We start from the raw sequence: 144,179 nt of genomic DNA, 5'->3' as shown, positions 1-144,179 counted from the left end.
CTCCCCAGCAGCTTCTTTTCTCTCCATGTCCCCTCTTTCTCTCCCCATCTTTCCACAAATCTCTTTCTCTCTCTCTGTACCCCTCTTCCATCCATCATCTTCTCTCTGGCTCTCCCCTGCTCTTTTCCATGTCCCCTCTTTCTCTCCCCCCATCTCTTTTCCATGTCCATGGCTCTCCCCTGCTCTTTTCCATGTCCCCTCTTTCTCTCCCCATCTCTCTCTCTGGCTCTCCCCTGCTCTTTTCCATGTCCCTGGCTCTCCCCTGCTTTTTCTCACTAACTCTCTCCCTCTCTTCCAGCGTCCTCATTGCCCTACCCTTTCCAGCCATGTTTCTATCTCCCTCCAGGCCTCCTTACAACAGCGCTGACACAAGAACAAAAAAAAAGTGTGCAGCAGCAGCAGCCAGCATGCGCTGTCGGCTCTGCCGGTCCTTTGCCACTGGAATGGGAAATTGACGTCAGCGGGGTCAGAGGACAGAAGAGCCAACAGTGCATACCTGAAGGCTGCTGCAGCCCCGCTCTTCTTTTGTTCTTATGCCGGTGTAGAGAGAAGCGGCAGCAGTGGCTCTGGCTCAGCGCGGCGCTTGTTCCTTCCGCTGCTCAACAGAAGTGGTGGCAGCAGAAGAATTCAGTGGGAGACTTTCCCACTTTGGCAGGAGTGCGGGAGATGACCCGCCAAAGCGGAAGTCTCCTACTGAATGCAGGAGACTTGGCAGGTATGAGATGCTCTCCTCTGGTACATTCAGAAATCAATAATAATCCCTCAAATCATAAAATATCTTCACCAGATTTGTGTGTATAGTTGTGATTTGTGGGATTATTTCACTTCACCCCTCTTGCTTGGTTTTTGAGATCAATGATAAAACTTTCTTTTTCAATTTGCCATGTGAATCTAAATAATGCAGGGTTTTTTTCTTGTTTTATTTTTTATTTAGTGAACTGAACTGTTAAATATATTGCTTCTTCAAAAACATCTTAAAATAGAACCTGTCAACTTCTAAGCAGCTTGTAAATGCAAGGAGAAACCACAATTTGAATTATCTGTATACAAATACTACAAGCCTAAAAATAAGATGGGAGAGTTGAAGTATATAGCAATAAATGAAGAGGTAGATATAATAGGCATCTCAGAAAACAGATGGAAGGAGGAAAACCAATGGGACACTGTGTTACAGGGTACAAATTATGAGGTCCTTTTACAAAGCTGTGGGGAAAAAGGGCCCTGCACTAGCAGCGGGAGCCATTTTCCCCACTCACCAGGGCCCTTTTTACCACAGCAGGCTAAAAGACCCTAGGCACACATGGTCATGTGGTAAGAAATCTCTTACCACATGGCCAAGCAAAGGGAGCCCTTACCGCCACCAGTGGTGTGCTGGTAACTGTTTATCAACAGGCTCTCTCCCCGGTCCCCCTCTGCGCCCCCCCCCCCCAAATTGCAGAGCTGGCTATAGCCGGGGAGAGAGCCTGGGAGGGGGGGGGGGGGGGGGTTGGCAATGCATTAATCCAGGAAAAAAAAATTAAATGATCCCAGGTTCCAATCTAATTCATGTTTAGTGTGCGATAAAATGCCATTAATAAGTAAATAAATATAAACTTTTAATGTTGAGCACCTGATTCTCAAAGTGAACATATTCCAAACACTATAATGAAAATAAAATGATTTTTTTCTACCTTTGTTGTCTGGTGACAGTTTTTCTGATCATGCTGGCCCAGTATCCGATTCTGCTGCTATCTGTCCTCTTAACTCCATTTCCAGGGCTTCCTTTCCATTTATTTCTTTCCTTTCCTCCTTTCTTCTTCATTTCTGGTCCTCAGCTTCTGCCTATTTTCTTCATCCATGTGCAATTTCTCTCCTCTCTTCCTTTCCCCTCATCTCATTCCTCACTCTTCCCTCCCCTCCATCCATGTCCAGCATTTCTTCTCTCTCTCCTGCCCTCCATCCACCCATGTCCAGCGACCCTTCTCTCCCCCTGCCCTGCATGCACCCATACCCAGCAACCCTCCTTTCCCTGCCCTCCATCCACCCATGTCCAGTGACCCTCCTCTCCCCTGCCCTGCATGCACCCATACCCAGTGACCCTCCTCTCCCCTGCCCTGCCCTCCATGCACCCATACCCAGTGACCCTCTTCTCCCCTGCCCTGCATGCACCCATACCCAGTGACCCTCCTTTCCCCTGCCCTCCATCCACCCATGTCCAGTGACCCTCCTCTCCCCTGTCCTACATGCACCCATACTCAGCGACCCTCCTCTCCCCTGCCCTGCATGCACCGTACCCAGTGACCCTTCTTTCCCCTGCCCTCCATCCACTCATGTCCAGTGACCCTCCTCTCCTCTCCCCTGCCCTGCATGCACCCATACCCAGTGACCCTCCTCTCCTCTGCCCTGCATGCACCCATACTCAGTGACCCTCCTTTCCCCTGCCCTCCATCCACCCATGTCCAGCAGTGACCCTCCTCTCCCCTGCCCTGCATGCACCCATACCCAGCAACCCTTCTCTCCCCTCCATCCACCCATGTCCAGTGACTCCCTTCTTTCCCCTGCCACCCCCTCTCGAGTTGTTCAGCTAATTCTCCTCCCTCCCTCCGGATCCGGTCCCTCACCGACTCCTTGTCCTTCAAATTCTTCGGGGCAGGCAGTCTTGCCTGCCCGCTGCCAGCACTGACTCTCTCCCGCTGCTGGATCGCACTTCAAAATGGCCGCCTCTGGAAGTCTCGACAGCCATTTTTAAAGTGCGAAATGGCAGCGGGGGAGAGTCAGCAGTGGCACAGGCAAACAAGACTGCCTGCCCTGAAGAATTCGACGGACAAGGAGTCGGTGAGGGACCCGATCTGGAGGGAGGGAGGAGGGAGGGCGGAGAGCCAGAGCCGGCTCACACTTTTTAACAACCGGCTCGCAAGTCAGAAGAAAATTTAACAACCGGCTCTTGCGAGCCGGTGCGAGCCGGCTCCAGCACACCACTGACCGCCACCCACTGAGGTGGAGATAATAGCTCCCTTACTAACTCGGCTGTAACTGGGCAGCGTGTGGTGATGCCGGGTTACCGCCGTGCAAGCCATTTCTGAGGATTTTCTTTTTCCCCCAGAAATGGTGCACTTGGGGTTGGTGGTAGTCCTGAAAGAGCAAGCGGTAAGCCCGCATTAGGCTTACTGCCACTCTGTAAAATTACCCATAACTCACAATAATAGGGTGGATCAAATTGGAAGAGGGGTTGAGCTATATGTTTAAGAGGGAATTAAACCAAACAAAAATAATTCAGGAAACATATAGCAACATGGAATCCTTATGGATAGAAATTCTATATATGAAGGGAAAGAGTATACTGGTAGGGCTATACTACCACCCGCTAGGCCAGAACGAACAGACAAATGAAGAAATGTTAAAAGAAAATTAGCAAATTTGGCAACAATATAATAATGGGTGATTTCAATTACCCAAATATTGATTGGATGTCACATTAGGGAGTGCTAGGGAGGTAAAATTCCTAGCTGTAATAAATGACTGCTTCTTAGAGCAACTGGTCCAGGAACCAACATAAGGGGGAGCTATTTGAGATCTAGTCTTTAGTGGAATGCAGGACTGCAGTATGAGAAGTAATGATGTTGGGTCCATTGGGAAACAGTTATCATAAAATAATCAATTTTGACTTAATAACTGCGATGAAGTCACTAAGGAAACCTACTGAGGCAGCATTTAATTTTTGAAAGGGTAACTATGATAAAATAAGGAAAATGGTTAGAAAAAAAAACAAAGCTAAAAGGATCAGCCACTAAGTTTTGGACTGCAAATCAGGCATGGACATTGTTTAAAAATATCATCTTGGAAGACCAGACCAGATGTATTCCATGTATTAATAAAAGTGAAAAGAAGAACAAATGAAAGTCAGCATGGTTAAAGGGAGATATGAAAGAGACTATTAAAGCCAAAAGAACATCCTTCAAAAACAGGACAAAGGATGTGAATGAAGAAAGAAGCAACATAAGCACTGGCATGTTAGATGCAAAGTATTGATAATGAAGGTTAAAAGAGAATACAAAGAGAAACTTGTCACATAGGTGAAAATTAATAGCAATAACTTTTTCAGGTATATCAGAAACAGAAAGTCTGTGTGGGAATTCGTGGAACCATTGGATCATCAAAGTGTAAAAAGGGCACTCAAGGAAGAGGACAAGGCTATAGCAGAGAGACTGAATGAATTCTTTGCATCAGTCTTTACTGAAGAAGATGTAAGAGACCTACCTGTACCAGAAATGGTTTTCAGAGGTGATGATGCAGAGAAACTGAAAGATATATTGATGAACCTGGAAGATGTACTGATCCAAATCAATAAATCACCTGGGTTGGATGGTACCCCTTAGAGTACTGAAAGAACTCAAACATGAAATTGCTGATCTGTAACTTCTCATTAAAGTTGTTTATAGTACCTGAAGATTGGAAGGTGGCTAATGCAATGCCAATATTTTAAAAGGGTTCCAAGTGTGATCTGGGTAATTATAGAACATTAAGCCTGACTTCAGTGCCAGGCAAAATAGTGGAAACTATTACAAAGAATACAATTTTGAAAATACGCTTGGTTCCGCCCACTCGTGGAGCTGGCCCCGAATATGGCCGGCCATCCATTTGGCCGGCGCCGTTCAATTATGCCCCTCTTTTTCTCCCAATGTTAAGTAGTTTGGGGAGTTTTTACTCTGCAGGTGTTTTCGGAAGGTGGAGGAGCCATTTCAGTTGGTGTCCTAAATAGATGGTACCCTGGGCTTATGAGGCTATATTAATTTAAGAAACAATTTAATGACAGTAGATATAAGTGCCAAAATAGCAACCTAGATTCAGAGTATTTGGCAAATCAGTAGTTTATAATATACTACTTACAATGTCAACACAGTATGTACTGGAACATTTTAATTGACAGTATAGGGTATAAGCAAAGATGGAAAATAGAGATAGGTAAGACATTAAGAGGAGTTAGAAAGTAAGGTGACTAATTTAAAGAAAGTTGCATATGAGGTCAGAGAGATGGTTAACATATAGATAGGTAAGAGAGTAAGAGGAGTTAGAAAATAAGGTGACTAATTTAAGGAGACATGCATATGAGGTTAGAAAGATGATTAAATTTTATATCAGCTAAGGTAGGAGTGGATAAACATGACCTGCTGCAGTATGTGCAGCCTGTGTCACTCCTTATGTGTGTGAGTCAGACTAATGTGGTAGTTACTTCTTCCATTTAAGGCCTGGTTGAAGAGCTAAGCTTTCACCTGCTTCCTGAAGTACAGATAGTCTTGTGTTAAGCATTCGGTAAATGCAATTTTACCGCATGGCCATGTCGATTTTCGGCCTTTATTACAACTGCAGTGAAAGGGCCCTAGTGCGTGGCAAAAACGGCCGCTGCTGCTACCGCAGCTTGGTAAAAGGGCCCCTTAGTGCTCACTAAATGATAAGAAGCCCATTGGTAGAAAATGGGCTTCTTAGCATTTAGCACATACTAATTCCATTAGTGCATACTATACATTAGTAAAGGGGCCCCTTAAATTCTAATCTACATTGATATTAAAACAAGAAATTCCAATTTTGGTAGATACAACTTTTCAACTTGTTTTTTTTTTGTTTGTTTTTTTTTTATTTTGGGGGGGGGGGGGGTTGACCAAACAATATGTTATTTTAAAGAGTGGAACATCTGAAGTTAGCTGTTTTTCTACACAGTTCCTAACATATATAATACTCTCCAGTCACTATTGAGTTGACCTATTCTTTCCCTATTCATGGATTTATTTTTGAGACCACAGGTTTCAGAGGCTAAATTGTACCTTAAGGAGACAACAAATTTTCTGCAATTTCTTCAACAGGTTGGGATGATATTTAATATGATTGTGGTCACTCTGTACTTGAAAGCTTTCCTGCTTATAATCGAAAGAGAAAAACGCCTATATTGCGACCCAAATCGGGAGATAGACGTTTATCTCCCAAAAACGAATAAATCGGTATAAGCGAAAGCCGATTTTGGACGTTTTCAACTGCACTCCGTCGGGGATGCAGACAAAGTGGATGGGGGTGTGTCAGAGGTGTGGTGAAGGCGGAACTGGGGCGTGGTTATCGGCCGAACAGAGATGGGCGCATTTCACCGATAATGGAAAAAAAGTATGCGTTTTTAGCTAGAATTTAGGACACTTTTCCTGGACCCTGTTTTTTCACGAATAAGGCCCCAAAAAGTGCCCTAAATGACCACCGGAAGGAATCGGGGATGACCTCCCCTGACTCCCCCAGTGGTCACTAACCCCCTCCCACCACAAAAAATGATGTTTCGCAATTTTTTATTTTCACCCTCAAATGTCATACCCACCTCCCTGGCAGCAGTATGCAGGTCCCTGGAGCAGTTGTTAGGGGGTGCAGGTGGACCCAGGCCCATCCCCCCCCTACCTGTTACAATTGTGCTGCTTAATGCTTAGTCGTCCAACCCCCCCAAACCCACTGTACCCACATGTAGGTGCCCCCCTTCACCCCTTAGGGCTATAGTAATGGTGTAGACTTGTGGGCAGTGGGTTTGAGGGGGATTTGGGGGGCTCAACACACAAGGGAAGGGTGCTATGCACCTGGGAGCTCTTTTACCTTTTTTTTGTTTTTGTAAAAGTGCCCCCTAGGGTGCCCGGTTGGTGTCCTGGCATGTGAGGGGGACCAGTGCACTACGAATCCTGGCCCCTCCCACAAACAAATGCCTTGGATTTATTCGTTTTTGAGCTAGGCGCTTTCATTTTCCATTATCGCTGAAAAACAAAAACGCCCAGCTCACACATTGTTGAATAAAACATGGACGTCTATTTTTTTCGAAAATACGGTTCGGTCCGCCCCTTCACGGACCCGTTCTTGGAGATAAACGCCCATGGAGATAGACGTTTTCGTTCGATTATGCCCCTCTTTATATACTAATATCCCCCAAGTATCAACAATGGAGATAATTGAGGATGTATTTGAATCATGACCACAACCATTTCATATAGCTATGGATTTTTTTAATATCCTTATCATGATTTAATTTGGGACATAACTTTTTTTTTAATGGTAAGCTTTATTTACAGATTAATGGAACAGTGATAGGGTTTCCAGTGGCTCCCAGTGTCACAAATGTATATGTCACCCTTTTAAAGATAGATTCCTTTGAATGGTTTTAGTATGTCATTTTATGAACATGCTTCACTGATTACATTTATATTTATTTGGAATGTATCTTAAGATCTTTTGGATGAGTTTGTCTGACTTAATTCATTGGACATTCATTTGAAATTACCCCAGTATTGGCATATGTGGAATATCTTATTTTGTGTACATGTACATTCTATGTGTAGTTCACCATTTTTAGGAAACGTATTCATCAAAATAAGCTCCTTTGATATGATAGTCACCATTCAAGATTGCTGATCCGCTGAATATTTGCAGTTAGCGCATAGCTGTGAGCCAGCTATCTCGGACATTCTGGGGTGTTTTGGGGGTGGGTCAAAGTTATGCCCCGATATTCAGTGCTGACCGGGAAGGTTAGAGCATAGATAGGACCACATAAATAGCTGTCCTATCTTTATGCACTAGCTGATGCCTGACTTATGCTCAATATCATGTGTATTTTATTTTAGGCTTATACATATTTTATTACCATCCTAAACAACACTTTAAAAACAATGCCTCCACTCAATGCAGTCAGGGTCAAAATTAAAAAAAAAAAAAAAGCTCAAATCTCAGTCCAATCTGAAGACATTGTTCAGTCCTGGTGGTATGTGGACGAGGAAGAACAGCAGCAGCTAGTTATGGTTGGTGATCCAGAACAGTCTTGCTCAAGTTTGTTAACATTTTTCAGTTTCCAAGCCATCTACAAAGAAAATCATGTAAGGGGTCACACCATCCTCACGGTAGTCCAATAATGCAACCATACCATCTGGATTCATAGAGTCACATGTGAAGAATTGGAAGTTTTTGAAGTTTGCAAGAATATCTTTGACTTTTTCTGCAGCTCCTGTCATGAAAGGCTTTATTCTGTCTGGATTTGTCTTTTCAAGTATGCCTTTGATTGCTTTCATGTAATCCTTGATATACTGTTTGTAAGATTCTTTCGTGAGTGAGGTTTCTTGAAGTTTATGGTTCAGGACTATATCAACACCACTGACAACTGTTCAATCTGTGCCTTCATCTTGGATCTCAGCAGAGGTATTACCACCAATTAAAGCATCATCAATATCACCCACTCGACTGTTGACAATCTTGCCACCCACTTTTTAGCACAGGCCGCCGTTGGTCAGTTTGCACGGATAAATGTCCGAAAACATCTCATCGTTGCTGATCTCGTCCCTGAAGAGACGCATGGTGGTGGATGGCATAGTAAACAGCCGTGCTCACATGGGACAGAGAGGGCAAGGCTTATAGGCTCAATATCAGCTTTTAACCAGGCATGCACTATCCAGCCAAGAAAAACTCAGACATTCAATGCCACGCGCTGGAAACAGCTTACCTTTGAATATCTGGGGTCAGTGCCTGCAGTGGGTAATCACTGTGCCGCCCGGCGGTGACTGAATATTGGGCCCAAAGTATATGACGTGATATAACATATGCATACTTGATCTATCCTTTCCAGTTTCAGCGCACAGACTGGAGAAGTCTGGCCGGCACTGGTTTTAATTCTCTACATAAGTACATAAGCATCGGCATGCTGGGACAGAGCAAGGGTCCATTGAACCCAGCACCCTGTCACCGACAGTGGCCAAAAGAACAAGCAATTTGTCCCGCCCATCCCAGAGATATTGGATTATTCCCACGTTCATTCAATAACATTCTATGGTCTTTTCCTCCAGGAAGCTGTCCGACCCTTTTTTGAAGTCCGCTAAGATAACTGCCTTAAACACTTTTTCCGGCAACGAATTCCAGAGTCCTACTACGCGTTGAGTGAAGAAACATTTCCTCTGATTTGTTTTAAATTTACCACACTGCATCTTCAGCACATGCCCCCTTGTCCTAGTATTTTTGGAAAGCGTAAACAGACGCTCCACATCAACCCGTTCCATTCCACTCATTATGTTATAGACCTCTATCATATCTCCCCTCAGCCGCCTCTTCTCCAAGCTGAAGAGCCCCAGCCTCTTCAGCCTTTCCTCATAGGGAAGTCATCCCATCCCCTTTATCATCTTTGTCGCCCTTCTCTGCATCTTTTCCAATTCCACTATATCTTTTTTGAGGTGCGGCGACCAGAATTGAACACAATACTCGAGGTGCGGTCGCACCATGGAGCGATACAATGGCAGAATAATATCCTTATTTTTGTTTTCAATCCCTTTCCTAATGATACTCAACATTCTATTTGCTTTCCTAGCCGTAGCAGCACATTGAGCAGAAGATTTCAACGTATCATCAATGATGACACCTCAATCCCTTTCTTAGTCCGTGACTCCTAAAGCTGAACCTTGCATGACGTAGCTATAGTTTGGGTTCCTCTTTCCCACATGCATCACTCTCCACTTGTTCACATTAAACGTCATGTGCCATTTAGACGCCCAGTCTCCCAGTCTCGTAAGGTCCTCTTGTAGTTTTTCACAATCTTTCTATGAGTTGACAACTTTGAATAACTTTGTGTCATCAGCAAATTTGATTGCCTCACTAGTTTCCCCCATCTCAAGGAAGTTGCCATCAAAGCCCATTGCAGCCCATCCAGATCTGTCTAGCCATTAATTGGGACTCAGACTGTTAAAGTCTGCCCAACACTGGTCTTACTCCCCCAACTACTGGAGTTGTCATTGAAGCTCATTCTAGCCCATCCAGGTATGTCTAGCTATAATCAGGGCACAGACCGTAGAAGTCTGCCTGGCTCTAGTCTTTAATCACTGCTAAGTTTTGATTTCATTCCTTTCCATATAGGAATGCTCTGTGTTTATCCCACACATTTAAATTCAGTTACAACTTTTTTCCACCATCTCCTATAGGAGGGCATGTCAGACATCCTGCACCCTCTCCGTGAAAAAGTATTTCCTGATTTACACACAATCCTTTCCTCACATATAGATGTGAGTATTTACACCAGCTGTATGGCTGCTGTAAGTGCTTGCACCTAAAATATGGGCATGTATTTGACCTGTTACATTAGTATTTTATATAGAAAGTAGATGCCTATTTTTCTTTATACAATAGGCTCCAAATAGGGAAAGGGGACTTGATATACCACCTTTCTGTGATATTTTGCAACTACATTCAAAGTGGTTTACATATATACAGGTACTTATTTTGTACCTTGGGCAATGGAGGGTTAAGTGACTTGTCCAGAGTCACAAAGAGCTGCAGTGGGAATTGAACCCAATTCCCCAGAATCAAGGTCTGCTGCACTAACCACTAAGCTACTCCTCCACTCTGCACATTCTAGGCACCTAAAATATGGCCTCCTTTATAGATTTGTCCTCCAGGTGTGTACATGTATATTTGTAAAATATACATGCATGTTGCAACTCTACCCTGGCTATGCTCAAGCTATGCCACTGGGAATGCCATGTCTATTTGTGCATGTGCAATTTTGTAAGGTACATTTTGCATGTGTATAAGATGTTTTTACATGAAGAAATGCTTTCTAAAATTACCTTCTTTGAATTTTCATTTTTGAAGCACTTGCTTTTCTCTTTAGTTTTGGTTTTTCATGTCTCTTCTGAGTTAGTACTGCATATCCAGTAACTGAGTAAACAACCACCGAGCCGTTTGCAGCTGCAGCAGGTACTTCTGGTACCACAGTTCTCCGCCTGTGGCATGGAATCATATGTTTTCCTTCACAAGCACATTTTCTTTCACAAAGTATGTTTTTAAAAAATCCCTTTTGCCTTACATCATGCTCAGAATAATTTCTAATGAGCTATGCTCAACCTATTCCAATTTTGATTCAAATCTGTTTCTTGAGTCATTATTTTAGATAGTTTTTCCCATTTTTCTCACTAACGTTGCTGGAATAACCATTAAAACAAAGTACATGGTATCTTATGGGGTACGCTGATCTATAATGATTGCCAATTTGTTATTCTTCTGAGGTGGTCCATTGCACATCCAGCAGAGCACGGCACTGGAAAACAGCACTGGGACCTTTAACGTTCTTTTCCAAAGCTGAAAAACTTCTCCACTCGTTCTGCTACTTGGAATAACTTTCTTGGTGAAAGTACATAAAGCATCCAATCTTTAAAAAAAAAGTCATTTTGCCTTTCATGCTGTACCTGGTGTTACAACTTGTGATAAGTACATAAGTAATGCCACACTGGGAAAAGACCAAGGGTCCATTGAGCCCAGCATCCTATCCACGACAGCGGCCAATCCAGGCCAAGGGCACCTGGCAAGCTTCCCAAACGTATAAACATTCTATACATGTTATTCCTGGAATTGTGGATTTTTCCCAAGTCCATTTAGTAGCGGTTTATGGACTTGTCCTTTAGGAAACCGTCTAACCCCTTTTTAAACTCTGCTAAGCTAACCGCCTTCACCACGTTCTCCGGCAACGAATTCATGCTTAGGGTATCTTTACTAAGCTGTGTTCATTATGTTTTAGGTTAAAAATATTTATTTGCATGAAGCAACAAAACAACATTACAGAAATACATTTTCATTCACAAATTGGGGTGGGGAGGTTAGCCAGGGATGCCTATGTGTACATGTAATTTTATCAGCATGCATATTTGTACATTTGCAATTTCCTAACAGCCATTTTGCAACTGTATAACATGCTTTATATGCAGAAATGCTTCAAATGTTCACTTTTGCAGCACTTGGGGAGTACCCTAGTGGTTAGTGCAGCCAGCTAAGAACTTGGGGAAGTAGGTGCGATTCTCACTGCAGCTCTTTGTGACACTAGGCAACTCACTTAACCAGTGCATTTTTTCTAGCAAATAAGGTGCCGGTACTCAAATGCCAGGCCACCCTTCGGGGTGGGGTGATCACTGAGGGACTCACCCCACAATAGCTAGGCCCCTTGCAACCAGTCACAGAATCTATGACAAGTCAGAATTGCTGTGTAGAGCCTGAGCTCTTTCATTAAAACTTGGGGTCCATGGGTCAATTTTAGCAGACAATGGAAAAAGTGCCAATACTCAGTACCCCCAAGTACCCCCTCAAAAAACCCCACACTTAACCCTCTATTGCCCCAGGTACAATACTTAAATTGTGAGTCCACTAGGGCAGAGAAAGTGCCTACACATAATAATTTCAAACTGCTTTGATTGTAGCACAAAAGATGGTATATCCTTACCCTTTCATGGCTCTTCGATCAATTGGATGGATTAGGGCAGGATGGGGGCATAGGGGGGGGGGGTAGAATAAGTATGAGTGTGGGGAGAGTGTCAGAGGTTTGGTGGTGATATATGTTCTGGGAGATATCGACTCAAGGGAGGTAGGGGTTTGGGTTAAAAAATGATAAATAATAATCCAATGTGAATTGGGATGATGTAAATGCAGATCTGGGTTGGGGGATTTTATTTCCGAAGATTTTGTTTAACTCCTGCAACTGGGTAGTTAATGTGAGTGGACGTTAGCTTTTAATGCAGCAGTTACCACATGCTAACAATGCAGCTGCTGTATTAAAGGTTGGCAAGGTACATTAACTATTAACCTGCGCTACTATTATTAACAGGAAGAGGGTGTGGGACGGGCAGGGACTGTGCTTTACAGCTAACTTCTGGTAACTGCAAATACATGTTCCTTCAGTATCCTAGTCAGAACAACATTCCAGTTCATGCGCAGATGCAATTTTTTTCTGCTCAGACTTGTGTGCAAAAGTAGTGGGTAATATTATGCTTGCAGCAAAAAGAAAAAAAGTGGCATTAAGTTCTCACAGTCCCTACTGCAGAGCAGTGCACTAACTCTGTTTATGCCTCCTTAGACAGAGTGCTCAAGTTCCAGCATTACGCTCACCTTAAAATTTTCTACATACTTCTCTGCATAATAGCCTCAATACCTCTCATTTTAATAAGCTATGCACCAACGTTCTATGTGTAATCCCTTGGACTATTAGTCCTAAAGGTAAAATAAATACTGAATATAATCCCCATTACTAGAGAGAGAATTGACTCCTCCAAACAGGAGGAGGGAGGGGCTAAGGGGAGTTTATGGTAATGTTGTGGGGTGTATTGTTTGGGAATGGTTATGAGTATATGATTGAAAGAAGATGTCATATGGAGGGAGGAGTTGGAATGTAATATCTTCCTGCCTTAACAAAAAAAAACTCTTATTTGTTTCTTATTGTGTGTCTTGTTTGTCTGTCTTGGCTAGAAGATGAACACTGTGGAATAATAGTAACTGTCAGTTTTATGTGTCATGCAAGATTCCACGTTAGGAGTTACGGACCAAGAAAGGAATCTGGGTGTCATCGTCGATAATACACTGAAACCTTCTGCTCAGTGTGCTGCTGCGGCTAGGAAAGCAAATAGAATGTTGGGTATTATTAGGAAAGGTATGGAAAACAGGTGTGAGGATGTTATAATGCCATTGTATCACTCTATGGTGCGAGCGCAACTTGAGTATTGTGTTCAATTCTGGTCACTGCATCTCAAGAAAGATATAGTAGAATTGGAAAAGGTGCAGCGAAGGGCGACTAAAATGATAGTGGGATGGGATGACTTCCCTATGAAGAAAGACTAAGGAGGCTAGGGCTTTTCAGCTTGGAGAAGAGACGGCTGAGGGGAGACACGATAGAGGTATATAAAATAATGAGTGGAGTGGAACAGGTGGATGCAAAGCATCTGTTCATGCTTTCCAAAAATACTAGGACTAGGGGGCATGCGATGAAACTACAGTGTAGTAAATTTAAAACAAATCGGAGAAAATATTTCTTCACCCAACACATAATTAAACTCTGGAATTCGTTGCCGGAGAACGTGGTGAAGGCGGTTAGCTTAGCAGAGTTTAAAAATGGGTTAGACGGTTTCCTAAAGAACAAGTCCATAAACCACTACTAAATGGACTTGGGAAAAAATCCACAATTTCAGGAATAACATGTATAGAATGTTTGTACTTTTGGGAAGCTCACCAGGTGCCCTTGGCCTGGATTGGCCGCTGTCATGGACAGGATGCTGGGCTCAATGGATCCTTGGTCTTTTCCCAGTGTGGCATTACTTATGTACTTATGTAAAGCACTGTGTGACCCATGCAGAAAGCCTAGCCCTGCGGTTACTGTGGCTTGTGCACAAACCTTAATGGCTGATCAATAAAGAGAGGAACTGAGCACGGGTGTTAACTCATGCAGAAGACATGATCACACATTGCATTAAAATGCATGGCATTGAGGCCATTAAGTATTCCAGGCAACACACAGAAGAAAACAGTGACTTTTGCTGTGCAATGTTTTGCCAGGTCTAGGGCAGCATAGAAGGGTTAGCGGAGAGATTTAATGCCAGTTAAGTTCTGCAATGATAAGAAGGGCCTGCAAGTTTAAAAGACTGAAGGGAGGTTGCAGGCCTTCTGTGCATGTCAAAAGAAAAATGGAAGTGTCAGCACACATCAACATCTGTACTGCGCATAAATATCAGTCTCGCAAACATTTTATGTGTTAAATCGATTACAGACAGCTCAAAACATTGCAGTTAGGCTGATCTATGGTCTAAATAGACTTGATTTAGTTCAAAGTTATTTTTTCTAAGTTGCATTGGTTACCGATTAGGGTATGGATTGATTTTAAATTGTGTGAGGATTTTAACTGGAGACGCTTCTGCTTACATGATGCATTTGTTAATGTTACTCCATAGTACTACTTCAAGATACAATACTAGGGCCCAACTAGTATTACATTTTCCGGAAGCAACGAAATTGAAGTCGAGCAAACGTCACTCTGTATCTTTACAATATTAGATGGTATCAATATGGAATGGGTTACCTTTATCACATAGGGCTAGTAGTCATTATCTTAGCTTTTGGGAGTATTTAAAAGTGTTCTTTTTTGATAAATGTGATCTTTCAAATTTATATTAACTACATGAAGCCTATTGTGAGAACATTATAATTTGTGGTTTTGTTGTGTTTTTCTTATGTAATTCTTGAATGCTATGGTTTTTGTGTTGTTGTTGTTGTTCTTTTGTAATCCACTCTGAACTATGCAGGTTGTAGCAGAATATAAAACTTGATATAATATAACATGTTTTTGTGAGGCTGATATTTATCCACAGAAGAATAGGCACTTTTGTTTTACTGCAAAACCTTTGTCACATGCATTTGGCAGCCCCCCCCCCCCCCCCCCCCCATTTGCATGCAAGTTCTGCCTTCATAAAATTTGCATACTTATAACATGCTGCATGCCACAGCGTTACGTTCATGGTAGAAGCAGATAACTGCACGCAGCTCTTCTCGAGATTTTCAGCGTCAGCCTTTGTGTATGCCAGGTAGTGGTATATGTATGCTAATAATAACTGAGGGGCTTGCTGATGATGCAGTATTGACTGAGTTTGTGTGTTATATGCATAAGTTGGCTGTTTGTAGGCTGGTGGAGAGAGATATGAGGGGAGGGAATACAGGGGGAAGAGTATGTGGCAAGAGATCTGTGAACATGCTGCACAAGCAGCAGCATAACTAACCAAAGAAAAACTTAGCCAATTATATGCTGTGACAAAGGTAACCTATTGCCACCAAATGAAACACTGTTTAATAAAGAAGCCCCAAAGTAACCCAGCTACCAGGCAGACCTGGAATTAGATACCAGAAACCCCCAGAGCAGGCAAGTTCAGGAGTGATTACAAATCCCAGGATGCCACAGGGTATAGAGTACCAATGGGGCTCTAGGAATAAAGCCTCGAGCAAGAAGTGGGAGGAGGTTCCAAGTTCATGTGAGATACAGGTGATACCATGAAGAAAGAGGAGTCAAGGGGAACACAACAAAACACATGAGTCAAGAGGAACACAATAAAACAATTCAGCAGAAAACTGGTGAATTGCTGTGTAGCTCTGAGGTGGAGGTAATATGGTTTCTCCCCAAATTTTGCTGAGTACCTTCGCGTGGTAATCCTGCTGTATAATGTCTATACTAAATCTCAGTAAGGCGATACTGCTATATCAATGTGGTAGGTTGGTTTTGTGGCTTAAGGAACAACAGTGGATTTACTCACTTAATACAGTAGACCCTAAGGGTCTTAACAGAAACGTCAAATGGAATGCTTATTATTAGATTGCTTGCACTTCACTTGCATAGGAGGGGCCACTCGTGTTGATAGGGGGATGTGTCCTCCAATCCGATTGGCTTATCCATAACATCCTGGGATTTAAAAGGTCGGCAGAGTCAATTCCCTCTGCGCCTTCTTTGTGTTTTCAGTGACTGGGGCTCAGGTTTTGTGGTCGCGTTGAAACTTTTTTTGGATTAGTTCCTGCATCCCTCCTGAAGCAGCCATAGTTTTGGTGAAACAAGGCACACTTGTTGAAGGATCGTATAAGAGACTGGGACCAGGAAATAAGAGACTGCTGACTCACCTCTCCCCTACTGGTACCGGTTTGGACTCTCTCCCGTGTTTTTCAAGCTAAGTACTATTGATTTTTACATGGGATTCAGATGAAACTTGAAGTTACCAGTTGGGTGTTGTGGAGTTAAAGGGTAGATTTATGCAGTTTCTATTAATCACTTGAATTAGATTCAGTTTAATTTAGTTTGGTGTTCGGTGTCCCTCATTGGGTAAATTAGCAAGGAGTTAAGGGTTATTTAAATCACTCAATTTTCTCACTCATAGTGAGTTTTTGTGACTGATTGGTTTTTCCCCCTTGTTTTCCTTGCTGGAACCCATGATATTAACGGACTCCTAAATTGATAGAGGGTTCTTGATACATTTGTATTTTTCCTCTATCGGGAGATTTGAGGTTACGTTTAGTTTAAATATTCTCTATTTGAGAGACACTTACAAACTATTTATTCAAACTTTCTTAGTTTATGGAATTATTATTCAATTAAAGTTTGAATTTCACTTTTGTATTATAGAGATTACTAATACACTAAATTAACCCATTTGGAGAAATTGCCCCTGATGATGGAATGGGTTGCTCCACAGAAAGATGGTGATGCAGATGAACTCAAGGGGAGAATAGTTGATAAGAGTTTCACAGCACAAGACTGTTGCGACCCGGTAGTAGTGAGCCCTTGTGCCCCGACAGAGCACGGCAGAGATGGAGTGATACTGCACTCGGTCAGGCAGCCAGACAACCCCTAGCTTCACCTGGAAAACGACCACCGTTCACCGGGAGTTGAGCTCCCAGCTACAGGCGGCCACCAGGACTTCTGGAACCGGCGGGGTTGCACAGCCGCTGACCAGGATGGCAGGAAACAGACACAGTCCAGAACCAGTACTCCAACAGGCAAAGAATAGTCAAAATCAGTCCAAGGTCAAGGCAGGCAGCAAACAAGCATAATCCGAGAAAACTAGCCAAGGTCCAGTGCACAGGTGAACAGAAGAATAGTCAGTGAACAGCACTCCCACAGCAACTCCTCAGAACAATTGAGGCCGAAGCAATGAAGGCCTGGAGGCAGTGCTTTAAATAGTGAAGCAATCTGAGCAAACCAAACTCAGGTGAATCCAACATGGCTGCCCACATAAGAGATCCTCCCAAGACCAAATATGGAGTTCCTTCCTGTTCTCATTTATACAAGATGGCTGCCCCCTCCTGAGCTAGCCAAGATGGCTGCTGCCCTTGCTCCAAGCCGGATGACGGCTGCCAGACTTAGGAAACTGAAACAGACCCTCCTAAGACTGAACCTTGTCCCTTTTGGACGGAGCTGAGGAATGACTTAGCTGGGAGGAGCATCGAACAGTTGAGGGACGTAACAAAGACAGAGTGGAGGAGTGTGAGATGGTTGACATAAATGCTGAGATGGTCGACCTTAGATATGGTCGTCCCCGGTTTCGGCGATAATGGAAACTGACGATGCCCATCTCAAAAACGACCAAATCCAATTCATTTGGTTGTGGGAGGAGCCAGCATTCGTAGTGCACTGGCCCCCTGACATGCCAGGACACAAACCAGGCACCCTAGGGGGCACTGCAGTGGAGTAACTGATGCACTAACTGAACGGAAAAAGCCCTTCCTTTACCGATCCCTTAGCGATTCGAAAAGGAACGGGCATGCATGAAAGAAACTGCATGCAAATGAGCTGCTCGCTGTTAGCTCATTTGCACACGATTTCCTTCCTAAGAAGGGGAAGCCAGTGCAGAGCAGCCAAGCATTATACATGGCTGCTCTGTGCATGCCAAAGACGGCTTCATACACGCAGACAAGCTGCGTGTATAATAGCCATCTACAACCTTAAATAAATTGCCGACTACAAAAAAAAAATACAAGTCCAGGTGAAAACGTCCAAGTTCTCGCCAGGGACATCTTTTTATGCCTCTGTCCCTGTGATGGGCAGTTGAGGATGTCCAAAATGTGGATGTTTCTGTGAGAAGGATGTCCATGCCTTTGCTATGGCTCTAACACCCCTTTATTTACTTATTGGGATTTTGGATCACAAGTAGCAGTAGTGGGATTTGAACCAGCCACCTTGGGAGTGCAAGACCAGTGCTCTAACCACTGGGCCACTCCTCCACACCACTCTACTGCACTCCCTTGAAATCTGGCCGTCCTTGTGGGAGGGCAGTTCAAGACATCCAAAATGTTTGAAAGAAGGACGTCCACACCTTTGCTATGCCTCCGCTGACACACACACACCTCCCCCACCCCCAGGGACCTGCATACTGCTGCGATGGACCTAAGTATGATATTTGAGGCTGGCATAAAAAGTTTTTAAAGTTGTTTTTTTCAGGGTGGGAGGGGGTTAGTCACCACTGGGGGAGTCAGGGGAGGTCATCCCCGATTCCCTCCGGTGATCATCTGGTCAGTTCGGGCACCTTTTCGAGGCTTGGTCGTGAAAAAAATGGACCAAGTAGTCGGCCAAATGCTCGTCAGGGACGCCCTTCTTTTTTCCATTCCCCAGCCGAGGACGCCCATCTCTTAATCACGCCCCAGTCCCGCCTTCGGTACGGTGCTGACACGCCCCCGTGAACTTTGGTCGTCCCTGCGACGGAAAGCAGTTGAGGGTGCCCAAAATCAGCTTTCGATTATGCCGATTTGGGCGACCCTGAGAGAAGGACGCCCATCTCCCAATTTGTGTCGGAAGAGGGCGCCCTTCTCTTTCGAAAATTCCTCTGAAAGTAGAGCACTACTAAGGATTTAATTTTTATATACCTTTAATGTTTTATTGGAGTTATTTATTATAATTTTATGTTTTTGATACCATTTATCTGATCTGTAGCCTATTGTTAAAATCATTCATATACCTGAAGATTGGAGGGTGGATAATATAATGTTGATTTTTAAAAAGGGTTCCAAGGGGTGATCTGTGAAATTACAGACTGGTAAACCTGACTTCAGACTAAGCAAAATAGTGGAAACTATTATAAAGAATAAAATTAACACATGCATTACAGTTTCTTGGATTTACTTATTAAAAAGTATGAGCCTTTCAAAACCCTCCACAAACCCACTGTACCAACATCTAGGTGTCCCCCTTCATCCCTAAGAGCTATGGTAGTGGTGTACAGTTGTGGGGAGTGGATTTTGGGGGGCTCAGCATACAAGGTAAGGGAGCTATGTACCTGGGAGCAATTTATGAAGTCCACTGCAGTGCCTGGCTGGTGTTCTGGCATGTCGGGGGGACCAGTGCACTACGAATGCTGACTTCTCCCAAGACCAAATGACTTGGATTTGGTCGTTTTTAAGATGGGCGTCCTCATTTTCCATTATCTCCGAAAACTGGGGACGACCATCTCTAAGGTCGGCTATCTCAACATTTAGGTCGACCATCTCTAAGGTTGACCTGAATGTTGAGATTTGGACGTCCCTGTCCATATTATCGAAACAAAAGATGGACGCCCATCTTGTTTCGATAATACGGGTTTTCCTGTCCCTTCACGGCGCCGTCCTTACAGATGGGCGCCCTTAAAGATGGTTGTCCCCTTTCGAAAATGCCCCTCCACATCTTCCATGATCCATTCTCTTCCTTTATTGCTATTTAAGAGTGGTATCCAGGTATGACCCAGCACTGAATATCTTGGCAGTGGCATAACTATTCAAGGAGCATGTGATACACACGCACCCCTTGTCAGACCCCCCCCCCCCCCGCCTCGCCCCACCCCTCACCTGTGTCTTAAAATCACCTCCACTCCAGTCTTTGCTCAAGCAGTGACAGTAGTACTCATAGATTGCCTATGGCCTGCACTGGGACTTTCTCTCTGAACCATCCTACTCCTTTTGATGCAATTTTTGAAAGGTATTAATCCGCAAATGAACCTTTTCCAGAGATGCGAAGGTGGTAGAACGAGAGGACATGAAATGAGATTGAAGGGGGGCAGACTCAAGAAAAATGTCAGGAAGTATTTTTTCACAGAGAGAGTAGTGGATGATTGGAATGCCCTCCCGCGGGAGGTGGTGGAAATGAAAAGGTAACGGAATTCAAACATGCGTGGGATAAACATAAAGGAATCCTGTTCAGAAGGAATGGATCCTAAGGAGCTTAGCCAAGATTGGGTGGCAGAGCCGGAGGCGGGGATGGTGCTGGGCAGACTTATACGGTCTGTGCCAGAACCGGTGGTGGGAGGCGGGGCTGGTGGTTGGGAGGCGGGGCTAGTGCTGGGCAGACTTATACTGTCTGTGCCCTGAAAAGGACAGGTACAAATCAAGGTAAGGTATACACAAAAAGTAGCACATATGAGTTTATCTTGTTGGGCAGACTGGATGGACCGTGCAGGTCTTTTTCTGCCGTCATCTACTATGTAATTTCCTGTTTTCTGAATGGCAGGACGGTTCAGAGAAAAAATCCCAGTGCAGGCAGCAGGCAGCATTTGAGTGATGCTGCTGCTGCCCGGGTGAAGACTGGAAAGGAGTTGATTTTAAGGTACATGGGGGAGGGGAGGAAAGCGGAGCAGGGGTGGAGGGGCAAGAGAAACACCCTCTATTAAAAATTCCTGGCTATGCCCAGTGGCATTCCTAGGCTGCCTGACACCTGGGCGGATCGCCGATGCGCCCCCCCTGGGTGCAGCGCGCCCCCCCGGTGAAATTACCCCCTCCCCCCGGGTGCATTTTTACCTGCTGGGGGGGGGGGGGGGTGCTGCGCGCCTGTTGGCCGAGTCCGCTCATTCCCTCCCTGCTGCTTCCTCTGCCCCGGAACAGGAAGTAACCTGTTCCGCGCAGAGGGAGCAGCAGGGAGGGAACGAGCAGACTCGGCCAACAGGCGTGCGGCACCCCCCCAGCGGCGTGCACCCGGGGCGGACCACCCCCCTTGGTACGCCACTGGCTATGCCAATGATTGAGTATAATAAACCTGTCATGTCCAGCTTTTAAAAAACTGCTGACTGCCATGGGCTAGATACTGATCTGTTAGATCAATACAGTCCTGGGATGGGGAAATACCTAACATACCTGAATGTAACTCACATGAGCTAAATATAAATAAATACATTTTGACCTGTGATACCTTTTTCAGACACAAGACCAGAATGTGAATGTATAGTACCTTTTTATTTCTTAAATCTATATTACAAGTTTCTGAGTATTTTCAACTTTGCTTTTAAAATAAGGTGGCATTTTCAGATCTCACAGTACAAATAGTATGCTTGCACACAGTCATCTAATGGAAGAAGAAAAAATGCCTTATCTGATTATATGTTACAATATTGGACTGGTCACAAAGGGAATGTTATTTTTATTAGAAAAGCACTATATCTATAGACCTCATTTATGAAGTATTTCTTTTTTAAATTGTTTTTATTGCTTGTATTAAAGATGACACATACAAGCATTGCCCATAAACTTGCTTCTTGGTCAAGTTGCTTTTGTTCTATATTTTATGTGAAAATGGAGATTTAATTTCAATATGTGATTAAAGATGAAACATGTCAGGCCTATTGTAAAATAGGAATGCGCTTACATGTAGACTGAGGATCTGGAAAGAACAGACTTTATTTTGTGGAACCATGTTTTATTAGAAAGAACTGATCAGTTTTTTATAACATAATTTAGGGTTCTTTTACTAATGCTTAGCATGTGCTAACAGAATTCGTGTACGCTAAACCCTAGCTTGACATGTTTCATAATTAACCACATATTGAAATTAAATCTCTATTTTCAAATCAGGAGTCCTCAAACTATGGTCTACATGCCAAACCTGGCCTGTGGCATGTTTTCAGTAGTCTCCTTTCTCAGATTGCATTGTAGTTGCTTATGGTCCAACAGTGTTGCAGCCTTTTTCCCTCACCTTCTTTCCTTCTCCCTCAGGCTGGCATATAAGTAATGTAATAGGGTGAGGTTCTGCCAACAACCTGCAGGGGGCTCAACTCCTGGGAAAATTTTGCTGTGGTGAATGTCAACCTTCTACCAGTTGGAGTCAGTGTGCTTCATCAGGATTAGAGAATGACACGGGAACAAAGTTTATCCCTGTCCCTGTGGGTTCTGTCTCTGTCCCCACCCCGTCCCTGCAGGCCCTGTCTCCGTCCCCCCCCCCCCCCCCCACCACCATTCCTGTGGGCTCTGTCCTCATCTGCAGAAGCCTTGAACACATAATTTTATATTTAAATCTTGTTATTAAAGTATAAAAAGGAACAGTAATAACAATGAGCAGCTATAATAACCCTCCTTCCCACCACCACCCTCTACCCTTCCAACCCCAACAATAGGTGATTTCTACTACCCCAAGGAATCCTAATCCATGTTGTTAAAATGTCCAGGGGTACAAAATACAACCCATTCTGTATGCCCTAGAGGGGAGAAATATGCTCTGTGAAGCACTGTTATGATTTTTTAATCTGTGGATAAATAAGAAGTCATTAACAATCTCAGGATTCAGTCTAGTTCTCCTGTCTTCCACAGTCCTTCCTGCAATAGAAGATGTCTTCTTAGAAGATGTGCTGGTAGCAGGATGTATGCTTGTTTTTCAAAAAAATCAAAATGTCTTTGTAGGCATCACTCAAGCATAAATAACAGTCCAGTTCATTAACAAGCTTCAAAGTAAAAAATGTCATGAGGACAAAGTTTGTCCCCATCCCTGTGGGCTCTGTCCCCATCCCCGCCCCATCCCCTTGCTTTTATAAATGTATTCTAGGGCTTAGGTACTTAAAAGTATGTGTGTTACCCATGGTTCTCCCTAAAGCGGGGGCACCTGAGCAGCGGATTGTTGATCACTCCCATAAACTTGAGCGTGACACAGCAAGGCAGCGGCGCTGCTGTTGTAACATCGTTGGGGAAGGAGTTGGAGCCCCCTGGAGTTTCTTTGATTGAACTACCATCATTGAGTAAGTCCTTTTTACTAGCTAAACCTACAGTCATAACATTAGAAACTATATGGGAAGTCTTAATGGGACTAGAGACATCTTTTTCACAAAAGTTGGTTTCAGTTTTACAACAAGTTCAAATTCCTCGTGAGAGGGTTGCTACATTGGAAAAGAAAATTTCTGTGATTGAAGAAAAGATTGAAACTAATAACAAAGATATAAAATCTTCTCAACAAATTCAAACAAATATTATTAAGGAAAATAAGTGGTTCCAGAGCAAAATTGAAATATTAGAGAGATCAAAAACATTACGATTAATACATTTTCCAAAACAAGTATCTGTAGCACCTTTAATAACTTTTTAAAAAATATGTTTGAAATATTAAAAATACCAGAACAAGCATATCCTCCAATTTAAAAAATGTATTACCCACAGCCTTATAAAAAAGAATTGACTGATCAGCCTGTGGTTGAAGGAACTCTTTTTGAGACTTTAAATCTCACGCAAATACTTGAGGATGATAATGCTGGGTTAAAGTTAGCAACACTTATTGTGACTTTTGTATTGCAACCAGATATAGACTGGATACTTAAACAATTCTTTCGACACAGGGAAGAAACTTTCCTGGGTTGTAAAATTACAATTTTTCCAGATGTATCTAGAATGACCCAAAAGAGGCGCAAACGTTTTTTTAGATTACGCCCATCTGTTTTACAGCTAGGCGGTTTGTTTTGGCTGAATTTTCCATGTAAATGTGTAGTGAAGCTGTCTTCAGTGAAATATGTTTTCTTTGATCCTGTACATTTAAGTTCTTTTTTAGAATCTAAGAAGGAAATAACACCACCCCCAAATCCAGAAGCGTTATTAACCTCTACACCATAATCCGATTTGATGTTCTCCTGTAATTTCTCCCTCCAAGCTTCCGATTGTGTAATTTTGATTGAACTTTAATTTCCTAGAGTATTGTGCCTGCTCCTTTTCTAAAATGGTGGACTAACATAGGATTATATATAATTTGCTTTTTTTTCTTCTTTCTTTCTTTTCTACCTTTTATAGGGTATGATTTGTAAAGATGAAAGAATTGTGTTAATCCTCTTTATTTCCTGTAAAAAGATTCATTCTTGGAATGTTATTAGTAAACTTAAAAAATAATGAGACTGATAATGCTTTGTGTGGCTCAGAGCCATGTTGTCCCACGTGCCAGTGTGTGCTTATAAACAGTCTCTTGAAGCTAAAGATTTTGACACAGGATAACAATTAAAATGCTCAGACCTCTTGCTTAAAACAGCTGCTCACCTCTTTCCCAGCCAAAGATTGGATAGATGGGCCCAACAGCTTTGTGATTTTTATTTATACTGTATTTTGACATATTTACATTTCAGCAAATATTCCAAGAGTGCATTATCATTCCTTATACTTATTATTGTACTGTGTTTTTAACATTAATATTTTATTTATTACAAAGAATGCAGGACAGAGGCAGCATTATATTGGGGAGGGGGAGGGGGAACAGCTGCAACAAGTATACTCATTGGTCAAAAAACACTCCTTATGTCTGGTCTGGGCTTCAAAGATGGTATTTTTAAACAACACCCATGCCTGATTTAAACTTTTAACCTTTGCAGCTGCTTGACATATATTATGTTTTTAATATAATTTTAAAATCAGAAAACCATTGGGTATGTGCAATAGGACAATACACAGTTCGGTGACATTCTTCAAATAAAACACTGATCTGCTCTTCCGCTTGTGTCTGCTCCAAACTTTCAGGCACTAAATCCTCCATCTGTACTTGCAAACTCTCAATTCAACACTTGTAATCCAAAATTATAATCTGAACTGTCAAGTTATCGATCCCAACAAGGGCTCCTAAGAACATAAGTGTTGCCATAGTGGTACAGACTGAAGGTCCATCAAGCCCAGTATCCTGTTTCCAACAGTGGCCAATCCAGGTTACCAGTACCTGGCAAGATCCTAAAACAGTACAATACATTTTATGCTGCTTATCCTAGAAACGCTGTCAAAATTGTGGTGGCATTTAATCTACCGAACAAATAACCGACATACAACCAATCAATAGTAGAGTTCCAATACTGCCAGATGGTCACGAGATTGATTTGTTTTTAGAGAAGTCTCATACAGTCAGTAGGCAATTTTTTTACCATTCATTTGGTATGCCTCATCGCTGTGACAATTATAATCATAGACAATCCCCAACCATCTGTAACTACTAAAATAGTTTTTTAATTATTTTTTGTTGCTTATTTTGTGATTAGCTAAATTTAATTTCTTTCAAGTGACCAATATTGTGTCATTAATTACAGCAGAGATGACTTCTAAATAACACTTATCTGTGCATGTACACTTATGCGATCCCAGGAGTAATCGATATCAGTTAATGGAAAATAGTCATCAAGACTCCTTGAGTCTGAGAGCTCCAGCTTTGGTCGAAGGCAGGTGCTCCAATCGGTGGTTCTCCAGATCACTATGGTCCCGGAGTCTGAAAACTTCCACGCTGGTTGGAGGCAGGGATCTCAGCGGGACAGTCTCGGTGTTGTGAGAGGATATATTATGCAGGGCTCTGGCTTCATGCAGGGTGGGTGTGGCCCTTGCACTCGCAGCCGCCGCGATTGATGTGGACTCACAGTGGTCGGCCGTGGGGTCAGGCTGGTAACTGGGCCGCTGTCGGGCTTCACACCTAGGCGGCCACTCGGCGTGCGGTGCCCCTCTCTCCCGCCGCTCCACTCAGTCCTGGCGAGTGATCAGCTGCACGGCGATTCCTTGTCTCTGAACACACACGGGGAGCGTCCTCCCGCCTCTGTTGCCGGTCTAGAGAAGGCGCCGTCCTCTGGAGCTGCACTATGGCTGAGGGCCGGATGGGAGCCGTCCCAGATGCTCGTCCATCTAGGGAGGACCGCTGGAGGAAGTCCACAGCCTTCCGTCTCACAGATGATCCCACTGGCAGGAGGAAGTCCACAGCCTCCCGACTATGGCTCACAGATGAGCCTACTGTTCGAGAGCAGTGGGAGTCCGGTTTGGGCGGGCAACACCGCGGCCACAAGGCAGTCAGGAGCAGTGCCCCAATGCTGAAGCGACCATACAGGAGCCCGTGGGATGTCCCTGGAGTGTACGGCACCAGCGGCGCTCTCCGTGTGCAGTCTGGCAACCGCACAGCTCCAAGTGCGGCCGTGCTCCAATCAGGTCGCTGATCACCGGAGCAGCAGCAGCTCCGTGACCTTTCCACCGGCCATCTTTTTTCACTTCTATATGCCATCAAACCTCGCCTTCCATTGCATCTTCATAATCTTAGAAACTTTCTCCGATAATACAATACATTTCAAGACACGTCACCACTTTGGGAACCCTTGAGCTTGCCCTGTATAAGTAATTGCTCTCTATGGTTAAACCAGGATCTTTTTTTAGCATGCTTAACAATGTAACCTGGGTATCCCCTCTCCAAAATCAATCACTGAGGAAATCTTAGATACTTTTCATCTGAACGGCGGGTTCGCTGATACCTTTAGAATTGTGAAAACAATGAACTATTCTTAAGATGTGTGTGTAGGGGGGAGGGGGGTGCATACTTCCATACTGCAATAAAGTGTTCCAATCAGTTGCTTTTGAAAGAAAAAAAAAAACAGTAGTCTCAAATTTACCATTAATGTGGCAGTCACATCTAAAGAAATAATCATCATCAGATGATAATTATTCAAATTTAAGTTTAGGATGACATGAATTCAAAAAGCCTGCAAATTGATGTAATTTTTCTTTAATTTCCTCCTCAAAGCACAAAAATATCATTCATAAATCTGAACAAAAAAAATTAGGGGTATAGAGAATTGTATCAAACGTCTCCATAAACAGGTTAGCAAATTAGCAATCGACGGAGTGAACAGGCCCCCATTGTAACCCAAATATCGAGTATCAAACTGCCATAAATGGGTTAGCAATCGACGGAGTGAACAGGTCTCAACTGCAATCCATAATAACTGCTGATAAAATACATTGCCAACCAAAAAAATAATTCTCTCGCAGTGGTGTTCCTTGGTCGACTACCACCCAGGGTGGATCGCTGCTGCGCACCCCCCCCCCCCAGAGGCAGCATCGACTGTCCCCCCTGGGTGCAGCAGTACACCCTCCCGGTTGCAGCATCCCCCCCCCCCCCCGTGCATCACCTTCAAGCCCCCCCACTCCAGGTGCATTCTTATCTGCTGGGGTGTTGGGAGCAGTTGCACAGCTGTCAGCTCCGCTGGTTCCCTGCTCAGGCAGACCGCCCTGCCCTCGGTACGCCACTGTTCTCTTGAATCACCAAATGAGGACGTCGGGTGTTCACCAGTGCATCCCTCACCATGTCAACAGCTTCTGACTGCAGTGTACTGGTATAAAGAGAATAAACATCCATAGATACCAGCAGTCCAGAACTCCAGTTTTAACTAGATAAATGTCATGTCAGGAAATGCTAGGCAGGTAAAGCTCCTAGAAGGAATAAACGACAGCAGCTGATTCAGGAACCAACAAGAGGGGAATTATTTTAGACCTATTAGATTGTAAGCTCTTTGAGCAGGGACTGTCTTTCTTCTATGTTTGTGCAGCGTTGCGTACGCCATATAGCGCTATAGAAATGCTGAATAGTAGTAGTAGTAGTAGTAGTAGTAACTAGTCTTTAGTGGATGCAGGACTTGCTGAGAAATAACAGTTTTGGGGCTGCTTGGAAATACTGATCATAATATGATCACATTTGAGATACCTGGAGGGAGGACACAAAAGAAATGTACTGCAACAGCATTTAACTTTCGCTTTATCTATGCTAAAATAAGGAAATTGGTTTCAAAAAGCCAAAAGAAGCAGCTGCAAAGGTTAAAGGTTGAAATCAGGCAAGGATATTGTATAAAATACCATCTTTGAAGCCCAGACCACATATATGCCACACATTTTAAAAAGGATAAAGGAAGGTCAAGCGACAGGCAGCATGGTTAAAAGGTGAAATGAAAAAGGCTATTAGAGAAAAAGACCAAGTCAGCACGGCTTTTGTGTGGGGAAATCTTACCTGACCAATTTACTTCAATTCTTTGAAGGCGTAAACAAACATGTGGACAAAGGGGAGCCGGTTGATATTGTGTATCTGGATTTTCAAAAGGCATTTGACAAGGTACCTCATAAAAGACTACAGAGGACATTGGAGGGTCATGGGATAGGAGGAAATGTCCTATTGTGGATTAAAAACTGGTTGAAGGATAGGAAACAGAGAGTGGGGTTAAATGGGCAGTATTCACAATGGAGAAGGGTAGTTAGTGGGGTTCCTCGGGTGTCTGTGCTAGGATCGCTGCTTTTTAATATATTTATAAATTATTTAGAGATGGGAGTAACTAGCGAGGTAATTAAATTTGCTGATGACACAAACCAGCTCATAATCGAAAGTGATCGCCGGCCATTTCCCGAAACAAATCGGGAGATGGCCGGCGATCTCGGAAAAGCGGCGAAATCGGTATAATCGAAAGCTGCTTTTTTGACAGCATCGCCGCTTTCCCCGTCGCCTCGCCGGCGAAAGTTCAAAGGGGCGTGTCAGCGTCGAAGCGAAGGCAGGACATGGGCGGGTATGGGCGTGGCTACCAGATAGCCGGCTTTCGCCGATAATGGAAAAAAAATAAGGCGTTAAGCAGTATTTCGCCGGGTTTACTTGGTCCTTTTATTTTCACGACCAAGCCTCAAAAAGGTGCCCAAACTGACCACATAACCACCGGAAGGAAGCGGAGATGACCTCCCCGTACTCCCCCAGTGGTCACTAACCCCCTCCCACCAAAAACACCCCACTTTAAACACTTTTTTTCTAGCCTGTATGCCAGCCTCAAATGCCAGCACATGACAGCAGAATGTGTTCTGTCCTCTACTCCCCTGGTGCTTTCCCCCTGCTTACTGGGTCAGAGTGTGCCCTGTTTTGTTTCCTGTTGTAGTCCATACGGTAATGGCCATTTTTGTAAGCCAATTTTATTTCCCTTTCCTGTGTTACCCACGTTAGAGAACGTAGTTCTTACCTTGAATGGTGCTGAAAGAGGGCATTGTACACCATTGTGCCAGCTCTGACCTACTGCTAATCTTAGTACCAGGGGACTCTTTGCCAGTGGGGCACAACCTCTGATCTGCAGTTAACTGTGAGTAAACGTGCTTATTCAAATAAAGGACTTTTTCAAAGAGATTAGTCTTCAGGTGTCAACTGGTGTGCCAAAGTTATACAGCAGCAATAAGTACTAGAGGCTGTATGCAGGTACCTGGAGCAGTTTTAGTGGGTGCATTACATTTGTGGGTAGTGGGTTTTGGGGGGGGGAGCTGGGGGGCTCAGCTCCCAAAGTAAGGGAGCTATGCACGTGGGAGCTTTTCTGAAGTCCACCGCAGTGACCCCTAGGGAGCCCGGTTGGTGTCCTGGCATGTCAGGGGGGCCAGTGCACTAAAAATGCTGGCTCCTCCCATGGCCAAATGCCTTGGATTTGGTCGGGTTTGAGATGGCCGACATAAATTTCCATTATTGCTAAAAAACGACGCCGGCCATCTCAAACCCCGGCCAAATCCAAGGCATTTGGCTGGCCAGAACCGTATTATCGAAACAAAAGATGGCCGGCCATCTTTTTCGAAAATACAGGTCTGGCCAACTGTTTGCGGCACCGCCAAAATACATGGCCGGCCATGTATTTCGCCGGTGCCGTTCGATTATTGCCCTCAAAGCTATTCAAAGTCGTTAACTCGCGACAGGATTGTGAAAAATTACAGAAGGACCTTACGAGACTGGGAGACTGGGCGGCTAAATGGCAGATGACGTTTAATGTGAGCAAGTGTAAGGTGATGCATGTGGGAAAAAAGAACCCGAATTATAGCTATGTCATGCAAGGTTCCACGTTAGGAGTTACGGACCAAGAAAGGGATCTGGGTGTCGTCGTCGATAATACACTGAAACCTTCTGCTCAGTGTGCTGCTGCGGCTAGGAAAGCAAATAGAATGTTGGGTATTATTAGGAAAGGTATGGAAAACAGGTGTGAGGATGTTATAATGCCGTTGTATCGCTCCATGGTGCGACCGCACCTTGAGTATTGTGTTCAATTCTAGTCGTCGCATCTCAAGAAAGATATAGTGGAATTGGAAAAGGTGCAGCGAAGGGTGACTAAAATGATAGCGGGGATGGGACGACTTCCCTATGAAGAAAAACTAAGGAGGCTAGGGCTTTTCAGCTTGGAGAAGAGACGGCTGAGGGGAGACACGATAGAGGTATATAAAATATTGAGTGGAGTGGAATAGGTGGATGTGAAGCGTCTGTTCACGCTTTCCAAAAATACTAGGACTAGAGGGCATGCGATGAAACTACAGTGTAGTAAATTTAAAACAAATCGGAGAAAATATTTTTTCACCCAACACGTAATTAAACTCTGGAATTCGTTGCCGGAGAACGTGGTGAAGGCAGTTAGCTTAGCAGAGTTTTAAAAGGGGTTAGACGGTTTCCTAAAGGACAAGTCCATAAACCACTACTAAATGGACTTGGGGAAAAATCCACAATTCCAGGAATAACATGTATAGAATGTTTGTACGTTTGGGAAGCTCGCCAGGTGCCCTTGGCCTGGATTGGCTGCTATCGTGGACAGGATGCTGGGCTCGATGGACCTTTGGTCTTTTCCCAGTGTGGCATTACTTATAATGCCTCTGTATTGCTCCATGGTGAGATTGCACCTTGAGTACTGTGTGCAATTCTGGTCACCACATACCAAAAAAGATGTAGTGGAACTGAAAAAGATACAGAGAAGGGCAACCAAAATGATTAAGGGGATTGAAGGACTCCTATATAAGGAAAGAGGTTAGGGCTCTTCAGCTTGGAGAAGAGACAACTGAGGGGAAATACTGTATAATTGAGGTCTATAAAATCCTGAATAGAGTGAAACAGGTAAATACGAATTACTGTTTTTTTTCTTAAGTATAAAGACTAAGAGCTCATTTAAATTAGATTAAATTAGACTAAACTGCATGCTTACCACACTAGCACATGCTTACCACAGCTTAAAAGGGTTTACCAATGGATGTGCCTAGACATCCCACGCTAAGTTCAGAATGTGCTTGCACAAACTATATGCTGAACAATATTTTTTTAATTTTTCTGAGAGGGAGCATGTCTCTGGGCAGAGAGTGGGCATTTTCATGAATCTACATGTGACAGTAGAAAAGAAAGCAATGAAAACAACAATCTGAGGAAATCACTTCTTACCAACACAGCAGGAAGTGAGACTAAACGAAAACTAAACAGAAGACAAAAATGCCACTGAAATGTAGATGGAAAGTGATAACCACAAATGCTCGCAGTCTAAGCAATAAAGTTCATGATCTGCAAGCCCTGATGTTAGAGGCAGACTTGGACGTTGTTGCAATCACGGAGCCATGGCTCAATGATTCCCATGAATGGGATGCAAACGTACCAGGCTATAATCTATTTAGGAAGGATAGAGATGGTTGTAAAGGTGGAGGAGTAGCTCTGTATGTGAGAAATGATATCACAGTGATTGAAATGACAGGGGCCTGGGGAAAGGAAGAAGCAATGTGGATCACCTTAAAAAGAGATGATAGAACCTCTGTCCACATGGGTGTTGTCTACAGACCACCAACACAATCAGAGGAACTAGATAAAGATCTGATTACAGATATCCAAAAGTTGGGAAAGAAAAGAGAGATGCTTTTGCTGGGAGATTTCAATCTGCCGGATGTAGATTGGAAAGTTCCATCTGCGGAATCGAAAAGAAGTAGAGAGATCGTGGATGCTTTTCAAAGTGCTCTGCTCAGACAAATGGTGACAGAACCCATGAGGGAGGGAGCGACTCTGGATCTGGTGCTCACAAAAAGGGGATAGTGTGTCAAATGTACGAGTGGGTGCCCACCTGGGCAGCAGTGACCATCAAATAGTTTAGTTTGATATAACAGCTGAAGTGGAGGGCAGCCACTCAAAACAAAGTCCTGGATTTCAAGCATGCTGACTTTAGTAAAATGGCAGAATATCTGAGGAAGGAGCTGATGGGCTGAGAGGACATACGAGAAGTGGAAGGGCAGTGGTCCAGGCTGAAAGAAGCTATAAATATGGCCATAAACCTTTATGTGAGGAGAGTAAATAAAAGCAAGAGAAAAAGGAAACTGATATGGTTCTCTAAGCAAGTGACTGAGAAAATAAAGGCTAAAGAAAAACTCAAGAAGAGGAACACAGAGAGGAATACCGGATGAAACCGAAAGAAGCCAAGAGAGAGATATGCCTGACGAAAGCACAAGCAGAAGAACAAATGGACAGAAATGTAAGGAGGGGCGACAAAAATTTCTTCAGGTATATTAGTGAAAGGAGGAAGACTAAAAATGAAATTGTGAGACTGAAAGATGCTGTGAACCGCTATGTGGATAATGATGAAGAAAAAGCAAATTTACTAAACAAATACTTTTATTCTTTTTTCACTGAAGAAAATCCTGGAGAAGGATCATGATTGACTGGCAAAAGTACATATGAGAATGGATTGGATATAGCACCATTCACAGAAGCGAATGTGTATGAACAACTTGAAAATCTAAAGGTGGACAAAGCCATGGGACCGTACGGGATCCACCCCAGGACATTGAGGACATTGAGGGAGCTCAGAGAGGTTCTGGCGGATCCTCTTAAAGAGTTGTTTAATAATTCCTTGGAGAAGGGAGAGGTTCCATGGGATTGAAGAAGAGCGGATGTGGCCCACCTTCACAAAAGTGGTAATAGGGAAGAAGCTGGAAACTACAGGCCTGTAAGTCTCACTTCGGTTATTGGAAAAGTAATGGAAGCAATGCTGAAGGAAAGGATAGTGAATTTCCCGGAAGCCAATAAGTTGCAAGATCCGAGACAACATGATTTTACGAAAGGTAAATGATGCCAAATGAATCTCATTGAATTCTTTGACTGGGTGACCAGAGAATTGAATCAGGAACGTGCTATAGATGTAATCTACTTAGATTTCAGCAAAGCTTTTGACACAGTTCCCCACAGGAGGCTCTTGAATAAACTTGACAGGCTGAAGATAGGACCCGATGTGGTGAACTGGATTAGGAACTGGTTGATGGACAGACTCAAGAAAAATGTCAGGATACTTGGAATACCCTCCCATGAGAGGTGGTGGAGATGAAAACGGTAACGGAATTCAAAAATGCGTGGGATATACAGTGGTGGAAATAAGTATTTGATCCCTTGCTGATTTTGTAAGTTTGCCCACTGACAAAGACATGAGCAGCCCATAATTGAAGGGTAGGTTATTGGTAACAGTGAGAGATAGCACATCACAAATTAAATCCGGAAAATCACATTGTGGAAAGTATATGAATTTATTTGCATTCTGCAGAGGGAAATAAGTATTTGATCCCCCACCAACCAGTAAGAGATCTGGCCCCTACAGACCAGGTAGATGCTCCAAATCAACTCGTTACCTGCATGACAGACAGCTGTCGGCAATGGTCACCTGTATGAAAGACACCTGTCCACAGACTCAGTGAATCAGTCAGACTCTAACCTCTACAAAATGGCCAAGAGCAAGGAGCTGTCTAAGGATGTCAGGGACAAGATCATACACCTGCACAAGGCTGGAATGGGCTACAAAACCATCAGTAAGACGCTGGGCGAGAAGGAGACAACTGTTGGTGCCATAGTAAGAAAATGGAAGAAGTACAAAATGACTGTCAATCGACAAAGATCTGGGGCTCCACGCAAAATCTCACCTCGTGGGGTATCCTTGATCATGAGGAAGGTTAGAAATCAGCCTACAACTACAAGGGGGGAACTTGTCAATGATCTCAAGGCAGCTGGGACCACTGTCACCACGAAAACCATTGGTAACACATTACGACATAACGGATTGCAATCCTGCAGTGCCCGCAAGGTCCCCCTGCTCCGGAAGGCACATGTGACGGCCCGTCTGAAGTTTGCCAGTGAACACCTGGATGATGCCGAGAGTGATTGGGAGAAGGTGCTGTGGTCAGATGAGACAAAAATTGAGCTCTTTGGCATGAACTCAACTCGCCGTGTTTGGAGGAAGAGAAATGCTGCCTATGACCCAAAGAACACCGTCCCCACTGTCAAGCATGGAGGTGGAAATGTTATGTTTTGGGGGTGTTTCTCTGCTAAGGGCACAGGACTACTTCACCGCATCAATGGGAGAATGGATGGGGCCATGTACCGTACAATTCTGAGTGACAACCTCCTTCCCTCCGCCAGGGCCTTAAAAATGGGTCGTGGCTGGGTCTTCCAGCACGACAATGACCCAAAACATACAGCCAAGGCAACAAAGGAGTGGCTCAGGAAGAAGCACATTAGGGTCATGGAGTGGCCTAGCCAGTCACCAGACCTTAATCCCATTGAAAACTTATGGAGGGAGCTGAAGCTGCGAGTTGCCAAGCGACAGCCCAGAACTCTTAATGATTTAGAGATGATCTGCAAAGAGGAGTGGACCAAAATTCCTCCTGACATGTGTGCAAACCTCATCATCAACTACAGAAGACGTCTGACCGCTGTGCTTGCCAACAAGGGTTTTGCCACCAAGTATTAGGTCTTGTTTGCCAGAGGGATTAAATACTTATTTCCCTCTGCAGAATGCAAATAAATTCATATACTTTCCACAATGTGATTTTCCGGATTTAATTTGTGATGTGCTATCTCTCACTGTTACCAATAACCTACCCTTCAATTATGGGCTGCTCATGTCTTTGTCAGTGGGCAAACTTACAAAATCAGCAAGGGATCAAATACTTATTTCCACCACTGTACATAAAAGAATCCTGTTCAGAAGGAACGGATCATCAGAAGCTTAGCAGAGATTGGGTGGCAGCACCGGTGGTTGGGAGGCGGGGCTAGTGCTGGGCAGACTTCTGTGGTCTGTGCCCTGAAAATGACAGATACAAATCAAGGTCAGGTATACATATAAAGTAGCACATATGAGTTTATCTTATTGGGCAGACTGGATGGACCGTACAAGTCTTTCTCTGCCGTCATCTACTCTGTTACTCACATTACATTGCCACACACTAACTGAGTACATGGGATTACTGCAGAGCCCTTACTGCCTACAAAAAGGCTCATGTACTAATTTTTGGTAATACTGGATTATACATGTAGAAGAAAATCATTAATGAGGATTTTTTAAATTTTGAGATAAAAAAAACTAAGATTACTGCAATTCACTATACGCAGGTTGCAAAGAGCAAATACTGAGGAGACTTCAAACAGCCCAGAACACAGCAGCCAGACTCATCTTCGGAAAACCAAAATACGAAAGTGCAAAACCCTTACGAGAGAAGCTACACTGGCTCCCACTTAAGGAACGCATTACTTTTAAAGTATGCACATTAGTCCACAAAATTATTCACGGTGAAGCTCCAGCCTACATGTCTGACTTAATAGACCTACCACCCAGGAATGCTAAAAGATCATCTCGAACTTTCCTTAACCTCCACTTCCCTAATTGCAAAGGCATAAAATACAAGGCGCTGCACGCATCAACCTTTTCTTACATAAGCACGCAATTCTGGAATATACTACCACGCAACTTGAAAACAATCCACGAACTAACCAACTTCCGCAAACTACTGAAGACTCATCTCTTTGATAAAATTTACTGTAAGGATCAATACACATGAAGTCCACACTCACTGTTCCAGAAATACACCAATACATTCTCTTCTGAACTCTCATCCCCCGTAATTTTATCACACTTAAACCTTTACTCACAGAAAATGTTATGCCGGATGTTCTTTTGCTAAGGCTCTATTACCCTATTAATTTCCCGTTGTCTCTTTCCTTTGTTCCATTGTTCTTTTCCTTGTCCTATTCCCTACCGATACCTTGACTCTGTCTTCGCTTAACTTCTCACAATGTAATCCATAACTGATTTGTAACAAATCGTATTTCCATTATTTACAATGTATTGTAAGCCACACTGAGCCCGCAAATAGGTGGGAAAATATGGGATACAAATGCAATAAAATAAATAAATAAATAAATATAAAGTGCAAAGAGTCGTCACAGGTCAGGGAGTGCCATTTTTGATTATGGCACCGGTGGGGCACAAATGACAGGAGATTGCTTTTGTCCATAAGACTCAGGAGCTCATGAAGTTCGAGAAAATGAGTTTGAGGAACCAGGAAACATAAAATCAGCACAAAGGAAATGTTTTGGTTTATTGGATAATGGGCAGAGCTATCGGACTATGGTAATATACTGGGAACACATGTGACTTCAGGGTTTTCATCTGGGAAGGGGGCGAAAGAAAATCATTTATAAACTGCTTCCCTGTAAGGATCTGGGGCTTGGGTACTGAGAGTATCAACAGGCTTGTTAGTCTAACAAAAAAATTCACCCACGCCCTATAAACTTTGCTCCAGAGCTTCCTTCCCATTGAAAGAGGCCTACCTCTTGTACAGTTATACCATAAAAGAATTCAAATTTCTCTATCATATCTGCCCTATCTGGTAGTTAAGTGTATTCTCTTCATCAAGTGGTTAGGTGATATCTGCCTGCCTGGGTTAGCTTTCTTTGGCTGATTCTGTTTTCCTCTTTCATAGCAAATTTAGTTATTGTCACAGTAATAGTACCCCTATACTGTATTTGTTCACACCGGAGTCTGTAACCACCTCTCCGGAACTATGTAAGCCACTTTGAGCCTACTAATATGTGGGAAAAGGTGGGATACAAATGTAACAAATAAATAAATAAATTAAATAAGTAATTGGTGGGTGTAGGAGATGCGACCCAGGCATGAAGCTCCTGCTTTGCCTGTGGAGAATCTTTTTGATTATTGCTGTAGATTGGCTATATAGTAATGGCTGTGAAAAATGAGGCAAGGCCCAGTTTGTTGTCACCAGATGGCATGACAGATTTTATTTTATTAACGTTTAAAGCTGCTTGCTGATTTGTTGGTGCTAAATGTTTAGTCATATTTTATTCATGTATATTCTTTAAAAATTCAAAAATGCACACATCTGTATATTCAAACATGAATTAATAACAAATATTCAAAGGCTCCTTACAAATTGGATCAACTCAATATCTTTAGGGATCAGTCAGGATTTACAAACAAAAACAAGGGAGGTAGGTGGATATGTAGATTGAATCTGTCTGAACGTCACTTGGAAGTTCATCCATACTTTTACAAAACATGAGCATCTTAGCACTTCGGTCTGTAGGGATTGCATCACTTAAAATCTTCCTCAAGAAATCCCTGTTCTCCACCTTAGCACAGTTGCCACTTCCAACAATGTCAATTGATCCCAATTCACAAATGTTATTACAAATTGATGCCAGCCACATTTTGCTATAAAGGCAGCATCAGGGGAAATCATTTTAGAGACGGCTGCCCATCCATTAAAATGTGATTTCCCCTGGCACAGCCTTTATGGTGAAAGATGGCCTGTGTTGATTTGTAATGACTTTTGTGAGCTGAGAACAACTGGTACTGTTGAAAGCAGAATTTGGGCACAGTTTGAAAGCATTTTTTTTCCTGAGAAAGGCTCAAGTACTATCATCACTACTGAGTGAAAGTCTAAAATAAGTGCTTTAATCTACTCTTTGGATGTAAGATTTTTTTGTGTTTCAGAGAATGGACACCATTTTTTTCCCCAAAACATTTCTGCTTTTTTGTTTGTTTGCACACTTGGTTGGACGTTTGCCAGTAAAACAACATCATCAACAACAACAACTTATATACTAAAAAATGAGGTCACATTGACATGTCATGATAATAATGTGATTACAAGCCACCCTAAATGATTTTGCCTAAATATTATGGTGGCAATTCTATAAATTGACGCCAAGATGTAAGCACAAAAATGAGGCACACTTACCACCAATCCTAGAACACTTTCAGAGCATGCCTAAGCCATCATAGAATACTAGCATAAAGACAGTTAGACATGCCCACTTAGGCACATCAATGACTGGTACAACTTGGCATGCATAAGGACAGGGCCGCCGAGAGGGGGGGACAGGGGGATAAAATTCCCGGGGCCCGGGCCTCCAAGGGGGCCTGGTGCCGCAGTCCCACCTGCCACCGGGCCCCTTCCACCCGAACCCCCACCAGCAGAAGTGCTGTCTTCTGTTCTGACTCCGGCGTGCGCGGCCCACACAGACGCACTCCTCTCAGCTGATCTTCGCTGTACTCTGCAGGGTCCTACAGAGTACAGCGAAGATCAGCTGAGAGGAGCACGTCTGTGTGGGCCACGCATGCCGGAGTCAGAAGACAGCACTTCTGCTGGCAGGGGTTTGGGTGGAAGGGGCCCGGCCCGGTGGTGGAGGCGGGTGGGACTGTGGCACCGGGCACCACCCCTCGGGGGGGGGGGGGGCAAAGACAACCTGTGGGGATGGCAGTGGGGGCGGGGCCCAGGGGCGGCCTTGTCCCAGGCCCGGCCCAGTCTCTCAGCGGCCCTGCATAAGGACACCATGCAATGCGGGCAAGTGATAGAGTTCTATAATTTTCTTGTGTTGCTTGATGACACTCCTTTAGACTGCCCATGCTCCACCCATGCACTGTTCCCTGTAAACTGAGCGGGAGTCCTCGGTTGCTGCCAGTGGGGGGGTGGTGCTTCATTATTGTGTTTTCAAACACTAGGGACAATGTTCCCTGGAGTCCTACAGAGCTTGCCTATACTTCACTATTGAAAATGTGATAGTGGAATAGCACCCCCCCCCCCGGCAGGACTTAGGGTTGCCAACTAGATTCAGATTCGCCCGACAGGGTTGTTGCAGTACTGGGCTTACCCCAATGCACGCAGAAACTTGTAGAATGAAGGTGAAAGGGGATAGACTCAAAATTAACCTGAGAAAATACTTCACAGAAAGGGTGGCGAGTTCCTGGAATGGCCTCTCAGTGGAGGTGATGGAGAAGAAAACTGTATCTGAATTCAAGAAAGTTTGGGCCCAAGATCCCTAGATGCTACAGAAGGAAAAGCTGCCAAAAATAAGTAGGTCTTCATTAAAGTCTTAAAACAAAAGTGGTTCCCAAACCTGATCCTGGAGGCATCCCAGCCAGTCAGGTTTTCATGATATCCACAATGAATATTCATGAGAGTGATTTGCATACCAAGAAGGAAGTGCATGCAGAGCTCTCTCATGAATATTCATTGTGGATATCATGAAAACCTGACTGGATGGGGTGCCTCCAGGACCAGGTTTGGGAACCACTAATATAGAGACTTTTCAGAGTGAAGGGTCCGAGGAGAGCATTCCAGAGGGCGGGTACTAGACTAATGAAAGCAGAGTGATGATCAGATTCGAGATGAGAAAGATGGACTGAGGGGACAAGAAAGATAGGAGGCAGAGGACAGATGAAGGGGACGGGAGGTGATATAGGGGAAAATAAGGGAAAGGAGGTTTGAGGAAGTACTAGAATAAAAAGCCTTGAAAGCCAACATAAGTAACTTAAATTGGACCCTAAAGGGGATAGGAAGCCAGTGATGGTGAGCAAGGGGGGGGGGGGGGGGGGGGGGGGGGGGAACATGGTCAGAGTGGTGGGCATGGCTGAGGAGCAGAATAGCTGTTTTGAGAGACAAAGCTTATGAAGGCCAGCCAGAATCATGTTGCAGTAATCAAATCAGGAGAGGACTAACAATGATAGAAGTGTAGTACAGGAGGAATCATCAAGGAAGCTACAAATAGAATGGATCTTATAAAGGAAGAAGAAATGGGGGTGGGGGGGGGGTAAGGGCTTCTTTTTCAAAATCGTGCTAGCGATTCCCATGCAGCAAATGAGAGGAAGCCCATTGGAATTGAATGAGCTTCCTCTCATTTAACACGCCTGAATCCCCAGTACGATTTAGTAAAAGAGGCCTTAAATGTGCAGTTTCATAGTTGAAAGTTACCTTCTCCAAGTCCTTCGCTCCCCTAAGGACTAGATTTAAAATAGCATCTCCTCTTGTTGGTTCCTGAACCACTTATCACTTATTTCATCTAGGAAGTTTACCTCTCTAACATTTCCTGGTATAAGATTTATCAATTCAGTATTGGGCTAATTGAAATAAAAGAAAAGAGGGAACAGTATAACCACAAGCAAACACAAAAACAAACAAACAAAAAACAAACCTGTTCCAATAGGACTAACTTAGGAGAGCACGCTACTCAACACTCAAAACTCAAAAAAATAATGGAGAAAAAAAGACCTCAGTTGAAAAGGATCATCTCATTACCATAACATGTTCTCAGGAGTCACATCTATATAAATAAATCCCACCTCGAACGTTCTGAAGCTCACTCCGTGGCAGTGAAGCACTGAACTCCTGTACTCTTCATAGGCTAGGCTAGCAGGACCACTCACCCTCACTCATAGACCCGCCCTCAGCCATGCCCCATCTGTACATAAAACGCTACCTCAGCATTCTGAAGCCAACGTTCTGAAGCCATCAGCACACTCCCTGAAGGGTTCGTTGCTTCATGGTGGTGAAGCCATCCAACTCACCATGTCTCTGTGCCCCGCCCTCGCGTCAAGCGTGATGACATCGAGGGCGGAACATAGACGGTCATCCACACACCTGCCCCCATCCACACACATGTCACTCCCTTCCTCCATCCCTCCCACTTCAAGGCCCGTCACGCCCCTACCAACGAGTTACACACTCCCCCCTCCCTCCGATTGCAGCACACCTCCCCCATTTGCGTTACTGCCTAGCCCCCCGTGGCGCGACCCTGTGGACACCACCCTTTCCTCTGCAAAACCTGCCCTGAAGCCTCTGCGTACCTCTGCTGACGGAGGCGAACTTCTCTTCTGGGTTGCGGGGCGTGGCTTGATGGAGTATCTGCTGAAGTCTCTGTGCGTGCGTCTGACAGATGCATGCACAGAAACTTCAACAGATGCTCAATCAACAAGGAATGCCCCGCAGCCCAGAAGAGAAGTTCGCCTCCGTCAGCAGAGGTACACAGAGGCTTCGGGGCAGGATTTGCGGAGAAAAGGGTGGTGTCCACAGGGTCGCGCCACGGGGGGGGGGGGGCAGGCAGTAGCGCGAATGGGGGGGTTCTAATCGGAGGGACGGGGAGTCTGCAACTCAGTGGGAGGGGCGTGAAGGGGGGCCTTTAACTGTGAGGGAGGGGGTCTGCAACTCGGGAGGGACGGAGGGACGGAGGAGGGTATGGAACTCGCAAGGGAGGGAGGATGGGTGGGAATTTACCTTGCTAGCGCCCGTTTCATCGCGTTTTGAAACAGGCCTTTCTTACTAGTTCTATCATACGTTAAAGAGAAACAACTCCATTATACAAACAATACCTTAAAATTTTACAACTTGTGTAACTAATGGTACAAGTTCTAAGCCGTACAAGTTCCAAGCCTCCGAAGTAAAGACACCTCACTTTAATTTTATATTATAATCAAAAAATGCCCTTATCTGTTAAAGCTGAATCTGTGAATATTCACTCTTTAAATCTTCATTTTCCTGACAAGGCCCCCCATTTTGCTACAGCAAGCTTCTTCAGGGGAAGTTACTAACACGCTCAGTGACTTCCAAGATGGCTGTAGAAAAGAAATAGAAGCTGTGAGACTCAAATCAGCCAATAAAAAAAGGTGCCATTCAATGTTTAAACCTTGAGGTATTACTGTGTCCAAAGTAAAAATCCATCTTTTTTCTTTTTGCAGTAGATATTTATGCAAGTTACCCCTATACTTAGAAGGCACAACAATCCAACACTATACACTGGAAATCCTCAAAGTTGTGACTCCTCCCCTGGCAATGGGTAAACAAAGGATCCTCCTTTGCTTGGCAGTGGCAATGTTCTATGAGCCTAGTTTTCAACTTCTGGCTAGTTGGTCCCACATAAGAAAGATTACATGGACACCATAACAGGTAGAGCAACATGAAGTGGAAGATTGCAACTCATATGTACTTTTCTTCTTTATATCCAGGCAGATAGTAGATAGCCCCACCAGTATTATTACTCTCTTCATAGAAATGTTGAAAAATGAAGGCAGGTAAAGACCACATGGTCTATCCACTCTGCCCATCCATTCCATCTACTATTCATTCTTCTCCCTTAGAAATCCAATGTGCTTGTCCCATACTTTTAAAACAAATAGGAGGAAATATTTTTTCACTCAAAAAATAGTTAAGCTCTGGAACTCATTGCCAGAGGATGTGGTAACAGCAGTTAGCAAATCTGGGATTTAAAAAGGTTTGGACAAATTCCTGGAGGAATATGTCTATAGTCTCCTATTGAGATAGACATGGGGGAAGCCACTATTTGGCCTGGGATCTGTATCATGGAATATCGCTACTATTTGGGTTTGTGCCATTTACTTGTGACCTGTGGCCCTGTTTACTAAGAGCATGTGCTAAAATTAGTGTGCGCTAAACGCTAGAGACATCCATAGGAATATATGAGTATCTTTAGCATCTAGTGTGCGATAATGTTTAGCATGAGCTAAAAATGTTAGTGTGCCCTTAGCACAGCTTAGTAAACAGTGCCCCTGGATTGGCCACTGTTGGAAGCAGGATATTGGGCTAGATGGACCATTAGTCTAAGCCAGTATGGCTATTCTTATGCTTTTATGTGAAGTTGCATTGAATAGCTAGCTGCAGTGAGCATTAGGGCAGTTTACCATGCTGAGTGAGACAAAAAATTGAAAAATCTTTGTTAGCATTAAATCAGTGAGAACTACTTCAGCAGGAGTCTGCCATCTTGCTCTGTCCCCTAACTTAGGGGGTCTTTTACTAAGGCATCCTCACGTTTTTAGCACACAAGGAAGTCTCTAACATTTAACGCATGCCTAATTTTAGCATGTGCTAAAAATGTGAGCGCACCTTAGTAAAAGGGGGTCTTAATTATATCCTAAATAGATCATCAGTGCAACAGAGACATTTAAACAGTGAACTACCTTTTAGAAGACTTCTTTTTAAGATAAAAATTTATACCACACAAACTTGTTGCAGAAAACTAAGCAACTCCTTGGCTAATTAATTGGAGTGGCTACAAAACATACCTAGAAATTTCAAGGAAAACAAAGAAATCCCAATATTTCTTGGAAAGTCATATTTGTTTTCACATGAACTGTTTAAATACCTGAGCTGTTGCCCTTGATGTGTTTAGTTAACACAAACAGTTTTGCAATAATGAGAACAGGCAGCTAAAACACAAAGTCCAAATAAAAGTCATGCAATAATTAAAAATTTAAATCGGTCAATGCAACACATCATCTAAATAGCATTTCGTACCTATGTTATGGACTCTTGTTTGTTAGAGGATGTTCATCTGTAAAGGACTGGATTTTTTAGTATGTTTTTCTTAAACATATATCATTTCTGGTTTTATTTCCAGATCATAATATCACAGTAAAAGATAAGAATGGCCCTCAGCCATAAGCTGAGAGTTTAGTTTAATGAGACTTGATATATCACCCTTCAGTATACATCACAGCGGTTAACAATCACAAAACTCAGGTAGTGAGAAAGGAACTACAACATATAAAAAAAAGGACAGACAGAAAGACAAAAGAAAAAAATTGTAATGATAGACTGAGGCTCAAGGTCCGAGACCCCTAGATGCTACAGAAGGAAAACCTGCCAAAAATAAGTAGGTCTTCAATAAGGTCTTAAGACAATAGTGGTTCCCAAACCTGGTCCTGGAGGCATCCCAGCCAGTCAGGTTTTCATGATATTCACAATGAATATTCATGAGAGTGATTTGCATACCAAGGAGGCAGTTCATGCAAATCTCTTTCATGAATATTCAGTAAGGCCTTAAAACAACATAGAGACTTTTCAGAGTGAAGGGTCAAGGGGAGAGCATTCCAGAGGGAGGGTACTAGACTAATGAAAGCAGAGTGATGGGTGGATTCAAGATAAGAAAGATGGACTGAGGGGACAGACAGGAGGCAGAGGACAGACGAAGGGGATGGGAGGGGGTATAGGGGAAAATAAGGGCAAGGAGGTACAAGGGAGTACTAGAATTAAAAGCCTTGAAAGCCAACATAAGAAACCCAAATCATGACAACACTCCATACTACAAATCCCAGGGCAAGCAGTTGCTTCCCGTGTCTGTCTCAATAGCAATCTAAGGACTTTTCCTCCAGGAATTTGTCCAAACCTTTTTTAAACCCAGATACACTAACTGCTGTTACTACATCCTCCGCCAAAGAGTTCCAGAGCTTAACTATTCAATGAGTAAAAAAATATTTTTACCTATTTGTTTTAAAAGTGTTTCCATGTAACTTCCTTGAGTGTCCCCTAGTCTTTGTACTTTTTGAAAGAATAAAAAAATGGATTTACTTCTACTCGTTCTATACCACTCAGGATTTTGTAGAACTCAATCATATCTCCCCTCAGCTATCTCTTTTCCAACCTAAAGAGCCTTGACCTCTTTAGCATTTCCCCATATGAGAGGAGTTCCATTCCCTTTATCATTTTGGTCACTCTTCTTTGAACCTTTTCTAATTCTGCTGTATCGTTTTTGAGATATAGTGACCAGAACTGAATGCAGTACTCATGGTGAGGTTGTACCATGGAGTGATACAAAGGCATTATAGTATTTTCAGTCTTATTCACCATTCCTTTCCTAATAATTCCTAGCATCCTGTTTGCTTTTTTGGCCGCTGCCGCACAACACCTAAATCTTTTTCTTGAGTGCTGACTCCCAAGGTGGACCCAAGCATCAGGTAACTATGATTCGGATTATTCTTTCCAATGTGTAACACCTTGCATTTGTCCACATTAAATTTCATCTGCCATTTGGATGCCCAGTCTTCCAATTTCCTAATGTATTCCTGCAATATTTCACAGTCTGCACATATTTTAACAATCTTGAATAGTTTTCTGTCAACTGTAAATGTAATCACCTCACTCGTTGTTCCGACTTCTATATCATTTATAAATATGTTAAATAGCATCGGTTCCAGTACAGATCCCTGCGGCACTCCAATGTTCACCCTCCTCCATTGAAAGAAATGACCATTTAAACCTACCCTCTGTTTCTGTCCAATAATCAATTCCTAATCCACAGCAGAACCTTGCCTCCTATCCCATGACTCTTTAATTTTCTCAGGAGTCTCTCATGAGCAACTTTATCAAAAGTTTTCTGAAAATCTAGATACACTACATCAACTGGCTCACCTTTATTCATATGTTTATTCACACTTTCAAATTAATGAAGCAAATTGGTATGTAAATTCAGGTTATTTTAATCAGTTCCTAGGCACCTGTCTCTGGTACTCAGCTATCAGGAAATTATATTAGCATCTCACTGAAGGGTTAGTCTCCCTCCCCCCTTCACCTCCCACACAGTTTCCCTGACTGCTACTTCCTCCCACACAGGGGTCTAAGGTTCTCAGCTTAAATGTAAGGGGTTAATGTGAGACTAACTCATATCCATGTAGTAACTTTATACATTATTGTTCTAGCCTGGGTCCTGGGTTGGATGTTTTCTTATCTCCATAGCAAGACATACAACCATTAGAGGGACTTAAAACATAAAAGTATCTGTTCAAGACTAGGGTATGACTCAGCAAGGTGCATCCATAGAAAGAGGGTAGCTCTAAAGGGGTCTTTGCCTAAGGGAAAAGGAGAGGGTGGAAGAAGGAGTATAGCCCTTATATTGTCCCCTGTACTACAGTGATCTCAGAGGTGGAGGGGGAAAGCCCGGAGGTCCCATGTGCGAAGAAGGCTAAGATGCCAATTGGGACCTTCTCGAAGGAAAACCTAGAGGTAATGGTAGCCGCTGCATTGGGCCGTCTTCCGTGGTGATCATGCAGATCTGTTCAGGGTACAGGGACCCAAACCTGCCAGCAATCCTAAATAAGGAAATGAGGAGTGATGATGCACAATGATCAGGTGCCAGTGTTCCCCAGCCATCATCATCTATGTTTGCTGTGAGTGAGTCTCCTTGAGGGAAACCTGGGTAGAGAGTCCGGGAATTCATTGACCACTCAGAGAAAAGAACAGGTCACTTTGTGGAAAATTTCAAAAGACTCAAAAACAGGTGTCCCCAAACCTACCACCATCTTGGAACACCTGTGTTTGACTATGGGGGAACTGGATGCGAATAGCCACCTGCCCTCTGTTACTGAATGGATAGTGAGAAGTTCAGAGGTTGACTGATCAGAGCCTTAACATAAACATTGTTCTGGTAGGAGAATATGGGGTGGTTGTCGAGGTCAGTGGAGACCGCGAGCTGGTGACTGGGAGAGCCAGTGTTCCAGAAATTCTTGGAAGAGCCCTGGGTTGACCGAGGGAGAGCAACAGCAGTAAAGTTTCCCAGAATGAGCACAATGGATATACACTTAAAGAGAGCTGTTTGGGATATGTGGGAGTTGGAATACCCTTATGTACGCTTGGCTATTATGTGTGTGGTGGAGGCCCTGAGGGAGATATGGACACCCGTCCTGCCGCTACATTGATACCCAATATGAGAATTGGACAATTGGGTGGCCCATTTAAAACATTGTGTTAAGACTGTGGATTCCCAGCATCGACTTCTGTGTCATATTGTGACCCTAATATTACCAAGAGATATTTGGTGCAGCAAGCCTGATTAAGGTTACCATATTTGCTCCCCCCCAAAAGAGGATACATGCCCCACCCCTGCTATGCCCCGCCATGAGAGTGACCTTGCAAGACTTCTGCAGAAGTCTCGTGAGGCCACTTCAATTCTTGGCGGCCATTTTGAATCGGCACTGGAACCGGAGTCAGCAAGAAACAGTCTGCAGGTGCTCTGGGCAGGAAAGAGGGGGGCTCTTTTCTGCCCTGAAGAGATAACTAGACCACCAGAGCAGTATAGTATGGTAAGGGGAGAGGAGGGTAGGACACCACTAGGCCCGCCTGCCCGCCAGCCTGCCCATTTGTCCGCAAATCTGGACAAACGGGCAGGCTGGCAAAATCCGCCAGGTTGCCCAGCCATGTGCTCAAAAAGAGGACATGTCCGGGTAAAACCAGACATATGGTAACCCTAAGCCTGATCCAAAGTAGTATGGTTGAGCACTTGTTGAATATGAAGAACTGAGGTGAAGTTTTCTGAATTGATGTTGGATTATAAAGGAGAAGAAAAAGTAAAACAATTGGTTGGGCTTAAAGGCCCAGTTAAATGATCAAGAGTAAGAATAAATGAACACTGTTTAAGTTGTGAATAAAAGATTTAAGAAAATTATTAAAAGAATGTTGAATAAAATAACGATAAAGAAGATAAGCATATGCAGCTAATATGTTCATGGAAAGCACTAAATGCTGAGGAAATGTAAAATAAAGTAAGAGTTTTGGTTTTACTACAAGAAAGTGTTCTTAAATGCTTGGGGGGGGGGGGGGGGGGACAATGGTTGGGGTTTGAAGAACCATGTTGTGTTACAGTGGTTAATGGTTGAGCAGAGTCCCTCCTTTAGCAGGTCCAGAGGATCCTGGCTCAAGCTGGTTGAGAAAGGAAGTAAACAGAATCCGTTTTAAACAGTCTGCCAGCTCTGGGGTTGCTGGAGAGGCACTGTTTAAAGTACAAAGGGTTGGAGTCTACCTGACCCAGAGTAAAAAAAAAAAAAAATCTCCCTGTAAGAGGAAATAATAGAAGAAAAAAAGAGAGTTCTCCCTTTATGGGGAAACTGGTATGAATGTGAAGAATAATGTAACCTCGTCATTGATAACTTGTCCAATAGAAGGGATAGGAGAGAAGGAAGTGTAGCCTCTCCTGGTATATGAAAAAAAAAGGGAACGTGCAGTTCCTTACAAAACGTGAAGTACTGGGAAGATAATTGATGTAATGATGTGCTTGTATAACAAGAGTTATGTGATGATGACAAATGATATTATGTATTGAATAAAGTTGAAATGATGTATGGGTTGCTGTTCCTTAGAAGGAGAGAACAGAATCCAACGTAAACCCTTAAAGGCTAGGGATTAAGTAACTGGGGGGTACAGAATATAATCCCCTATCAAATAGGGATTATCAAAAGATAGAGTCACTGGAGGAAGTGACTGGGAGGTTCTTGGGTGGAAGGATGCCCAGCCCATGGGAGTGGTTAGGGAATGCCTTCTGGTGCAAGCTACTAGCACTATCCCCTGCCATTGACTCGGGTGGAGAAAAGGGGAGTCTTGGATTGTTAATTAGAAAGAGGTTGAAATCAAGAGCAGTTATTGTTGCAGAAGCAGTAACTGGAGAAGGAGTAAGAGCTCTGGGAAGATTGGGGAGTCCTACTCAGGAGCGGGACCCAGAGCAGAAAAGTGTCTGCTCAAGGCTAGGGTGTGACCCAGCGAGGTGCATCCATGGAAGGAGGACAGGCCTAAAGAGGTCTGTGCCTAAGGGAAGAGGAGAGGGTGGAAGAAGGTGTATAGCCCTTAATTGTCACCTGGTTAACAGGATAGGCATGGACAGGAGCGTGTGTCTATATATAAATAGCCCTGGAAAAAGATCCCCTGTACATATACCCCGAAGGAGGAAACGACCTGAATAAGGGTTGCTGTAAACATCAAGTTCTAATTCTTCATGAAAGTTGAACTAACTGACTGTGAAGAAGGAAAGTTCATGTAGCCATCTCTTTGTTGTTGAAGGTTAAATAATAGATAAGTTTGTTATTCAACCTCTGGGGTGCGGCATGGTTCTTGGACTGAAGACCGGAGTGCAACCCTGAATGGTAAATTGTCACCAAACTCCCAGATCACTGTTCCAGACCATTTGCCCACCACCCCCAGCTCGACTGGAGACTGATTGCATATATGGGTGTGGTGAGCATGGCCTGAATGATCCATGACGGTTTTATGTACCCAGGTCCGGAGCTAGAACTAGGTTACATTAGTTTGCTGAGAGTGATGCTGCTGCACTGCTTTATGGTTACTATTTCCTGTTGTGATTCTCGTATAATGCACTCACCAAATTATATTATCTTTATAGCAATTAATCTACCTATCACATTTTAAAGTAAAATGCAACTATACACATCTGTAGATACTGTATATGGGGGAAAGCATTTTGAAAAAAAAATTGTCTTTTGACCAAACATTTTAAGCAACTATTGGTGTTATTCAGCAACTGACACCTACAGCAATTGCCTGTATAAAATGTATCTGTGCCATTAAAAAAGAGGGGAAAAAGGAGGGCGGGGGCATTCCAGTATGTAGTTTTACTTTGGCCAGTCAGCACTGTTACTCGGCACTGGCTGGTCAAAATTGTCCAGGTAATTTAGGCCATCCAAATAGCAGATTTAAAGTTAAACTGAAAATTTAGTCCAGTTAACTTTAGACTGGATATTCAAACTATGTGGGTGCAGGCTAATTTTTTAGATAAAGTTAATCAGAGTGTCTTCAGAATTAAAACTACTACTTTCTGTAATCAGTCAACCAGTTTTTAATCCAGTCCTCCGTCTTGGACCCACTTCCAGGCTGCTCATTTTATTCAGGAGCCTTTTCAGTGGGTCAGTATGAAACACTGCTACAATCCAAGTAAACCACATCCAGTTCACCTACTTATTCTAGTTCTCTAGTCATCCAACCAAAGAAATTAAAATCATTTGGCATGATCTGCCTCTGTCGAAATCATGCTCCCTCCAATTGTGCAACCTGCTCAGATGTACATAGTTTACTATCCTTTATTTTTCAGTAGAATCCCACCACTGAGGTAAGAGAAACTGGCCTATAGAGGAGGTTGTTTTTGCACGGCAGCATCTAATAATTAATTTAAATACATTTTCACATGTAGTGGTCTATGAACAAAGGTTTACTACTGAGAATTGTGAAAATGTTTCTAAAGATGGGGCTTTATACCCCCCCCCCCCCCCCCCCATTCCATAAAATTGAAATTTTTACAAGTTTTGGAATATGTCTGCATGGTTTTCTGCATGAAGCTCCACTTGGGAAAGAAATGTAACACCTTTACATAAGTCTCATAGAGGGGCATAATCGATCGTCGCCGGCCAAATAGATCACCGGCGATCTATGTTGGCGGCGGCGCTACATCTGGCTGGAACCGTATTATCGGAAAAGATGGCTGGCCATCTTTTTTTTTCGATAATACGGTTTAGCCCGGCCAAATGCCGTGGAGTTTGCCGGGTTTGAGATGGCCGGGTTTGTTTTTCAGCGATAATGGAAAGTTATGTCGACCATCTCAAACCCCGGCCAAATTCAAGGCATTTGGCCATGGGAGGAGCCAGCATTTTTAGTGCACTGGCCCCCCTGACATGCCAGGACACCAACCGGGCTCCCTAGGGGTCACTGCGGTGGACTTCAGAAAAGCTCCCACGTGCATAGCTCCCTTACTTTGGGAGCTGAGCCCCCCAACCCCCCCCAACCCCCCCAACCCCCCCCCCAAAACCCACTACCCACAAATGTAATGCACCCACTAAAACTGCTCCAGGGACCTGCATACAGCCTCTAGTACTTATTGCTGCTGTATAACTTTGGCACACCAGTTGACACCTGAAGACTAATCTCTTTGAAAAAGTCCTTTATTTGAATAAGCACGTTTACTCACAGTTAACTGCAGATCAGAGGTTGTGCCCCACTGGCAATGAGTCCCCTGGTACTAAGATTAGCAGTAGGTTAGAGCTGGCACAATGGTGTACAATGCCCTCTTTCAGCACCATTCAAGGTAAGAACTACGTTCTCTAACGTGGGTAACATAGGAAAGGGAACTAAAACTGGCTTACAAAAATGGCCACTACCGCATGGACTACAACAGGAAACAAAACAGGGCACACTCTGACCCAGTTAGCATGGGGGAAAAGCACCATGGGAGTATAGCCCAGTACCCTACACCCACCACAATGCATTGCTAATGTGTACAACACATTCTGCTGTCATGGAGGTGGGTACGGCATTTAAGGCTGGCATACAGGCTGGCAAAAAAAGTTTTTAGTTTTATTTTTTTAGTATGGAAGGGGGTAGGTGACAACTGGGGGAGTATGGGGAGGTCATACCCCATTCCCTTCAGTGGTCATCTGGTCAGTTGGGGCACCTTTTGAGGCTTGGTCGTGAAAATAAAAGGACCAAGTAAAAGCCGGCGAAATACTGCTTAATGCCGCTTTCTTTTTCGATTATTGGCGAAAGTCGGCCATCTGATAGCCACGCCCAAGCCCTCCCATGGCCCGCCTTTGCTAATCTACTGACACACCCCCTTGAACTTTTGCCGGCGAAGCGACGGGAAAGCGGCGATGCTGTCAAAAATGCCGCTTTTGATTATACCGATTTTGCCGCTTTTAAGAAATCGCCGGCCATCTCCCGATTTGTGTTGGAAGATGGCCGGCGATCACTTTCGATTATAAGCTGGATAGTCTCTTTTCTGGCTGCAGTCAACAACATATGCATCTTCTTGCTTCTTGAAAAAAAATGATTATGCTAAAGAGAGAAGAATCTGTTTCCCAAACTCTAGTTGTGGTACTACCTTGGATACAGGGGAACTGGGATCTCAGGGTTTTTTCCCTTTCTACCAAGGCATAGCCAGGGTGGGCCTAGGTGGACTGTGTACTTCACTACCACTTTGGAATCAGACCCATCCAATCAATGGCAAGAGCACAGACCAGAGGAAAGGATAACTGACATCTGGTCTGACTAGTGCCCACCACTGTTTACCTTAGGCCCCCATCAAAGAATCAATTCTAGCTATGCCTATGCTCCCTACTGAAGGACAAGACAACAATTGCTTGACATTGCTTGTGTGTGTGTGTATCTGCATGAGCGCATGTATGCATATGTGCTTTTTATAACGAGCTTTATCATGGTTTCTAGACTGATGATAGTGTTAGGGAATGTGATACTTGATTCTAAATCAACAGCAGTATAAACTCCAGATACAGTAACTCCAGATGGAGTTGTGGTTATTTCTTCTTTGGCCCTAATACCTTTTGAAATATGTTTCTTGTTTATGTTACTAACAGTCATTTTTTTAAAATTAACTAGTGTTGTATATCATTAACATTTCAAAAGAAGTACATTGGGGGGGGGGGGGGGGTAATTTTATAATGCCCTGTTATAAAATTCTGTATATTGACATGATGGCACATACTGTGTTGAAAGGCAAGTACAGGGGAAGAGTTCGATCTGAGCATGAGTGGAGTTCACAAGTACACACTACCCCCCCCCCCCCCCTCCAATAATCAAAACTATTTAACCAGCCAGGAATGACTCATGATCAGTTAAATGGCACTTAACTGGCTATCTGGCGATATTCAGTGGGAGACAGCCAGTTATTTCCTGTTGAATATTGCCAGTTAGAGCTTATCAGAGATTTGGTTCTATCTGTGATATACCGACTATCTGCTGATATTAAGCGCATCACTGCCAAAATACAAGGTATATCTTTGTCCTGTTTAAACTTAACCAGTCAGCGCTAAATATCAGTTTGGACGATTATGTTTAAACTGGCCAAAAATAAACTGGATAGTCAAATGCCAGTCACCGGAAATGGCCCCAGCATTGAATAACCAGTTCAGAGCTGACCACGGGGGCAGCCCTGGCTACCTCCTGCAGTCTGAATATCAGCCCCATAGACTGTAAAACAACATTAATCAACATGGGCACTTGCATATTCTATACATAAGATTTATACTTACTCAAGAGCTGATTTACATGTCCTCACCTGCATTCAAGGCACAATTTCTGCCACTTAATACTAATATTGTATAAAGATACGTTGAGGGGCATAATCGACCAGAAACGCCTATCTCCATGGGCGTTAATCTCCGAGAACGGGTCCGTGAAGGGGCGGAGTGAACCGTATTTTTAAAAAAAAATAGACGCCCATGCTTTATTCGCCAAGGTGTGAGCTGGGCGTTTTGCTTTTCACCGATAATGGAAAATGAAATCGCCCAGCTCAAAACCGAATAAATGCAAGGCATTTGTTCGTGGGAGGGGCCAGGATTCATAGTGCACTGGTCCCCCTCACATGCCAGGACACCAACCGGGCACCCTAGGGGGCACTTTTACAAAAACACAAAAAAAGGTAAAAGAGCTCCCAGGTGCATAGCACCCTTCCCTTGGGTGTTGAGCCCCCCAAATCCCCCTCAAAACCCACTGCCCACAAGTCTACAACCAGTACTATAGCCCTAAGCGGTGAAGGGGGGCACCTACATGTGGGTACAGGGGGTTTGGGGGGGGTTGGACGACTAGTAGCATTAAGCAGCACAATTGTAACAGGTAGGGGGGGGATGGGCCTGGGTCCACCTGCCTGACGTCCACTGCACCCCCTAACAACTGTTCCAGGGACCTGCATACTGCTGCTTGGGAGGAGGGTATGACATTGAGGGTGAAAGTAAAAAGTTGTGAAACATCATTTGTTGTGGTGGGAGGGGTGGTTAGTGACCACTGGGGGAGTCAGGGGAGGTCATCCCCGACTCCCTCTGGGGGTCATCTGGTCATTTAGGGCACTTTTTGGGGCCTTATTCGTCAAAAAACAGGGTCCAGGAAAAGTGCCCTAAATTCTAGCTACAAACGCAGACATTATCGGCGAAGGGCGCCCATCTCTGTTCGGGTGATAATCACGCCCCAGTTCCGCCTTCACCACGCCTCCGACACTCCCCCGTCAACTTGTCCGCATCCGCGACGGAGTGCAGTTGAAAGCGTCCAAAGTTCGGCTTTCGATTATGCCGCTTTATTTGTTTTTGTGAGAAGAACGCCCATCTCCCGATTTAGGTCGGAACTTGGGCGTTATTCTCGTTCGATTATAAGCAGGATAGGTGCCTATCCAGCTTATTTTCGAAAGAGATCGCTGGCCATCTTCCGACACCCGGCCAAATCGGTATAATCGAAAGCCGATTTTGGCCGGCGCCAACTGCTTTCCGTTGCAGAGCCGGTGAAACTTCAAGGGGGCGTTTTGGTAGGGTACAGAAGGCAGGACGGGGAGGGACGGGGGTATGGTTACGAGATGGCTGGCTTCGCCCGATAATGGAAAAAATATGGCCAGCTCTGATGAGCATTTCGCCGGCTTCACTTGGTCCATTTATCTTTACGACCAAGCCTCAAAAAGGTGCCAGAACTGACCAGTTGACCACCGGAGGGAATCGGGGATGACCTCCCCTTACTCCCCCAGTGGTCACCAACCCCCTCCCACCCAAAACGTTTTTTTACCAGCATCTATGCCAGCCTCAAATGTCATACCCAGCTCCCTGACAGCAGTATGCAGGTACCTGGAACAGTTTTTTGTGGGTGCAGTGCACTTCAGGCAGGTGGACCCAGGCCCATCTCCCCCTACCTGTTACACTTGTGGTGGTAAATGTGAGCCCTCCAAACCCCCCAAAACCTACTGTACCCACATGTAGGTGCCCCCCTTCACCCCTTAGGGCTATGGTAGTGGTCTACAGCTGTGGGGAGTGGGTTTGGGGGGGGGATTTGGGGGCTCAGCACCCAAGGGAAGGGAGCTATGCACCTGGAAGCAATTTTTATCTTATTTTTTAATTTTTAGAAGTGCCCCCTAGGGTGCCTGGTTGGTGTCCTGGCATGTCAGGGGGACCAGTGCACTACAAATGCTGGCTCCTTCCATGACCAAATACCTTGCATTTTGCTGGGTTTGAGATTGCCGGGCTGGGTTACATTATGGCCGAAAACCGAAGCCGGCCATCTCTAAACCCGGCGATCTCAACATTTAACCTAAATGTTGAGATTTAGCCGGCCCCAACCGTATTATCGAAAGAAAAGATGGCCAGCCATCTTTTTCAATAATACGGTTTGCTCCACCCCTTTGCGGAGTCGGCCCCGAAGATGGAGGCCATCTATTTGGCCGGCGCCGTTCGATTATGCCCCTCCACAGCACCTTTTCAAAGTATATAGATGTCTTAAAAGGCCAAAATGGATGTCCATGTGCTTAAAACATTGAAGTATCAATTTTACAAATGCAGAAAGGGGGCATGTTGTTGGTGTATTTTGGGTGGGATTAGGGAGGGCCTGAAATCTGGACATCCAAAAGCGATTACCAAAGGGGAAGAAACTTCCAAGTCCAAAAAGAAGTACAAAATGGTGCTCTGATTAAGCACCTGTCCACTGGAGGAATCAAGGCAAGACAGCTCCTTAATCTCAGTGTTGCTGTCCCCCTCCCTTTCCCTTGAAAGTGAAACTGAAAGGTGATACCAGGATCCATGACAGCTTCAGATATTATGGGCATTCTTAGGAAAGAAGAAATCAAATCTGAGGAGTAGCGTAGCTACTGTAGTGGACTTTAAACCAAAGGACTCAGGTTCAAATCACCCTTTAACTCTTTTAATTTTTTGTTATTGTGAGCCCTCCAGGAACAGAAAAAATATTTACTGTACTTAAATATATAAGCTACCTGCAAGCCTGAAGGCTATTGAACTGGTGTACATTCAAGTACAGTAGATATTTTTCCGTTCCTGGATGGCTCACATTTACAAAAAAAAAAAAAAAAAGAGTTAAAGTGGGATTTGAACCTAGATCCCTTGGTGCATAGTCTTCTGCACTAACCACTAGGCTGCCACTCTGTTCTGCACAAACATCTGTGTGGCCATTTTCTAAGAATGCTACTATACAGACATCCATGTCCCTTTTCCCTGTTCATAATATGGACATTCCAGTTTGTAAAATGGCCGTTCGTGCTGGATGTCTCCAGCACACGGCCATCCATCTCACATATTTTCAAAAAGGAAATCTTGGTGTATTTCCTATTCAAAAATACAGGTGAGATGGATGTCTGGGACGTTCTGACAGGGATGTCATTATTCTGACTTGTACATCCTTTTCAAAAATGCCACTCCACATGTCTTATAAATAGTGGCCTAAGTAAATATCCTCTAAGCATAAAATTATCCTCTAAGGGGCGAGATGAAAAAATGAAATTTCTAGACAGCATTCAGAGTATAATAAACCAGGGTTACACTAAACTTTCTTAGCAGCACAGTGATCTCTTAGCTAATTTTGGTCAGTAACATTGACACAATCAATATAAAAATATTTTAAAAAGTGGCTTCTACATAGATCAGAAAGAAATTATAAACAGTAAGGGGTAATTGTGTAAGTGGGTGCCTCCTGTCAGACAGAGTTATTCTATAACAGCATCTGGGCACCCAGATTCCATTGTAGAATACTAATGTTAGTATGCCTTATATTTAAACACTTGCAGATTATCTGGCATAACTGTGGACACCTAAATGAGGCAACAGTGCACGTAACTTACAGTATTCTGTAAATTACACATGTAAATGCAGCACCACTCATGCCTCCTCCATGCTCCACCCATGTGAACATCCCCCTTGCATTTACATGCCATCAGTGATTCCGAAAGGTAGGCATCACTTAAGTGTGTCAAAGGCACCATAAATGGGCAGCAAAGCACCTATGTACACTAAGCACTATACTATAAGCTGGTACATAAGTATCATAGTGTGTAACTGCAAGGGGGAGGGGGAATTGTAAACATAGGCAGTGCGTGGGTAGGCCATAGGTGTGTCTCCCAGTGATGCGCATAGTTTATAGACTACTTTAGACTATGAGGGACATTTTCGATATGACGTCTAAATCCAACTTTACTGAAAACATCCAAAAATCAAGGGGTGAACATAGTCGTTTTTGAACCTGAAAAATGTGTGTCTTTTTGTTTCAAAAATGGCAATTTCCTAGATGTTTTTAGATGTTTTGGACTCGGTGCTTTTTTCTTTGGGACCATTTTCGAATAGAAAAAAAAAGTCCAAAGGAAAAATGCACAAAAACAAGCCATTGGAATGTCTGTGTGTGTGTGAACTGCATAGAAAAATGTCTTTAAAATGTGTTTTATAAATAGTGACGTGGACATTTTTGCAAGAAAAGCATCCATCTGCCGCTTTGTGCTGATTTTTGAACATTTTTCTTTTTCAAAAAGGAGCCCCTCTGTGTGTCACTGGGCACACCTAGGTGTGCCAACTTATGCTTGCCATTCACATGGCATAAGAGTGTGCACCAATGCCCTCCACTTACACTATTTATTATATTTGTATCCTACATTTTCCCACCTCTTTGCAGGCTCAATGTGGCTTACAATACATCATGGATAGTGGAACTAAGAAGAGAATAAACATTTGGTATTACAGAAAGATTTTGGGTTGCATGGTAATGGAGTATATGATAGTATCTAGTATTCTAGAACAGAATCTTTGTGCCAAGCACACAGAATTGGGGCACCTAGACTGAAACACTGAGTTATAGAATTGCCCCCCTCCCCCCCATGTCACTTACGCATGCCCTTACTGAATAACACTTAGCTTTTTGATGCCACTTACACATGTAAAGGAACCCCTACCTATAGAATTGCTGATATTCTGCATATTTGAACGTGCATTTGTCATGTAAATGCAGGCACCCAGTTATACAATTGCTCTGTAAGTCTAACTAAGTTTAATGGCTGGATCTTTGTCCCATACGATGTGAGTATTATCTTTGTATATAATTCATCACTACTGGGTTATGCTAGTTTACATACCCAGAATGTATGGGACCTCCCCTCATGAGTAATAAATATTTCTACTTTTGGGAATATTGGAGAGGTTTTTCACTCTGCTGTCATTCTTTTTCTATTCCCATGTACAATATGAAGAACTATAACCGTTAATAAAAAGAGAAAAATACAAGAATCTTTTTATTTACAGAGAAATAACTTGATTCTTTCTTTGTTTACAAATACTAATTCTTAGACAGCACGACTAGATATGACGAATGCAGCCATTTTTAAATATGGTTTTGTAAAAATAAGTAAGCCAGGCTTCTCAGTGTCCTTTTCAGTTTTCAACACGCTTCCGGATATTTTCAATGATTTCTTCAACACTTAATTTACCTTCAGCAAGTTGTTTGTCAATAAAATTGCGTAGTTCTTCCCATTTCTCAGAACCTCTGTCAATACCATCCCGTATCAATGTGTGCACAATTTGCATTCTTTTGCTTAATACATCATCTTTGAAGCGGGGCATTTCATCAAATGACTGCCACTCAAATGGATTAGGCACATCTACTTGAAGCTCTCCTTTGCGAAATGCAATATTTTTGCTGTTGGATAAGGACGTTTGAATGTTTTGTATCAGCTGCATTATAAAGTGAATGAATGAGTGATACTTCTCAATAGACATATCAATTAATCTTCTTATTGTAGCAACAAATTTATCGTAGGTATCATAAAACTGAGCATAAGCATCTTGTAGTTTTACAGTGATAATTTTGGTATAATATGCTGCATTCCTTTTGGCAGCTGTAGACCAGTCTTGGATCATTTCATCAGCCATGGATGATAGCTCTATCATTTTCTGTTTTCCTTTTCCTTCAGCATCTGTCAATACATCAGCAACAAGATTATAATATTTCTGCTGATGCATTTCCATGAGGCCTTTTAATTCATATGCTAGTTTTGAAAGATAGTTTGCACTATCCCCAATGTATTTAGCATTCAGGTCCTTCATAGTTTCTATGATATGCTTCAGCCATTCAATTAACTTGTCTTCAATTTCATAATATTTCACTGTCCATCCAACTACATTAGGATCCAAATACTCTTCTCGCAAAGCTTTAACATATATAAGTAACTGTTCAAGCTTTTCTGATAGATCCTGAAACCAATTATGGCTAAATTGTTGCAAATGAGAAGCATATTCCTGCACATTTTTTGCAAAAGTTTCAAGTTTTGCATTATATGAGTTAATAGCATCATTGAATATCTCCTTTGTTTGGACAGCAATGTCTTCAAAGCTTGTGGTTTGCAAGGTATCCATGATTTTTTCTACTTCTAGGAAATAACTTTGTAGTAAGCCTGAAAGTTGCTTCAGCTGTTCTTCAAGGCTGACTTTCTGGATGTCACCAAATATTTTCTTGATTCTCCTTTGTAAATCTCGAAGGAAATGTTTAATCTGTTGAATCGCTTCCTTGCCTTTGATATTTGTGTTGGTTCCAGGAACCTGGACCTCCAAATTATTCATATACTGATTCAAGGAATCATAATATTGTTGAATTACATGAACAAACTGTTCTGCAGTCATTTCTATTTGTTTTATGGCCATGGAATATAGTTCTTCACCGCTGTATGTCTTGGAATCTCCTGGTAAGTTAAATTGAGTGACCTTTAAGAACTCAATGGCTGCATCAATTAGGTTCTTCACTTTCATTTGGTATTCCCTTAAGGCATTGATACAAGCATCAAAAAAATTTGCCTTTAATTGATTATAGTTTATAACTGCTTGATCCTCAGCATCTTGATACATGTGGTTGACACTGCCCTTCATCTTTTGATACTTCTCATTTGCACCTCTGACAGCTTTGCGAAGTTTTCGATCTATTTCTTCAGCATTTTGAACGGCCTCCAAGTGTGCCCTATCTATGATATTTAGCATGTACTGCTTTATTTTCAGAGAGGCAGTTTTTGTATCCATTCCAAAATGCTCATGGTGATATTTGTCAATGCAGTTATAAATAGCATCAGATATTTTAGGAATTCTCTCTTTCAAACCTGTAAGAATTTCTTCAACAGCTTCATCTTTCCTGGAGGTTTTAATCTGAATGTGCTCTGGGTCCCTGAGGGATACTTCATATTTCAGTATAATTGTCTCTCTTTCAGGGGAGCTCTGTACAAACAAACAAAAAAACAGTGAAAAGGTAAATATGATCAAATTATAGTTAATGGCAAATAAGGATTAATTGTTATGTTATGTTATAACACAACTTCTTACTTGCCATATACCTTAACAGTTCAAGGCAGGTTACAAAACAAAGAACACCAGAAACAATCATTCTGGGAATTACAATAAAACATTCAAGCATTAAATGTGACATTTAAGACTCCAGACGAGGAAACAGAAATGTTTTCAAATTGTTTCTAAACAATGTGCAGTATGAACAACACCGGTTGACCTATTCTGTCTGCTCATTTGTCTTCCGAACTGGTTTTCAAATGCTTTAGGTAAATGCATAATACCTACTACTGCAAAATAATTTAGGGATAAATATTCAGCAGGCAGCGGTTGGTGTTCTATTAGCCACTGCCTGCCTTCCCTCAGATTCTTTATAGTGCGCTTAGATTTAGGCGCCAAAATTTGAGTAGGTTCTATAACACTGCACGTAACTTAATTTGCTTGACAAGCTAATGAGTGCTGATATCAGCAGTTAGCAAGCAATAATGAGCACTAATTGGCACTAATTATCATTTTAGGAGCACAACTCGCTAAACATATTCTGTAAGGATGTGTGCCAAACTTCTAACGTGCGCAGGCAAAAAAGGGCATGGATATGGGTGGGGAAATGGGCGTTTCTTGGGTATTCTGAAATTTAGGTGCCTAGTTATAGAATATTACCCAGTGAGGATTTATGCCATGTTTTAGTTGGTGTGAATGGATGCACACAGATTTTGGCACTGAAATATCAAGTAAGCGTATTCTGTAATCGGCGCCTAAATCTAGTGCCGATTATAGAATGTGCTTAGTCGACACTGATTTCAGTGCTGATGTTTTAGGCACCATATATAGAATCTCTTCCCTTATGCCCATATATTCAACGTCGGGCCATATCCAGGCACCGGCACTGAATATCCAGATTTGTGCAGCCGGCTATCCCTTATCCCAGTTAAGAGGTCCTTTTACTAAGTAGCTGGTGCTGCTATCAGCTGGGAGTTTCCCACACACTGCGGCCACTTTTAGTGTGGCAGTAAAATGGCCATGTTAGTTTTTTTTTTGTAATGGCCATGCTCTAATTACCCCGTTAGCGTGTGGCCATTATTGCTGGAAGGCATTACTGCCAACTATTTAGAAGGCAGTAAGGGTTTCCCTGCTACTTTCACACTAACCGGTTAGCATGCAGTTATGTGCCCACGCTACCCAATTAGCGCAGGCACTCCTACTCTCCACCCCCAGACATGCCTCAATGGCAACAAATTAAAAATATTTTTAAATGCAGGAGTAGAGTGCTCTGATGGCCAAACTACTGCAGGATGCTGCATGACTAATCCGCCAGGGTCGTTATGCTCATATTAGTCCTCTCCTCAAGTCACTTCACTGGCTTCCTATCCATTTCCGCATACAGTTCAAACTCCTCTTATTGACCTATAAGTGCATTCACTCTGCAGCTCCTCAGTACCTCTCCACTCTCATCTCTCCCTACATTCCTTCCCAGGATCTCTGTTCACTGGGTAAATCTCTCTTATCTGCACCCTTCTCCTCCACTGCTAACTCCAGACTCCGTTCCTTTTATCTTGCTGCACCATATGCCTGGAATAGACTTCTTGAGCCGGTACATCAAGCTCCATCTCTGGCCGTCTTCAAATCTAAGCTAAAAGCCCACCTTTTTGATGCTGCTTTTAACTTCTAACCCTTGTTCACTTGTTCAGAACCCTATTTTATCATCCTCACTTTAATATTTCCTTATCTATTGTTTGTCCTGTTTGTCTGTCCTAATTAGATTGCAAACTCTGTCGAGCAGGGACTGTCTCTTCATGTTCAAGTGTACAGCGCTGTGTACGTCTAGTAGCGCTATAGAAATGATAAATAATAGTAGTAGTAGTAGTAATGCCATTTTACTATGTGGTAGGCCTACATTAGGCCTACCACGCCTTAGTAAAAGGGCCCCTAAGTGCGATATTCAGCACTTACCACCTACGTGAAACTGGACAAAGATAGTACAAAGTTTTATGCATGAAAATAGGCACCCAATTAAGCACCATTTTATAAAGGTACCCAGGTACGTAGTAACATAACATAGTAGATGACGGCAGAGAAAGACCTGTACGGTCCATCTAGTCTGCCCAACAAGATAAACTCGCATGTGCTACTTTATGTGTATACATGACTTTGATTTCTATCTGCCATTTTCAGGGCACAGACCGTAGAAGTCTGCCCAGCACTAGCCCCTCCTCCAAACCTCTAGCCCTGCCTCCCACCACCGGCTCTGCCACCCAAGCTCCGTTAAGGTACCTATCTTTCTTTACAAAAATAGTAGCAAACGTAACATACGTGTAGTACCTGCATTGCCTGTATAACTGGTGCAAATGTCCACACCAAAGTTTTGACTGTTTGTGCATAAATTACATCTTTTTTAATCATCTAAGCACATATGCATGCTGCGCCTACACTGCACCCAAACACCACCCCTTTACATGCCTACTGGCAAAGTACAAGCTATCTTGCCACAGTGCATATTTTTATGCTGGTCAGTATTTTCTAAAAGCCTATTTATGTGTAAAAAATGCCCATATTATTATTATTAGCATTTGTATAACGCTAACAGACGCACGTAGCGCTGAACACCTGACACAAAGTGACAGTCCCTGCTCAAACGAGCTTACAATCTAAATAATACAGACAGACAAGACAGTTACGGGTGAGGGAAGTAATGGGTGAGAAGGAAGGAAGGGACAAGGGGGGAGGGCAATTGAGTAGTGGCTAGGAGCTAAAAGCAGCAGTAAAAAGGTGGGTTTTCAGCATAGATTTGAAAACAGGTAGAGATGGAGCTAGACTTTATAGAGATGGAAATGACTTTATGGAGTTAACTCCATGATGTGGTGCTTCCCCCCCCCCCCCCCCCCTAGTTTTATGAAAAGAGCTAAAAAAATCGGTGCACAAATTGGGTGCATGTCCAATTTGTGTGCGCATTTTAATTGAATAACATGTTAATTAGCACCAATAATTGGCTTTTAACAAGCAATTACTGGCACTCAGATTCAATTAACTTGTACATGCATAAATTTAGGTACAAGTTAGAAAGGGGAGAGTCAAATAGGAGAGCCATGGGCAGAATGGGGTGTGACTTTTAGCTATACATGTAATTAGAGAATAAGGGGGCTCCGCGTCTAAATGTAGGTGCGATCCCTGGGCTTAAGCGCTATTCTGTAAACAGTGCCTAACTATAGGCACGGTGTATAGAATATCAGTATGCGCTTTTGTCGGCATCAATTTTTTCGGTGCCATTTATAGAATTCCAACTTTTCCCCCAAGATTCTATATAGTGTGTCTAGAGATCCGTGCAGAAATCCAAGAATATTCTGTAACAAGACATGTAACTTAATTGGCTTAACAAGCCAATCAGTGTTGATAACCGCTCTTAACAAGCAATAATGAGCACTAATTGGCAAGCATTACAATCTACATCGACAAGTCACTAAGCCTATTCTGTAATGCAATGTACCTAACTTCTAATGCGTGCAGAGAAAAAGGGGCGTATTTATGGGCGGGGAAATGGGAAGTTCATGAGCATTCCAAAATTTACACATGTAGTTATAGAATATGGCCCAGTGTGCCTAAATCTACGTGCCGGGATTTATGTCGTGTTTTTGTTGGCAAAAATGGGTGCACCTGGTTTTCGGCACTGGGATATCAACTAAGCATATTCTATATATCGCACCTAAATCTAGGCACCACTTATAGAATATGCTTAGTGGAAATGTTTTCTGTGCGGATTTTTTAGGCACCATATATAGAATCTCTCTCTTTATGTGCAGAAATGGGCTGTTACAAGATTGCCAGAACAAATTTGTGGGTAAACTTAAGTGCATACAGTCTGTAGACATAAGTTTTCCAGAATGTTGGATATGAGAGACTCTACTGTATTTTATTTAATACTAGTAAAGAAGACCCATTTCTGACACAAATGAAATGGGCGCTAGCAAGATTTTCCTCGGAGTGTGTATGTTTGAGAGAGAGAGTGTGTATGTATGTGAGAGTATGTGTGTGAGAGAAAGTGTGTGTGAGAGATGGAGTGTGTGTGTGAGAGAGAGAATTAGTGAGACAGAGACAGAGTGTGTGTGTGTTTGTGTGACAGAGAGAGAGAGTGTGTGAGACACAGAGTGTATGTTTGTGTGAGAGTGAGAGTGTGTGTGAGACAGAGAGACAGAGAGATAGACTCTGTGTGTGTGTGTGTGTGACAGAGAGAAAGTGTGTCAGAGAGAGTGTATGTGAGAGACAGAGTGAGTGTGTGCCCTTCCCCCCTCTCTCAGGACCCCCTTCCCACCTCTTTCAGGACCCCCTTCCCCCCTTCATGGTCTCTGGACCCCCTTCCTCCCCCACCTCTCTGGTCTCAGGACCCCCTCCACCCCCACCTGTCTGGTCTCAGGACACCCTCCCCACCTCTCTGGTCTCAGGACCCCCACCTGTCTGGTCTCAGGACCCCCTTCCACCCCTCTCGTCCCATGCACCTACTGTTGGTATCTGTGGCCTCGGAATGCAAGCAGGATGTGTGCTGCAGGTCCTCCCCTTCGTTATTGCTACCTGTTGCTAAAAGTTTTTACCTGCTGCTGCTGCTGCACCGCCAAGAGTGAAGGGGAGCACGGACGGACGCCGCTTCAGAGTGCCTTTGGTTTTGCTTCAGATTCAGCTGTTCTTGTGGTCCCGCCCTTGCGGAAACAGGAAATGAGGGTGGGACCAGAGGAACAGCTGAAATTGAAGCCAAAGCAAAGGCAGCCTGAAGCGGTTAACCTGTCCGTCGCGATCGTGGGCTGAAGCTCAAGTTCTGTAGTGGCTAACGCGTTCCGTGCTCCCGCGGTCCCACGTCTCAGCCCTGTCTTGTTTTGTTTGGTCGCATGGTTCCCGCCTCCTGGCTTGGAATTGTAGCATCTCCTGACATCAGGCACGCAGGGTTCTACTGTGGGAGAGTGACGTCAGGAGATGGTTACGAATGCAGCCAGAGACATTGGAATGTTGCAAGAGCAAATTATTATATTAGATTGGAAAAATTGTGACAAGGCACAAGGGGAATATTCTATATATGGCACCTAAAAAAAATCGGCGCTGAAATGAATGCCGACTAAGTGTATTCTATAATCAGTGACTAGATTTAGGCACCAATTATAGAATACACTTAGTTGACATTTCAGCGCCTAGATTTAGATTTAGGCGCACCAGGCCATACTTTATAACTAGACACATAAATTTCAGAACGCCCATGAAATACCCATTTCCCCGCCCATAACGACGCCTCTTTTTCCTGCACACGTTAGAAGTTTGGTGCACATTGTTACAGAATATGCTTAGCGAGTTGTGTACCTAAATTCTAATCAGTGCCAATTAGTGTCCATTATTGCTTGTTAGGAGCTGTTAACAGCACTCATTAGCTTGTTACACTTGTTAAATTACGTGCATTATTATAGAATCCGTACTGGTTTTGGCACGGATCTCTAGGTGCGCTATATAGAATCTGGGGGAAGGTGCCTAAAAAAAGAAGGAAGGATACCAGAGGGAGAGAGAAACAGTAAAAAAAAAAAAAAAAAACCAAAAAGAGAAGAGATGTTGAGTCAGAAAATTATAATTGTACAATTTTTCTTTAGAAGTATTGACAAAAATTAAGGAGCTGGATTAATATCTTTACTCTTTATAGAAGTGGGTTTCCAAACTGAAGTTCAGCTTCTTTCCCTACAATCTACAGCAATCTTGGCTATTAAGGATAGTTTTTAATTACAAACTTGAGGTTTTAGAAAATTCTTATAGAGCTAGAAAGCTGAGGTTCTGAAATTTTCCTAAGACTTGTTTTCTTTGGTTGGATGGTCTGTTGAGGAAATACTTCATGAAAGTTCTTATCCCTAGATTGGTAGCATGGAAGCTTGCTACTCTTTGGGATCCTGTCAGGTACTTGTGACCTGGATTGGCCACTGTTGCAAGCAAGATACTGGGCTAGATGGACCATTGATCCAATATAGTAACGTGGAGGGGCATAATCGAACGGGGACGACCATCTCTAAGGGCGCCAATCTCTAAGGACGGCGTTGCAAAGGGGCGGGGAAACCCGTATTATCGAAACAAGATGGGCGTCCATCTTTCGTTTCGATAATACGGTTGGGGATGCCCAAATCTCAACATTTAGGTCGACCTTAAAGATGGGCAACCTCGGTTATTGCCGATAATGGAAACCGAGGACACCCATCTCAAAAACGACCAAATCCAAGGCATTTGGTCGTGGGAGGAGCCAGCATTCGTACTGCACTGGTCCCCCTGACTTGCCAGGACACCAACCGGGCACCCTAGGGGGAACTGCAGTGGACTTCACAAATTGCTCCCAAGTCCATAGCTCCCTTCCCTTGTGTGCTGAGCCCCCCACAAAAACCCCAAAACCCACTCCCCATAACTGTATAACACTACCATAGCCCTTATGGGTAAAGGGGGGCACCTACATTTGGGTACATTTACCACCACAAGTGTAACAGATGGGGGGATGGGCCTATGTCCACCTGCTTGAAGTGCACTGCACCCACTAAAAACTGCTCCAGGGACCTGCATACTGCTATCTGAGAGCTGGGTATGACATTTGAGGCTGGCATAGAGGCTGGAAAAAATGTTTTAAAAAAGTTTTTGTGTGGGAGGGGGTTGGTGACCACTGGGGGAGTAAGGGGAGGTCATCCCCGATTCCCTCCGGTGGTTAGCTAGTCAGTTCGGGCACATTTTCGAGGCTTGGTCATGAAAAAAAAAGGGACCAAGTAAAGTCGGCCAAATGCTCATCAGGGCTGGCCTTCTTTTTTCCATTATCAGCCGAGGACACCCATCTGTTAAGCACGCCCCTGTCCTGCCTTCGGTACACTGCCGACATGCCCCCGGGAACTTTGGGCATCCCCGCAACGGAAAGTAGTTGAGGACTCCCAAAATCGGCTTTCGATTATGCTGATTTGGGCGACCCTGAGAGAAGGACGCCCATCTCCCGATTTATGTCGGAAGATGGGCGTCCTTCTCTTTCGAAAATGCCCCTGATTGTAACATAATAGATGACACCAGAGAAAGACCTGTATGGTCCATCCAGTCTGCCCAACAAGGTAAACTCATAGGTTCCACATTATGTGTATACCTGACCTTAATTTGTATCTGCCATTTTCAGGGCATAGACCGTAGAAGTTTGCCCAGCACTAGCCCCACCTCCCAACCACTAGTCCCGCCTCCCACCACCGGTGCTGCCACCCAATCTCCACTAAGCTTCTGAGGATCCATATCTTCTGAACAGGATTCCTTTATGTTTATCCCACGCATTTTTGAATTCCGTTACCGTTTTCATCTCCACCACCTCCCGCAGGAGGACATTCCAAGTATCCATCACTCTCTCCGTGAAAAAATACTTCCTGACATTTTTCTTGAGTCTACCCCCCTTCAACCTCATTTCATGTCCTCTAGTTCTACCACCTTCCCATCTCCGGAAAAGGTTCGTTTGCGGATTAATACCTTTCAAAGATTTGAACGTCTATATCATATCACCCCTGTTTCTCCTTTCTTCCAGGGTATGCATGTTCAGGTCAGCAAGTCTTTCCTCATACGTCTTGTAACGCAAATCCCATACCATTTTTGTAGCTTTTCTTTGCACTGTCCAGTATGGCTATTCTTATGGTTTCATGTTCTTACCACCTGTCTGAAGTGGTGCTTCCTTGGTTAGGGTCAGGAAGGGGTTGCATTTATATGCTACTTTCAAAAATTCAAGTATATGAACATAAATTAACTCAGAAAAAAACTGTGCAATCCAAAAGAACACGTGTATATGCAAATACACAATTCCCCCTTGGGTAATTTTCAAATAATTTTGTTTTGAAAATCCCTATAGCAAAAAGTAGACACATACTTTTTACCCTGGGGTGCAATTATAAAATTACCTTACAGGGGTCAATTTTATAACTGCCTATATGAAAAATAAGTAAATGGATGGTTTATACAATGCAAACTCCGCAGATTTTCCAATATATTTCTTGCTTTGAAATTTGCCCCAGGAAATCTATGCATACAGATTGTCACAACTTGGTGGTTCTCTCCTGAGATTTTATCTCATAGAAAAAGGTCCAGGGTTGCAGATTTCTGGATCCAGGAGGTCTCTCAGTTTTTTAATCTCTCTCAGGCACAAAACAGAGAATATTGCTCCTCATTAATGTTCTCTCTACATCCAACAAGATAAGCGTAGGGCAAGTTCAACTGAACAGTTTTTTTCTAGCTCAGAGCTGACTCTGTGGGTGCTTGAGCACCCCCAATATTGAGAATTTCCTTGTATGAGTCCAAGGGAAGGGTTTTTCCACTGGGCTTAGCACCCCCAATAATTTTGAAAAGTGGCTCCTATGACTCAAACTGCCTTCAACTCAGCTCTACATAGGACGAGATCCCTGCACAGGGCAGTGAGTGTCTGCAGTTGGTCCTCAGAGGGGGGGAGACAAAGGAGGAGAGCTGGGCCGAAAAGATACCCCAGACAGGAGAGAAGTGGGAGCAGAGGGCCTCATTTCTGTCAGGACTTTTGTTTGTGCTGAAAGGAACCTGATCTAGGATGGGACAGAAAAGATAGGAGACACATGACCTAACTGATTCACACTGTTGTAAGCCTGGAAACTGTATTGTAGGAGATAATGTCTGAAGCTGATCTGTGATTAGGATATGCCTTGAAAATGTACATACTGAAATGTTTACGAACTGTGTTTTTCTTTTTTTCAAGTGTTGTTCAGTAAAGTAATTGGAGTTGGACCCCCAGAGTCATTTGGATCCTTTTAGTTGGTTGTGAAAGTGGACTATAGCGTTCCCCAAGAAAGGATCTCCCTTCGGCCTACTGGAGATATTCTTGCTCCCGGCCTCTGAGCCCAGCTCATCTGAAATATAGATTTTGTGTGAACTCTGGTCCCAGGTAACTGACCGGGGAGCTTAGCCGATGGCCCTGGACTGAGGGGCATCCAGGGTTACACTGTTTCTAGGAATTCCATTTCCTTATCTTCTCAATTTCTTTCTGGGGCAGTTTTCCTGCAGGTTACATTTCCATAGCTTCCTCCAGATCCCTTGGGCCATGTGAGTTAAAAAGGGAAAGCTCTCCACCCACCCTTCCTTCCTGCTAGGCTTTAACTTATACTACTTGTGCTCCCAGAGGAACTCTCCAGGCCTACGCTCAGCACCCTACCCAAATAAGCTGTTGAATCACTGCTCTTCTGGGATTGATCCACAGGATCCATAAACCTTAGGGACTATTACTAGTTCCTGTGCCTGGTATTGGAACCAAGTTTGACTGAGGAAACTGTCTCTGTAATATCCTTCACCTACGCTTCGTCCTCCTGCAGTTTCTACAGCCCACTACTTTTGCCACAACATTTACATCTGCTATTTGGTGCACATCATTTCTTTGAGGTCCAATAAGCAGATATGTTTGAAAAATCCAAAGTATGCATATCCATGTAAGTCCCTACTAAGAAATGCGTTTTTCGCTATAGGTAAAGTGCATGTATGTAGGATGTGCACGCACTATTTACAGTGAACTGTTTTATCGGAAGAAATAGCTTTGAAAATTAACCTCCTTGTGTCATTATATTCTGATGGACACCATGGTATACTTACTGATACTGACTGTACAATTTTCCTTGGAGAATATTTGTATCCTTTTCAATAAGAAGACCCAACAGACCAGCAGATGGCGATGACATAGAAGATAAGATCTTGTTTTTAACATATTCATAACGTATTTGAGCATTTACGAACGTTGGGCTGATGATGTCTACCGTTAGAGTGTAGCTTGGCAACCTGTAATAGATACATTGCATGTTAATATAATACAATACAGAAGCAAATTCAACATCAATAACTAGTTCGTATAGAATTACAAATTGCTTTTTCTAAAGGTGCTTCATAGGAGCATCCCATTGCCAAATATCCCAGTTTTAAGTAGTTCATATTCATTTCATATTTCAAATATCAGTTCTTTTAGAGAATTAACCTCAATTGAGTTTTTGGATTAAATATTTTGTGGGGTTTTTCACCAGGTTTAATTTTACTAGGTCCATCTTTCTCTGTTGCTTCTATTTCCAATAAGGACCTTCCTTAGTAGAAAGAGGAAACAATCTGAATCAGAGGTGTCTTGGCACCTACAGTGCCAGGAATTCTATTCTTATCGATTCCCCAAGTATTGTTTCTTATTTTGCCCCATGGGTAATGAGCTAGGGATCATATATCAATTAGAAAATATTCACTTTGCTTCCTCCATAGTTCCCCTCAGAGGATACAAGACAATGAAACCTTCACTAATCCCAGTTTTAGCTGGCCAAAAAGAAGAAAAAGGTTCAGAAGATGAACCTCCAGCATGACATATGGTTCCCCCTCTTTGCTATCAACTTTAAAGATGATAAGACTAAAACTGAATTAAACCATAAAAATGCAACAAACCAAGGTATGATGCATAATGAAGACACTCAGCTTACTGTTCTCATGCTATTCAACTAAACTAAACTGATCTGAATGATATGGGGCTCACAATCCATGATTCAGTGGATCTATGATTTATGATTCATTTTGGAAACTTCAATTACCAAATTAAGGGGTCCTTTTACTAAGCTGTGGTCCAGGGGCGTAGCCAGACAACAGATTTTGGGTGGGCCTAGGCAAGAAGTGGGTGGGCATCAAGTCTCCTCCTCCCCCCCCCCAAAAAAAATATCTCAGCTGGTGGGGGAAAACGCTTGTATCCACCTTGGCAGTCTGCAGCACGCATGCGCTGAAAACTGAGCATGCGCATGTGCCGGTATCATGGAGAGTAGCGTTTTCTTTACCATCAGGGGAAGTCTTCAGCTGGTGGAGCTTGGGATCCCCACCAGCTACCATTAAACGTGCTACTATTGGGTGGTCCTGAACCCTAAGTGGATGGGCCCTAGCCCACCCAGGCCCACCTGTGGCTACGCCACTGCTGTGGTCAAAAGTGGCCATCATAATCACTAGCAGAGGGATTTCCCGCACACTGTGGCCACTTTTAGCACAGCTGTAAAATGGCAACATTTTCCATTTTTGCAATAATAGCCACATGCTAATTTCCCCTGGTGAAGTATTAACTACACCTATTTTCTAGATGGTAAGGGCTCCCAAACTAACCACATGCTAACTGATTAGTATAGCCACACCCACGCTCTGCCCCCAAACATGCCCCCATGATAAAAAATACATTTGTTTTTTAGCACGTGAGTAACGTGTGCACATACAAAAATTACCGCAGGACGCCTGAGCGTACCCCACGGTAGAGCTTTTTAACCTGTTTAATGCAGCTTAGTAAAAGGACCTCTACATCCTAATCTGCTAATTCTTTGGGAATCAAAGATTTTACTCAGAGTTCAGCAGGGGTTGGAGTCAAGGAGTACCCTAATGGTTAGTGAAGTGGACTTTGATACTGGGGAATTGGGTTCCATTCCCACTGCAGCTCCTTGTGACTCTGAGCAAGTCACTTAACCCTCCATTACCTCAGGTACAAATAAGTACCTGTATATACTATGTAAACTGCTTTGAATGTAGTTGCAAAAACCACAGAAAGGTGGTATATCAAGTCCCATTCCCCCAGTATGGCATCATTTTGCAAACTATTGAAGACACATCTGTTTGTGAAAGCATGGGGCTGATATTTCTGTTTTTGATTAATATAAGAAGAGTTTTTATGTGTATATTTTTATTGTATATGTTTTATTGTGATCCGCTTAGTTGTAGGCATTTTTTAAATAAATAAATAACATGCAAACAATTTGGTTCACAAAAAATGCAATAAGAAAATAATGACATTGTGCTATATTCTATATATTTATGTGAGAATCCAGATTGGGTGTTTTTATAAACACAGGAGACAATTCTATAAGAAGCTACCTAAAGTTAAGTCACGAGTGAATATAAATGCCAGTATTTTAATCATTTATTAGGATGTTGATACGTGTTATTAATGACCAGCATACTGGCTAAGAAACACATGCATAGGTGCCATGTTTACATGTGGGTATTCACATTGGTAGAATTTGGGCATCACATGGATAGGGCACAGAGGGGCCCTTTTACCAAGCTGCGGGAAAAAGGTCACTATAGTAGTGGCGGGGGCCATTTTCCCCCGCATATCTGGGCCCTTTTTATCACAGTGGGTGAAAAGTTCCCCCCCCAAAAATGGCTATGTGGTAAGAAAACTTTTACCACATGGCTATGTGGTAGGGAGCCCTTAATGCACTGAGATACTGGTAAGGGCTCCTGTGGTAACCTGACGGTAGTAAAACAATGTGCGGTGATGCCTGATTACCGCCATGCTAACTATTACTGGGATTTTTTACCCTGGAAATTGGCACACACTGACCCAGAACTATCACTGGTGGCCGTGTTGGGCAGGCAGTAGTCCCAGAATAGCGAGCAGCTAAGCCCGCATTGGTCTTATTGCTGCTTTGTAATAGGGCCCATAGTTAACACATGCAGATTTTTAGTAACATAGGAGGTCTTTTACTAAGCTGTGGTAGCATTTTTAGCTTGCAGTAGAAATCAGCTTGCGGTAAATGCTGAGATGCTCATTATGTTCTTATGGGTGTCTCGGTGTTTACTGCCAGGTGATTCCTATCACGAGCTAAAAATGCTATCATGACTTAGTAAAAGATTCCCATAGTAACTAGTAAATGAGGACAGAAAAAGACCTGAATGGTCCATCCAGCCTGCCCAACAATCACACTCATTATCAATTCATGACTAAACCAACAACGAATATGCTATAAATACTTGATCATTGTATCTGTTTGGCATTTCTGGGACATAGGCCATAGAAGCCTGCCTGGCCCTGTCCTTAGGTTCCAACTACTGAAGTTGCTGTCGAAGCCCACTCCAGTCTACCCAAATCTGTCTTGTTATTTGCTGGACACAGACTGTAAAAGTCTGCCCATCTCTGTCCTCACATTCCAAATTACTGCCGTTTCCATCAAAGCCCTCTCCAGCCCATCCTAAACCAGATTGCCATATACGGGGACCCAGACCATAGTTCTTCACAGCTGGAGTCACCATCTCAGTGCCACTCAACATGCAAACACATGTACAACCATTTAATTTTAGGTTTTTTTTATACCACCCATTTTCTAATTAGAGATCGTCTGTGTTCATTCCTGCCATTTTGAATTCCATCACTGTTTTATTCACCGCCACCTCCCTTGGGAGGGCATTCCAGGTATCAACCACCCTCTCCATGAAAAGAATTCCCTGACATAATGTCATGAAATTCTATAATCTGCATGCATGCTTTACTGATCTAGGCAGAACATATATACCAGCTCCAAGGTTTGTATAAGTGTTTGTGCCTTGAATCTGGGTGGCATGTTACACTAGTATTCTATCAAAGAAAAGTAGGCTTCTACTTTTCTTTGTAATAGGCTCCACATAGGTATGCTGTAAGCACCTCTTTATATACAAGTAAACAAGGAACTAATTAGATTAATTTATGCTTTTGACTTTAAATACATTTTAAAGCATCACCCAAGGTCTCTAGGTCTACATTTATATGCCAACACCATCAGACCCTAAATACAGTGATATTTACCTAAGGCCACTGAAATGTAAACCATCTTGCCATGTCATACTCAAATCAGGATGGGAAAAACTGCCCTTTTCAGTTACTTGGAATGTGCCGTCTTGAAATGCATTAGTTGCTACAACTGAAAAGGAAATATATTATTTTATTACTTTGGTTTAATTATCATGCAGAATACAAATAAATTCTGCTTAAGACATTTACTAGTTAAAATGCCAATGTTAGTCAACTGACAAACCATTGAGTATAATCACCTCTAAAGCTCATGCATTTCAAAATGTAATGATATTTGTAAATTGCAAAGCTAATATCTAAAAACTACTCTCATTCATTTGTCAAGGGTATCAAAACAATCCCATGCCCTCTCAAGCTCTATTCAAGAGTTTATTTTGTATTATATATATATTTTGTGTGTATTTTTAGTAAAATGTGTGATTTTGTTATTAATTCATATGTGGTCAGACTAACCCTCAGATTCAATATAACACACCTAGAGATCCATGCTGAAATCCAGGCATAACTTAATTGGCTTAACAAGCTAATTAGCATTGATAACAGCACTTAACAAGCAATAATGAGCACTGATTGGCAATAATTAGAATTTACATGTATAATTTGCTAAGCATATTCTATAATGCAGTGTGCCTAACTTCTAATATGTGCAGGCAAAACAGGCATGGTTATGGGCAGGGAAATGGGCATTTTCTGGGTGTTCCGAAATTTACATGTGCAGTTATAGAATATGGCCCTCTGCACCTAAATCTACACACCAGGATTTACACCATATTCTTGTTGGTGTAAATGGAATCTCTGGGTTATTGACTAAGCCTATTCTATATACTGAGCCTAAATCTAGGCACAACTTATAAAATACACTTAGTTGGAAATGTTTTCCATGCGGATTTTTTAGGCGCCATATATAGAATCTCTACCTAATTGTATAAATGTGTCCAAGGTTAAAAGTATGCAGAGACAGCAGTATTTTCAAAGCAAAGACACCTCGGGTGGCTAAAATGTGCCCTCTCACCTCGGGCTCTGGACCCCCCTCCCACTGAAGTCTGGCTACGCCCCTGCTTACTACCACCTATTTGGTAGGCAATAAGGGCTCATGTACTAATCAATTAGCACATGGCAATGCCAGCATGCTGATTAGTACAGAAATGCCCCCTCTCCACCCCCAGACATGCCCCCTCAGCCATAAATTTTAAAAATATTTGTTAGCACTAGTGGTGTAGCTAGAGGGCTGATTTACAGTGGGCCTTAGTCAAGGAGGGTGGACCCGAAGATTCAATCTCTTCATCACCCCGCCTATCCACCCACTGCTGTATAAAACCAAATAAAAAGAACTACCTGAGCTGGCGTGGATCTGTAAGCCCCTCTAGCCAAAGAACATCCTTCCGGCAGAAAGAGCACTTACTACTACTACTACTACTAATAATAATAATAATCATTTATATTGCACTACTAGACATGTGCAGCACTGTACACATTATAACTTAGACTGTGAACCCCACTGTGTCCCTAGGAGGTTCACAATTTAAGTTTTTGGTACCTGGGGCAATGGAGGGTTAAGTGACTTGCCCAGAGTCACAAGGAGCTGCAGTGGGAATTGACCCAGGTTACCAGGATCAAAGCCTGCTGCCCTAACCATTAGGCTCCTCCTCCACTTACACCCTGTGCTGCCACCAGCAATGTCCTAGAGTTGCTGACATGGCCAGCCTCTGCACATGCACGCAAACTGAGCATGCCCGAGGGTTGGGGCAGTAGCAGCTTAGGAACACTGCAGCTGACTGCACAGATCTGTAAGGGCTTCTTTCTGCCTGAAAGGAGGTCTTTGGCTGATGTGGCAGTGTTTGTGGATCCCTGTCAGCCACGCCAATAGAGCACCAGGCCCACATGTGGCTATGCCACTGGTGCATGGGTAGTGCATGTACATTTGAAATTTAATGCAGGATGCTTCAGTGCGCCCTATGTGAACCCCTTTTTAAGCTGCAGTAAGCACATGTTAGTGCTTACCAAAGCTTAGTAAAAGGACCCCTTAACGTGCAGTTAAAGCATATTACACTATTTTCACTGTTTTTTGCATGATAAATCGTTGCAACAAATTTTTAAAAAATTGTTCTGAAAGGGGTGTGGTATGGGTAGGGAATGGCCAGCACACTTTGATTAGTGCATGCTAACTGGCTGGATAAACATGGACACAAAAGCAACTAAGCACCTCCTAATAGGAGGAGCTAAGTGCTCGTGCGTTGTTGTTGTTTTTTTTACCCTCATGTGCTAATGGCATTATTAGTGTATGCCCTGAAAAAAAAATCCTGTCAGCTCACTTTTGAAAATCTATCCCATATTTATTCTCTGGTACTGATGTTTTAAGTCAAACTCATGGCAGTGAAACCGGGTACATGGCACCATTTCTATACTGCATTACCGTTAAAGGCCTATGTAATCAAATAAAAATAATTAGACAAATATATTGTAATCATAGCCTAAATACATTAAAGCAAATCATCTAAATAAATTGTTTCTTACCATCAAGATCGAATTCCAGAAACCGCAAGGTAGAACTGCAAGTGGCATCAATAGACGATTCAAAAGCAGTTGTTGTATTTTTTAGGGTGTGGACCACCTGACGTTGTATATTGGTGAGGCAAATTTGAAAGTTCCAGACAAAGTACCAAAGGCTGGAATGAGAAGTCCTCCAGGCAAGCTAATTTTGAGAGGTGGAATCTCAATTTTCTGTTCAGGAATTGTAATTGATGGCAAATCAAAGTCTGCAATCTTATTAGCGATATCATTGAAATTCAAACCAAGAATACTTTTTGGAAGGGTAAATTGGGAAAGTGTTATTTCAAACTGATTCATCATGACTTCAAAGAATGGGATGTTGTACTCCTTTAGGACAGTATATTTGGTACTAAAGTCAACTTTTGGAAATTTCACATCTGTTAGTGATGGCAGAGTGAAATCAAATGATGAGCTGCTTATCTTTTTAGGAATTTTGATCAGACTTAATTCAGGAATAGTAATAATAAATCCATCAGCAAGTTTACTCACTGGTATAGGGAAAAAGAAACCTTCTTTGTTTTTTGAATAAACCAGCACTGTGGAAGCAGTTACGGACTGCATCTGGTCAGCATTTGTGGTAAGGTCGAATTTCAAGATGTCCCAAATACTTTTATCATAGGCAGGCAGTTCAATTGATTTGAGGACATTCATATATCCTTCTATAGATCCAGTGATGTTTAATTGTGCCGCTGTCTTATTATTTTCAAGCTGAATATCATGACTGAGGACTACTGATTGGGTAGCACCTTGGCCTGTCCATCCAAGTTCCTGCTTTTCAGTGTTAAGTTTTAATGATACGGCTTGACTGAAAGTGGTTTCATCCAGCAAAGGGATTCGTTGGCTACCTTTCAGCTCGAATAGTGTTGCCAAACTCCATGCAGTCATGTCTAACATTACTTTGCTGTTCTGATTGCCCTTGGTCATTAAAGCTATATAGCTGAAGTCGTTTTCTCCACTGTGTTCCCAAATAGCATAAATACGTCGAGTAGATACTTCACTGGCAAGATTTTCTTTTATGGTCACATGTCCAAATCTATCAAGTCTAGAATTACCCTCAAGTTTTATAGAGGAACGAGCACCATTAGCACTGAGATAGGTACTTGCTTCATTATTGAGTTTCCCAGAAAATTCAGGTCCAGATAAAAAGACTCCAGTGATGTCTGCTTTTGTGGATGTTTCCAATGAAAAATATGATGTTAGACCTTCCAGTTTCATTTTGTGATCAACGAATCCGTTAGCTTTGCTGTTATATTTGGAATCAGTAAAATCATAATTTACCACAACCTCTGAAGAGACAGAAGGCTTGGATTTAGTATTTCCAGTAAGTTTCTGCCTAATATTCATTTTCAAAATTGGCATTTTAACTCTGCCATTTGTTGCTACTGAAGCTTCCATGTTTCTCTTTGTGAGGGTCAAATAGCTGTCATGATTTCCCTCCAAATACACATTCTTCAAGGACAAGCCAGTAGCTAACTTCAAGCCTCTTTTCCGTGTTAGACTTGTTGTGCCATCCAAAGTAAACTGCAGAGCCTCAAAAACAGACGTAGAGGAGGCACTAAAGCGTGCAGAAATATCTGTCTGATTAAATAATCCTGCATTTGTATTTAAAGAAATCACATTTGATTTAAACGAAAACTCATATGTCAAGTTTCCCATTGCTGGAATCAAAATGCTGTTTTGCACACTGGGCAGTTTGAATCTAGGTAGTGAAAGCCTACGAAGGTTGCTAGGAACATGAAGTACTGGTAGCTCCAGTGATGGTAGGACTAAATTATAAGATGGTACTGAAAAGCCTACACCTGGAACCATGAAACTTGGTGTACTTATTTCTTTAGGGATGATATAGCCAAATTCTGGAAGCTCAGCTGTGAATGGAGAAACCTCAATTTTAGCAATTGGTATAGTGTATCCGGGAATTCTAAAATGCCGTGGATGATTGCCAACTGAATTTTCTATTTTATACTTGTCAAACTGTGCTTTGGCTTTGTTGTATGAATCAGTAAGAAAATTGAATGTATAATCTCTTCCTTTTTCAAAATGCTTATTAAATGATTTTATGTTATGGTTAATTGATTCATAAACTGTGGTTAATGGGATTTGCAAAACATGCATGTCTTTATTCTTCTGATACTGGGCTCTTACACTCAGATCAAAAGATTGCTTAGTTGTTCTCAAAAGATTCTTCAAACCTGTCATTTCCCACAAGGAAATATCTTTCAGTTCCAAAGTTTCAATTGCAGTAAAAGGGATTTGAACTGCAGGAATAGTTATAGGCTGTGTTAGAAAATCCAGATTTGCTTCACCATTCATCGCAACATGAGCATCAATTGTTTCTGCATTGTTACCTGCAGAAATAGCATGGGCATATTTGTACTGATTAAATCTGCCATTAACTTGCCATCTGACTTGTTGAATTGCTGAGCTGAGTGTGTAAATATAATTATTTACAAACTCAATTTTACCTATCAGTTTTAGTGGGAAACTAACTTTCAAGTTTCCATTATTAATAGTTGATAAATGTATCTCAAATGGTTGTATGAAGAAGGAAAGAGTATTATTTATTGTTCCAATAGCTCGTCCTGCAAGTTCTGCCTTATGAGTTCCTTCTAGTTCAACTTTCATTTCATTAAACTGTCCTTTTGCTTTTATGTTCAAAACGCTAAGGCCCACATACTGAGATTCTGCTTTAGAAATTATTTCAAGTGTGCCATATCTTAAGAAGCCAGACTCATAATTCAGACTTTGTTCAAGTTTCAGGTGTTTGTCAAAGATCTTATTTGAACCAGATAATTCGACTACAGGTCCTGTGATTCTGAATTTTATGTTTGATTCATGGGTTCCTTCATCAGTAAAGGAAGAGTAAGTCCATTTCCAGTTTCCTTTACCAAGTGAAGTATATGCTATTGTCCCTGCTTCTAACAAAGTATTTACCTCATTCTGAAATTCAAGCTGGCTTACGAATTCAGCCTGTGGGATATTCAATTTATGCGTATATTTTGTATTCATGTCTACAGTGATTTTATTTTCCAACTTTATAGTCATATCATTTTGCACTTCAACTGAATTTTTTTCAGTACTCAGACTTGTCAGTGTTTTTGCTTTCCCAATGATATCTGTACCTGAAAAAGTTACTTCATTATTATGGTCGATTTTTAAAAATTTATGGGAGACCTTAAAAGATTCTTTAAGAAGCAACTTAGCCATATTTGGAGCTGAAATACGAGCATCTGCTTCAAGTATAAAGGCCAAAACCTCTGCTTTGGATGTTGTTTGAGTTGACAGCGATGCCAGAAACTCAGGACTCTTTGCAGACACAGTAGTATTCTGCACAATTGAAGTAGACCTCAGTGTGAAAAAGGGGGATGTAACTTTAAGAGTTCCAGTAAATTTACCAAATATAGGGACAGACACTGTGTGTGGTATACGTGGAAGCTGGAATTCTGGTATCCGAATGTCAGGGATCTGGAGATTAGTTAGCTTAGGAATAATTATAGTAGGTACTTGTAAGTCTGGGAGAGGTATCTCCAGAAATAAAATATCAGCAAAAGATAAGTCATTCATCTTCAGATCTCCAAAATAAACTTCTGTTGAAGGCCACTGGAATTCACTGGACATCATCTGATCTATTATATTCACAATTTTCTGTTTGATCTCATTCAAGTCAATCGTATATGCAGGAACCTTATACGTATTTAGGACAGTAAATTCAGGGATTGTAAATCTGGTTGGAATTGATATTTCTTTCAGCTTTTTCATATTTATTGTCACTGATTTAATATGCAAGTCAGTCAGTGGAACTATAAAATCTGGTGTCTGAAAAGTTGCTTCTCTGAGAGCTCTTAGGCTTACTTCAAAGGTAGGAATATTGATAAAACCAGTCCTTATTTCTGGAACAATAAAGCCATTTTCAACAAATGTTTTCACATTTTCAGCCCAGTCATTTATATTGAGTTCTCTAGCAAATGTAGTAATTTTCTCTGCAGCAATGTTCCATTGGTCAGAAATGTATGTGACAATCTGATTGTAGATGTGACTCACTTTCCGTAAATACCTTTGACATTCCTTTTGGATATCCATTTTATAAATAGTATCTCGCATATCTTCAAGGTTTTCTAGTATCCTTTTCTTTAATTCATTCAGTGCTGCTGAATTTAAAAGATCTCTAAACCATTCTATAAGTATCGCAAACCTTGTAGTTTTTAACTGCTCCATGTAGTTCACAGCCATTAGCCAAGCATCCTTTATGTACTGTTTCAGGGCTTCTGTCTTTTGAGGTATTTCAAGAGCCTTAATTTCATCATTCACTTTCTGAGTCAATTCCCTAATTTTTTGATTAATGTTATCTACGTATTCATTATAATCAAATGATTTTAACTTCTTTATAGCCATATCAAGGAATCTGTTCATGTCATCAATCAGCTTCTTGTAGTCATATGATTTGATTTGTTTAATGGCATCATCAACAAACTTCACAAGTTTATCAAAACTTGATTTGACATCTATGTTTTTCATCAGGTTTGTTATTTTTTTGATTAATTCTTTCACTTTGCATTGTTTAACCATTTGGATGAACTTATCTATGAAAAGCTGAAACTGTTTTTCAACTTCAAACTTCACAATCAGAGCCTGCATTTTATCTCCAATAACATTGATTTTCTCAACCACGTCATATTCGTCAAGCTGTGATATAACAAAGTCCTTGACTTGTTCAATAAATGTACTTATTTTTTCAGTTGGAAATGAAATGATTAGATTTTCTATGTGTTCTTTTATTTTGTAGGCCTGTATCTGACTTTTCAAGTTTTCTGCCATACTCAGGAGATCAATTTTCTCAATCTGATTCTTTAGTAGTTGTAACTTTTCTTTTATATTATCTTTGATTTTATACTCATTGTCCATGTTGTTCAACCAAAGTGCAACATTTCTTCCTATCTCGTTAAACTCAAACTGACTAACATCAAACTGATCAACAAATTTCAAAAGGTCCTGAAGGGCCTTAATGGCATTTTTGCTGATACCATAGCTTTCGTCTAAATGTTTCAAACTGTGTACAATTTCATTGATAATATTTTCAATGGCCATCCTTAGGTTATTCAAATCAGAATTGTCTCTGATGTATTGTTCCAGTTCTTTCAGAAAATCCTGCAGTTTAGAAAGAACAGTTTTGAAATGCATTTGGACATTATTCAGTGTATTGTGGAGGTCTTCTACGGTTATTCTATATTCCTTTATTAATACAGTAAGTTTTTCTTTTGCATAATGAACCTTCCCTTCTAATTTGTTTATGTATTCATTCATTTGCTGTGGAATTTTATCCAGAGTGGCTTTGTACTTTTTTACATACTGATCAATATTGATGTTTTTAAAGTAGTTTTCAATAGCCTGCAATGAAGATAATATGAATTTTCTAATATGCTCAAAATATACTGGTAGGTTTTCCAAAAATGGTAGGTTGATGACATGCACATCTTGGTTTTTATCATATATCACTGACCCAGAAATACTGAATTCTTGAGGCTGACCTATATTGTCCCTCAGATCTAAAGCATCAATTAGATTAACATATATGAATGGCAGATCTATTGATGAATCCAGCATAGATACATCTACTTGTGCCTCGCTAGTCAATTCTATACCAATTTTCTCTCTGTTGTTGTAAGCAGTGGCATCTTGAAAGTATGCAGTTTTATCCAATTGACTCTTTAATTTCCAAGATCCAGATTGCTCAGATGGATTAAACAATGCATTAACTTTGTTATCAATTAGTGTTTTGTGTATATCTCCATTGTGCATAGTGTGTTCAGTAGATCCTCGGTAATCATGAGAGAATGTAAAAGCAAGGGGTTCCGCCTTGAAAAGAAATTTACTATAAAGTTGGCCTGTGTGATCTCCCCAAACCATCAGTCTTCCATCCCCACTGGTATGTGCATCCACAATGATAGTAAATGGGAGAATAACTGAGGTCATTACATTGTTGAAACGCAATGATTTAGATTCACAGTTTGTACTGCTGCTAAACGCAGCTGAAAGTCCAGCAATTTCTACATTGGCTCTATGAGTAAGTGCTTTTCCTTGAATATTTGCAACTGTATTGGTTTTAAAATTTGTAGTCATCTCAGCATAACTGAAAGTGTAAGTATGCTTTATTTCATCCTTTTTGTAAGCTCCTCTCATATCACCATTAAGGCTGATCTTTAAAAACTCAAGCTGCAATTGTCCCTTATTGGACAAATCGATTTCATCGTATCTGAAATCATTGTTTAAGGTTGATGATAGCGTGAAAGGCTGTATTTGCAAATCAAAATTTTGTTTATAAGACTTATAAGCACTAATGATGTTTTCAAATTTTGAGGAGAAAACCATTGTGGAACCAATAATACTCAGGTCATTGTTGTGTTCAAGTTTCATGTTGTTATAAGATCCTACTAAGCCATTTGAAAATTTCAGTCCTTCTTTATTCATTTTAAAATTTAGAATATTTTTGCTATCCAGACCTAGAAGAGTACTCTGATATACACTACCTAAAGATATTTCCATAAAAGTTATTTTTCCATCCATATTGAATTTTGTATTATGTTCCCGATAAAGTCCATTGGCTGTAACTTTCAAGGTGGCTCCTGAGGTATCAATTCCAGCATTGAATTCATTTCCAAAGGTTAGTGGATTGTAATTTATATTTGTAGTTGCACTGGTGGCTAAACCATTTTGATTTACTCTCAATGTAGCTTTGTGAGCAGCCCGATTTGCTTGATTGTTGAAATTGATATCTGTATTAAATTCCAGACCATTGGAATTCAGTGAACCAGAAAGCAGGGTAACATATTTGTTATGCTTATAGTCAGCTTGGTACTGACAGCGTATTGAAGCCATCTGTTTTGATATAGAAAGATCAATTTTGTTAAGAGCCACCAAATTCTCATATTGTCCCTTGGTGTCACATTTTAAAGTTAAGTACCTATTGTTATAACTGTGTCTGAAATGTAATACAATTTCATTGACTAAAGTACCATGCTGTACATCAGTAGCTGAAGTAATTTCCAGTGTTTCAGCTGAAAATCTGCCATTTATTTTGTTAGTGGCCTGAAGATATGATGAATCAAAGTTTAGGTTTGATTCAGTTGTTATTTCCAAGCTTCTGAGTTCTATCTCATACTTCATGTTGTAAAGAGTTTTGGCAAAGAAAGATCCAATTTTCAGCTGCCCATCCACATTTGATTCGGAAACAACCATATTGGCCTCTCTTTCTTTTGTTTCTACAGAAGAGGAAACAGAAATCTCTGTACCCAAAACACTTGATGCATAAAATTCATAGGTTCCTTTAGAAACAGGCTTGTTCATCATGGTGCTGATTTCATGGAGCTTTAAACGTGAGTTGAGAAGCTTGTGTTTTAAAGAGCTTTCAAATGACCAGGAAAATGTTGTCTGTGGCACAAAGTATGCTGCTGCATTACCTAGACGAAAAAAGAGAAAACACAATGGAACATAAATATAGGGGCAAAATAGTTCACATGCAGCAAAAAAAAAATCAGTCCATATTTCACTCAACCAGCAAGACCTGAACTACCGGTTTTACTGTATTAAATGGAGTGATTTCAATTTGATTGTAATTCATGTGACTTTGCTCTCAAATAATATACCTTAAATGCAATTTACTCCTAATATATGTGCTTTCCATAAATTTTGCTGATTTGGGTTATAAGGAATACTCTTAATAGTCAAATGAGAATGCACTTAGAAAGACATTATCGCTTTGCAACTATTGTACAAATTTCAAAGCATCCTATAAGGCACACTCACCAATGCCTTCTTGAAAGAAAAAAAAAAGGAAATCTTTTCTGCAGTCCGTAAGAAGGGAAATATTTAATATAAAACTGTTCATTAATTAAAGTAAGGTGAACTGAGTGCTCATATTACAGTCTGATTCTAGCTCTAAATTAGGCCATAACTGAATCATTCAAATTGTTCTTAATCCAGACTTGGATAGGAATATTCAATTCAGAATCTGAGCTAAATCAGCTTATCCTAGATAGTTTAAATAATTTGGAACATAAGAACATAAGCGTTACCATACTGGGACAGATTGAAGGTCCATCAAGCCCTGTATCCTGTTTCCAAAAGTGACTAATCCACCTGACAAGATCCCAAAACAGTACAATGCATTTTATGCTGCTTATCCTAGAAATAGTCAAATGTGTAAGGCACTCCTCTACTAATGCTGTCTATACATTAGCTCTGGATATATGGTGACAAGAAGGCAACAAGAAAGTCCGGTGCTATGATGGCCCCTTGACAAATCTTGAATAGCGAAACAGGCACCTGTCGGGAAATGAGAGCACACCGGCAGATACAGATAAGTGTTATTTAGCCATCAGCATTAATAGTATTACCTCAGAGTGAGATGATTACCAATGCAAAGTCTAGAGCGAATTAAGTTCTTTGAATTAAGGAAAGGTGGGGGGTGAGTCTATGATTAAAAATACACACACGAGCATAGGTTCACCGCATGGGTGAAGTGAATTCGGCCATGGTGAACATATGAGACTCCTCCCTGATTATCAAAAAGAAAGTAAAGAAAAAAAGAAAAATATCACAGAGGTGGTTGATTATTACTCCGAGTGACTGCTCTACTGCCTTTGATTTTGTATCCTAGAAATAAGCAGTGGATTTTCCCAAATCCATCTTAATAATGGCTTATGGACGTTTCTTTTAGGAAATTGCTAAATTTTAAAGGGCCAACATTTAAATGATCTAGACTCAACTTGGCGACTCTAATAAAGTACTGCAACAATACTGGGGTATCACTACGTCCTGGTTTCAAGATATATCACTATATGCTACATAGAAACCATTCTAATCTTTCAATTCCCGTCTTTCTTTTTGTATTTTTTTCAATGCTGTGAACAACAGTGCAAACACACTATGCTTAATGGTGTTAGAAGTGTTCAGTCAATAACATATTACTCTGGATAGTCAACTGGAATGGTAATATGTTTCACAAGCATCACTGCACTTCAGCCCTCCCTGCCTCCTACATTAAACATGATGTTAAAATAAACATTGGTTTCAGTCAATGAGTACTTAGCTGCGGGCTGGTGCTCTTTATAGCTGCTCTGTTACCTAGTCGATAGCCAGAAGCTTTAGTGCGTGTAGAAACATGATATTAAAAACTCAAAACTCGATACAGTTTTTCATCTATAGTTGATCGATCTTATATTCTCACTTCAATTCTCAACACCCATGGTGTTTTGCCTTTACTGGACTGAATCTCGATTCTCCTGATGATGTCAGTAAAGGCGAAACACCATGGGTATATATCTATATACCATGAATTTTTGATATGGCAGGTTAAAACATTTCAAATATATAAACAATATTTGATATATTTCCTTCATTAATTTATGAGAAGATGGCCAATGAATGCAAATTAATTTGTTTAAAAGTGAAACCTAAAAATAAAAGGAAGTTAAGGACAGATGTTTAGTTTTGGTCCATTTTGGTCCAGTTGTTTGTCTTTTTTTCTTTGTTCTTCCATCTCAATAGAAAGTAGTCTCATGGCTCTGTCATCATGACCATTCTCTCAAATTACCCTTCCTCACTAGTGGCATAGTCACAAGGGGGCTTTGGGGGCCTGAGCACCCCTCCTCTACTTTGAGCTCAGGCTCCCTTCTCAATTAAAGACCAGATACATGGCTGGTGGGGATGCCCAAGCCCTGCCATCCAAAGAGATTCAGGCAGCACAGATGGGGTCTCCAGCAGTGAATCTCTTTGGCTGGTGGGGCTTAGGTATCCTCATCAGCAAAGATATGATTTGTAATGCTGCCCTGCAGCGGGAAGAGGCAGGCGGAGGAGGGGGAGAGTTGAGAGGAAATATGTGGTACCTGAAGCCTACCCTGAGACCTCCCAAAAATGGAGTTCTGGCTATGCCTCTGTTTCCCATCCCACTAATCTAGTAATTACAATAATGGTCTTGGTCTTGACACCAGGAGACATATACCAGATCTCCATCTGGAATCCTGTGTCCAGACACCAGCTATCATCCTTATTGATGACCATAAGGTTCCCCCCTCCTGCATCAATCGCAGCCAGCTCTATGATTCAAAACAGCTCTACAGTAGGTTTTCAAGTATTAGTATTAAAACATTCTTACCATCCATGCTATATGAAAGAAGGTCCAGAACTGAGTCAGCTTTCATTTGATAATTTGCAATGAAATGGTAAAAATCATTCGTCGTAGTGTTACCCAATTTATAGGATGCAGACCAGTTGTAGTAATTGCTGTATACATTCACGGAAGTATCCAGAACACCAATTAAAGGCATGCGTAACTTGTAGTACTCCGGAATAGTAAAGGATGGAATTTGCAATTCTTGAGATGCCAACTTTATTGGAATTATTTCCATTTTTAATGATGGTGATTTTATGGTTTTTGGAATTTTCAGATCTTCTGAAGATTTTCCACCAAAGGGCAGAGGCACATCAATTATAATACTATCTTTGTTAAACAAATACTTGATTCTGCCACCACTAAAAAAAAATAAGACATAAAACAGTTACATGTTGGATCATGCTATATATACATGAAGTTTCCAAAAGCCAGAAAGTATATGTATCTAAAAGTATAACAGCATAAATTTTTGAAAGTCAAAATAAACAAACGTATGAATAAGACACAAGACTAACTAGATTAGTTATTTATTCAGTGCAATGGCTCAGGTTTAGAGAGTCTTTCAGCTCTAGAAGAGGAAGTGGTCTACTGGTTTGAAGGGTCATGGATTGGATATACTGCCTTCCTGTGGTACAACCAAAATGTTTTATCTTTATTATGTCCAAGTATTTTTGCAATGGGCTGAGAGCCAGGGAAGTCAGGACTCAAATCTTGCTTCTACCACTTGTGACATTGCTAAAGTCACTTTGGCGTTCATTTTCTAAGCATATGGACATCTCAAATGGATGTCCATGTGCTTGAAACATCCAAATCCTGATTTTGCAAAGGTAAAATAGGGACGTCCAGCACTGCAGTATGTCCAAATAGCAAGGGGGCATGTTCTGGAAGTGTTTTGGGCAGGACTAGGGAGGGCCTAAAATCTGGAAATCCAACAGTGCTGGATGAGTGCTGTAAAGAGACAGAATCCTATGCAAACTGCTTATTAAATAGCATTAAGGATAATGCCTAACACAATAATATATGTTACTTTGCATACTTCAGTGGAATTTAAACATCATTATTGTATAAATATTACATTAATTTGGCTACTGACACAAATGTTAAAGCCACGTGTTAATAGGTAACTCTAATGCTGCTTGGTAAACAGACAACATTAATTTGTCATTGGCTCTATTACTGGCATGTGTAGTAGAGAAAATACCATGGAGATACTTTTCATTCGAGCTTTGAAGGATTTTTACATGAGAAAGTGGAAAGGTTTGCACCTTTATCAACTAAAATGTGATTTCTCCACAAATAAATAATAAGCTCTATTTTTCAGTAATCTAGATAGTAACACTTCTTTACATCAGTATTTAATAAAGTAGGTATTTCAATAGTTTGAATGACAGTCGTAGAAGCAGATATGGTTAATGGAAGATAAAAGATATTTTATTGGAAAATCAAATATAGAATCAAGCATGACACGACTGTATTTCATCCGGCAAGGGCTGCAAAGGCAATGTAGGACCTTCAGACTCCAGGGGGTCGCTGTCTAGCAGCAGCCCTGAAGCAGTGCTTGCCAGGCAAAACACGGCCTTGTCGGGCTTGATTATATATTTGATTCTCAAAATGAAAGATTTTTTATCCTCCATTAACATTGACTGCTTCTACGACTACCATCCTTTTGGGACTAGTGGACCACTTGCCTACTTCTTTTTTGGGACCCTCAGTAGTTTATAGACATTTTTATTTCCTATGGCCTTATTTACCTCTTTAAGAACAGTTCCTCGGGAACTGTGAATTTTGGAAAGTTCAGTTCTCGTAGTGCATGTATTTTCTTTTGTAAGGTTGCTGTATAAGCAGAATCTTTGGCTGTCCTCTCTAGCCACTCATTGGCTGACTGCAACAAAAACAGATATATACAGATAAGAAATGTACACAAAAATGTTATGTTATCTGAAGTAGGTATTTAAAGAGTCACTGAGCAGAGCACAGCTTATAAACAGGGTCTTAATTACAGTCATTTTAAGCAAATGTTCAGCTCAACCTAGCCAGCTTGGTTTTAAGCTGAATATTTTCCTAAAACTAGCCAGTTAAATTTTGATTGGTTTGATTTTGTGGAGCTGGGTCCTCAGATGAACTTAGCCAGCTAGTGCTACAAATTATGCAGGTTACCAATTCGATTTTTTTAAAACTGATCTTGAAATGATGACAGCCTAGTCAAAGGTTTAGAAAATGAGCAGAGCACTTAAATTTAAGTTGGGATATTACAGTGGATCCTGTTTTCAGCCAAACTTGGGGCCCTGTTTACTAAGCTGTGCTAGAGGCATGCTAGTGTTTTTAGCACACGCTAACCATTACTGCATTTGTATCCCACATTTTCCCACCTTTTTGCAGGCTCAATGTGGCTTACATTATGCCGCCATGACAGTCATCATTAGCGAAATAAGAAGAACATAGTATTATTTTGATTAATGTAAATGGAATTCATGAGAATTAGAAATAAAGAAATAATTAATACATTACAAGCTATGTAAGGGGTAAAAAAAATGACAATATGATTAAAGTAATCAGTTTAAGGAATTCAGTGTTGATTAGTTCTAATATAGATGTGAAATGAGTTTTTTATGAAGAATTCTTATTATAGGTCTTGTTGAATAAGTTTGTGTTCAGTAACCTCCGGAAACCGTATAGATGCCTATACTATTTCTACAGGTGTCTACAGAGTGTGCGCTAATTTTTAGTATGCGCTAAATATGCTAATGCACCTTAGTAAACAGGGCCCTCAGGAGCCTAAAATTTCATCTGAAATTCATCTTCATTTAGGAGCTTATAAATTTAGGCCATTCTCTTTGCTAGATTTATGATCCTAGTGCTGCAAATCAGCACTAACTCCTAAATTTTTTTTCACACCATTAATGTGCCCCTATTGCTACCCACTTCTCTTGCTCTGAAATTTAGGAGTTTAGTGAAATTCTGAATATAATTTAGGCAGCCCTAGTAAATTTTCAAAGAGGCATATTTAAGCGTATAACTCTCAAAGGTCTCAAAGTTAAGAAAGCCCGAGGAATTACCCGAGGACAAAATAACCATGGCATCACTTCAGATGGAGGATATGCCATTTTTTAGTCATGGGGTGGGGTTTTAGGAATAGCAGGAATGGTTTTGGGAAAGGGAGTGAGGAGTGTTAAGGATGAAATATTAACAATTTTAATTAGAGTCATTTTTAATTAGAGTCATTAGGGAAGCAGAGTTAAGAAAGAACAAATTTAAGTACATTGTAAGGGCAAAGCGTTGCTAAGGGAATCATAGGAGTATGGGAGCAGATTACGATTGGAGCTTGTCTGAAGGGAGGCAGGGATTGGATGAAAATTGAGAAAGGGGGAAGCTAAGATATTAATGTTTGGTTGGTTGGTTGGTGTTTTTTGGAAGGGTATTGTTTGGTGAAGAAGGGCTTAGGTGGTGGGTGGTTTAAACGGGGCTGAGGAGGTTATAATTTTGATCATTTTAAACCCACCGGGCCTGCCCTCTGTGGTTTCTTGAGGTATGGAGTTGTGTTGTTGAGGATGAGGTTATTGTATTTTTTTCTGTATTGTGAGTTGTATGAAGGGTGGTTACTGGGTTGGGGGGATTTGTTGCAGCTGCGGAAAAGAACCAGTAACAATTGGAAAGCGGCCTTCAGTAATGACTGAATTAGTATTATATGCTGGTGTGTAAGACTGCCACAAGCTGAGGTGAGGCCTTGATGACACCACAGGTCTCCCTGGAATGCATTTAAGATAGAACACTTAATATTGTGAGTGGTGAAATTCGGAGGCTAGTTCGTCACCGACTAGCAGCAGAAAATTGGTTAAGTGAAATTGAAGGTTGCATGCTATTAGTTGTCTATGTAATGTATTTGCTGATATTGTTTTTAATAAAGCTGGGGTCAAATTTTTGTTCCACTACAAAGTTGTATAGAGTGGTTTATTTGTGAGTGAGCTTGGAAGTGGATGTGATTGTCAATGTTAGGAGCATAAATCCTTTGAATATCAGGCATGTATGCATGTATTCTATGCTTGTATCTACATCAAAAGTCCACCTATCTCCACTCAAACTATATTCCCAGAAACATGTACACAAGTTGTGCATATATGTACACAATCTTTTTGGCACATGTACATATACACACATATTTGGTCAAGCAATTTTATAAAAGACCTTTTATGAATGGAAAATAGTTTACAAAATTAATTTTTAGGGGCCCTTTTACTAAGCTGCCGACCTGGGTTATATTATAAATAGGCCCCACAGCAGAAAACTGGACCTGTGGTAAAGTTTGTAATGCATTTTAATACATGCTAACACGGTAGCACACTTTAGTAAGCCTAACCATATGTCAATGCTAATTTAAGTTGAATAAAATTATTTTCAAAATACATATCACTTACCACTGCTGACTGTGAAATAATATGTCTTAAGGTCATATCAGTATTGGCAACATTGTAGTCCAAAATGTCACTTGCATATGATTGGGCAGTTTCAGGGTAGCGGTACCAATCAGAAATCCCCAAATCACTAGGAAGTTTGGAAATCATGGTTTTCAGGTCAGTGCTGGTGTCTACATTCCAGTCTATTTCTATCTTGTCTTTATCTGAAAATCATAACATATATGGGATGAGAGAAAATGGATTCTTTCATCAATGCATTCACTACAATAGCAACTGTTACATTACGTGTGGTTTTATGATTGTTACAATACAAATATCCTAATTATAAGTTCACTGATGTCAGTGGTGATTGAAACTACCTAATGGAATCCATAAAAATAACTTCAAGTCTAATACCTTTTTGTGTTTGCTTATATTCAGTGACAATTGTGTTGGAGGAAAGCGAACAAACATAACCTTGTTATAATGAATCCACAATAATCAGTCAGGAAAGGTATTAAGTCAAGAACAATACTGAGGCCCTGGACTGGCAGAGAAAGATTAAAGGATAGAAAAATGCTGACACCTTCCTGATAACAGCCTGTGGGATGAAATGTACAAGGCCATTTGCACACATGATCATATGTACTGCAATAAAAAAGGACAGATTGGCATACCATATGTGAAAATCACACTGCTTGAGGCAGAAGAATCACAAACAGTAGCTGATGAATCGATCTGGACTGTGGTGCCGCTGGCAGAATAACGGCGTGCGGCCTCAGTTTTTGCTTCAGTTTTTAGGCGAGGAATTGAAAGCATGAGTCCAACCTTGGCTTCTCTCATTCCACTATATCTGTGACAAAATCAAAGAACAAAATCAGGTCTTTGCTTATAGTTTATAGTTTATTAGAATTTTCTATATCACCTGGGCTAACTAGCAGATCTAAGCAGTGTACAGACTAGTAAAAAAGTTTTGAAAAGGACTACAAAAATAGACAGGAAAGATTAGAACACACATCCGAGAGCACACATACCTAAGCAGGTGTAGTGGTTAAAAAGGAACAGACAGGAAGGGAGGGTAAGAAAAGAGAAGATGGGTAGAGAGAATAGGGGGGAAGAAGTAACAGGGTGATATCCGTTAACTGACAACTGATGTGATCAAAATATCAGGCAGAATTGAATGCCTGTTGAAATAACCAGGTTTACATAGCTGCTTAAAATTTTTAAAGTTTTAAAACACCTATAAAGCACGGATATGTAAAGGAAGGGAGTTCCAATTGAAAGGGCCAAAAAATAGAAAGCATGATGCCTCATAAACTCCAATTGTGCAGATCTAGAATTGGGAAGTACTGGGATAGCGAGGGTCACTAAGTAATGAGGAGGTCCTACTCTATGAGTTTTGAAAGTAAGGGTCAGCAATTTAAATAGTATTCGCTGCTCGATAGGGAACCAATGATGATTCTGCAATGACAGAAAGATACGATCAAATCTACGGGCACTTTCACATATCAGAGGTGCCAATAATTGCCAGTTATGCACACACATGCACTAGACACTGCTCCATAAGGTAATATCTAAGGGCTATAGGATATAACTGAAAAGAAGTGTACACAAGGATGGAGCATGGGTGGGACATGAGCGTATCACCAAGCAATGCATACAACTTATAGAATACTTTCAGTTGCTCACATTGCATGGCACGTCAACTTACACCAGTCACTGATCTGTCGTAAGTGGTCATGCCTAATTTTTGGCATGCCAAAGTGGCTTTATGATAGCATTCTATAATGGTTTTGGCATGCACAGATGTCATGATAGAATTCACACTATGCATGCCCCACTGTGGCACCTAAATCAAGGCATCATTGAACACTATGGATTTTGCATGTGCAATTTGCAGAATCCTAAGGGAAGTTATATGCATAATTGCTAATTAGTGTCAATTAGTGCAAATGAACACCAATTATAGCCAGTAAATGGTTGCTAATGCAAATTAGTGGCTAATTATTAAATTGTTATACACATAACTGACACTATTCTATGACTTGTGCGTGCAACTTTGCACGCTACCCCTGGGATTCTATATATCGCACCTTAATTTCTGTGCAGAAATCGAAGTGTATTCTGTATCAATACACAGAACTTAATTGGTTAACTAGATATTGAGCGCTGTCAATTGGATGTTAACAAGCAATTATCAGCACTAATTGGCATTAGTTAAGATTTACATGCACAATTCGCTAAGCGTATTCTGTAATGTGGTGCGCTTAAATTCTAAGTACATAGTTGAAAAGGAGGTGTGGCTATGGGAAGTGAGTGGGCATTTCTAAATTATATGAGCAATGTTTTAAAATGCACCTGCTCAGCGCCTAATTTAGGCATTGGGATCTACACCAAGTAAATGATGGCGTAAATGGCCGTGAATAAATTTGGTCATGTGGAGAGGCGCTCGGCGTATTCTATATACCGCACAGAACTTTACAAGCTGATTCTAAAAAAAATTAGGCATACTTTAAAGAATCCACCTAGGCGTATTTTTTTTCTGCACAGAATTTTCATGCGCCATATATAGAATCTAGCCCTATATGTAAAATTTTGCACGCAAGTTTACAGAATTAAGGGAACAAAGTTTAGGTACTTTTTTTTTTATAAAGACACATATGTGCACACTTATCTCTTTCTAAAATTCCAATGTAGCTGACAAAATGTGTGCCTGTATTGCTTGAGAGCAGGTGTAAATATCCATACCTAGATTATTTAAGTACATGCGTAAGTTAGCATATTTTATAATCATCCTAAGTAATTCTGAAATGTGCCCATGCTCTACTCCAACTCCGCCCCTGGACTTATCTACCAGCAAAGTACTCACCATCAGGTCAACGTGTGCCAGTCGGAATTTAACAGCCGACATAATACAAAACTGACTTTATAAAATTATTCCCATGAATCCATTTTTTTAGGGGGAAGGGTAATTTCATAGTAGGTCACCTCTATAAAATTTAAAACATGAGCCTGCATGTATCTATAAATATGGGCATGGAAATTTTCAGAGTTTTTACTTTGAGTAAACTACTGTTTACCTGTGGGAAAAGGACCAATGAAAACTGCCCCTTCCCCCATTCTGGAGGGAAAAGTACCCACAAAGGTTTACAGTGCAGATGCTTTTTCCTGTGCTGAAAGTGGACTGGAGGGGTGCAAAGTCACCCATTCACTCATATGGATTTCATTGAGTGTGATATCAGCTGAATATGTGTATAGACGTATATATGATATCACGTATACATACACATGCTCCATGCATAGGCATTCCCTAGGGACCAAAGCTTTTGATTTACCTCTGCATTTTATAAAATACATATGTATTTATGTGAAGGGGCATTTTCAATATGATGTCTAAGTCCAACTTTGGATGTTTTGCACAAAATGTCCAAAATACAAATAGGAAAGAAGGTCATTTTTTAAAAAGAAAAATGTCTTTTTTTTTTTTCAAAAATACTGTTTCAAACAAGGTTTTTTGCTTGTATATATTTTTTAATCATTTTTGAAAAAAACAAAGTCTAAGTGAAAATCAAGCCATTGGGATATAAGAGGGGCCAGCATTTTTAGTAGACTGGTCCCCCAGACATCTCAGGAGAGCAATGGACACCCTAGGGAGCACTGCAGTGGGCTCCCAGGTACACATCTCACCATTGCTCCCTTATCTTGTCTGCTGAGTCCCCCAAAACCCACTCAAAACCCACTACCCTCAACTGTACACCACTACAATAGCCCTTATGGGTGAAGGGGCACCTATGTGTGGGCAAAGTGGGTTTCTGGTGCATTTTGGAGGGCTCACAGCTTCCACCACAAGTGTAACAGGTAGGAGGAGGTATGGGTCTGGGTCCACCTATCTGCAGTGCACTGCACTCATCACTAGACTACTCCAGAGACCTGAATGCTGCTCTAATTGACCTGAGTATAACATCTGAGGCTGGAATGGAGGCTGGTAAGTAATGTTTTTAATTAAATTGGGGGAGTGGTCCTCTGGTCATTTAGGGCACCTTTTTGTGGCTCAAAACGTCTTAGTTTTAGTCCGGAATGGTTTTGTTTTACTCTATTATGGCTGAAAAACGTTCAAGTCTTATACACATAGATCCCATGAGATTTGGATGCACTGCAGATAAACAGCATACAAAAACATCTGAAAAATAGGTCTCAAAAATACTGATTTGAATATTTATGAGAGAAAAACATCCAAATACTGCTTTATGCCACTTTTTAGATGTTTTCTCTTTTGAAAATGAGCTCCATAGAGTACATGTGCACTTAGATCTTCATCAGAGCAGGAGTAAATTAGTACAAAAGCATCTGTGCACTATAGAGGTTAGTTCTGGGAGTCTGATTTATGAAAACACATAGATGCCTCACGTTGCCTTTACTTGGCATATAATAGGTGTATTTTTAGAAAATTGTATAAGCAAACATCATAAAATTTCTCCCATTATGCATTAATTTCATAATGCACCATTCATGGTCATACATCTAGTTCCAAGGAGATTTCAGGAAAAAAATATTTCTGTAAGCATTAACTTATGGTGGGATTACCTTAATTGTCCAGTGAGAGTAACTTCTGGAATTTTTTGATTGGTGACATCTATGACAACTGTATATAACTCCTTTACTCGAGTAGATTCATCACTAGCTCTAAAGTTGACACCAAAATCAATGCCAAAATCTGGAACCTCAACAACACTAGACAATGTCACCTTATTTCTGTTGTACTTAATTGTGAGGGAGGCTTCATGTGACTTTGTACCTAAGTAGGAAAAAAATACAATTAATTAAAAGGAAAAGCATGAAGCAGAGAAGTAGAGCTGATGCCACTATAAGGTACATGAAAATTATAATATGTGTGAGTCAATATTAACACCTTTTGAAGTTATCTAGATATTTGGCTGAGAATATTCAGTTGTCAAAAAGCAGCAAGGCAGGTGGTCTGCCAAATCTAATATGGAAGATAAAACACCAAAGCAGACCTTATAAAACACACAGTTTTTATTAATAGATTAAAAGCTCCCAGGAATTTAACATAAAATGGCCGACATGGCCATGTTTTGCTAGTATAAAATGGCTGCATCAGGGGCAGTGGGTCACCAGCTGATATAAAATTCCAAAAAGAGCTTGGCTGGTGTAACTGTTAAAACATATGCAAGCTAGATTCTGGGATCAGTCTCTCATAAAAATGCTGTGATTGTAGAGACCCACTGCCCCTGACACAGTCATTTTATACTGGCTTGACCAGCCTGAGCCTTTTCCAGGCAAAGCTTGGCAGCATCACCTGCTTTCTTCAGCCTCTCCTGCATGATGAGTCCCAACTTTGAAAGCTCTTGATGCTGTCCCCCCTCCCCCTCCGCTTGTGTGGTGTGTACTTTGACCCTCTCCGTGTTGCTCTAAAGAAAGATGTAGGCCATCATTTTCAACATTTTTATTTGGTAAGCACTTACCTTCTACTTGCGCTGACAATCTCAGACTATCAATCAGATCCCCTCCTTGTTTCTGTAACTTATAGTTAGCACTTGTAGAGTATTCCTGTACTTCTCCTGTGGGATGAATCTCAATTTCAAACCTAATGAGTAAATAATAGTGAACAGTGAAAAATGTATGTAATCAATTAAGGCAATCCACAACAAGGAATAGAGTCCTGATAACTGTACAAAATTATCTCTCTAATATAGGTAGCAATGTACTTTAACAAGACTATAATCTTGTGAAGTGCAATAAAAACCTTATTGAGAAAAGGAAAAAATCCTCTGAACCCAACCTCCACCCAAAATCAATGTTTTCAAAAACAAAGGTGGAGGAAAGCATATGGGTAACCTCTCTTCATTGGTGTAAAAAAAAACCCCTTGACTCTTTAGTTCAAAATTGCTAAACTTCACAGAAATAACAATTGATGGATCCACAAAAAGAAGTAAAAGAATTACTTAACTTAAACTTCAAAGTACAGGTGAGCAAAAACAGGTATGGTCAGTCAATCACACCGACTGTGGCCAGAGTTTTGCTGCTGGGAGCTGTCTCAAAGCATGCATGACCAGTAGCTTTAAAACATGTCCAATCTTACCGCTATGGGATCAGCTATGGCAAATTGGCATCTGAAAACTGACCTCAATTTAGCTAAAATGAAGCATAGAGCTCCATAGCACACAATATGTTGAGCCAGTTTGAGAGGAGGTGTTTTCTTGGGGTTTGTTTTGGGCAGTGTTGGAAAATAATGCACAGGGAGATGGGACTCTCAAAGCTATGCATGATGTCTTTCAAAAAATGTTGCGTGTGAAGAAAACAGATGCCGATTCTGCAGGTCCTTTCTACCCATGTTCAATATTCAAATGGAAAGCAACTTTACACCTAAGTGAGGGCCCCTTTTACTAAGCTGTGGCAAAAGAGGGCCTGCGCTGGCTTCAGCGTGTGTTTTTCACGAATGCTGAGGCCTCCTTTTCCCACAGCGGGTAAAAGGGAAATCTCTCTCTTCTGCAGAAAATGGCAATGCAGCAAGTAAAGCACTTGCCGGGTGGCCATTTTGGGGGATCCCTTACTGCCACCCATTGCAGTGGCGGTAAGGGCTCCCACGCTAACCCAATGGTAACTGGGCAGTGGGCAGCACTGCCCGATTACCGCCGGGTACACTCCGGCGCTATAAAAATAAATACATTTTTGTAGCACCAGATATGATGGTGCGCTAGTGGTGGGAAGTACCTCTGGGCTGCTGCAGTAGCTCAGCGTTACTTCCTGTTTAGTGAGCAATACGCCCGTGTTGGGTTTACTGCTGCCTAGTAAAAGGGGCCCTGAGCTATTTGAAAACTGTCCCTGTAAAAACTAGGAGATAATTAAATGTATTAACATCAGAATGAAGTGTTATTACTGACCTGGTTTCTCCAGTCAGTGGATAGTAAGGTGCTGCATCTGAAAAGCTAGCATTAGAGTATCCAATGTTGACGCAGTAATTTAGACCAACAAACAAAGGCCTGCAGGATGTTGATGACTCCCTGTTCTCAACAATAAATGGCATTGCTTCGGTCTTCATTGTGGAGACCAAATTCAACTTGTTACTAAAAAAGAAGGAAAGAAAAGAAAAGTGTATTCATTAATGGACAAGGAATGCACTTTACCCATAAGTCTACTTTCATTTGATTTATCTGCATTCTTTTAGTCTACAGGAGTCCTACAACCAGGGGCGTAGCCAGACTTCGGCGGGAGGGGGGTCCAGAGCCTGAGGTGAGGGGGCACATTTTAGCCCCCCCCCCGGCGCCGCCGACCCCGCCGCCACCACTAACTTTGCCCCCCACCTGCCGATGACCCTCTTGACCCCCCCTCCTGCCGCCAACCTGCCGTCGCCTACCTTTGCTGGCAGGGAACCCTAACCCCCGCCAGCCGAGGTCCTCTTCTTCTCACAAAAGGCCTTTTGCAAGAAGAAGAGGACCTCGGCTGGCAATGGTTGGGGTCCCCCGCAAGCAAAGGCAGGCGATGGCGACGGCGGGTTGGCAGTGGGAGGGGGTCGAGAGGGTCGTCGGCAGGAGGGTCCAAGGCCAAATCTACAGGGGCCCAGGCCCCCTGGCCCCACGTAGCTATGCCACTGCCTACAACTGAGGCCTTTGATGCTCAGAAGCAAATGAGAGAACTAGAGTCCATTACAGCCAGACTAGCACCCACATTAGTCAGCGCAGAACGCTCAGAGGCTGTAGCGTGGGAAACAAAAATCATGCTAATGTAGTGAAATGGATGTTAATGAGGTCATTTCCTATTCCCTCCCAATGCTCATAGAACAACACACAAAACAAAGCCGCCCTTACTGCTAAAAGGTTAATGCTAGCTCGGAGCAGCTGTTAGTGTGTTTGAAAAGAGTATTTCCCACCATTCTTTCTCTAAAATCTGCCAGTTGTTCTTTAATTTTGAAGCAGAAGGAAGCCCATGCAAGCCCCTAAGCACCAGTAGTGAGAAACAAATGTCTGTGAGTCCGAATAAACCCGAAAATGAAAGCACACATTGGCACCTGTTTCCTGCATTTAAATATAAGCATTTCAAGTAAAAAAAAAAAAACGTATATTTAACGATGCAGAAAACAGATGCCAATAGGTGCTTCATGTTCGGGTTTGCCTAGCGCATGCACACAGGAGCTGGGCTTACCGTGAAACTCTTCAGCGCATGTGCAAAGCTTGTCTCCCTTCCTTGCTTTTACTTTAACAGCATGCATATGATTTGCATACCATTTCCTTTGAGCATTGGTGAGGTAATTTTCTGCTCTGTTCCAGTGGTATAGTTTTAGCACTGTCAGCTTACTGTGGAAGTTCTGAGTATTGGTCTGTGAGTGCCTCAATTTTGATGCCCCATGAGTAAGATATAAGTTCCATTATAGAATAACAAAACCTAGGTGCCTAGTTTCTAATATAGAATACTAGCGTAACCCAGTGTCGATATAATTAATATTTAGACATAGAGCTGACATAAGTGCAATTACATGCATAGCCTGTATCTTTCGTATTCCTCCCCTGTGTACAAGCCCCTTGCGAATACATGCTAGGCAATAAGCAGGTATTTGCAGAATAGCACTTAATCCCTTGGATTCTATATTGCACGCCTAGAGATCCACATTGAAATCAGTGTGGATTCTATAACAATACGCATAACTTAACAAGCTTAATAAGCTAATGAGCAGTGATGACAGCACTCAATAAGCAATAATGAGCACTAATTGGCACTGATTAGAATTTAGGTGCACAACTCGCTAAGTGTAATCTGTAACAAAGTGCGCCAAACTTCTAACATGTGCAGGCAAAAATATGTGTGGTTATGGGTGGGGAAATGGGTGTGTCATGGGTATTCCAAAATTTCTGCACGTAGTTATAGAATATGGCCCAGTCCACTGTGGACTTCTGTGATCGGGACATGGTCATGGAGTACTAAGTGGAGTGCCCGACGTTCGGCACCTGCGGTGGACTATTTTGGATTAATTAAATCCTGGGACAATCATACATAGTTGAGTTAGATGATTTGTTGTTTAAGATTTGGATGGAGTGACATGTGAGATCTAATGAGGTTGAATGGGGATATATTATTTAATAAATATTCAAAGAATAAATTAGTGTGGTATATTTAGAATACATATAATTAGTGGATTTGATGAGTAGATGATACAGTGTAACTAATTATAGCCAATTATAACCCTTCTACTATTAGTAATAGGTAAATCTACATGCAGGGATTTATGCCAGATTTTTGTTGGTGTAAATGGATGCGCATAGATTTAGGCATTGATATATCAACTAAACATATTCTACATGCTGCGCTTTAATCTAGGCACCAGTTACAGAACACACTTAATTGGCTCCAATTTCCGCACTGATTTTTTAAGCACCATATATAGAATCTAGCCCAATATGCGTAAGGGTGCACAAATATGCTTGTATTCTAAACATTTATCCCTCAGATTCTATATATGCTGCCAAGATTTCAGCACTGAAATGTGTGCACAAGTCAAAGATCCGTGTGCAAATTAATTAGCTTACAAACCAATTAATTGCAATAAGGTTAACAATCAATTATTGCAGTTAATTGACAATAATTGAAATTTGTGCGCGCATCTCCCTGTTCCCTATTCTATAATCCCACATGTCTAAACCCCTAGCGTGCAATGAAAAAGGGGGTGTGGCCATGGGACTGGCAGCGGTGTTCCTAAAAATTGCACACAGGGTTATAGAATAGCCCCGCTGGCATTTACATCAGGTTTCAGCTGGTGTAAATACCAGTGCCCAACTTTTGGTACAGAAATGGGCTCTAAGTAATATTCTATAAATGGCACTCAACCTAGAGTACCGTTTAGAGAAAAGTGCTCCATGCCAATTTTTTCCAGCACCAAAATCTCAGCACCATTTATAGCATGTCCTCCTATGTATGCAACAAGCAGCGAATGGAGGAGTAGCTGAGTGGTTAGAACACAGCTCTTGGTATCCAGAGGTGGCTGGTTCAAATCCTGCTACTGCTCCTTGTGATCTTGGACAAGTCACTAAACCCTCAACTTCCTCAGGATTGTGAGCCCTCCAGGGACAGAGAAATACCCAGTGTACCTAAATGTAATTCACCTTGAGCTGCTACTACTACTGAAAAAAGTGTGAGCTAAATCTAAATAAACATTAGCACCTAGCTTATAGAATTGCCTTTCACATGTTTGGTAGGTTCATATATTTGGAAAATGGACCTCTGTATTCTTAAAATCCCAAGTATTGCAACATCCTTTATCATTTGTCCTTTAAGCAGAATTTCAACCTACAAAGACTCAAGTTTTCTCCAAGACAAATATGGCTACTAGAAATTTGTAATTATAGGTTAATGCAACTTTATTAATGATTTGGACAATAATCCTAAAATGATCTGCAAGGTTTTGTCACTAGAACAACCACACTAGGTGGAGGAAGACCAATCCCTAGCTCAGCAAACCACAAGGGAAACGTATCAATCCAATTAAATGGTGTTTATTGAAGGTACATCAAAAAGACCAGACACAGCAGCTGTTTTTGTGGTCTGGGCGCCTGCCTCAGGAATCTGGAGATGAAAATGTGAAGATTTAATTCTACACAAGATATCCCAGGTATACTTTGGATCACTCACATGCAGTCATGGAATATCATCTGGCAAAGCTGAAAAGTAAAAGTGTTCTCAGAGAATCATCCGGCTTTGCCGGATGTAACTTCAATAAACACCTTGTAATTGGACTGATATGTTTCCCTTGTGGTTTTTGTAAGATTTTGTACAGATTTTCTATGTTAGTAGAGATTTATTCTAGAAACAAACAAACAAACAAACATATTAAAAGCATCTCCACATGTAAATAGCATCATTTCTGCATGTACATTGGCAAACACGTAAATGTGATTTCAAAAAAGCCAATATTTACACATGGAGATATTCCATGACACTATTCTATGAAGCAAAGATTCCAAGCAGAGATGAGGGCATGTTTGTGGGCAGAGAGTGATCACACCTATGTTAATCAGTTAGCACATGGGCATTGCCACATGCAAACTGATTAGCGTAGGGTTAGCGCATGAGCCCTTACCACCTAAAAATAGGTGGTGGTAAGGACTCATGTACTATGGAGAAATTAGCACATGGTCATTATTGGAAAAATAGAAAAATCTGCCTTTTACCAGCAACACTAGAAGTGTCCTCAGTGAGTGAGAAATATCTGTGTTTGGCTACTTCAGGTCACTATTTAGTACTGCTTGATAAAAGGGCCCCTTAGTTTTTTTTGTACCTGGGACAATGGAGGGCTAAGTGGCTTGCCCAGGGTCACAAGGAGTGGCAGTGGGAATCAAACCCAGTTCCTCAGAGTCTCTGCCTACCACAATAGCCATTAGACTGCTCCTCCACTCTCCACCTGGATGTCCCATTTCTCATATTGAGCCCCTATGCAAAAAAAGGCCTTTACATTTGATTAAATGTGATACTAATTATCTAAAAACACAGACTGAAAACAATTTTAGCACTCCACAAAATGGCCTATTATTATACCTGATGCTAAAAAGTTTGGTTGGAGTCTTAGGAGCTGGAATGGAAAACTTGACCTGGCCTTCTTTGACAGAAATATGAGCTTCAATTCCAGACTCATGGTAAATATTGGAATTCATCTGGATCCCATTTCTAGCAACTTCAGGGATGTGTACTCCCATATGGGTCACAAACTCCACGGCTACAGCTGGTTTTACAGCAACTTCCACTTGCATCTGTCAAAAATACAATTATGTAATACTTATAACTTTGCAAAAAAGAAAACAAACTATTTAAAACAATAATTAACACATTTCTGTTATCATACATTGATAACTAAAATATAATGGGGATGTTTCTCACGAAATAAAGAATAAGCAAAATGTTGGAAAGTATACAGTGAATCACTTACATTCTTTGCTTCAATCTTTAATCAGCTTTGGCTCCAGGTGTCACTATTCCCGACAGAGAGACCTGAAGTTGGAAACCTGCTCCAGTTGGGAGATTGAACTCATTGTCCATGAAGATATAGTGAACAAACAGGTCGCTCTCGGTGCCTTTCTGAATAGCTGGTATAATCTATACATCAAGTAAAGGACATCCATGAATAAGTTCCAACAGAGAACAAGCTCTAATATTTCAATATGAGTTGTATCAATTTGTAGAATGCAATTTTATAACAGGTGATCTTTATGTGAAAGTCAAGTAGATGCCTATTTCAAGCTATTTTATAAAAACACAGAGGTGTTTATGTATCTTTATAATATACTAGGGTGGATGGGTAGAGAGGTGTAAGATGGCTGCCGACAGGTTGTGGTGAGCTGAGTTCCGCTGCCACTCCATTATATATTTTTCCTATTATAGCTTTTACCTGTAATTCTTTAAGGACCCCCTATACCAAGCTGAACAAAAGGAGGTATGCGCTGGTGTCAGTTTGTGTTTTTGACCGGCCGAGGCTCCTTTTACCGCAACGGGCACAAGATAGGTCTTTCTTTCTTTTCAGAAAATGGCCGCACCGCAGGTGAAGCATTTGCTGCGCAGCCATTTTGGGGAAGAACCCTTACCGCAAGGGTTTCCGCGTAACCCAGCAGTAACCGGGCAGTATGCGGCACTGCCTGATTACTGCCGGGTACACACCAGTGCTACAAAAATAAAAATATTTTTGTAGCACTGGATATAATGGTACGCTGGGCATGGGAACTACTGCTGGGTTGTTGCGGTAGCCCAGCAATACTTCTTTTCAGTGAGTGGTAAGCCCACGTTGGGCTTACCGCCGCTTTGTAAAGGGGCCCTATGTCAGCATCGGGACTTTCACTGCCACTTCTAGCTTTGATGGGAGTGCAGGCTTCCCCCTCTACTCCTGAGCAATTTTCATCTGCTAGTCAGTTTGTAGCTATGGCTGGGACCGGAGGAGTTAAAGAGGTTTCTGGGAAGAGTTTGAAGATCCCTCCCCAGGTTAAACCTATGGAGGTGACCCTTGATTCCATTTGGGCTGGCTGGGAGTCTATTTACAAGGTATGCTCCTCAGTCCTTCCACTTGTGAGTGAAAATGCCTTGAAGATTCAGCAGTTTGAGGACACTTTTAAAGTTCATGATGGAAAGCTGGAAGACTTAGCAGGCCAAGTTACACAAGTTAAAACTTCTCAAACTTCTCTTATTCAGGATCATTTGTTTTTTCAGAGAAAAGCTGAAAACGTTGAGAGCTATAGAAGGTTTTTGCCTGTTTAATTTTACTCAGTTAATATCATTAACACCTAAAGAAGCCTTTTATAAATATCTTCAAGAGGCTTATGAATACTCTCCTGAGGCACTTCCTTTATTGCATAGAATATACTATCTCCTGGTTCCTAAGAAACAGTCTACTCCTGAAAAAGGATCTTCTGTGGTGGATGTATCTTCAGACAGTCTGAATTTGACAGAGATTTTGGAGAAATCACAGGAGGAGGAGGTGGTGTTGAGATTATCCTTGTTGGTGACTTTTGTCTTTAATCAAGATAAAGAAGCTTTGCTTCGTCTTTACTTTAAGACTAAAGATTTCAATTTCTTTAATGACAAAGTTTCTATATTTCCTGATGTAGCTAAGTCTACCCAAGCCCGGTGTTGGCAGTTCTTGAGCCTTCGTCGAAAGGTTGTAAATTTGGGTGCTAAATTTCAGTTGAGGTATTCTTGTAAATGTATAGTTTGTTTAGATAACCATACCTATATATTTTATGAAGCATCTCAACTGAAGTTTTTCTTAAAAGGCAAAGGAGCTGCTGGTAGTGGAGTCTGTTACTGCCTTTTTTGAGAGCTGTAATAATTAAAGGAAGTTCACCCTGTTGATATATTATTATTATTATTATTATTATTATTATTATTATTATATGTTGCATCTTTAATTTCTGCTTCCCCAAAATAATTGGGATTCTTGTCCACCTTTCTTAGTGGACTATAATGAGCTGTAATTTAGTTTTCTTATTTTTCAAATTTATTTCATGTATACATCTTATTGGTATATGGTTCATTATCCTAATTCAATTTTGTATTGATGTTATATTGAAAATATAATTTAAAAAAAAAACACTAGAGCTAACCTGGCAGAAAATGTAGCTAGGCCTTTGCATATCATTTGACTATGAAATATAATGCATTGACAATGTCTGTCTGTGTTAATCGATATTTGTGTGTTGATTGCAGGGTACTTTTGAGGTATAAGAGGGGCAGCAGGTTTAAACATTAGCGCATATGCGTGAAAATTGCAACTCCACCAGTGCTGCACCCAAATTCCACGTTTATTAAGGGGATCACATAAATATATGTACTTTCTTGGCACAATAGAGTAGATTCTACAAAGCTCACCAAAAACTAGGCACCAAAAATATAGTAATAGTTGTGCACTCAACTTAATTGTCAAATTAGGTGCCATTTGGCCTTAAGTACCAATAATAGCCCCTGAGGGCCTTTACGCTCCTAAAATTTATGCTACTAAATTTATGCTCCTAAATTACAAGTATAATCTATTTTGGAGCATAGATTAGGCTAGTAATTTCGGAGCATAAATTTAGGATCATAAACTTTATATTACTATTCTATAACTTGTGCATCCAATTTTTTGTGCTAGTTGGAAATGTGGGCACACAGCTTTATAGAATCCAGAGGTACATTTACAAGTATGACCCCCTCTCTGGTAAATTCATATAAACTATTTTGTGCATGTAAAAAGGCCTTTATGATTGAAAATCCTGACCAAAATTACTCCCAAAGGAGGAGATTCTATATATGGCACTTAAAAAATTGACGCTGAACTCCATGACAACTAAGCGTATTCTATAACCGGCACCTAAATTTAGGCACTGATAATAGAATATGCTTAGTTGATATTTCAGCGTCGATATCTGTGCGCATCCACTTACGCCAACGAAAACCTGGTGTAAATCTCAGCATGTTGATTTAGGTGCACTGGGCCATATTATATAACTATGCACCTACATTTTGGAATGCCCATGAACACACCCATTTCCCCACCCATAACCACACCCCTTTGTTAGACGTTCGGCACACAATCGTTTCAAAACATGCTTAGTGAGTTGTGCACCTAAATTCTAATCAGTGCCAATTAGTGCTCATTATTGCTTGTTAAATGCTGTTATCAGCGCTCATTAGCGGAGTTATAGAAACCGCACCGATTTTGGCACCTAAAGGTAAGCGCACTGTGTAGAATCCCGGGGAAAGTCTCTAAAAATAACAATAATATAAAAACAAATATTTTTGATACTGTTTTTTACTGGTTCTGCAATTATACAAGGACCAAGCAAGCACTGTTCCCTTTACATTTCCTGGGAGTCCTCCACCTAGTGTCCTGCCAGTGTGTGTGTGGGGAGGGGCTGTTTTACTACCACCTTTTCAATAGTGAGGGACAGGCAAGCTGTGCAGGACTCCAGGTGACCTGCCTGTATGTAGCTAAAAAGACAATATCGAATCATCACCCCCCACTGGCAGCTATGCAGATGGAGGGCTCTCACTCAGCTTAGAGGGAACACGGCAAGTGCCATTCATAATTACTTTGGCTGGTTTATTACTATTGCAAAGTAAAGATGTCATATGAAATGAAAGAAAACACATTAAAACATTTCCTTACCACAGACCATTTAACTAAAGGTTATTTAACTAAAGAATGCATTCAATTTAGATGACAGAGAGTTTTTTCCCAACTCTTCTAAGGCTCCTTGGCGCTATTATACTGGTTATAGTTTAAAACTACGGCATGCTCGTTAGAAACGCGTACCTGTGCAGGAAGCTCCTGTGAAGCATGTAAGGTTTTGAAAAGCATGTTGATCGGTGCGCTATAATCTTTAAGTTGCAGGTAGCCAATTTCTTCTCCCAGAATTCTCATATAAGCCTTAGCATCAGGGGCATCACTGGATCTTACGTCTTTTATCAGTTTTTCAACATTAAGCATGATTTCTCTCATCAGATCCTAGGAATTAACAAAAAGCATCAAGTACTACTATTGCTATTACTTATCATTTCTGTAGTGCTACTAGACGTATGCAGCGCTGTAGACTGAACATGTAAGAGACAGTCCCTGCTCAACAGAGTTTGCAATCTAATCAAGGCGGACGGACAGGAGGGATAAGCGAATTACTTAAGATGGAAATTATAAAACAGGCATAGGTACTGAACAGGTGAATAGGAATTAGGAGTTAAAAGCAGCCTGAAAAAGGTGGGCTTTTAGCCTAGATTTGAAGACAGCCAGAGTTGGAACCTGACGTGAGATCCGTGTCATTAAGAGCCAGTTGGATTAAGCATTTTCTCTAGATACAAACTATTTAATGCGTCTAGTCTAAAAGAGTTTATATTTTATTGTCCACCACATCTAGGTATGAAGTAACAAACACATGTAAAACAAGGGGCCCTTTTACTAAGCCATGGTAAAAAGTGGCCTGCGCTAGTCTTGGCATATGAAATTAGCACATGATGGCCCACTTTCTACCACGGTGGGAAAAAGGCCTTTTGTAAAATGGAGTAGTAAATGGCCGTGCACTAATATTAAAATTAGTGCATGGCTATTTACTACCTGAGCCCTTACCACTACCTATTTAGTAGGCGGTAAGGGCTCACATGCTCACCCCGTGATAATTAGGCAGCGCACAGGAGTGTGGTTGCGCTGCTGATTACCGCCAGGAACACCTCCCACAGTAGTGGAGGAGTGGCCTAGTGGTTAGGGTGGTGGACTTTGGTCCTAAGGAACTGAGTTTGATTCCCAATTCAGGCACAGGCAGCTCCTTGTGACCCTGGGCAAGTCACTTAACCCTCCATTGCCCCATGTAAACTGCATTGAGCCTGCCATGAGTGGGAAAGCATGGGGTACAAATGTAATAGAAAATTAGGTGTCCTGTTACCAAGCTGCAGGAAAAAGGGCCCTATGCTAGCAGCAGGGACTGTTTTTTCCCTAGGGCCCTTTTCACCGCAGTGGGTAAAAAGCCCCCAGACACACATGGCCATGTGGTAAGAGAACTCTTACCGCATGGGTAGCCCTTACTGCCACCCACTGAGGTGGCGATAAGGGCTCCTGCTCTAACCTGGCAGTAACAAGGCAGTATGCAGCAATGCCCGATTACTTCGGGGTTACCGTTGTACAAGCCATTTCTAGAGGTTTTCTTTTTTCCCCCGGTTATCAATAGAAATCAAACAAAATAAAACATGGAAAAGAAAATAGATGATACCTTTTTTATTGGACATAACTTAATACATTTCTTGATTAGCTTTCGAAGGTTGCCCTTCTTCGTCAGATTGGAAATAAGCAAATGTGCTAGCTGACAGTGTATATAAGTGAAAACATTCAAGCATTACTATGACAGTCTGACAGGGTGGGAGGATGGGGGTGGGTAGGAGGTATGCATGGGGACATCAAACCATATCATTGATATTCTAACAGGATGGGTGTGGATAGGTGAGGGGTGGGGTGATCAACAGAGACATACAGCTTTATGGTTTATAATGGGCTAGGAACCCCAGATCCTTGTTAAGTCCTTTCTGTTGGGTGTTAAAATTTATCCAGTTGCAAACTATGCCAAGATATTTCACAGGACCCCACAGTCATCCACAAAGGAAAGATATTCAACATAAAGGGATCTTTCACTTGCTCATCTTCCAATGTGGTATATATCATTCAGAGTAAAAAATGTAACGAAGGATGCTATATTGGAGAAACAGGCCAGATGCTTAAGACAAGATTCAATTTACATAGACATCACATGAACAATACTGGTGCCAGTAGGGCTCCCACGCCTGTTGGTCAGCATTTTACAGGACCAGGACACTGTACCAGTGACTTCACAGTGAGAATCCTGAAAGGTAACTTTAAAACCATACAAGAACGTAAGACCTTTGAAGTCAGAATGATTGAATATGTTAACACCCAACAGAAAGGACTTAACAAGGATCTGGGGTTCCTAGCTCATTATAAACCATAAAGCTGTATGTCTCTGATGATCACCCCACCCCTCACCTATTCACACCCATCCTGTTAGAATATCAATGATATGCTTTGATGTCCCCATGCATACCTCCTACCCACCCCCATCCTCCCACCCTGTCAGACTGTCATAGTAATGCTTGAATGTTTTCACTTATATACACTGTCAGCTAGCACATTTGCTTATTTCCGATCTGACGAAGAAGGGCAACCTTCGAAAGCTAATCAAGAAATGTATTAAGTTATGTCCAATAAAAAAGGTATCATCTTATTTTCTTTTCCATGTTTTATTTTGTTTGATTTCTATTGATAACCTTGAGAGTGGACTAACATGGCTACCGCACTCCTCTACTTTTTTCCCCCGGAAATGGCACACACTCAGAGTGGGACTACCGTGAGTGACCGTGTTGGGCTGGCAGTAGTCCCGGAAAAGCGAGTAGTAAGTCCGTGTACCTTGATTCATAGGATCATCTACGGAGAAGTTCCTGAATACATGTTAGATCTGGTGGATCTACCACCCAGAAACAGTTCCAGTTTCTCCCGATCCTACCTAAATTTACATTATCCAGATTGCAGTGGCCTTAAATACAAATCTACCTACGCATCCAACTTCTCCTTCATAGGCACACAACTATGGAATGCACTACCCAGAACCTTAAAATCAACTCAAAATTATTTAAATTTCAGAAAATTATTGAAGACCACCATGTTCAAAAAGGCATACCTTCCAGACTCAACCAAATCTTCATTGTTCCTGTTTTCAGCAAAATCCATGGACCTTATTATCTTGTATTACCCTATACTATCTTTTGTTATCTCTTTTGTTTTATATGATATCTATATGCTTAATAACCTACTATTACATTGTTCAATTATACTTTCTGAACTGTAGCCTACCCTACGGTTATGTGTAAGCCACATTGAGCCTACAACTAGTGGGAAAATGTGGGGTATAAATGTATTTAAAAAATTAAGGGCCCTGTTTAGTAAGCGCATGCTAATTTTTAGTGTGTACTAAAAATTTAGCGAGCCTACAGCTCAGCTTAGTAAACAGGGCTCCATATAATATATAAAGTAGCTATACCTGGTTATTTCTGTCCTTCTTGGAAATTCCAAACCACTTGTAAAGAATATCAGTGACTTTTTCTGGAACTTTGCCATCCATCCAGTACAATGCCTTCATAGCACTGTTGGGAAAAAATCCTTGCTTTCCAAATAAAGCCTCCAGAGTGGGCTCAAAACCTTTTCCTTCCAACCCAACCTGCAGAGAATAAAAACAGCAGTTTTAAAATAAATTCATTCCAAATATTCTAGGAAATAAATACAAAAAATACTTTCTTATAAATCTGAAGTATAGATGCTTCATACTAAATAGTTAATTTTTATTTTGTGGAGGGGTAGCCTAAAAACCAGGGGAACTGGGTTCAATCCCTACTGCAGCTCCTGGTGACTGGGCAAACCAGCTAACCCTCCATTGCCCCAGGTACAAAATCAGTACCTGTATATAATATGTAAACCACTTTGATTGTTACCACAGAAAGGCAGTGCATCAAAACCCTTCCCTATTATTATTATGAAAACTTAGGGGGTCCTTCACTAAGGTGAGCTAGCATTTTTACCATATGCTAAAAAAAATCAGGTGGGATAGATTCTATATATGGTGCCTAAATAATCTGAAAAAGAAAAAAAGCAACACTGGGCCTTCAGGATGGATATAAATGCAGTTCTTTTTATTCTGAAAATGACCTGACACGGGCCGCATTTCGGCGTACAAACGCGTGCCTCAGGGGTCAAAAAGTCCTTATGGATATAATCACAGAAAGTTGGAAAAAAACAAACAGTCAGGGTGAAAAAACAGCGTTTGTTATTGACTACATGAACAGTTGCAACGTCTAGGGCAATATACCCTGATTGTTTGGTTTTTTCCAACTTTCCGGGATTATAAGGACTTTTTGACCCCTGAGGCAGGCGTTTGTATGCCGAAATGCGGCCGGTGTCGGGTCATTTTCCGAATAAAAAGATCTACATATATATCCATCCTGAAGGCCCAGTGTTGCTTTTTTTCTGTTTATGCTTGTATGCTGTTTTACCCTTTCTTTTTTTACCTTGCCTGAATAATCTGCACAGAAAAAAAATATATACTTAGATGTATTCTCTAAAGTACACTTACATTTTATAGAATAGGCTTAAATTTTCACGCAGTATATAGAATACGTCACGTGCCTCTCCACGTGACCAAATTTAGTCATGGACATTTACACCGTATTTTACTTGATATAACTCCTGATGCCTAAATTAGGTGCATTATGGGTGCAGTCTATAACAATGCACATACAGTGATACCTCGGTTTTCGTCGATAATCCGTCCGAAAACAGTCGGCGAAATCTGAAACTGACGATAACCGAAGTCAATGAAAACCGAGGTATTACTGTATAGCAAATGTTCACGCCCTATCCATGGTTATGCCCCCTTTTCAACTATGCAACTTAGAATATACTTGCATTATGTTACAGAATATGCATGGCGAGTTCTGTTATGTAAATCTTAATTAATGCCAATTAGTGCTGATAATTGCATGTTAACATCCAATTGACAGCGCTGATTAACTAGTTAACTAATTGAGGGCTTCTTTTATAAAGCTGTGCTAGTGATACCTACGCAACCAATGAGAGGAAGTCCATAAGAATTGAATAGACTTCCTCTCATTTGCCTCACCGAGAATCAGTAGTGCGGCTTGTAAAAGAGGCCTTAAGTTACATGCATTGTTATAGAATACACTTTGATGTCTGTGTGGAAATAATGGTGTGATATAAAGAATCCGGCGATATATTCCTATGCGCATCTTAGTAAACCCCTTAGAGCCTGCTATTCCAGGGACCCTTTTACTAAGCTGCAAAGGCGCATACACACGTCCTACGCATGTCAAATTGGAGTTACCCCCCAGCTACCGCATGGCCCGGGCAGTAATTTTATTTATGACATGCATCCGCTATGCGCACCAGAAAATAATTTTTATTTTCCTGCGCATGGCAGAAACTGGGCGGTATTCGTCATTCTACGCACGTAGATGATTACCACACAGTTACCACATGAGACCTTACTGCTAAGTCAATGCGTGGCAGTAAGGTCTCAGACCCAAATTGGACGCATGACAATTTTTATTTTGCCGCACGTCCATTTTTGGCAAAAATGTTTTAAAAGGCTTTTTTTTAACAGGTGCGCTGAAAAATGAATCTGCGTGCACTGAAAACGCGCACCTACACTACCGCAGCCCATTTTTCAGTGCACCTTAGTAAAAGGCCTACTAATATGCACAGTGGTTTACAACATAACATACACAATAAAATCAGGCAATACAACTGTAACGTATCAAAAATGCAAAGTAAATTTAAAAAATAATAAAATTATTAAAACCAACAAATGTGATTAAATACTGTTACAGAAATTGCTATGGTATATTGTACTTTTTATACATTTTCAAAATTAAAGTACGCTGTTCGCATACCTCAAACATATCAATAGTATGTCCAAAAATATTGAGGGTAGCCTCCAACATTGTTTCTACAGGCATATAGGTGTTAGAATCAAATATTAGGTTTCCTCCAATTTTGGCTGCCACAGGATGATATAAGCCTGGAACATCAATGCTTTTGGAAATCTGATAGTTGCGTGAAAACATTCTGAAATCCTTGACTGCTGGGAGCGCAGATCCCTTCAGCGCATCTTCAATTTTACCTTTTAGTCTGAGCAGATAGAAAGTTGCTACATTTATTAATGAAATACTGCATATTGATGTCAAGAGATTAAAACTTAAGCAAGAAGTCACTTCCAGGATAACTAATGTAATTTAATTTAACACAGACATTTATATTCTACTTTACCTTTCAATTCAAGGAAGATTACAAAATAAAATATCATAATCAAATTTTAAATTAATAAAACCAAAAATCAAAGCAATCCAATACATTTCTTCGTACTTTTCCTTTTTGAGTCCAATACACAGACCATGGGAGACAGCCCAAATAAGTAAGTGCCTCTATCAGAGTTGACCCCAGATATTCAGTGCTGGCTCCTTTCTAGTTACTGGCATTGAAAATCTAGTTTTGGTTATTTTTTGGCTGGCTCAAATTAAACCGGCAATGGCCTGGCTGCTCCAGAAGAAGCCATTAGACCACCAGGGCCTTTCAAGGTATGACTATTTGTTTAAAATAGCATCCCATTGCATCATGAAGGTACTGTCATCATTAAACATAGTAGATGTCAGGACGACTCACTCAGAACAGAATCCTTCCAGATCAGCTGCAGCAAAGCACCGGCCCAGAGACTGGCGCTGAAGAGGACTTTGGCTGGCGGGGGTTGGGGACCCCCGCCAGCACAGGTACCTGACGGCGGCAGCGGAGGGTTGGCGGCAGCGAGAAGGGGGGGTCAAAAGGGTCAGTGGCCGGGGGGGGCCCCATTCCCCCGTGGCCCCACGTAGCTACACCCCTGACATTAAGATGAGTTATTTTACCACTAATTTGTGCTATTTTAACACAGGTCCCATTTTATGCAATGAGACCTAGTTACTAATGAGTGAAGTTAACAGAAAAATAACCTTCATTGCAGTAGTCCACAATGATAACTTCTCCATCAATGGTTCAAATTATCCCCCTAATTCTATAAAAGTCACCCAAAATTGTGCATGCAAATTTGGGCATGTGCCCAATTTATGCACACAATTTAACTGAATAATGAGCCAATTAGTGCCAATAATTGTCTTTTTAACAAGCAATTATTGGTGCTAATTGAAATCGATTAAGATGTATGCACATAAGTTTTGATGTGTGACTGCATAAATTTTTACACATGTCCTGAAAAGGGGGGCACAGAAATGGGAGAGAGTCATGGATGATTTGGGGTGGATCGTAGGTGTGGTTTTGAGTTACCCATACAATTATAGAATAAGGGGGTTCCGTGCATAAATTTCGGTGGGGGCATTTGCACCATGTTTCCGTTGGTGCAAAAAGATACCCATGGGACTTAAGTGCTATTCTATAAACCATGCCTAACTTTAGCCACGGCTTATAGAATAACACTTAAGAATTTTTTGACCCCAATCTTTTAGGCATGTTTTATAGAATTCACCCCTATGTGAATAAGTTGACTGAATATATACATATATTTATATAGATATTTTTATGCATTTGGCATCATTCAGTATTGTCCTCAAAGAAGTTAATTGTAATACCTAAGAATTTCTGAGTAGAGAATAAGAATATAAGAGTAGCCATACTGGCTCAATGGTTCATCTAGCCCAGTATCCTATTTTCCAAACAGTGGCCAGGCCAGGTCACAAGTACCTGGCAGAAACCCAAATCGCGGCAACATGCTATACTACAAATTCCAGGGCAAGCAGTTGCTTCCCATCAAATCTTTTTTAAACCCAGATACGCTAACTGGCTGTTACCACATTCTCTGGCAAAGAGTTACAGAGCTTAACTAGTTGTTGAGTGAAAAAAATATTTCCTCCTATTTATTTTTTCTATGTGACTTCCTCAAGTGTCCCCTAGTCTTTGTACTTTTGGAAAAAGTAAAAAAAATCAATTTACTTCTACTTGTTCTACACTACTCAGGATTTTGTAGACCTCAAGCACTTAGGGCCCCTTTTACAAAGGTGCACTAGTGTTTTTATCGTGCACTAAAAATAAATCTAATATAAAAATTTGCTCCTCCAATGTTCCAATGACGCTACCTGCGTTCGTAACCATCTCCTGGCGTCACTCTCCCACAGTAGAAGCCTGCGTGCCTGACGTCAGGAGATGTTACTGTGGTCACCTCTGTCTTGGTGTCATCAGACTCTGCATCGCTGCCACACTCTTCCGCAACCCCACCTCCCTCTCGTTTCCTGCTCAGGTATTGGTGCTGGTCGTTCCATCTTCACTTACCACACTAATCCGATGGTAAATGAGCAGCGTGCGGCACTGCCCTATTACCACTGGGTACACACCAGTGCTACAAAAATTGAAATATTTTTGTTCCACCAGAAATGGTGGGTGCTGGGGGAGGCTGCTGCGGTATCCTGGTAGTACTCACCTTTTAGTAAGCGTAAGCCCACGGGCTCACTGCCGCTTCATAAAAGGGCTCTTTAGTGAAGAGAAAAAATGTCATAGAAAGAATAACATGGCTCTTTTCTAATATCAAATCCAGAAAAATCCACCGTGCTCACTGCATTCCATCTCAGTGATTCTTGCCACCACACTTCCATTCTAAAATATATTACCCAACTGGAACATTTATAACAGCGTTACCTCATATATTAATGTATTTCATTACACAATGCAACAATGATTTTGCTACTGAGAGAAAAACATGTGATTTATACTAAATTGAACCAGCTAATTCCAAATATGAACTCCGAATTTGCCTGACACGTCTAGATTTTAAGTTATACATGCAAAGCCTATTCACTTATAATATTAATGCATTATATATATTGGAAATATTCCAACGGACATTCCCGGACCTGTCCAGACAAATCTATTGGCTGAAGTCAGCAGTAAGTATATAAGGCAGGATGGATAGACGCAAATGTGTTAACGATCCAGACAATTTCTGCTACATGTGTGGCAAATACACTGATCAGCGTAAGAATCTGACAAAGCGAGTGTGCCTTGCTTACAAGTATTACTTTGTCAAATTGGAGATGAAGATAAAAGCTGGGCACCTCATGTTTGTTGCACTGTGTATTACTCTGGGCTAACGCAGTGGTTGAACGGTAAAAGGCTATTGCAGTGCCAATGGTTTGGCGTGAGCAGAAAAAATGACCATTCAGACTGTTATTTTTGCATTTTGACATTTCTACAATGGAGAACAGATATCAAGGCCGCTGGAATCCCAACATGATGGGGGAGTACTGCTGGTTTTTGCAATGGGAAAATATGACCGATCACAAGCGCAAAAGCAGATGTCTGAAGCACTTTTAACAGTATTGGGCCTTGCTGAAGTAAGACTTTTAAACTGGAATACAAGACTTTTTTGAAATGTTGTTATTCCATTACATTTTCATATACTGTTTACTACAAAAACTTTGATGTAGATCAGGTAATTGTTGGAGTAAAACTTGTTCTGTAAAAAATTATTCAGTGCTTTCCAAGTGCTTAATTCATTTGGGCAAACTTATGCATAACAAAATTTCCTGACGTGTTACAACAATTCTGCCTTCGGATTTAGAATATGCACACTGAATTTAGTATAAGACAAATGGGTTTTGCCCAGTAGCACATGAAAAAATTTTTTTTTGTTGTGCTGTGTTTATTTAAGAAACATTGAGTTCTAAACATGCATAATTTCTAAATAGCAAAACATAAAGTTGAATTTTACTTACAATATCCTGGTACTATTTTTTTTCTTTTGCTTTTCCTCATTTATGAAGATCTTAAAAATGCAATGTAACATGCTTATTGTAATACTTCAAGATTAAGAAGTAGACTTGCTATATGCAAACTATTTAACTTTGGCTCTACTTACTCTTGAACCTCTGGCATCGCAGAATTCAAAATATTGGCAATGTGGGAAGCCACATAGCTTTTCACTTGGTCATTTTTATCCTTAACAATGGCTCTGGTGACTTTGTTAAGATCAGACTGTGAAGGATTTTTCATCAGCATGAGATAAGCTGCCAAACGTTTCTCAGTTGCTGCATTACTGTCTTGGAATGTCTGAAGCATGGTACCTCGGACCTGTAGAAAATATATTGAATTTCTTAGCATGATTTTACTTATAAACATAACCCTATATGTTTATTACACCCAATACTTAATGGGAAATGACTGCTGAAATGGCACCTAACTGGCTATCTGGCAATATTCAGCACCGGATAGCCAGCTATTTGGCGCTGAATATCACTAGTTAGTGGCTTAAAGATAGCCGGTTATATCACACAATATAACCGGCTATCCCATGATTTTCATCGTGGAGCCAGCTAAGTTTGGCGGCCATATTTGGCCACCAAACAATAGGTGGAATAACTTTGGTTGGCTCCAACTTAAACAGCTAGTGCTGAAAATCGGCTTGGCCAGTTAAGGTGAAACCAGCAAAAGTTAAACTGGATATTCAATGCTAGTCACTGGAAAGGCTCGACATTGAGTATCTCGGTTCACCGCAGACCACGGCAGACAGCCCAGCTATCTCTCATGGTCTGAATATTGGGGCCATTAAATATAAAACATAAAGGGCTAGATTCTAGATATGCACCAAAAACATTGGCACTGAAGAAAGCGCTATTCTACTTCAGGAAGCAGGTGAAAGCTTGGCTCTTCAACCAAGCCTTTAACGGAAGAAGTAACTAACTTGTTAGTCTCACCCACACACACAAGGATTGACTCGGGTGGCACATACTGCAGCGGGACATGCTTATCCACTCCTACCCTAGCTGAGATAATATTTAACCATCTCTCTAACCTCACGTGCAACTTTCTTCAAATCAATCACCTTACTTTCTAATTCTTCCTACTTCCTTACTCATCTATATGTTACAACTTTGCCTTACCCTTCACTACCAATTATAATGTTCTAGTACATATTGTCTTGTCATTGCAAGTAGTATACCATGCCATACTTTGTATTGTTGTTCGAATATTTTTACTGCTCTAATTGCCTATTGCTCATGTTTGATTTATTCTTACTGTACACCACCTTGAGTGAATTCCTTCAAAAAGGCAGTAAATAAATCCTAATAAATAAATAATAAATAAAATAAATTTAAGTCATGCTTAAAGTTAGGGGCAGTTTATTAAATAGCACTTACGCCCGGGAATCACGCCTAACTTTAGGGGTGGCCATTTGCATCAACTGAAATGTGGTGCAAATGTATGTGCCTACATTAGGGGCACAACCCCATTATTCTATAACAACGCATATTAATTTCAGGAACTCCCCCATTATGCCTCTGCCCCTCCCATTACCATGCTCCTTTTTTCAGATTGTGCATAAAATTTATGAGCAGATTCTGTGCCTAAATTTATGCACATAAATGCCAATGAAATCTAATTAGTGGCAATAATTGCTTGTTAAAAAGTCAATTTTTGATGCTAATAGGTTTTAATGAGTGTTTACAGTTTAAACAGTATGTTAACAAGGCATGTTAACTTCTGCATTAAACGTGTGGAGAGTAATTCTAGTAGCAAAAAGAAAGGGTCCAGAAAAGCAAACAAACACAACACAGAAAAAAAATGACAAAAGAACCTTCAAGAATGGAATAATAGAGTCCTTTTCATTTGATATTAGCTAATGAAGATGCGTTTGAGATGCAGTTTCGTAACTCTTTTTGATAACATCTAAGTGTTCTGTTGAGAGAGTCTATCTCCGTTTGACCCCTTTTGCTGCACATGATTGCCAAAATATGACGGTCCGGGTCGGGTCTTATGATTAAAGGACTCTTGATTGTTCCATTCCTGAAGGCCCTTTTGTGCTTTTTATCTCTGGAGAGTCATTCTAGAACAGGTTGCCCACTACAGGGGCATTTCTCTAACTGGACACCTCTGTTTGGGTGCCATGATGCATTACTGAAAGCGTCTATTCTCTAATAACATCTACACAACCAGATTTCGTTATTGAATCCTAGCATAAACCCACATCAGCATGCCTAAATGCAGGTGCCCTCACTTACACCAGGTCAATGGTAGGCATAAATGGGCTCATCTAAGTGTAGCCAGCGATGCATATAACAGATGGTATTGTATAAGTTGTGCATATAAATAGGAGATGCTCATGTCCTTCCTTTGCTCTGCCCAAGTGTACACCCCCTTGCAATTGCATACTAATAGGGGGAATTCTGTACATGACGCTAAAAATTTGGCACTATTCTATAAAGAGACAAAGCGGGGTTCACACTCTCCACAGCAATTGAACACAACAGAAATAGGGTGGAGAGGGCCCAATATCAGCCTTCCTCAGGGGTCAATCAATTAGGATTCAGCAATACATCAACTGAAGGAGCACTTAATAATTAGTAATGATCACAAAAACCTTGACTAGCACTCCATATAAAGCACACTGACAAAGCTTTTTTTTTTTCAAGCTTTGTCAGTGTGCTCCTTCAGTTGATGTATTGCTGAATCCTAATTGATTGACCCCTGAGGAAGGCTGATATAGCCGAAACACGGACCGTGTTGGGTCCTGATTAAAGGTTTTTTGAAGCATCTTACCCTTGTGTGTGGTGACTGATCTCTTGACATTGGGCCCTCTCCACCCTATTTCTGTTGTGTACTATTCTATAAAGGGCACTCCATGTTGAATGTCTTTTATGGAATAGCACTTAGAGCTGATTCCCATGCCTAAAGTTGGGTGTCAGAATTTACGCTAGCTTAAACCTGGTGTGAATGTCAGTACCCAACTCAATGCATTTGGGTGTGGAAATAGCGCTATTCTATAAAACCATGTGCAGCTTTTCAAAACACCCTTGCCCCTCCCCTGGTCACATCCTCTTTTGAGTTGCATGCTAGGGAATTTAGGAGCCTGGTCTTCTAGAATAACATGCAGGCATATGTGCGCTTAAATCCTAATGATTGCCAATTAACTTCAATAATTGATTGTTAGCATCAATTAATTGCTAGTTAATGGCTTGTTAGCTAATTTGCACATGCACATTTTTCAGCGCTAAGGGCCAGATTCGATATATGGCACCTAAAAATACTGTGCAGTAAACATTTCCACCTAAGTGTATTCTATAATTGGCGCTTTGATTTAGGCATTGTATATAGAATATGCTTAGCTGATATTTTAGTGCCTAAATCTATGTGCCTCCATTTACACCAACAAAAACTTGGTATAAATCCTGGTGCATAGATTTAGGAGCAGAGGGCCATATTCTATAACAGTGCATGTAAATTTTGGAATACCCACAAAATGCCCAATTCCCCACCCATAACCATACTCCTCTTTGGCTGTGCACATTAGAACAGTTTATTATAGAATGCGCTTGGTGAGTTATACGCATAAATTCTAATTAGTGTCAATTAGTGCTCATTATTGTTTGTTAAGTGCTGTTACCATCACTGATTAGCTTATTAAGCTAATTAAGTTACGCACATTGTTATAGAATACACTTGCATTTCAGTGCGGAAAGCTAGGCGCGCTATATAGAATCTGGGGGTAAGCCATATGCAAGCTTAAATTATAGAACAACACTTAAGAGTGTGGCTGCTATTTATGCGTGTACACATAGCAGTATTCTATAAATTTAAGCACACAAATGGTGCTTACATTTAGGTGGTCTGTTAAAGAATCATAGAGTATAGGCACTCATTATGATACTTATTTTAAGTCTATTCTATAAAAAATAATAGGCAGCTACTTTTCTTTATAGAACACTAAGCCAAGTGGGCAAAAATACATGTACGTTAAGGCATAGTCACTATTATAATCCTATAATTTAATCCTAAATTTTAGGATCCTAAATTTGGATGTGAAGGAACTAACAGTATAGGAAGGTTAACTACAGATCTGAAGACAAAAACCCCAAATAAATATCATGACATTTTATAAAATATTTAAAAAATGTATGTTTACCTCATCAGTAATGGATATTTTTCGGAATGCCTGAATAGCAGCTTTTTGAACTGAAATTGTTGCAGTTTGACTTCTAATGCACTTCATAAGAGAAGACTTGATTTTGGGGTTTGCATCTTCCATGACTTTGCCCATATTTCCAATTGCCTTTCAATAAAAAGAAAGAGTATATACATTGATTTCCTTAGTTATCGATAACCAAGTTTATTAAGCACAATTTAGCCTAACCTGTTGTGTATACTGGATAAAGAGCTAGTTAGTCTGAACTGGAAAACAAAAATTGCCTTTATGCAAATTAGTACAGATTCAGCCAAAAACATGACTCTATTACAATCATTTGTACTTGCATACCGTCTAGTATGTGTCAATAATATTGCTGGATATGCCCTCACTAGCTAAAACAGTAAAGTACAGTATTGTAGCTCCCAAGGACAAATAAAAAAAAAATACCTTAAGAGTTAAATAAATCTTATCTTGATTTCCAGAGCAATCATTCCCAATTATTGATTCCATAAAATTGCTAACATCTCTCACTTCGTCAGTCACTGTTCCTTTGTCCTTGTAGAAGCTAAGGAATAACAAAACAGAATAAGAACTCTCAATAAATGGTCTACTTTTCTTGTACACATTCAGGGATTCTTTTAGTAAACTGTGCTAGAATCCAGCCTTAGCATGTTTTCACATGGGACTTTCTCAAATTCTCAGATTCAGGGCAGCATAATTGCAGGCTTTTTGAACATGGTTTTTTTTTCCAGTCACATGCTAATGTTCACATTAGTGCTTGGTACCAGTAAAAAGTTAACATGGAAGGCAGTAAGTGTTCCTATGTTAAATCTGAGTTAGCCAGCTAATGCAAATGCACTAGTTGGATAATGCTTCCCACTTACCCCATGCCCATTACACACCCCCTTCAAAAATATGTTTTTTTTTAAGAAATAATGCATGATTAACATACACTGACAGGCAATTTACTGTAAAATACTTAAATGTGTTTTTGATAAGCTCTTTTTTTTTCCCCATGTTAAGCTCTTAACACGGTTTTGTAAAAGGACCTCTTAGTCTGTAAGGGGCCCTTTACTATGCCATGTAAGCGTCTACACACACCCAACGCACGCCAAAATGGAGATACCGCCTGACTCTTGCGGTAATTTCATTTTTGTCGTGCGTCCAATACTTGCGTCTGAAAAATATTTTTTATTTTCAGGCGCACATAACGGACACGTGCCAAGTGACATTTGACACGCGTAGGTCATTACCACCTGGATTCTTTACCACTAGGTCAATGGCTGGCGGTAAGGTCTCAGACCCAAAATTGACACACGTCCATTTTTGGCAAAAAAGGCCTTTTTTACAGGCTTGCTAAAAAATGGATCGGCGCACATCCAAAACCCATGCCTACACTACTGGAAGACATTTTTCAACACGCCTTAGTAAAAGGACCCCTAAATTATTTTCAACATAGGAGAATATGTCATGATCATAATTACTAATATGACTGGATTTTCTTTTGAAATATGATGCATCCTACCTTCTGTTTTTCTAGGAAAATTAGAGAAAGAACATTACAAAATTGCTTAGAATGCTTTCCTTCACGCAATCGTTATTATGAAGAACAGGTTGGATAAAGTTTTAACTCTCAGCACTTCCAATACAGGAACTTTTCTATTTTTAAACAATTCCAGTCTCAGAGATGCACCACATAATCATGATACTCAGGGGTCATTTTACAAAGGTGCAGTAGGGCTACTTGCTCAGGTAGTACGTGCCAAATTGGCCCTACCGTCAGGGTAGCACAGGAGCCTAGCAGTAATTCTGAAGTTGGTACGCGCAGTTTCCCGCAGTAGAAAATCATTTTCTATTTTTTACTGTGGGGGGCATTCCTGGCAGTAATCATCAGCACAGCCACATTGCCATATGCTGCCTGATTACCACAGGGTTAGCACGTGAGCCCTTACCGTAGGAGTAAGTAATGGCTCATGTGGTAAATGGCCAGGTGCTAGTTTGGAACTTAGCACCTGGCCATTAATACCATAAATAGAATTTCAGCATTTTTGCAGACGCACTGAGGTAGCCTGATTGAACAGGAAAATCACATGCTAAAAGTGCCTCAGGCTACTTTTTAGACTGTCTTTGTCTATGGATCTCACAGTCTTGATCAAAAACCTTGTCCACGTCTTGAATTGTTTTTATTGGCACAGTTGAGTAGATTGGAATTCAAGATCAGACTACGATGACCCCAAAAGTTTGGGTTATAAATACATCCATCCCTGTTCAAGGAATTGGAAGAAGAGGACATTGAGCCTACTTTGGAACTGCTAAAGTTAATGGAAAATGAATGACTTTAGACTAACCCAACTCATGATTTTTTGGACATTCTTTAACGAAAACATAATGTGTGTTTGAAGTGACGTAGGGGGTTGTTTACTAAAGCTTAGCTCGAGTTATCTGCAGCAGGACCCATAGGAATAAAATGGGCCCTGCTGCAGATAACTCGAGTTAAGATTTAGTAAACAGGGGGTAAGTTTGTTACATGATGAGAAGTGAGAGTTGGTGAAACAATAGATCAAGAATTCTTTCATTTGTAGTTCATAATATTACATTCATAAAGGTAAACTATAATGTATTAGCCTACTCACTTATTGATGGCGTGAGCCAAGCCAAAAAATGTAGCTCGATTTTGCTGATACTGGGCCATAGTGAGAATGTCTCGTATCCTTTTAGGGCATGGTGAAGGCAAAAGTCCCATAGAGTAGGTGACTAGATTAGCCACAAAAGGAGAAATGGTTCCAGCTCTCATTGTTTGAAGGATAGCGCTGAAACACTCTGGAGTGCCACATTGCGCCAATGCTTGTAACGTAATAGGGCTGAAAAATGGAGAGAAATAGCATTCACGTTTATAGAGCATGATTTAAAGGTGACATCTATCACATAAATACCCATCTTTATTTTTAAAATATGTTATTATAGAAAGATGACTGACCAGTTATATTTATTCGTGTTGACATTGATGAAATTGGGCACACAAGATTATAGAATTGGGGGAGGGGTCAGTTATACACTATATATAAATATATATATATATATATATTATATATTATATACCTTGATGTTTCCATCAGCTTTGGAATGAGAGAACTCAGGGTGTCATTGTGTAAACCTCGAAGTCCAGTCACAAATTGGTGAAACAGACTAGCCCTATGCTGGTTTTCTTCTGATATTGACAATTTTTGCATTTCCTGGAGGGTTTTCAGAACAGTATCTCCACTCTTTAATGGGAGCTTATTATCAGCACTTTCCAAAGCGAGGCCCCTCATTGCAGATGCATCTATATAAAGAACAAAATATCCTTAAGACCTTTTACTCCAAATTTTTAAAAAGTGAAATAACCCCATTCTGAGAGCAAATGATAATCTTCATTTTTATACTATGCTTTCATGTCTAACATCTGGTGATAATCTAAGGGGCCCTTTTACTAATCTAGGTAGGTGTGTATGTGCATCCTACGCGTGTCAATTTGGAGTTACCACCCAGCTACCACGTGGCCCAGCTGGCAATTTCATTTTTTACGCGAGTCTGCTACACTCACCGGAAAATAATTTTTATTTTCCTGCTTGTGGCAGAAACTGGACGGTAATCATCATTCTACATGCATAGATGATTACCACATGGTTACCATGTGAGACCTTACCACTAAGTCAATGGGTGGCGGTTAGGTGTCAGACCTAAAATGGATGCGCGCCAATTTTTATTTTGCCACATGTCCATTTTCAGCAAAAATCTTAAAAAGGCCTTTTTTACAGGCGCGCTGAAAAATGGATCTGTGTGCGCCCAAAACACGCGCCTACACTAGAGCGGCCCATTTTCAGCGCACCTTAGTAAAAGGACCCCTAAGATCTTTTTCCCTTGAAACACAAATGGGGATTTGAATGCTGACAGCCATAGTTGAAAGCCTCATGTATTAACCTACTGCATCTCATGAAAACAATTCCAGAATTTTAATTCTATTGTACCTTCACCAAAGTATCTGCTGTTGATCTTAGGTGACTCTTCAAGCTTTAGAGTCTGTTTGACTTGTGCATTTATGCCATACTGGTTTCTGTTATAAGAGAGAACATGTACATGTTGAGTTGGGTTAAAAACACTTGATATAACAAAACATATTCAAAGTAGATTGTAGTAAGTTACAGCACTATATAACCTACTTGTACGAGAATGGAAGAAACAAGTGTTTTTCAGTACAGACTGCTTCAGAGACGTGACGTCTTTTAGCATCAATGGTGTACTTGCAGGATTGGGTGCTGCTGATCAGTGAGGACAGTGGGGAATTCTGTGGATCACAAGTAAAATGAAGACATGTATTTTCAAGACACGTCTTGTTTTCAACATGTAGTGCCATTCTTTGCATTGGTTACCTATTCAGTTTAGAGTATTAAACAAAATTGCATGCTTAATTCATTGAGTATTATATGCAGTTTCTGTTCCTTGGTAGTTGAAAGAATCCATTGTTGTGTATCGGCCATTAAGGGTCTTGAGGTCAGATCATGTGATGCTGCTAGTAAATGGAGATTTGCATTCTGAAAAATATGTTTGTACTTGGAAATCAGTGTTCTCACTCGCTGGTCCGCAGTTTTTGGAATGCACTACCTGGAGTTATTAGGTTGTGTATCGAGTTGAATTTTGTTTAAATTGGATTATGTATGTGCTCTTTTAATCCACTTAGTTGTAGGCAGACTATAACAGCTTTTTAAATAAATAAATATAGAATGGACATTGATTTACCATTGCCATGACACCACATTCTGATGTATATTTTAATTCTACTGTACCTAGTCTATTCTTTTGAATAAGTCATTTTCATAGAAGCAAATGATGAATGCATTGGCATCTAAGTAGAATTTTCAAAGGCACTTACCTGGATAAATACTCAATTGCCCATGTAAATTGACCTATCTTATTAAAATGACATATGAGGGAAAGGGAAGGGGAAATGGGACTTGATATACTGCCTTTCTGAGGCTTTTGCAACTACAGTCAAAGCGGTTTACATTTATTCAGATACTTATTTTGTACCAGGGGCAATGGAGGGTTAAGTGATTTGCCCAGAGTCACAAGGAGCTGCAGTGGGAATTGAACTCACTTTCCCAGGATCAAAGTCCACTGCACTAACCACTAGGCTACTCCGCCACTCAAAGTGGATTTCAAAGTGTACATATTTTTAGCTGGGTTCAGTGGTAGACCCTGAAGAAGGGGAACACATGTATTCACTCTAGTATTTTTAAGGTGGATCTCCACTGCTCTTTGGGACCTTTCTACTAAGCCGTGTAAGTGCCTACACACCACTCCAACGTGCACTCAATTCTGAGTTACCACCTGGCTACGAGTTGGCCCTTTTTGGCATCGTGTCTTGCTATGCAAGTCTGAAAAATATTTTTTTATTTTCTGGGCATGCGTCAGCTACGCGCACCAAGTAGTATTTGATGAGCGTAGGTCATTACCACCCAGTTACCACATGAGTCTTTACAACTAAGTCAGTGACTGGTGGTAAGGTCTCAGACCCAAAATGCTGCACGTTCATGTTCGGCAAACATTTTTAAAAGGCCTTTTTACAGGTGTGTTGAAAAATGATTTTGCATGCACCCAAAACCCGTGCCTAGACTACCGCAGGCCATTTTTCAGTGCACCTTAGTAAAAAGACCCTGTGTGCCTGTCCAATATTTGGGGCTCTTTTTTACAAAGCGGGCACTACCTGATTAGCATGTGCTGAATGTGAAGAAGCCCATGGGAATTGAACTGGGCTTCTTCACATTTAATGCACCGACAATTGGTAGCTCCACTTTGTAAACGGAGTCCTTTATTTGGGCGCTCTTAATTTGAACTTGCTGCTACAGCTGGGTTAAAAAGATGGGCTCCCCAGTGAGAGAAGGTTGGGAATGTTATTCCAGTATTGCTCGGTTTGGATTGCTACAGTTGAAGAGGAAAAAACCATAAAGACAATGGAATTTTTAAAAGTATGCAAGCTATTTCTATTCCCTTCTGTCTTCTGCACAAATTCCAGGTGCAAAATACAAACATGGCTACTTTTCATAGTTCATTTGATAAATGTGTGTAGTGTGCAACTACATTGGCTGCTCAAACTTGTTGAAGGAGCACACAGAATAAGAATGGACAAATAGCCTTCCAGTAAATAACAGAGCAAGTATCCAGAAGTGAAGCAGCAATCAAAATATTTACTGATGAACCAACTGTAAAAAGACTAGACATGGAGCCATGTTTCGGCGTAGGATCACCTACTTAGGGAATCATTTGAGGGAAGATTCTATATATGGCGCCTAAAAAATTGGAACTGAAATCAGTGCCGACTAAGCGTATTCTACAATCGGCACTAGAATTTAGGCGCTGATTATAGAATATGCTTAGTTGCTATTTTAGTGCCTAAGGGCCTTTTTACTAAGCTACCATGTGGCCTGGGCAATAATTTCATGTTTTACACGGGTCCACTAAGCGACCTGGAAGTTTTCTGGTGTGCAGCGTTAACCAGGCAGTAATCGGCATTGTACAGCGTAGACCATTACACCCGTTAATGCATGAGACTTTACTGCTAGGTCAATGGTGGCAGGAAAGTCTCAGGCCCAAAACAGACGCGACATGCGTCGATTTTTATTTTGCCACACGTTCCTTTTCAGCCCCAAAAAGGCCTTTTTTGCAGGCGCACTGAAAAATGGACCCACATGCTCAGTACACATATCTACACCAGCGCAGGCCATTTTACGGTTGCACCTTAGTAAAAGGACCCCTAAAACTACATGCATCCATTTACACCAATGAAATGTGGCATAAATCCTGGCATGTAGATTTACGCACACTGAGCCATATTCTAGAACTATGCAACTAAATTTAAGAATGCCCACAAAATGCCCATTTTCTCCACCCCATACGCCTCAACCCTTTTTGCCTGCACGTTGTAGAATTTTGGCACCACTTGTTACAGAATACACTTAGCGAGCTGTGACACATAAATTATAATCCAGTGCCCATTAGTGCTCATTATTGCTTGTAAGGTGCTGTTTCAGTGCTCAAATAGCTTGTTAAATTATGCTCATTGTTATCGAATCTGCTTGGATTTCAGCACAGATCTGTAGGTGTGCTATATAGTCCCCAGGATAATCTGTTAATCTTTCCTCTATACGTTAGGTTGCTAAAACCTCTCATATGGAACGATAAATACTGCCACAAATAAAAGAGTGTATGAGCTTACATCTTCAAGGTCTCTAAGTAAAACAGACGCCAATGCAAATTTGAGTGACTATCCGAAGGTTCCTGGAATAACATTTTGCCTTAAGGGTGTACACGCATACACTTTTTCGTTGTGGCAGTATTTGCCATTCCCTTATGAGAAGTTTTAACGCTAACCAAATAGAGGAAGGATTAACAAGATTATATAACTCCTAAAACAGGTTGTCCTATGCCAAAACTCTGCTCAGTGTCGAATCTTTTTGCAGTTGGTGCTTTGTTCTTACTTCACCTCTGGATACTTGCTTTGTTTTTTACCGGAAGGCCATTTGTCCATCCCTACTCTGTATGTTCCTTCTGTGATTTTCAAAATAGGATTGTTTCTTCCTTTTTTGGTTTGAGTAACCTACTCAAAACTGTTCCAATATCACTTTAAAAACAGCTGAATCTGTAGCATGCACTGTTCTTTAACTAAAGGGTTGTCACAGACTGGCCCTTAGAACAGAGCTTAAAATTAGCTTTAGCTCAATAGAAACTAGAAGACTCCTCGGTGGTATCACAGACTAGCAATTTCAAAGACAAAGCTTTAGATTTAAAAAAAATGTTAGGTTGGCAACTAGAAATGTTACAAAAAATCTGGGCATATTTACCAATCCTTTGATGAGAGCTACAGGGCTAACATAGTCTCTGATGGGTGAAAACTGATTGCATGTTTGCAGGTTTCTATCTATTGTGACCTGTGTGGCTGTATTTCCTTTTTTGTTCTTGAATACAACTTCACTGGAACATTTTCCATAGACAGTATCCTTAAAGAGAGAAAAAAAAGAAAGAAACAGTAAAATTCATTGAATACCACCAATAAATAGATGAATCCCTACTTACTAAGCTGCTCTAGGGTTTTGCAGTTACACATAATAGTCAAATTTAACATGGAGTAAGGATATCACATCTGAAATAAATGCTGGAGGCATTCCTAGCATATTTGGGATGGCTACTGTGCAGTTAACACAAAGATACATTTACTATGATGTGTTAATTGCATGATACAGTCAGCTAAACCTGTTGAAGTGTTAACTGCTTTCCATTTTCTGACATGGACATCCATTTACTAAGGTGTGCTAATGGATTTAGCATTTGCTAAAGATTAGCATTCACTAAATGATAAGATGCCCATTATCTCTCGGATTCTATATAGGTGACTTAAGTTGCATGCGCAAATCCGGTCATATTCTGGATTTACATGCACAACTTAGTTAACAAGCCAATCAGCACCGATAATTGCCAACAAGCAATTATTGAAACTAATTGTCATTAATTAGAATTTACATGCACAACTGTCTAAGTGTATTCTGTGAATGATGCGCATAAATTCTAAGTCTCATAGTTGAAAAAGGGGCATGGTCACAGGCATGGAATGGGCATACCATGGGTATTTCTAAAATCTATGCATGTTGTTATAGAATGCACATGGTCCACGCATAATTTAGACATCAGCAGTTTCACCTTTTACTTGGCATAATTGCCCATGACTAAATTTAGTCGCATGGATGGACTCTCGTTGTATTCTGTAAATCAGATGGAAATGTAGGTGCATTCTATAAAGTGCCCCTAAATTTATGTATACTTTATAGAATACTCCTAGGCGTACTGTATATTTTTTTCAACACCAATATTTTAGGCATGATAGATAGACTCTAGGCCATTCCTCACTCATTCTATACTGGGATTTTTTTGCTTTAGTTGTTTAACATGGGAATTATCAGGCACACTCTGTTAACTGTTAACACATGATAATTCCTTGGTTAAATAGCTAGCACAGCAATCTGTTGTTGTTGTTGGTTTTTTTTTTAAATTTTATCTTTTTCCTCAATCATTCATTTATTGTGTTTTCTCAACACAGAAAGGAACCCTTTTATTAAGGAGCGGTAAGCACTAACGTCTGTTTACCACTCACTTAAAGGTACTACCATGGAACACACTCAGGGGATTTAATAGGGGATTTAATGTGCACTAACAAAGAAATTAAACTGTACTAAATGGATTAGTGTATGTTAGATCAATTTAATGCATACCAATTCTTTGCTGAATGATCTCCGTCGGCAAGAGCTGTCTAGCTAAGTGTAAGGGGGTTTGTCCTTGGAAAAAGCAGTTGCAAAACATGAGCCATGTTGGACAATTGACCCCTAAGCCAACAAAGATGTGGATATAACATTTAAATAGCTCTTCATTGGAGAATGAGTAAAATTTCACAAGAACAGTATTTATATGGAAATAGTATTATGTGACGATGTGAGGGCATAAGTCTTGATGGCATGAGATATGTTCCACTGAGTAGCACAGCTGAGGTCTTTTTTTAGTTCATAAATTTATCTAAAGCTTCAATTTTTGTTAAATTCCAACTCTTCTACAGAATAAGTACTAAGGAGGTCTTTTACTAAGGCGTGCTAGCATTTTTAGTGCACTCTAAAAATAGGCACATGCTAAACGCTAGAGACACCCATAGGAATACATTGGCTTCTGTAGCATTTAGTGTGCACTTATTTTTAGCGAGCGCTAAAAACGCTAGTGTGCCTAAGTAAAAGATCCCATAAATCTTTTAAGGCACACTAACAAATATACATTCCTAGTTACTTTTGAAGGATGGAACAAGCCTCTCATAATGTGTACAATGCAATATATTGCAGTGAGATATTGATAGCGCCTTCCAATTTATCTCTTTTGTTTTTTAGTATAAAGAAAAAAACATTAAAATCACTGAGACTTTTTATTTGAGTGGATTAGTCACAAGGCAGAAAATAATCAACTCAGTGTGTTTTAAAATTACCATAGAACCAGCTTCTTCGGTATTTTCAGTATCCACTGGAACGACAAGGGCTGAAATAATACCTCTCTTGATGTTCAAAATATTCATAGGTTCATCCTTTTCTGGATACAAATAGGACGATGTTTCCATCAGGAATGCTAAATTTCAGTTCATACCTACCACAAAAAAAACAAACAAACAGAAAACAGGACATTAGATAAAATATTAAACTAAACGAACCAAGAGATCTTCAAATACTTGTCTGGTAAGTTATAGATTTCTGTTTCTTTATTTTGGGTTACTTGTCATTGTCACATAGTAAATGACAGTAGAAAAAGGCCATCCAGCTCATCCAATCTGCCCAGCTACTCTGCCCAGGGCCAGCTCATCCTACAGACCAGGTGAGGCCCTGGTTCAGGGTGCCAGTGGTAAGAATGCCAACATTTGTCACCTTTTATCAACCAGCATCCTGAGCCAATGCCTCAACTGGTCCAGCAGGAGTGGGGACTTAAGAGAAAGGGGGAGATACCGGATCACAGATGGGGGGGATATTCCAGATTGCAGATGAAGGGGAGGTGCCAAAGCAAAAGTTGGCTCAGGGCACCACAGTCCTTTGAGAGGTCCAGACTCTGATTCTGTCCCCATTGATAAGGACCCAGCTACTAGCCAGAGAGTGTGACCACCTGTAATATTTCTCCTTTTCTAAGACAATCTTTTTTGCCCTTATCCTTTGTATTCCACCATCTTAGTTAGAAGAGCACACAAATTCCCTACTATGTTCCATCCTACGCCCCCACCTTTCCTATACCTAAACACAGGACTCTATATTAATCAAAATAGCTAACAGCATCATCGTCTTAGGTCCTCTTGTAGCCTCCGGCAATACATTTTCACTAGGATTTCTAGTTAACCCTTTCATGTCCCTTGTTGCTGAAATAAATTAAACATTTATGGGCATGAAAATATTATGGGCACAAAAGGGTAAATTATAGACCTTGTAGCCTGCCAGCCAGACAAACCTGTTAGTCTGATTCTCACATCCCAATACAATTTGCATTACTAGGAAGCCACCCAGGTCCCTTGTGTAGCCTACCAGACACACCTGGTTGCTAGTCAATTCTACTACCACAGCCTGTCAGTCAACCTTTGCATATATGTGTTACCTTTCAAAATAACTTCCTTCCATTCTGCTCTCATTTCAGCAGCTAAGGATTATTTGTGCATTTTCTATACCCTCTTAAACTCATCTACTACTTTAACAGCAGCCACCCACCATTTCCAGGAAAACATATTTTTTGATATTTTCTTTGGTCTATTTCCCCAAGATCCTGATATTGGGCTATGATCCTTTGTTTTAGAATATTATTTCACTTGCAACACATCTGTGCATTACGGACACCTCTTAGGTATTTGCATATTCCCTAATCTTGCCCATCCTCCAATCTACATATGTTCAGATTTCTGAGTGTCAATTCAGGGCTCCTGATGTAGATTCTATACCTCTACTATACTTCTTTGGTTCTATTTATATTCTTCCACAACTCCGTCCAAACCGCTTTAAAGGAATGTGCCAGTCCGATCTCGTTAACAAACTCTACAATGGTAGTTTTATAATATATGGGCTTTTTATAAAGTTTTTAAAAATTTACTTCACTCATGTGTATTTATATATCTCTAAAAGAATCTTCAAAAGAGATGTAATGTTGGGTCCCTTTAACTTAGGTGAAAAAAACTAGAGCTGCAAGTGCAAAACCTCTGTAATAAATGCAGGGGGCATTCCCATTATTTGCTCTGCATCTAGCACACAGACAAACACTTATTGCACATACAGCACATTACATACTTCTTTAGCTGGTGTTAAGCACAGCTGTGCACTAACTGTCACATCTGGTCACTTCTCTGTCCACCCTGTCAATGTCTACAAACCACCCCTACTGGCATTAAGCAGCTAGCATGGGTTTTTGACCGTACTAGCTGGTTTTAACCAGTGGTGGTAGCCAGACCTATCATTTTGGGTGCGCCTTCCAAACCTTTCCTCCCTTCCTTTATCCTGCATTTCTCTCCCTCCCTCTGTCCGTAGACCTGGCATTTGCATCACACTCATGGCCTAGCAACCTTCTAAGTCTACCTCAGCATCACAGCCAGCACAGCAGCATGCATACCCACTGTCTCTGCTGGCCATAGAAAAATGACTCAAAAAATGGCTTTATTAATGAAAGTTTTTTCAGACTCATGCAGTATGTAATCTGAACCTTTTCACAGGTATCCAGCCAAATATATATAGGATACAACTTAAATAGAGGATAGAAAAATGACGGCAGATAAGGGCCGTATGGCCCATCCAGTCTGCCCATCCTCTGTAACCACTAACTCCTTTTCATAAGAGATACATGTGTCTGTCTCACACCTTCTTACACTCTGACACAGTCTTTGTCTCCACAACCTCCACTGGAGGCCATTCCATGTATCCACCACTCTTTCCGTGAAAGAATATTTCCTCAGGTTCATCCTAAGTCTATTTCCTCTTAACTTCATTTTATGCCCTCTCAATCCAGAGGTTTCCTTCATTTGAAAAAGGCTCATCTCCTGTACATTAACACCACTGAGGTATTTAAATGTCTCCATCATATCCCCTCTTTCCCAGCATATACATGTTGAGGTTCATGTGTGGTCAAAGGGACCACAATAGCAGGTTTTAAAAGAGAACTAGCCAAGTTTCTGGGCAAAAAGTCCATGAAAAATTGTTAGCTAGGTATATTAGGAGGAGTCAAATTAAACGGAGAAATGGATGTTGTTTTTGGGACCTGCCAGGTAATTGTGACCTAGACTGGCCATTTTTGGAGTCAGATTGATGGGCCCTCTATCTGACTCAGCATGCTTACGTTCTTAAGCCACTTATGGTCATATAATGATGATTTGGAGTGGAGGAGTGGCTTAGTGGTTAGGGTGGTGGACTTTGGTCCTGAGGAACTGAGTTTGATTCCCACTTCAGGCACAGGCAGCTCCTTGTGACTCTGGGCAAGTCACTTAACCCTCCATTGCCCATGTAAGCCGCATTGAGCCTGCCATGAGTGGAAAAGCACGTGGGTACAAATGCAACAAAAAATAAATAACATTAGGGCTTCTATGACTATAATCCAGTTTGCAGACCTACTTGCAAATACTGAAACACAAAACAATACATGTTAATATTACTTTCTATTTTTCACTTACTTAGACATGGCACTTGAGAACTCATCTGAATTCTTTGACCTCTTTAGTATTGATTGTCCCTCGGAGTTGACCCCATACACCTCTCGCAGGGTGCACTGGCTTATCCGAAGGATGAAACTACACAGCTGTGGAACCTCCAGTTCAACCTGAAAACAGAATTATGGCTTTGTTGAAGCAGAATGTATTTGCTTTGTACAACATTGCTTCACATTTTGTGGACTGTATAACTTGTTGTAACACAGAATATTGTAGACCAGAGGTGCTCAATGCCAGTCCTTGAGGGCCACAACCCAATCGGGTTTCCAGGATTTCCCCAATGAATATGCATCTCACCGTATTTGAGTAACTTATTTCCAATCTAGTTACAAGGTAACACAAACCTTTGGGAACAACTCCGCTCAATTGTAAAAGGCAACAACCTGCAGGAATAGCGGGTAATGGTTGTAAATTGTGAGATAAATATTTTAATTACGGAGGGGAAGAAGACCTCAGACCCATGACAATTTCTTGATCAATAAGATCACTTTAATATAGTCACTTCTATATAATCACTGGTCTTTCTGCCAACCTCCTCCTTAGATGTACAATTCATGCGCTTTAAAATATATAAACATTCTAAAACTGAATCAAAAAATAAACCACAGCTACTTAGCTTATTATTGTATCTAGTTACAACAAATATATACCTCACCTCATATTAACTACTATTTATTTCTCCTCATCTTACAAAACATTTTTATTATAAATGCTTAAATAGAATGTTTTTATTATAAACTCTTAAATTGAATGTAATTTTTTAAAATACATCACTATTAAAATATCTGTCTTTCCTCACTATCTCATACACATCATTCATACCATTCAAATTCTCACAGGGACTAATACCCGTTACATGTTATTGCAATGTCTGCACAATTCAATCTAAAATTTATGTTAATATGATGATATGGATCCCTCTAGTCACTAAACAATGCACTCATTTAACAAGCAGTTGTGACCTTCATCTTAGCTTAATGTCATATATATGGTCCAGCTAGCTGTTGTTCACACGTCCTTGTTTGTCTGAAACATTCATAATCAGTACTGCCAATCTTATGGGCTCTCTTCAACTGAACCTTGTGCTTATATCCTTTTTAAAATTCTCTTCAAGATATTTTCACCAGATTAACATTCAGTAGGCAACTACAATCTTAGCTTAATGTGATATTTTGCAGTCCATCACATCGCTGGTTATCAAATTTCTACGTATCTGGCAAGTTCAAAATCAACCATTGCAGCTCTTGTGAGCATGTCCTTAATCCGGGTCTTTAGTCCCACTTTCTCTCATGAAAATTCAAAACACCAATCCGCCACAGTAAATACCGCCCATGTAGCTCAGTTATCCAGCCTTCTTCCTTACTCATGCTGTAGCTTTCACAGAACTGTTCTCCTTTTTGAATTCGTCAAGACCCTAGACAAATTTGTGTTTCACTAACCGTGTCCTCAGAGGCACTGACTTTTATGTAAACAACATTCTTTTACAGTTCTGTCTTGATGAAACTCCAACCGGCTGCAGAATAAATGTTGTCTCTCAACTAGGAGGACGCCGTACATGGACGCACGGCAATTTTGATTTTGCCACACGTCCATTTTCGTCAAAAATTTTAAAAGGCATTTTTAGTTCATGCGCTGAAAAATATTTCTGCATGCGCCCAAAACCTGCGCCTACACTATCGCAAGCCACTTTTACTGCAGCTTACTAAAAGGACCCCTCTGTGGTTGACAAGAGTCTGTCTGTGTTTACATGTGTGACTATAAGTGATTCTACTAGTATCTTAGGGTTCCTTTTACAAAGCCATGTTAGTGATTCATGCCGTGGCAAATGTGGCGAAGCCCATTCAATTCCTAAAGGCTTCATCGCATTTGTTATCTTTCTACAGGATTGCTATTTAAAACTGTCTCATAAAGCTGTAGAACTAACTCAACATCAGATATCTGTATAGAAACTGGGAGTGAAAAGGAACTTTTGCCACTGTTTCCTCTAAGCTGAGCAGAAGTCCTCCAACTACAATCCTGCCAGTAGCGGACCTGTTTCACTTTCACGTTTCTAATACTCAGGAACTGGCTAGCTCTGCAGGACTCCAGGGAGCCTGCCTGTCTCTAGCAATTGAAACAGCACCACCCCACTGGAAACATGCAGATGGAGAACTTCCAGTTCAGCTTATAGGGAAACAGTATTTTTTGGCTGTAGTTATAGCCAGGGCTTTTTTTGAGGGGGTACCGAGTACCGGCACCTTTTCCATTGTCTGCTAAAATTGACCCATGGACCCCAAGTTTTAATAAAAGAGCTCAGGCTCTACACACCAGTTCTGCCTTGTCATTGATACTGTGACTGGTTGCAGGGGGCCAGGCTATTGTGGGATGGGTGGGTCCCTCAGTGATCACCCTGACCCCACCCCCTGAAGGGTGGCCTGGCATTTGAGTACCAGCACTTTTTTTCCCTAGAAAAAAATGCACTGGTTATAGCTGTGCATATTGCATCTACAGATAAATTTTTCAAGGTGTTTTTTTCCTTGTTACCTTGCAGGTGATTTTTGATCCACTCTGTGAGTCTGCTGTACCAGCCACTCCATTAGAGGTTTCTGCTTCATAGACGTACACATATTTCTTCAAGTGCTTAAATCTAGTTGAATCTTCTACAGAGTTAACAACAAAATTGTTTATGAGCTCTGAATTCATGCAAAGACACTATTAAAGAAGCAGAACTTCCAAGAAGCACTACTTTCAAGCTAATATGCTAGTTATACAGGATAATGTCTCCGAGTGGATTAATTTAGTACAAATCATGAAGGAAATAACCTCACTCCTACGTTAGGGTATGTTGGAAATGACTTCAGTCTCGCAGATTAATTTAGTGCCCATATCAACCGTAGCAGAGATGCCAAGTTAACCCAATTCCAGACTGAAGATTGGGGACAGTCTTGGGTCTTGAATTTACATCCCAAAGCAGTGTGGTATTTTTAATGCCTGATCCTGCCCATTGAAATCAGTGCTGCAAGTCCGATAATGCACCAGGATGGGTGGATAGAAATCCAGGACCATCTCAAAATCTCTAGCCTGGAACTGGGGTAACTTGGCATCTCTGCAGTTTCATCGGTTGAGATGCCTTGGAAATTGTTTTTTAATCAGGCCAGCGGCACTAAAGGGATAATTGTTTCAACATGGAGTTAAAAACAAAGATAAATTATGAAACTATAGCATGTTAAGAAAGAGCCCTCTGCAAAACCAGGCATTTCTGGATTTTTTTTTCAAGTTGGCTTTATTAAACTCATCCAACTCACGAGGGCACTGCAGCATCAGATTATGAAAAGCAAATGTCCCCTTGTACAAAATAACCAACTCACTAACATACTTTGACCTGCACTACCACTGTCATTCCCTGATCAAGGAACAGCATGTAACAACCTTAGGTGGACTGCAATGTTCATTACAAGGTTAAGCACACAGTCCACATTTCCTGATGTTGCCGAGATTACTTTTAATTGAATATTATCCATTGCTGATAGGGTTGGCAGAGGGTAGCTGCATGATTGCAATTGCAATCAATATATGTGCAACAGTTTATGTAAACCTTTTTTAGACAGACATGCAAGTCCTATAAAGTTTTTTTCCTTCTATTGTCTATGGGAAAACGTTTGCCATGGAGGGCTGTAAAATATCTAGCTCTCCGGTTTACTAAGCAGCGCTAGCGGCTGTCCATGCGCTAGTGCCGACACGGCCCATCACTTTGAATGAGCTGTGGTCCAACACTAGCGTTATGGCATGACAGCCGCTAGCACTGCCTTCGTAAACAGAACCCCCTCCCCAGGGTGATCTGTAATTGATGCACAATCTGATATTACATTAACAATTATGTCAAATATCTACAGGCTGAGATATAACACAATGAATTGCTCTGACGAAGCATGTTAGCTTGAAAATGCTTGATGTTAATTTGGGCAATGTGAGAGCCAGTTTCTTAAGGGTCCTTGTACTAAGCTGTGGTAAAATAAGCCTTCAAAAAAATAATAAGGAAACATTTTTAGCACGCGGTAGTGCATGCAGACTTCCCAAGCTACCGCAGGATGCCTGAGCACGACCGCATTAGTCCAATTTTTTTGTGCTGCATCGGCAACACGTTAGCACCTAACGCAGCTTAGTAAAAGGGCCCCCTTACTTCGCTGTATTTCTAAGTGAGAGGCAAAGTGTTAATCTCCAGTACTGTTTCTGATCATGGGACAATTTCACTCCCAGAGAAACTGAATAATACTGCCTGAGGAAGATAGCAGCTGTGTTACAGATGAAGAATATGAAGTATAGAAGCAGGATAAAACACCAGAAAATAATTTACTTTCTCTGATCTTTAATCACTAAAGATAAAACAAGGTCATTGGGCATCAGAGTAAGTTAAATGTATGATGGTATCTATGACAAAAAAAAAACCCACAAAGCACTACTATATATCTGAATTATAAATAACCTGAGCCAGAAAAAGTTAATTAATGACCTATTCCCAAAGAAAAATCTCTTAAGCTACAATACCAGAACACCTCAGACAAATGAGTAGCCACAATGTTCTGAGGTTTATCTGTATCATCATATAGCTCTGATCTCTTTTACTAAACCTCACTAGCGATTCCTGGTGTGGCAAATACATTGCAAACCATCAATTCATGCTATAAACGACCAAGAAGTGGTTACCTCAAACAGGATTATTAATTGATAAAATGCATGGTTTACTATTTACCTTATACAGTTACCAAACATAGGAAAGATTAAATACTGTTAACAGACTCATTCAATACTGTTACTGTCTACTAATTTAAATACGCAACACTAAAGAAAAATCCTTACTTGAAACAGCTTGGACTTGGGTTTCTGAGTGATCATCCTCTGTAAAGAAAGCGAGAGAATATAAGCTTTCATAGAGATATATGTTACATCTTATCTTTGCACTGTGGCCTTTATAAAGAAACTGCGACATACACCCAAATAAAAAAAATATATTTTTTAATTCAAGATATTTTATATTTTTTATTTTTTTTTAACAACAATGGAACCATAAGTTTAACACTGGTTTCCAACAAATTCTTTGGGAATCCATACAAAAGTGGTTTTACAGGAAAGCTGCTCTTCACTTGGAGTGGAGGAGTAGCCTAGCGGTTAGTGCAGTGGACTTTGATCCTGGTGTAATTGGGTTCAATTCCCACTATGGCTTCTTGTGACTCTGGGCAGGTCACTGACTATTGTCCCAGGTACAATAAGCACCTGTAAAACTGCTTTGAATGTAGTTGCAAAAACCACAGAAAGGCAGTATATCAAGTCCCATTCCCTTTCCCCTTACACCAGCCAAAACTACCTTTGCTAGAAGCAACCTGACAAAATGTCTGTATAGCTAAGTTATTCTTTAAATAGATGATAGAAGTAGCATACATTATATCAAAATATACAGAACTACTTTTAGACAAAAAGAATAATGACTTCTGCCTTATGAAAAGCCAGATTTGTCCAAATGAAACAATTATAATGTGTATCTCTTAAGATCTGTTACCTAAAGGTTTTCTCCCATTTTGTGTCTGTGGGGAGGAAGTTTATTAGATAGGGTCTTATGGTAATAGCATTTCATAATGTATGATGTAACTTAATATCACACATTTGTTAAAAAAAAAAAATAACTTCAGATTCAAAAAATACTCAAAATTTCTATTGCGCTGATGTAGCACTAAAATACATGAAATACAAGGGAAATCTGTTTAATTACACCACCTTATAGAGCTTAAAACTGCTGATACTAAAGAAGACGAGCCAGGAAAATCTGTGGAGGAGTCCAAGAGCCTCCTTGACTAAAGCTGATCATCATGTATAACAGAAATTCAGCTGTACAAGCTTCCTCGTGTTTCTACCCACTGATTTCTATGTTGAAAAATTAAGAGATTCTCTAATTCTGCCATAAAGTCTTCCAACTCAGCATAAGAGAAAAAAAATCCTTTACTTACGGGCAATGGTGTAGCCGCTAGCAAGCAGCACCAGTAGCCATAATTTGGCGGTGCCCATGATGAGCTGTGGAGGCTCACCGTCGCTCCTTTCCCCTGGCTCTTTATTCTCTTATGCTTCACAAACAGACTAAACGCCCTCACTTGGACCTTAATTTATATGCTCCCGGAAACTAGCTGAGCTATTCTGTTTAGAAGTTCAGAGCAAATTGCAAGAAGTCCAAAGGTTGGAGTTTTTCCCCTGCAGCTTTAGAGGGCTACATGTATTCCCTGAACTGGATGAAAAGCTATAAGAGAAGGGTGTTTCTATCACATATGTGTAGTGTCCTGCAATGTTTTTGAATTTCCTGTATACTTTCCTTATTCCCCGGAGTGAGTGAGGTGAATGATATTCTTTTAATGAAGGATCTAAGTAACCCACAAGGCCCATATTAGGGAGCAGGAAAGGTATACTGTACAGGAACCTGCCTTCTAGCTTTCTTTCTGATTACAATAACATCTTTTGATCGTGATTAAGAACAGGCTTTTGAGATGTATATAGTATTTTAATATTACAACTGTTGCTTCATTTATTTTTCGCTTTTGTTTTGTTTTTGTGTGTGGTTTTTTTTTTTTTTGGGGGGGGGGGGGGTTTGTGTTTTTATTTTCTGGAAATAAAGATAGAATCTGGAATATATTTTCACTAGTATATCAAAACATAGAAGCTGTGCTATTTCTGTCTGAAAAAACCTGGTGAACTTGGTTTTAGTGACTACACAGCACTGACAAGTCATTTTTATTTCGCCTCAGCTAGTTTAAACCTGAAAAATGTATAAGATATTGAAATAGTACCCAAAATGTTGTTGCCACTCCTTCTTGCACAATGTATATAAGCCTGAAACTCTGTAATAGCCTAAATTATGATGATTATCAATCCGGCAATATATGAAGAAGTTACAGAGGAAGAAGAGAGAGTTTTCATTTGAGTGCCACTACTTTTAAATTTAAGGAAACAGCAGCTGATTTACATCTCTCCTTCGGCACCATGAGCATGTACTGCAAGCTTTATAGAGCATGCATGGCGTTTTTGAGCATTTTGCCACTCTGATGAGAGATGAGTATAGAGAGGAATACACATGTATTGTTCTGTTTGGATGACCCCATAATAGTTTTATTTAAGGAAGTTATCACAAATGTGGCCCCTGACACAGGTGTTTAGCTGAAACAGGCTGTGTCGGGTCATTCAGTAAACTTCACGTCTTCCAGTTTGAGGCTGCACTGTCCTTCTTAACCTATTGGGTCCCACTACTCTATCCCCCTGATTAAAGGTTGGTAAAACTTGAGCATTCAAATTTAGGCATAGCCCTGATTTGCATGCGCAATTTAATTGAATAACGAGCCAATTAGTGCCAATAATTGGCTTTCTAACAAAAAATTATTGGCACTAATTAGATTTAATTGGGACTAATGTGTATAAATTTAGACGCGAGTGTTTTGAGGGTAAATGGGGCATGGTTTTGAGTTACATGCATAATAACGCAATATGGGTGCTCCACATGTAAATTTAGGCGTGGGCATTTACACCACAAATGGCTGTGCTAAATTTACATGCAGACTCTCTGCTTAAGCACGACTTAAAGAATATTGTTTAAGCGGGTATTTTTAGGTATCAGCCCCCAAATTCTATGTAGTGCTCCTAGATATCCGCACTGAAATCCAAGTGTATTCTGTAACAACGCACATAACATAATCAGCATTGTTAACTGCACTTAACAACCAATAATGAGCACTAATTGGCAATAATTAGAATTTATACGCAAAACTCCCTAAGTGTATTCTGTAATGCACTGCGCTGAAGTTTTAATGCGTGTAGGCAAAAACGGGTGTGGTTGTGGATGTGGAAATGGGCATTCCGTGGGTGTTTCAAAATTTACATGTATTGTTATAGAATTTGCCCCTCTGTGCCTAAATCTACTTGCCGGAATTTATGCCCCGTTTTCCATGGTGTAAATGGAGGCATGTTGTTTTAGGCACTAGGGGGTCCTTTCACTAAGGTGCACCAAAAATGGGCTGCGCTAGTGTAGGCGTGTGATTTGGGTGCACGCAGATCCATTTTTCAACGTGCCTGTAAAAAAAGCCTTTTTAAATATTTTTGCCGAAAATGAAGGTGCGGCAAAACAAAAATTGGCACGCATCCATTATGGGGCTGAGACCTTACCACCAGCCATTGTCTTAGTGGTAAGGTCTCTTACGTACTCTCATGTAGCGGTAATCGCATATAAACATCAAGTCACAGTTACTGCCCGAATTTCACCACGCGCCAGAAAATAAAATAGATTTTATGGCATGCATAGTGGGCACATGTCAAAAATGAATTACCCGCACGGGCCAAGTGGTAGCCAGGCGGTTACTCCAAATTGATAACGTTGGGTACTCATAGAGGGGCATAATCGAACGGGGCTGGCCATCTATAAGGGCAGCCCCGTCAAGCAGCGTACCCAACTGTATTATCGAAACAAGATGGCCAGCCATCTTTTGTTTCGATAATACGGTCGGGGCCGGCCAAATCTCAACATTTGGGCCGCCCTTAGAGATCGCCGGCGTTAGAGATGGCCACCATTGGTTTTCGCCGATAATGGAAACTAATACCGGCCATCTCAAACCTGGCCAAATCCAAGCCTTATGGTCATGGGAGGAGCCAGCATTTGTAGTGCACTGGTCCCGCTCACATGCTAGGACACCAACCGGGCGCCCTAGGGGGCACTGCAGTGGACTTCACAAATTGCTTCCAGGTGCATAGCTCCCTTTCCTTGTGTGCTGAGCCCCCCAAACCCCCCGCAAAACCCTCTACCCACAACTGTACAACACTACCATAGCCCTTAAAGGGTAACGGGGGCACCTACATGTGGGTATAGTGGGTTTCGGGTACATATAAGTACATAAGTACATAAGTAATGCCATACTGGGAAAAGACCAAGGGTCCATCGAGCCCAGCATCCTGTCCACGACAGCGGCCAATCCAGGCCAAGGGCACCTGGTAAGCTTCCCAAACGTACAAACATTCTATACATGTTATTCCTGGAATTTTGGATTTTTCCAAGTCCGTTTAGTAGCGGTTTATGGACTTGTCCTTTAGGAAACCATCCAACCCCTTTTTAAACTCTGCTAAGCTAACCGCCTTCACCACTTTCTCCGGCAACGAATTCTAGAGTTTAATTACACGTTGGGTGAAGAAAAATTTTCTCCGATTTGTTTTAAATTTACTACACTGTAGTTTCATCGCATGCCCCCTAGTCCTAGTATTTTTGGAAAGCGTGAACAGACGCTTCACATCCACCTGTTCCACTCCACTCATTATTTTATATACCTCTATCATGTCTCCCCTCAGCCGTCTCTTCTCCAAGCTGTATAGCCCTAGCTATAGGTTTTGGAGGGCTCACATTTACCACCACAAGTGTAACAAGTAGTGGGGGGATGGGCCTGGGTCCACCTGCCTGAAGTGCACTGCAGTACCCACTAAAACTGCTCCAGGGACCTGCATACTGCTGTGATGAACTGGGTATGACATTTGAGGCTGGCATAGAGGCTGGCAAAAACATGTTTATTCATTTCTTTTTTTGGATGGGAGGGGGTTGGTGACCACTGGGGGAGTAAGGGGAGGTGATCCCCGATTCCCTCCGGTGGTCATCTGGTCAGTTCATGCACCTTTTAGAGTCTTGGTCATGAACAAGAAAGGACCAAGTAAAGTCGGCCAAATGCTCGTCAGGGCCGGCCTTCTTTTTTCCATTATCAGCCGAAGCCGGCCATCTCTTAACCACGCCCCCGCCCCGCCTTTGGCACACTGCCGACACGCCCCTTGAACTTTGGCCGGCCCTGCGATGGCTTTCAATTATACCGATTTGGCCGGCTTTAGGAGAAGGCCGGCCATCTCCCGATTTGTGTCGGAAGATGGCCGCCCTTCTCGTTCGAAAATAAGCAGGATAGGCGCCTACACAGCTTAGTAAAAGGGCCCCTAGGATATCAACTAAGTATGTTCTATATACTATGCCTAAATCTAGGCACTGCTGACAGAATACACTTAGGCGGAAATGTTTTCTGCATGGATTATCGAGGCGCTATATATAGAATCTGGCACCATATATAGAATCTAGCCCTATATTTCTTTATATCAAAAATCACAGAGAGGTTGTGGCTATAAATAAAATATAAGTGCTCATATTTTGTTTTCTACAAGAATGCATATATCCAAACCTTATCTTGGCCTAGGATTATTAAAGTGTGCAACTGTATTACCACATGCTAATATACTCTAAAGTAGATTGTTTATTTCAGTTCCCATTTTATGCAGTGGGACATATTTTCTAATAATTAAGTTAACAGTATTATGACACAGTAATGTGGTAGCACATTTTAGTAAATCTAGCTCATAGATCATAAATCTTCTAAAATTTATTTTCCCACCTATTTGCAGGCTCAATGTGGCTTACACAGCACCGTAAAAGCATTCGCCAAGTCCAGTAGAGAAACAAATACATGGTGATTTTGTAGTCGATTAAGGTTCAGGCACAATGGGGATCGATGAGAGGAGAGGTTATAAAGTGTCCATTACGACTTTTGGTTTTGCTGTGTTGCAGAGTGTAGGCATTTATGTTGGGTCAGTAGGGTATGCCTTTTTTGAACAGGTTGGTTTTTAGTGATTTTCTGAAGTTTAGATGGTCGTAGGTTGTTTTCACAGTTTTTGGCAGTGAGTTCCATAGTTGTGTGCTTATATAGAAGAAGCTGGATGTGTAGGTTGCTTTGTAATTGAGTCCTTTGCAGTTGAGTAGTGGAGGTTTAGGTATGTTCGTGATGATCTGGTGTGTTTCTGGTTGGTAGATCTATGAGGTCTGTCATGTAGCCTGGGACTTCACCGTAGATAATTTTGTGGACTAGGGTGCAAATTTT

The 144,179-nt window shown here is 41.2% G+C and overlaps 1 protein-coding gene and 1 pseudogene across 1 annotated transcript; both read right to left on the bottom strand.

Annotated features, from left to right (window-relative positions):
- Positions 1 to 7,607: 7,607 nt before the first annotated feature.
- LOC115465179 lies at positions 7,608 to 8,366 on the bottom strand (annotated as a pseudogene).
- Positions 8,367 to 57,736: 49,370 nt separating this feature from the next.
- On the bottom strand, positions 57,737 to 139,363 carry APOB (apolipoprotein B). Its single transcript, XM_030198810.1, is given in 32 exon segments — positions 57,737 to 59,720; positions 69,398 to 69,584; positions 73,366 to 73,480; positions 75,886 to 75,975; positions 75,978 to 83,372; positions 86,069 to 86,445; positions 87,838 to 87,968; positions 90,499 to 90,701; positions 91,155 to 91,330; positions 95,062 to 95,272; positions 95,961 to 96,082; positions 97,380 to 97,562; positions 102,019 to 102,230; positions 102,407 to 102,429; positions 102,432 to 102,573; positions 106,259 to 106,450; positions 109,536 to 109,712; positions 111,958 to 112,195; positions 115,959 to 116,170; positions 120,000 to 120,146; positions 120,450 to 120,567; positions 122,636 to 122,863; positions 123,102 to 123,324; positions 124,010 to 124,095; positions 124,202 to 124,326; positions 127,880 to 128,035; positions 130,054 to 130,164; positions 130,166 to 130,208; positions 133,246 to 133,391; positions 135,805 to 135,920; positions 138,118 to 138,156; positions 139,260 to 139,363. Coding segments are annotated over 32 exon segments (13,809 nt in total). The 5' UTR covers positions 139,318 to 139,363; the 3' UTR covers positions 57,737 to 57,893.
- Positions 139,364 to 144,179: the final 4,816 nt, after the last annotated feature.

Source organism: Microcaecilia unicolor, chromosome 3, assembly GCF_901765095.1.
Source record: "Microcaecilia unicolor chromosome 3, aMicUni1.1, whole genome shotgun sequence".
Lineage (NCBI taxonomy): Eukaryota > Metazoa > Chordata > Amphibia > Gymnophiona > Siphonopidae > Microcaecilia > Microcaecilia unicolor.
The sequence above is the reverse complement of the archived record's forward strand: the minus strand, read 5'-3'. Positions and strand labels throughout refer to the sequence as shown.